Source organism: Rhamphochromis sp. 'chilingali' (genome assembly GCF_963969265.1).
Source record: "Rhamphochromis sp. 'chilingali' genome assembly, chromosome: 9".
Lineage (NCBI taxonomy): Eukaryota > Metazoa > Chordata > Actinopteri > Cichliformes > Cichlidae > Rhamphochromis > Rhamphochromis sp. 'chilingali'.
The window spans coordinates 5,671,721-5,789,350 of NC_137936.1; the positions used below are offsets into that span (position 1 = coordinate 5,671,721).

General features: G+C 40.8%; 1 protein-coding gene and 1 pseudogene across 2 annotated transcripts; both read left to right on the forward strand.

Annotated features, from left to right (window-relative positions):
• Positions 1-26,917: 26,917 nt before the first annotated feature.
• Positions 26,918-98,841, forward strand: klhdc8a (kelch domain containing 8A; the record flags this gene model as incomplete). Its single annotated transcript, XM_080890751.1, is given in 11 exon segments — positions 26,918-27,100; positions 27,103-27,205; positions 31,495-31,545; positions 75,294-75,324; positions 75,420-75,618; positions 75,904-76,114; positions 80,733-80,897; positions 80,976-81,194; positions 93,477-93,578; positions 94,188-94,336; positions 97,610-98,841. Coding segments are annotated over 11 exon segments (1,467 nt in total). The 3' UTR covers positions 97,664-98,841.
• Positions 57,699-65,273, forward strand: LOC308402129 (sterile alpha motif domain-containing protein 3-like; annotated as a pseudogene). The gene is made up of 9 exons: positions 57,699-57,854; positions 58,800-58,995; positions 59,165-59,350; positions 62,795-62,882; positions 63,078-63,233; positions 63,687-63,893; positions 64,157-64,328; positions 64,459-64,538; positions 64,643-65,273. The product of its transcript is annotated as a sterile alpha motif domain-containing protein 3-like (transcript).
• Positions 98,842-117,630: the final 18,789 nt, after the last annotated feature.

Below are 117,630 nucleotides of genomic sequence, written 5' to 3' on the forward strand. Positions count from 1 at the left end.
AAAAGTAACTGAAAGATGGGTTGTTGTCTTCTGGACTCTAGACACGTTGATGTTCAGTTTGGTGAATTAGCAAAGGGGAGGCTGTGGCTGCCGTGTTGGCACAGTTGTCATTTTACACATCCATATTCCTAACTTCTAACCTTGGATAAGTTTGGAAAGGTAGGGTAGTTAAGGTAAGTTGTGTTTCCCTTCTACAGTCTTTTGTTTGTTGTTTGGCTGTGCCCACTCTGATGTTTTCTACCTCTAAAGAGAAATAAACTATTCTGTATGGAACTGAAAACCTGAAGCTTGGAGCAGGGGAGTCACTTTTGTGTCGCGCTTTAGTTTCCCCTAGGCTGTGAAACCAGCATGCACATGAATGAGTTTTTACTTTTATTTGATGGACAGTAAAGATTTTTTAGACAGGAAAGTGATGGAAGACACACAGCAAAGGCCCATGGGTTTGAATCAAACCCAGGTTGCTATATTAAGCCTTGCAGCATATGATTGCCTCCTCAACCAGGTCAGCTAAATTTATACCTGGAAACGTTTTTTTTTTAATCCAGTGGATTATAACTGCTGTTTATTCGGGTATTTTGACATGAGCATCTGAGAGAACTGACTCACATGTACGGCCAGCCTCAAGTGGCCATTAGAGGAACTGCAGATCATTAACGTTTCTGTGTTTTCTTCATCTTGTAGCCCTGCAATGTGGTAGTCAATGAACTCCATAGATGTGTTTCAGTCACCACTAACCTTAAAGAAAATATTCAGCACCTTAGCTGCTACATCCTCCAGTACCAGCCCAGCCGGTAGCTACCTATACCCTGGTTGGCGGTCGTTGGTTGGCAAAGGGCATGATGCTTTTCTATAAAACCTGGAGCATCTTTCGAGAGAGCACTGTGCATGAACCAAGACACTGATGTAGGGCAAAGAAAGTGGAGCAGTTAGCTGTAAGATGTTTAAAGAACTGCCGTACACTCATGTAACAGTTCTATATAGCTTTTGCTATGACATGCAACATCTTTCACTTAAAGTAACCACATCTACTAACATATATCATCATTCTAGCAATAGATAAGCCAAGTAAGATGAATGCAGAAGTACAAAAACACATACAGTAGGTTGCAAAAGTGTTTGGGGCTTCTAGAGAAATGAATTAAGGACCAATCAGGAGCCTTGAAGATAGGAAAGCATGCTACTTTGTCAGAAGGGCTACATTTGATTTGGCAAGTTTTTTGCAGCAGATACCCTTCCTGACTCGACCACCAAGGGATTTACGTCTCCTCCTATGATCAAACTGGGGATCATTTGCTTTTTACACTTTTGCACCTGACTAGACACAAACAGAGAAAAGAAGAATAAATCAAAGCAAGTGCTGCTCGTTTAAATTGGACTTGCAGTCCATTCACCTGTTCCTCAGGCGTATTAGGACCGGGGAGTAGAAAACCTCAGCAGCACTGACATTCTGATGGTGTTACTGGTGGAGCAGAGACACCCAATGGCAGCTTGGAGTACTGCGACTGCCTCAGACATCAGATCGTCACTTTGACACAGATCCGCTGGGTTGAAGTTGAAGTTGTGGTGACTCAGGTAAACAAATATGAAAATAACCATGTCTCTTCTGTATTGATGTAATTAACTTGCTTTTATCCAGCCTCTGATCAACTGTACGTGTTTGTGTGTGTCTATCAAATCCCGAGGCTCTTTGACCGTTATCAGAATTTGGATTCCAGTCCCGCCGTCTCAGTTCTCCGCAGGCTTTGTCAGCCACTTGGGATTTGGAGCAGACAGTGTTGCTACGTAGATATCCAGACATCAGGACAGAGGGTGTTTCCCCTGGGAGATAAGGGAGCTTGATGGGTGACTGTATCACAGCATGGCAGGGGCCCGTTTCCAGCCGAGGATAAGACATTGGACTGCAAATCGTTCTTCATCTGTGAAGCTGAAGGTCAAAAACTAAAGTTGTCTGGAGTCATGGAGGGAGATTTAATCAAAACGTGACTGAAATGCACAAATTGAAGGCTGTTGGTGCACACTGCTCCACACCCTCTTCTTTGACAAAACAAAGACACACTGATTGTATTTGTGTTCATGTTATATCTTAACATATATAGCACATACTGTATATATTTACATAGATATTTATTAGAATACCACCTCATTGAGGCGACTGTTGTGATTTGGCGCTATATAAAGAAAATTGAACTGAATTGAATTGAATTAGCACAGCATAAAATGACTTGGTGATTGCTTTTCTCATTTGCATGATGCAAAGTTTTGAATGTGAGGAGTAATATGAGCTTCATAAAGCAGAGAATTAATTGGAAAACGTTGCACTTAATTCCATCTATTTCCAGCAGGACCAGCATTGCCAGCTGGTGACCCAGACTAAAATACTTTAGCAGCAACTGAACACGATTTAGCCGACACTCCTGGTGCTTAGACAAAGTCAGGGTGTCATCAGAGTCAGGATCTCCTGTTCTCATGTTGCTTTCAGAATACATAAAATTGGTGAACACTTTTTATCTAGCACAATTACCAAACTTGAACTTTATAAGTCTCTATAACCAAATACAGTCGACATAAATAATGATGCAGGACACTTCTTGGAAGAACTGAACATAACTTAGTAACACACAGAATAGAGCTGAACTGTTTGGTGATTAGACTCCGATGACCAATCATGGCAGAACAGAATCTCAACAGTGATGGGATTTGGGATGGAACCCCTGGGAGTCTAGAGGCTGGTGCTGGTGCTGATGAAGATGGAGGTTTGGATGGAGCTCCAAGTGACCAGGGTGTAGCAGAGATGTTGAGGAGGGAGGTTGCATGAATGCGAGTCTGAAAGGCAGAATGAGAGAAGACCAGTGAGATTTAAAGTACACAGGATTGAGGCTGATTGGCTCAAAGAAGATAAGCAAGATGATGATTGGAGCAGAGCAATGATGTCAGCACTGAGGTCGACAGCGTGGGAAAGTGGAAGTGATTGCAAGGAACAGACTAACAGCTGAACAACCAGGAAAGGGGGCTGAGGAGTTATAGATCCTCCTTATTGAACTTAGTCAGAAGCTTCATTATACTAGTTCTGTTTAACAGGGCTAAAATGGGGAAGTAGGAAACTAACCTACTAAACACTAGCATTTTAGGGCTCTATTTAAATCTGCACACAGCTTTAAGAAGCTTCTGCAATGGTGTCACATTCAGAACTGAAAATAATATCAGTTTTGCATTAAAAATGGCATTCATTGTTCCGCTTTGTTGCAAGCCCAAACTCTGATTCTTTAAAGACACATTCTTTTTTGAATACACGTACATGTGTGCAGAAATCCGATCGTGATTGCCTTTTCTAAACACCAAAACCTCCCTAAGCCCTCAGCCCGGGGACAAAGCTGATATTTGGATTTTATTGTGCTGATTCTCTCAGCTCTGTGCCTGCTAGATTTATTGGGATGTTTCACCACTCGTTACACTGTGGATTCACACTTCCAAGGACATAAAAAGACAGAGTTGGTAATGATACATCCCTTGTATTGCAGCAAGCTGACAAGAAGGAGATTTCACCCTCTTTCCAGTTCTGATGCAATGCCTTATTCATTACAAGCCTATTGCAGCTGTCAGATGGTCTCTCATTCCTTTTTATTTCTTAGTCCCCTCAGGGTAATGTACATCTGATATCAAGTTAAATTAATTTTTTTTTTCTCATAGGCCGACTGTTTGGCGTGTTGTGGCGATGCCTTTTATGCGTTAAAATGATAAAGCTCCCTCTGGAAGTAGGTGGGTGCCGATAGAAACTACTCCCCGGCGTTTCCCTCATGCCTGGTGTTGACTTTGGCTCGTTTTTCACTCTTTCATCCTCCCTCTCTGGTACATGGCGTGTCCCCCATTCTTCCACCCTCATCTCTGTTTGTTCTGATAACGAGCATCGAGGCGCACACGGCCTGCCCACAGAGAGAGCGGTGGAGAGAGTGGAGCTGAGAGAGAACGCTCTGTTTTTCATAGGAGACTCCTTGTGTTCCACTTTTGCCGTAATGGCCTATTTGTGTACGGCAATCTCACTCCAACACCTCGCCTCTGATGCCTGGTTTATTTTAAACAATGCAGCGTATGTTTCCCCAGACGTAATTATGCAGGCATGTGGGCTTGCGTATGTGCATTTGTCTTAATGCCTTCATGTGCATGTTTGTGTGTCTTTTTCCAACTATGTGGGAGGCCCACTCCCGCGCCTCTCATCTGTCAGCTCAGCAGGGTTGCTATGGGAACGACAGAGGGCCGACAAAAGTAATGCTGATGCTCCGATTTGTTGCGAGGTGACCTTGAAAAAGCAGCCTCGTATGCAGGTGAGACACACCAGAGGCTTTATTTAAAAAAGGGTGAAGTTATGGCTCTGAGCCACCCCCACCCATTTCTGCAACGCTCTGTGACAAGAATCTCTCACGGTCGTCCTTTCAGCCGTTTTACATCTCTGAACTTGTTGAATCTCTCAATGGCCCATCTAGGGTTAGGGGTATGGTTTTTAATTTAACAAACTGTAAACCAAAACCCATCCCTAACACTTGACAGGTTTCTGTTGAATGAACGGGTGAGCCATCTATCCATCAATCCACCCATCGGTTTGGATGGAGGGCAGCAGGTGGCAGCATCACTTGTACCCCAATGCTTCCTTTTGAATGAACACGTGATTCATCCATCCATCCAGCCATCCATTTGAATGGAGGGCAGCAGGTGGCAGCATCACTTTATTTTGAAAGTAATAACTTCAATATTTACTTAGCATGTGGCCAAATCCTAAACCTAGCCCATGACAGGTTGCTGATCAATGGCCAAGAACAATGAATCAGAGTTTCTTGCTCACTTGTTTTCATCCAACCATCCATCCATTTGGATGTAGGCCTGCATTACTTGTACCCCAACCATAACTGTAATGGTTGCCAGGAGTCTGGTGTTAAAAAGCTGCTGCAATGAGGCAAACCTTCTGTTTCAGATGCTTCTTCAAATATTCAGAGTTTTACACACGAGAGCTGCAGATCACCAAAGCGCTGGTGTTGACGCTCAGCTTTTAATCAGACGCTGATGGAGTGGCATGGAAGCCAGGTGGAGACTCTTTCTAGGAAATTAGTGCCATTAACTGATCAAGTAAAGTAGCCAAAATGCACTGCAGTAGCATCTGTATTCCCTAATGGAGAGAAACTGCTAATAACTGTGTGTGCGTGTAGGTGTGCTCAAGTTGGGTGTCTGGAAAACAGCAAGAGTAACAAATGCTCATCTGTGTGCAGTCAGGTCGGTGCTCATGCATGTGTGTGCCGGCTGGGGAAATGAAAAATTGAGGTCACAGGAGGTGCAGACCTACTTTGAGAGATTCCGGTTTGTTTGTTAGTGTCAAGCAACCGCCATTTAACGCTGATCCCACCTCCTCATTGTCTGGTTCACATTGACCTCTATCACCTCCTTGTGTACGTGTGTTTGTGCGTGCATGCACTCATTATGACCACACCAATCAACCAAGGACCCACTATTGATTGCGCTGCTCTCTGTTCACCTTTCCACTTGTTTACTTGTTTTAGTGATTAGCTTGACCCTCAACAAGCTAAAGCTCATCACAGCTACTTTCCAATGGAAATGGGGAGGAAGAAGCACTCTGGGTAGGAAGGTCGGGGGAGTCGTGAATAGAGAGAGGGGGTGAGTGAAGGAGAAGGTGAGGAAATGAGGAGCTGAGGGAAGGAGGCGTGAAATCCCATGATGGGCTCTGCTCAGCATCCTGAGGATTACAGCAGCATCCACCAGTGCAGGGTAAGGCAGCATTCCTGATCTACACAACGGATATTTCAAAATGAAATATCCAGCAGTGGAAAGAAAACAGAAGTTCTTTTTATAAGATGATTATGGCACGAAAGTAAACAAAGGTTATGTTGGATTTATTTCACAACAGAGATCAAATGAAAAAAGATATAAGAGTGAAAAATGGTACCAAAATGATAGAAAACAGCATAATCATTGGATATTTTATGCTGGGTTCAGACATCCCATTACTTTTGTCTGTTGTGATAGTCACTGTGTCTTGCCTTTTCATGATTTAGAGACATGACAAATACTCTGATCAGTCATATTTGCAGCTTTTTCAAGACAAGGGTGAGCGCGATTTTGACAAAAAGACATTTAACAGTCAGTGCGTATTTCATATATAATTAATATTTATTTTGCTCCCTCAGTTATATGAAGCTCACATCGGTCAACTTCACAGAAGGGTGTTAAGTAGAATTCCCTCCAAAAATCGAACATTTGAGTTTTTCTGTCGAGATATGTTGAGGCATTGGTTGGTTTTAAATTGAGAGTTGTGAACATGGATGCCCTCATTCTTATTGTAAAACCTAAAAATCTCAAAATGATTTCTTCCATCAAGAAGCCAATATTGAAGCACTTTTATATCCAACTAAAGAAATCTGCTAGTTAAAACCTCACTCTAGATGTTTAACATCTGTTTTGCGAAAAACTGCCATTTTTAATGTAATTTGGATTCTCACAGCTTGTGTAGTAAAATCCAATAAAACAGTGTCAAATTCTGTCATGAGAAACACAAACATTAACAGTGGATTAAAAAAAATCTTAGAAAGTCTGTCAAATTTGCCATGTTGCGGACATAAGAACACATTATACCAGTTTTTTTGTTTTGTTTTTTTGCTTTATTGTTGATTAACGATGCAAATGAACACTGATATAAAATTTTGCCAGCCTTTAAGTTGTAATGGTATTGGGTTGAACCTACTCATTGTTGTCTACAGAGACAACCAGAAAGGTCGATAAACCCGGGTGATGCCAATCTTTAATGCATTCTGCTCTCAACAATTTAAAGCCTCTGAGCAATAAATTAGGATACATCTTCTCTGTAGAATCCTTTTTGTTTCCACACTTCCACATCAAAGCAGTCTGAATGCTTAAGTAGAGTAGGAAAGCTACCATCCATCCATTTACAATTTTAACTCAACAGTGCATGAACACAACAGAGTTGAAAGACTGACTTCGAATTTCTTAAAGGGGACAATCTGAGACGCACTTGAAAACACAGTCAAGGTTAGCTGTTGTTAAAACTCTAACCACCTTCTATAGCTTCAGTCACTTCTGTTTTTGCATCAAGTTTGAAAGAATGAAGCCGCCATGGCAGCATGGGTGTTATACTGACAGCTTCTTCTCCTGATTTACAGGTCATGGCTAATGTCGTATTCAGACACATCCACCAGAACAAAACAAATAATTAAAACATTATGGTAGCCAATATGCACTGTGTTCCAACTACAGGGGGATCACACTCCTCAGCCTCCCTGGGAAAGTCTATGCCAGGGTGCTGGAAAGGAGAGTTCGTCCGCTAGTCGAACCTCGGATACAGGAGGAACAATGCGGTTTTCGTCCTGGTCGCGGAACACTGGACCAGCTCTTTATCCTCTCCAGGATACTTGAGGGTGCATGGGAGTTTGCCCAACCAGTCTACATGTGTTTTGTGGACTTGGAGAAGGCATTCGACCGTGTCCCTCGGGGTGTCCTGTGGGAGGTGTTGCGGGAGTATGGGGTGTCTGGCCCATTGCTACGGGCCATTCAATCCCTATACAACCGTTGCAAGAGCTTGGTTCGCATTGCCGGCAATAAGTCGGACTCGTTCCCGGTGGGTGATGGGCTCCGCCAGGGCTGCCCTTTGTCTCCGGTTCTGTTCATAATTTTTATGGACAGGATTTCTAGGCGCAGCCAAGTGGCGGAGGGCTTTCGCTTCGGTGGCCTCAGAATCTCATCTCTGATTTTTGCAGATGATGTGGTTCTGTTGGCTTCATCGGGTGAGGGCCTCCAGCTCGCACTGGAACGGTTCGCAGCCGAGTGTGAAGCAGCGGGAATGAGGATCAGCACCTCCAAATCTGAGGCCATGGTTCTCAGCCGGAAAAGGGTGGAGTGCCCACTCCGGGTCGGGGATGAGTTCCTGCCCCAAGTGGAGGAGTTCAAGTATCTCGGGGTCTTGTTCGCGAGTGATGGGAGAAGGGAGCCGGAGATCGACAGACGGATTGGGGCTGCGGCTGCAGTAATGCGGACGCTGCACCGGTCCGTCGTGGTGAAGAGGGAGCTGAGTGTAAAAGCGAAGCTCTCAATTTACTGGTCGATCTACGTCCCTACCCTCACCTATGGCCACGAGCTGTGGGTAGTGACCGAAAGAACGAGATCGCGGATACAAGCGGCGGAAATGAGCTTCCTCCGAAGGGTGGCTGGCCTCTCCCTTAGAGATAGGGTGAGAAGTTCGGCCATCCGGGAGGGGCTCAGAGTAGAGCAGCTGCTCCTCCACATCGAAAGGAGCCAGCTGAGGTGGTTCGGGCATCTGACAAGGATGCCCCCTGGGCGCCTCCTGGGTGAGGTGTTCCAGGCATGTCCCACCGGGAGGAGGCCCCGGGGCAGACCCAGGACACGCTGGAGAGATTATATCTCTCGGCTGGCCTGGGAACGCCTTGGTGTTCCCCCGGATGAGCTGGAGGAGGTGGCTGGGGAGAGGGAGGTCTGGGCCTCTTTGCTTAGGCTGCTGCCCCCGCGACCCGGCTCCGGATAAAGCGGATGAAGATGGATGGATGGATGGATGGAATATGCACTGACTCGATGCCCCTAAAGAAAACCTCTAAAAAGAAATTGTCCAGTCATAGCTTAGTGCCAAACTACCTTCATTTGGAACTTTAACCAGCATTTCTTTCAGTTACATGACAACCTTTTTCGTGGTGTTTCTATAGGTTTAGATGAATTAATCATTGTCCTGCTCAGTAATTGATACAGGAAGGTTTACACTCCATTGACATGGCTGATTCTGTTGTGGTACACTTCTGCTTTTGAACACATGCCATTGATTATGTATTGGTTTGTCAGGTATGTCACTGGGTATGGGGGGTGGCTGTGGAGGTAGAGCAGGTCATCTGCTAAACAGGAAGGTTGGTGGTTCAATCGTTGGTGTGCCAAAAATCCTTCAGCGAGATAGTAACCCCAAGCTGCTCTCCAAAGCATCTGTTCATCCCGATTATGGACGTGTGTGAATGATAGATGGCATGCCATTTCTTGTTTTTTCATTTAATGTATTTTTTTGTATCCATGACCCTATGTATCTTTGTTGATCAACAAATGTATTGGCAAGCAGTCCACCTCATTACAACTACTCTAACATTGCAAACTAACAAGAGAAAAGATAATCCTTTATTAGTTCCACAGGGGAGGAGATTTCAAAAGAAATACAAAAAAGTACCAAGCAAGGTCATCAGTTGTTTCACTCATGCCTTTATAGATACATGTAGCCTGGCTAAAGTAAGTTAAAGTAGGATTTGGGAAGTGGGGGATCTCAAGATCATATATAATGTTAAAAAAAAGGGCAAAGGACTCACTCAGAAATAAATCCAGCAGACTTTTCTAAACAAACTATAATCCTCTGGCTTATGTCAGAGCTCTGCTCTGAGATTCACTGATATTTGTGGACCGAATCAACTGAATTTAACAAGATATAAGCACATGTTACATGACTTATTCAGCTAATTTCTAATCTAACACTCAGTGAGTGAATGTAATCAGCATCCAATATCTAATTTGAAGGTAAAATAAACATTTCCAGTTCAGAAGATTTCACTTTCCACGAAGTTCTTACCTTTGAAAATAATATCTCATCTTCCTCTCCTGTAATCTCTACATCTTTCTCCATCTCCAATGGTATCACACTCTAACAGCTTTTGTGTCTCTGAGAAACACAGCAGCTGTACATTTAGCTGCTAAGACACAAACCACAGTAACTCTTTGTGTTTGGTGATATTTGATGAGCTGATTGAAAAGTTGCATTTGAACTTACGGCCCACGTCTCTGTTTTACACTGTTTATGCTTGCTCCTCTTTAGTATTGCTAGCTCAATGCTGAAGTTCAATGAATGCAACACATGAACCATGAATGAATCAAGAAATGAGAAGACAAAAATAAATGAGTTGAGCATGTGAGTGAGGTATGGGATGTAATTTTTTTTATTTCAGGTGAGGTATCTCCATGCTATTGTTAGAAGTGATGTCAGGTTGCAGCTCATGGAGGATTTACTCACGCCCTATTATGGAATAATCTGTCAGTCAGCTTTAAATACTCATTAACTGAAGGTTCCGATCACTTTAACCCATTCAGACGTCTCTTCTTCCTCATGTTAAGCAGGTTAATTGTTTTTTTTCCTAATTATAAAGATCATGGTTAAATCTGAGAGGGGCCCGCATTTGGTTAGCTTCCTCATGGCCTCAGTTGGTTTTTGCTCAATCATCTGGCTGTTTTAACAAAGGCTAGCTTGCAGTCTTTGATGTGTCTCAGGGATAAGGTGTTTCAAAAGAATGTTAGTAATCAAATGAAAGGACCAGGGCAGTTTTATGTTGACATTTATATTACAATCATGCTAGGAAAAATGTAGCTTGAAGACCATGGCACAACCAAAATCATTGGAACCTCATACAACATGCAGTCACTGTCTTAGAAACAGTTGTTTCAAAGACAGTTGGAGAAATGTGGAGATTTTTATTTTGCATACCCAAGAGGACACAGAAGAACAAAGTCAAACTCAAGGCGAGCATTTATTGCTGAGATGTCCAGGAATATTAGGGAATGCAAATATCAAGAGAAGACTAGTAATACATGTCCAGGAATCACAGGGAAAACAGAACTAGGGAACAGAAGACTGAGACAATATATCTGCATATGAGTTGATGAGAGAGAAGAAACAGCTGGGGGACTACACACAGCTAAAAACAATCTAGATAAGGAGCAGGGGGAAGTCAAGATACAGAACAAACAAACAAAATATAACAGGAAATACGAAGGAATAAACAAGATTGGCTTAACCCGGGGAGGACAGAGGTCGGCAAAGACGAGAGATAAACACAGAGACGAGACTGAAGGAATAAAATGAAAATGCAAAGGGAACTAATGAGATAAAACCTCAGAGTCATCAGAAAACTACGGACTGGATAAGAATTAATACAGAAGGAAATCTGACAAACAAAACTAGAAAATAAATCATAACAAAATAAACAAAGTTTCTGTACTTTTAAATTAAAGCAACAACTCCCACCAATAGAAAACTAAGGACTAACTCAATACAAAAGATACCTAAAAAGCAAAGCACAAGTGGCAAACTTTCAGTTCAGTTCATTTTTATTTCAAACATTTCAAACATGTGCCTTCACAATCATTACAAAATATCTTTCCATTATTTGTTTGAAAAGGAGAAGGCAGAAGTATATACTTATTTGTCCCTACCCCCTCAGTCAACTTAAATATATACAAGGGCCACTGAAGAGGTAACAAAGAATATTAGCAGGACTATATTACTAAGGAAAAACTCCATGACAGAAATGAAGGACTGCCTGGAGATCCTTTATAGTTGTGTTCAAAGCAACTTTGGTGCATCTACACAGAGGTAAAAAGGCAATAGGACAGATTCAGTCTGCTATCAGACTATGATTAATGGGGTCAGGTTGGCAATTAAATGCAATCTGCTGGTGATAATGCAACAATCAACTGTGGCAACGTAGTGAAAATTGCAAACATGTTGCCATCTGTTGTTTGTTACACAGAAATTCATATTAAGTATTTACGTTCACAATTCAACCAGAATCTCATGACTCTGAAACAGATATATGTTGTTTCATGCAGTTATGAATTCCTCCACAATAGTGATGTAGTTGCTGCATGTCAGCAATTTAATTGCAAAATGACATTGGCGCTTGGCAGCCAACTTGCAAACCTTCACCAGTCTGTCTGAGAGGGATTACAGTCAGTGCAAGTCAGACCGTAACTGTGTGGGGGACAGGTTACCTCCAAATAGCCTAGACAACTTCTGCAATCGCCTTGCACGATTGTTCCATGCTCAACTTCTGGGTAATCAGTTAGACCTTAACTATTTTTGTTCTAGTAACTGAGCCATGAAGCAAAGCTTGTTGCACTACCCTGTCAATAAACGTGGATCATAATCAGGCAAGAAATTACTTTATCCTCAGGTTCGTATTAGAGCATGTTGAAGGACTTCTACTCTGCCAACCTACCCCTAGTTTTATTAAATGCATATGCGGAAGAACGGAGAGCGTAGCAGAACAAATTCGTACTGAAACAACAGAAATACAGTCTGACAGCATAATCCTGACTCAAGTTCCACTCAATAGAGCTTGTCACAGCAGGAAAGGCTCAGGTGTAATGGATCACCTTAACAGTGACTGGCTTCCATTAAGTGTCCCATTAATCTGTGTCAGTCACCGAGCATGCACAATATACAACAGAAGACTGGAAAGGGCTCATCTAACTGGAATGCTGCCTTCAATATTGACATCAGTAATGATGGCTGTGCCTTTAATGCCACCTCATGTGAAACTATTTGATGTGAAAAAGGTCTATTATACTTCAGGCTATGGGACAACTGTGTTTATTTTTTGTTGGTATTCAATACAACGAATCATTTATTCTTATTTAATTTCACAGTTTTTCAGAAATGTTACAAAAGGTCTGATCTTGGTAGAATCGAGACAAAGCACCAAACTTTCAGCATACTTCACTTCAGAGCTCTTGCCACAAAAACATGTCAGTTAAAAAATGTTTTCAGGGTAGAAAATGTTGACAAGCTGTACACCGTGTCCAGTCTGCAGAGCACTCACTGATACTTCACTGTTCACTTTCTATTTTGCGATTTACTTGTGATTCATCGCTTCTTGTGGGCAGATAGGGGACCTAAAATTTGAATTGGGCAACCACAGTGAATTTATAGCATCTCATTCAGCTGCAGTGAGGCACTCTTCTCTGCTGGAGGACCTCTTTCAGAAGCGGGCCAATATATTTTACATAATTATCCTGTCTTTCCCAGCATTAGCAGAGAATGTGATTACACCATGCATATTAAATGAAACCATGAAATGTAGAATATTGACTACCACTGTCAATTTCTAGGAAACAGAGACCAGGACACAACAAGAGATGCTAAGCAATCATCAGCACAACACATCATCAAGCTATTTCAGTGTGGAGTGTACTTACAGATGGCTGCAGGGCTGATTAGGATGCTTGATGAAGCATCTTGGTTATTTTACGGTACCCTTGATCATTTCTGCATGCTGGGAACATATGTAAGCTTTTCAGAGATACTTCTGATTGACACTGGTATACACGCCAAGTGAGATTATTGCTGTGTATTATCTGCTGAATGGATTCAACTGTCCATTTAGGACAAGATTTCTTTTTTAAATAAGTAAAATACCTGTTTTTAGGCCACTTGGGTCACATCCAGTATCGATAAGAAGACATGTGGCCGTTCAGCTTTTAAATGCTGAACAACTATGACTATGACTCTGTTACCACCAAAGTCTAAAACCCAGAAAATATGAAAAAGCTTGGCTTTGGTCTTGAAGGTCTTGAGTAATCAGCCCCCATCTTATCTTAAAGACCTGATAGTACCATGTCACTTTAAGAGAGCACTTCACTCTCAGACTGCTGGTTTACGTCTTTACTGCTGCTGGTTCTCAGGGTATGTAAAATGAGAATGGGAGGCGGAGGCTTCAGCTTTCAGGTCCCTCTTCTATGGAACCAGCTCCCAGTTTGGATTTTGGAGACAAACTCTCGCTAAACTTAACACTTCTTTTTGATATGGTTGGCTCAGGTGACACTAAGTCCTCCCTTAGTTATCCAGAATAAACGATATAGCCATTATATAACAGATCATTCCACTGTTGCTATTTTGTTGCTGTTCTATATTTAGTGGATAAGGTGGTACACAGAAGCTTCTGGGTTTGAATCCAGCAGCTGGCCGGGCTTTTCTCTGGGGAGTTGGGGTGTTCTCCCCACACTCGCAAGTGTTTTCTCTATGGCATGCTAAATCGTTCTGGTGCACAGCCAGCAAAGTTATAGTGACTATTAGCATTTAAGCTTCTAAACAATTTCTTTTCCCATTAGATCTACATCAAGTGGCTCAAAAAATATAATGCTTACTGTGAAGAAGTGGAAGAACAAACAGTGCCTTTCATATTTTACGTTGTCTGTGTTCTGATGTACGTCCCTCTTCTGTAACATCCCTTTCTGTTGTAAGTCATCCGCTACATTCATGTGGTCACCACATGATTCACAGGATTGATATATTGTGTAACCATATGATTAAGAGCTACTACTAATAGGAAATGCAAAAGGGAGGAAGTAAGCGCTCAGCTCACTCTACATCCAAGAGAATACATGTGTGCTGCTGAGCTGGATGTGCTACGATACAACCAAGCCAGTCATAACCGAGTGAATGTTGGTCTCTGCATTTGCTCTAGCTCACTGGTTCTGACCAGTTCAGGATGAAGCCCATTTTGTTTTACTATTACCCAGTTATGATGTACTCTGAACACATGATCATGATGGTTTTTGATCAACAAAGTTAGCAGTGAACTGTTGTGCAGAGTGGAACGTTTTTCTGCTAAGGATGTGTATGCATCACTCAGGGATTTCTATAAAGATAAAAAAAAAAAAAAAAACACGACTTATCGCCTTATAAGCACAACTGACATGAATGACAGCTTGGCTCAGTGTCCACTGGATCTGTAAGTAAGTATATGTGAGCTAACAAAATTTCCACAAGTGGCCACAAAAATTGGTTGCAGCGTTTAGTATTTGAACATACACTACAAACTACGTGTTTACATGTAATTCTACAGTTGCTGTCAGGGTCTCATGCTGCTTTGTAAGGAATCTTTCCACGCAAAGTCAGGACTAAGTGTCTACAATCAGACAGCTGCTGTGTAATGGAGGACGTCAGATCCCAGGCTGCTGTCTATCAGTCCTCACAGGGAAAGGCAAAAGAGTCTCAACTGTCAAATTACTTTTTCAAGTCAGATTGGAACAAAAGCGGTTTGACTCAAACTTGAAGGTCATAACTGAGGAATTTATTCATTGTTTCATCTCTTCCTGGGCCAGAGCAATTACTCCTGTATATTCTAATCTCGCTTTGCATCCATGTACACTTCTGGCAAACTTCAAAGGGTTTCTTTGAAAAACACCCTTCCTCTTCCTCCCCAACCACCTCCATAACAAATTACCATACAAAAGTCTCCCAGCACATGATGCTACACTACACTGACTCTCTTCACAGACAGAGCTCCGCTGGATGATTGAAGTCGAGCTCCCCTGAATTTCCTCAGCTCGCTTCCGTGATCAAAGTGGATGAAGGCAGGCGGTTAGCAAGACGGCCCCAGAAGTGAAGCTCTGCCTGGGGCTCACTCTGGTCTTTGCATGGAGAAACACTCCTCTGCCTCGTACCGTCTGCTCTGCAGAATAAGCATTGTCTAGCTCATGCAGGCCTTAGGATTCTCCACTTACTTTTACTAGTTGGAGTTTTAAGCACAGCCAAACTTTTATTAGCATTTTAATCTTATGTGGTGTATGTTTCTATAAATTTAATAAATGTCAATGAATAATGCAGGAAGTAGTAGTCGTAAGAGTTCAACTGTGATCCCATCTGAAACATAAAATATAACTGTAATGTCTTTTAGCATTTTATAGCCTGATAAAGGCTTCTGCAACTTTTTACATCATTTTAGCCTTTTATTTAAAGCAGTGCAAGACCTTTACAAACTTTTCTTTCTTACACTCCTCTCCACTAGACTCCAACTAAGCGATGTAGCTGCATTACTGTAAAAGCCATGCAAAAAGCCTGTTACCTTTTGGAACCGGGCTGTCGGGAATTAAGTCATAATATTCAGTGCTGGCGTTGTACAATAAGGCCTGGCTTGCTTTTGGTGTTAGTTTCTCACACAGGGTTTGGATAGAGTTAACCCAAAGTCTCTGAGCCAACCAGTCGTCTTCTTCTACACCAATATGACCTGGTGTTGTATATGTGTGTATCATCATGTTGAATTAGAAGAGAGACTTTCCCAAAACTTCTGACACACAGTTCATCACATTTCCACAATTTGCATGCTAAAGTACTTGAATTAGGACATAAGAGACAATTAAGAGTATCATCCATAATGACTATATGTATGTATGTGGAAAAGATATATATAAATCTTATAAAGTTTGTATCTGTCTTGTGTGAAACTTGTATGAAAAGCATACAAGAGTGAAAACAGATGTAAGATCCCTTGAAAATTTATATAAATGAAACTTGTATGCTTTGGATACTTCCTAAAACAATATATGAAAGTAATGAGAAAGTGGCCACTTTCATGAGTAAATCATATAAGCCTTATATGAGTCACTATATGAAGTAGGCCACATATGCAAGTCCTTTATAAGTTTTTACTATTTCTTTTCCATATGGGTATGTTCGCTGTGGACCAGTCTTCATCTGACCAACTTTACACAAACACGGTCAAGGGCCAACATCTATATGGCATACACAAATATTTTATATAAATGCCACATCTATATATAATTGTACATTTGGCAGTTCAATTGAGCACTGAATGCAATGTCAGATTAGAATGGTGTGTAAAATACAACAAATGATAGCATAATGATGGTAGTGTCGGTTTGTATTAGGGGTGGGTTTTGATTATCGATTTATCGATCAAAATCGATTCTAGCTGGGATAACGTGATATCGATTCATTAAAATCCTGAATAGATTTTTAAATATAAATTAATTTTTGCCCAAAACGCCAGAATCTCAGGTTAAACCTCACAAAATTTCAACAACCACCAAACAGCTAAAACAGTAAATAAGAGCAGGTACACTGATCCTGCACAAAGACGTAAACACAAAGCGCGGACCCGCCGACGCATCAGAATTACTGAGATGTGGCCTTTCTCACCCGACAGCACGGAAGCCGACAGCTCGCTGATTCTGATGCGTCGGCGGGTCTGCGCTTTGTGTTTACGTCCTTTTTGCGCTGATTCTGAAGCTGCAGGTTTTATCTCTCTCCAAACAATATTGATTGAACCAGCAGCAAAAGAAGATCCAAACTACGCTTCACATAAACATCGTCATGAATTCCCTCTTACTTTCGCTGTTTTGCTTCCACCACGATAAAATCACACTTCATGCAGAGCTCGCTGTCTCTCTCTCTCTCAGTGTACTTCAAGAACAGTCTCCCATCTAAAAATCTGTTTTCTGCATTATTCCCTTACTTATTATGCACAAGTCTACCGTTGTTTACAGCGCTGTCGGCCGATGTTTTTTTCCCTTTTACTTACTTCCGAAAAGAAAGCCTCATTTCTGCCGTTCAATACGGAACAAATGAAAACTTTTTAAAATCATGCAGAATTGCAAAACACTTAGCTGTGTCTCTAATAAAACTTTGCTCTGCTTCACCTCAGCAGCATCAGGTAATGTTCATATGCTGATTAATGGTTTTCTTTCGTTTTTGATGTACTGCAGAATATTTTTATAAAATCCCAGGCCAGGAAAATCATCTTAATGTTTTTCTGTGTTTTATCCTCAGCTACTTTGACACAAAGGCATCTGCTGTGATGCTCACACCTTTGATAAAGTCTCACAAGTGTCAGCTTTCTTTTTATAGATACAAAAATATGGAAATGTACTGATGCATGATCTGAATTATAATATTTCTGACTGTCTGAGGCAAAATTTCCCCGATTAAAATTGAATCGAATGGAATCGTGGATCGAATCGATTCGGGACCTTGTGAATCGGAATCAAATTGATTCTAGAAATCAGTGACGATACCCTAACCCTAGTTTGTATGGTCCCTATCTCTCAAACAAAGCGGGGGGTGCTAGTATTGCAAAATAAACCTGTTAACTTACTCTCATAAGCATTACTTTGTACACGTCTGTACTGATAAGCCTTTGTAAGTATGAAAACAGAAAGCACTTTTGCCCTCTTCAAAATTGTGCTACAGTAATCAACAACATCTTCTACCTCATGTGTTTGATCTGGTCAGTTTTAGAAATGTGGACCTGACAGATGATAAAACTGGTGCTAAGCAGCCAGTGGTCTGCACTCTTGTTGCAGCATCAGCCTAATTATCCAGACTCCATCAGTTGGTTTTCAGGAGTGTTCACAGCAATATCATGGTACCTACATCATATTGTAAAGCTCACAGCACACATTTTCTCTCACTTCCAGGTCTCTGTTTCTTTTTCTGTTCGGTTTTCTGACAGAGTAGCCTACATTCAAAATTCCAAATAATCCATATTTTATGCCACTGGTCCTTACTGGACAGTCTGAGCCTGAGCTTTTGGCACATGAACTCTTTCTGAATTCATTACTAAGATGTTTTCATTTCGTTAAAAATTTATTTTAAAATGATTTTTAATGATTCAACAGGTGGTATAACAATGTATTACCAGCAGGGTGTGCTTAACCACTGTGAGAATTAACAAATGGGATTTCTGGTGAAACACTGTGCTGTGGATCAGTGACTTTGGTAGTGTGTGTTTATTTGACCCAGTGATGAAATCATATTCTCTTGTAGTTTGATGGTTGCATCAGTATGAAGTTCAGCATCTCCGCATCACTTGCTAGGCAAATATATAAAGCACCAAATTAAAGAAACAAAACAAAACAAAAACAATATGAATGATAAGAAACACACGTTTGGGTATAAAATAACACAGAAAAGCTTATAATCTACATCTTTAATTCATTATTTTGACATGTTAACATGCTGTGGTAGGTTCTAGACCAGGGGTGTGGAACTCCAGGCCTAAAGGGCCGGTGTCCTGCAGGTTTTAGATCTCACCCTGGGTCAACACACCTGAATCAAATGATTAGTTTGACTTCTGGCTTTTGGAGAACTTCAAGACATGTTGAGGAGGTAATTTAGCCATTTGAATCAGCTGTGCTGGATCAAGGACACATCTAAAACCTGCAGGACACCGGCCCTCGAATGTGTTCCAGACATATACACCAATAAGGTATAACATTATGACCACCTGCCCTTGTTGAGATCAAAACAGCCCTGACCCAATGAACCACTTACTTCACTCCATCCGGTGTGCTGTGGTATCTGGCACCAAGCTGTTCAGAGGAGTGTGTTGCCCAAAGTGTGTGTTGACCTTCTCTAATCAACCCCCATCTACAGCCCTGCTTGTTAGATCTTCACTGAGTTCCTTGGACTTTCCTATTATTCTGAGCATTGGTCAATCTAAGGAGTGATGCCAGATGTAGTCGGTCATGGTCACCAAGTGAAACAGGCCTTTGTGCTGTCAAGTTAAAAGAGACTATAGAACTTTGAGCAGCAATTATTTAAACAACTTAGGTGAGTGGTTTGATATATTTGAGCTTGTATGTATACTTTTTCTGTACAATCATTCCTCTCTGGATAAAGGAACAGAAATCACTTAGCCCAAAATTATTATGATATTCATTGCCATGATGAATGCATATACATTTCTGACCACAGCTGTACATGTTGTTGCACGTGCATACATAGATATACTGGTGGATCCTGTGTTAGCAAGTTATTCTAAACGTATCATTTGAATTCTTTTTCTCCTGTCCAGGTGAACCCATCAGTTTGCTCATGGGAAGAGATTTAATCCAGTAATAGGATGAAACTGGAAAATTGTGATGCAGACGGGCACTGACAGTAATGGACAGATGGATCATTTTGCTGACTGAGGCTTCATCTTCTGAGCAGTAAGTTGAGCACTACACTGCGCAGTAGAGATTCTGCTACAAAACAGAGTTTTCTTTTATAAGTACACAATTGTTTTTCACAGTCTGAAAAAAAAAAGCAATTTAGCCCCCCAATTACTGCTCCTGCTGACCTGGTATGAAACAAACCCCGCAGCAACATTATAACTCATACATGTGCCAAATACTATAAGCTGCAAGTTTTGCCAAGTAAAAACTGCTGGCTGTAGACAGTTTGACTCCCAGTTGAATTATAGATGTAGCAGCGGATTCCTTTCCCCAAGACCAGTGTTCTGCTCCAATGGAAACATCAGTGATGGGGAGTGACATGTCGACAAGCCAATTATGTGACTGGCCAGCTGTCATCAGCAACAGCATCTCCAAAGTCATCTCTGTCTCACTCACTGAGGCTTCAGAGAGCCTGAAAATGCAGCGCACTGACAGAGGACCACACAAATCCAAGGCTCTTAGATAATAATAATGCAGTTGAAAAGGCATGGTAAATGAGCTGCAAACTACACAGCCGCAACTGTGTGTGTGTGTGTGTGTGTGTATGTATGCATAGTGTGTGTGTGTGTGTGTGTGTGTGTGTGTGTGTGTGTGTGTGTGTGTGTGTGTGTGTGTGTCCAGACCTAAAAGAAAGAAAATGATGGTGCTGTATTCAGGCTAGGTCCCTGGAGGACAGGCAGCAGTGCTGACAGCGAATTGGTACCCATCTTCAATGCTGAATTTCTGGGGCATGGTCTTTCTGTCTGCCTTTTTAAAAAAAAAAAAAAAAAAAAAAAGAAAGGTGGGGGGGAGGAAAAAAAGGCGAAGGAGATAAAATAAGGGGTGCTTCATTTTCAAGAGGCACTGACAGTAACAAAAGCCGGACTGTCCATCTTTCTGTCACAGCCTGACGGACAGAATGTAGATTGTAGACTGATGAATGAAGATAATTGTGGCCTTCACTGCCCAGAGAGCAGCAACTAAAGAAATACTGTAACACAAAAAGAGTTGGAAGAGTCGTACCTTTTAAGTTAATTATCAACGCATGGGCAGTTTGTCTGAAACGATCATATCCCAGCTGATTATGCCACACATACTACAAGCATGCTGCCTGATGCCTTTTTAGAGCACTGTATTTAAAACAGTGGTCACACATGGATATAAAAAGTGCAAACACAAGTTTTAATTACATTTATCAATAACTATTAATAACAGACTAATATGCACATCAAGTTGCAACCCTGTAACGCTGCAACTACAAAACCACAAACCAAACAGTAATCACCAGTCTCACACGCTTCTGTAGTCACGTGTGGGCAGACAGACGAGGCATCATCTCATCATCATCTCATCATCATCTCATCATCATCTCGTGGGAGTTTTCATTTAGCCATCCAAGTTTTAAGTCATCATTAGTGAATCATTAGTGATACATGATTAGTGAATACCACCAACCCTAAACCTAAAATCTGTTTTGGTGCTTCCCAAAATATAAGGTGACTTTTAGTGTTACCACCTACAGTATGATGACTTAGACCAGAAGCTCTGCCTCTGGTCACATAAAAGGCTTTTATAACATCTGTCAACTGTTGGACATATTTGTAGTAACATGGTTATGGCAGGTGAGGAAACAATATGAGATAACATATAGTGTAGATATAAGTTGTAAATGCAGTAAATGCAGTTTCAATCGTCCTCTGGGATTAACATCAGCAGAAAAACTGCACACCAGGAGCTTCATGGCAGCTGTGAAGTGCTGTGTGTGCAGCCCAGTGTTTTAGTACATACAGGAAATCTGCTAAAGGCACAGAGGCTAAAGTATTACTGTTTAATTGTGTTATAGGGTTAGTGCTCACCTATTAGTGCACTTCGCTCTCGCTCTGCAGGCCTACTTGTTGTTCCTAGAGTATTTAAAAGTAGAATGGGAGGCAGAGCCTTCAGTTTTCAGGCCCCTCTTCTGTGGAACCAGCTTCCAGTTTGGATTCAGGAGACAGACACTATCTCTACTTTTAAGATTAGGCTTAAAACTTTCCTTTTTGCTAAAGCATATAGTTAGGGCTGGACCAGGTGACCCTGAATCCTCTCTTAGTTATGCTGCAATAGACGTAGGCTGCTGGGGGATTCCCATGATGCATTGAGTATTTCCTTTTCAGTCACCTTTCTCACTCAACATGTGTTAATAGACCTCTCTGCTGAATCACACTTGTTATTCCACAGCATGTCTTTATCCTGTCTTCCTTCTCTCACCCCAACCGGTTGCAGCAGATGGCCCCGCCCCTCCCTGAGCCTGGTTCTGCCGGAGGTTTCTTCCTGTTAAAAGGGAGTTTTTCCTTCCCACTGTCGCCAAAGTGCTTGCTCATAGGGGGTCATATGATTGTTGGGGTTTTTTTTCTCTATATGTATTATTGTAGGGTCTACCTTACAATATAAAGCGCCTTGAGGCGACCCTTATTGTGATTTGGCGCTGTATAAATAAAATTGAATTGAATTGAATTGAATTGAATTATAGCCTAGAAACATTCAAACACTATGTGAGAAGATTATGTATAAAAGCCAGAACCAGAGCTGCTTCTGCTCGGTGTGGTTTGTAAAGAACAAGCAGCAGTAAAATTTTTTATGTTTTTGCACTGAATAAGCCACTGCATAGAGCACATGATGTCAAACAAAGAACAACATGTTTTGAAGGACAAACGAGGTTGTTTGAAAAGGTTTCAGAATCCTTTTTAAACGCTGTGGTGGATGTGGCTCTATCTTAAAATCAGACAGAAAAGCTGTTTCGTATAAACTGTGACGTTTTTGGTCTTTGTCTTATCTTTTTCCCTCCTTCCTTCCTTGGCTCCTTTTTGTTTGTACCATCTTTGTCTGTCAGTGCTAACCTTTGCACCACTGTGGCTCACACAAGACAAAATACATTAAAAGCTATTTATTTTCATTACAGACTCATTTCTTTGAACTCGGACTACCAGAAATGTGTCCATTTATCTCCCTTTTACCACTTGGGAATGCATACACATGTTTTAGCTTTCAAAAAGGTATACTGCCATCACATAATTAGTTTGACTTCTAGCAGTGTAGACAGTAACCTTTCATTCCTCTGGCTGTTGTGAATGCATGCTGTGTACTTATCGTCTTTTAGATAAAACTGCTTGCTAACAGCACATTTCAAACTTTTTCTCCATATTCTGATCGTGCTCTTGCCGTTGTTTAGAGTTTCAGCCCATGAAAGCTATGCAGCTGCCTTTAAGAGGCCACCAGGTGGAGGAGCAGCAAGCAGTGATGGTTTTGTAATCAGTTTTAAGTCTCCTGTCTACTTGAAATGTCTTTCACAGTGTGGACCAATTTCAAATCCGCAGCTTGTACTGGACAGTGCAGCTGATGCTGTGAGGAGTCCCCCTGACAGGCCCCGTGAGGCCACTCTGTACTAAGGGCTACTGCTCATTGTCATATAAATGAAACTGCTGGCTGCTCACCTATCTTTTGATCCATTGTGGTCTTGGTTCATTTGCTCACGCAGCTGGGCATGACTCAAAGGGACTAAGCAGGTTTCTATGTCACATAGATATGAATAAAACAAACATAAATTAAAACAGGAGCATGAAAAAAGGTAAAGCAAGAAATAGAAGGAAAAGTTAGAAACAGAGCATTTTTATTAGACATTAGGCTGTACCACAGCATAAATAAACCATTAACGATAGCGCTCTTCCGTGAAAGTATTTTTAGTGAGCCCACATGTACACAGCCTCCATATTGTTTTGGTGAAGCTGCTGATCATAATGCATCAGGACAGGAGGTCTGTTCACAAAGGATAACACTGCTGCATGCTCACTGCTTTTTACAAATGTTTTCTAGTTACATGTCTGCAATTTTTAGTGATAACATAATTTTTGAAGACACTATATTAATTATAGAAAAAACAGGAAGTTCAAACATTCGTAATTCATCTCGTTAAATTTGATTTCCTGTAACATACCTTAAAAAGGTATATTGTTGAAAATCACAAAAAGTGGCTCATGTCTACAGGGAAAAGAGTTTGGTCAGGGCTACTGTACATATTTGTACAACAGATAAAAACAAACAACTTTAATATTTTATTTTCCTGGGAGCATCAGCAGGTATGTGTGCGCTGGCTCCAACTGTACAAACACACTCTCACAGAACAGACTGTATAAAAGATGCATGTAGCATCCTGGTCCAGAGAGTGAAGCCACAAAACCTTAAACTTTCATTCTGTGTGATGACCAGTGTTGGTCAAGTTACTTGAAAAAAGTAATTAGTTACTAATTACTGATTAACTCTCAAAGAAAGTAATCCCATTACTTTACTGATTTCACTGACTTCAGTCTGACTGAAGAAGTCACTTGGATGAGTGACAAACGTTTCTCCCACAAAACGCTACGTCCAGATGAACAGAATCAACTTTTGGAGAATTTGTTACTTACTTTATTACTTTTTAAAAACATGATACACAACCTGAATACATAATAAAGCAACAGACCTTTCAGCCCAATTCTATTTTTCTGCATAATCCATCATATGAAATTGTTTTTATTAGTCTGAATCTTTTAACTTTATGCATATTGCATTAAGTAAAAATTTAATTTTATGCAACATTCTCTGTTGGACATTGTTAAACTTATTTTCTGCATATTCCAGATTATAAACTAAAATTATGTTTTATGTTTACATTCACTCTTTCAAATAGATTCAAGTAAAACACAGCAGAAAATAAATAAAATCAAAGATTGAGCAGCACTAAGTCCTGTCTCTTAAATCTATTGTCACCTGTTTAGCAGGAGTGGGGCGGGTGAAGGTTTGCCCGGTGCCACAGCAGTCATGTCAGTGGGAGGATCCGGGGGTTTCTCTGTGAACATCACATTCCCATGGCAGTGTGCTCGGTGCTCGCTCAGATTTGAAGTTAAATTTTTCGCGGTAGAAAAAAGTTTTCTTCCCACGCAGAGTGAACAGCAGACGCTGATGTTTTTGTCACTTTTTACAGAGTCAAACTCAAAGTAATGTCAGTACTTCCAAGCATTAAATGCTGCACGGTCGTACTCTCTCCTGCACACCATATTACCCATTGTTGATCTGCACACGTCTGATACCACGGACGTCGCACAAACAAAATTATGGTTTAGTAACACAGTAACGCAGCACGCTTACGGGAAAGTAACAGTAATCTAATCACTTGTTTTGCAATAGTAATACCTCATAGTGGATAGTTAATCTGAAGAAACACTTTTCTTACGGATTTCAGTCAGTAGTTTTAAGTCTTATTAAGCACAATATGATGTTCTTTTATATAAGATCTTGTTTATAGTCAAGGAGAAAGCTAAATCAGGGTATGGTGACTGGAGAGTCACCGTTTTTAATTTAAAACAATTACAAACTCATTTTTGCACTCTCTCAGATTCCTCCATCATCTGATGAAAAGGTTTTGTCTGTAGCTCTAAGTGAAATCTGTGGATAGCTAACTGATGCTGACCAACCCCTGCACCACATCCTGGACATCCAGCTAAACACGTCACCTGTAATATCCATTTGACCAAGATGCAAGATGGCAACAGTGAAAACTCTCAGCTCAAGGCTTCTCAACAGGGCTTCACTAGTTCCTGTGACACTAGAGTAAAAATAGGATGGTAACCTGCTTGTGACTAGGAAAAATTGGTGGTTGCCTGGTGACTGCTTTCATTTTTTTCACTAATTACAAGCATTTACAGAGACCAGATGTTGAGCATGCAACACTGTCAACCCTCTGGTGGGAGGCAACCATAGACAGTATTAAATTCTCCGGATGTGCTGTCCCCATCTTAGTAGCAGATAACACAGACGTGACGATGAGCAGTGGGTCTAACTGTGAAACTGCATATTTATTGACTAATGACTTGTGATTGGCAAGTCATCAGCCAAAGAGCATGTGGTTTTATGCCACAGACAATTCTCAGACAATTCTTGAAACATAATATGACCAAGATTTAAGCATTTTTTTTTTTTTTTTTTATTCAACTTGACCCAAAACAAATTACGGAGCCCATAAATTCATCAGGAAAGTGTTTTTATAGAGATAGAGACAGAAACTGTTTTTTCTATTCGACTACAGGAAAAAAATAAGCTTTTGCAACCACAGTGTTTGTCACAGCATCAGGTCTTTGACTGTACTGTTTGTAAAAAGGAATTTATATTTCAGATCTCTGAGGTTCTGGCTGGACTCTGAATGTAAGCAGTTAACGTGAATGTCTGTGTAACAGATTTGTGATTTTGGTATATTTATCAGTTAATTACTGTAATATCGCAAACAGATTTAATGTAACTGCCAACTTGACCCCATTCAATCACAAACTGATCGCAGACCGAAAGGCGACTGAGTCATTCGCATTGCTGTTCTTTCGCCATCTCGATGCAGCAAGGTTACTTTGAAGTTGGCAACTGATTCAAACAGTTGCAGACCTCAACCTCCCATATGCTGTGCATGCTTTGTATTCTGGGATTCAGCAAGGTACTACATGCATGAAAAGATCTGTTGGGCTAGCAAAAAGCCATGAAATGAACTTAAACTCTCCATGTTCTCTGATAGTTCTGAACACAACACCTTTTTCCTGTTTTCACTTTTACTCCTCCTGCCCCAGACACATCTGTCCCAAAAACCAGACTGAATTTCTAATGTAGTTTTAAGTGATGCATTTTGGTTTGCTTGGATTTCTCGCTGTGAAAAGAAACCAAATCACAGTAAAAACCGAATCAGACCAGACTAAATGAACTATAGGTGTGAAAACGCCTCAAGTACTGAAACTAACTCAGTATGAGCTAAGTATAGTGTGATAAATGTCAATATATTTGGCGCAATAAGATATTGTGACCTAACCTACAATCTTGTGTTGCATTTCTTTTATTATAACATCAATAGCAGCACAAAAGTGTAGCGCGTTGCTTCTAAGCTTATCTGAGTTGAGCAGAAGCTCAGCACACCTAAACAGAATGCAGCCATCATTCATTATTTTGATTCCAGCTCTGCATTTCCTGCTTTGATGTAAAATATCATAAGAAAAAAGATCAGCTAATGTTAGTCCGTCTGTGCAGGGCTATGTCTGCTCTAGAAAATAAGATCTAAGTATGCTTTAAGGAGATCAAATAGATATCAGTGAAACTGGAAACTGCATTTCCTAATTTATAACAGCGCCACGTCCATAAAGTATTCAGACCATCTCCTCATCTCAGCTAATCTTCTGCTCCTGTCTATAAGAGACGCAATGTCTTTCTCTTCCACTTCAAACACTTCAAGTGTGTCAGTGGGCTCTCCTGTACCAAATATAGGTTAACACACATGCCCCCCCCTTTCGGATTATACCGTCACACGGAATGAATATGAACTTGTGCGATGAAAACTGGAGATGAATGCTTCATCTCTGACCCACATAATGGCGATATATCAGGCTGGGTAAACGGATCTGAGCCGTGTTACCGCCTGCTCCTCCGCTGTGAGCTCCCGGTGCGGTGGGAGCTTTTAGCGGCGCGCCTCGTCTCTCATCTTCCTCCGCCTGGACCTGACTCTCCTCTTCCATCCTCTCTTCCTCTCTCCCTCTTTCCATCTCGGTACCAGAGGGAGGAGAGGAGGGAAAAACTGAGGCGACACACGCCGGGAAAAGGGGCGACGGAAACGGGAAAAGTAAGTAGCTCCGGAGGGGGAAATGAATGGAAGCGTTATCGCTCTCCCTGATAGACGTGACTCCCGGCTCAGTTGGGAAGTAATGCTGGTACTTTAGCTAGCGCCGTTTCAGGACTCGTTCCATTATTCAGGCGACACGATGGAAACCTCGAGAAAGTTACCTGCTCTTAACTTCAGCTAGTGGCTGTGACTTGGGTATAAGTAGGCTAGCGGCTCCATAGTGTCCGGTAGGCTAACATAAAAACTATTTTAAGAGAACCTCACACATTCATTGTCCCTTGAGAGTAACTGTTGTGTTAACTGAGGTGCTTTTATGTCTTATACCAAACTTATTACTTCTTCCAAACCCTGACTTTACACATTGAAATATAGTTTTTTGTACATCCTTAAGCTAAAAAACAGCACTTGTCTAATGGTTGTCCAGAGATTTGAAGAAAGGGGAGATATTGGTGATATAGCACTAAAGAATAGCACAGAGTAACAGTGAATGAGAGTCCAATATTATTTAAAAAGTAATGTAGTGAAGCCATGGGCAGCAGAGTGGAAACCTGTGCTGTAAGGTGCACATTCATACAACAATATACCCCAAGTTGCCAATTTATTGGATAAACTTGGTTAGAACTGATGCAGGCTAAAGAAGAAGCGGTGGTTCAGAGGTGGTGGTGCCTGGTTTCTTTAGCATTTATGAACAGCCTGTTTACTTGTTGTCAAATGGGGCCAGTGTAAAAAATATGTGGTACAAGCAGTCTGTGGGCTACTGTTGCTTGTGCTGCTGTTGGGCCATCAGCCAGTCGGAGAGAAGAGCAAAGTTATAACCTACAAAGGGATGAAGAGAAACAAAGTGTTAAAAACAATGAAAAGTGTCCAGTGCAGTCACAGTGTGTTCGAACTGTATTTTTTAAATCTTTGATGTGTTGTTTTGTGTGCTTCTCCCATTCCTGGTGAACTCTGCTGTTCCCTTCCCTGTTGTGGCCCACTTGTCAACCAGTCAGCGTTCGACAGCTGCACAGCATCATCCATGTTTAGCAAAGTGCAAAAATCAGAAAGTCCTTACTGTCCCTGTATTTAGGAATACAATGAAATTTGAACTTCTGCTCCTATTTGCTGCAGTAAAATAAATAAACACATGTAAACATAACAAACAGTTTTCATATTACACATAATAATATGCATAATGCATGAAGTAGCATCAAGTGCAAGATAAACATGCTAGATAAAAAACTGGGAGTTATTTGGGGATTTTGAAGAACTGTACAGGAGCAGGTTTGCATCATTTGAAAACCCCTCTCCATAGACAAATACCTACTCAGACAGAGTTGCCATACACACACAGGCCTGCCAAGCTAAAGGTTATGAGGGTATGGACTGGGGTTTCTTATAGATGGCTATAACTAGTGGATGAAATGTTACTATACTAATAGTACACTTCTCTTGCACTTCTCTAATTAGTTTTAACCTAAAGCTGTACACTCAAACCTCCATCAAGGTATGGTTAATGTTGAGGTATTATTAGGTTCCCATAAAGTTGTAACTGACTTGGACTGTTTACCTGTTTTTTCAAAGTTCACTAGTTCTCTTTCCCCAAACTTTTTCCACAGTCTGTGAAATAATGATTGATGATGATGGATCCATTGTTACAGTCCTCATGACAGTGATGACAGTGAATATAACGACCTTCCAGGCCTTATCTCAAAAGGTCACTTACTCAATATTCACCACGCTTGTCTGTCTTCAGTCTGTCTAGGTTCAGGCTCAGCACAGATGTAAAGGAGGAAGAATGACATTTCTTTCGCTTCCCTTCTCCCCCAGGGAGATTGTCACTCTTCTATTTTACTCTTTGCTCCAAAGTTGGAAATTCTCAGCTCAGCTTACACTTACATAAATGTCGAAAAACCCCAGGAGAGACATTGGTCCCTTTGCTCAGTGTTAACTACTGTTTCAAGTCTAACAACTACCATGTCAATTGGCAGAAGACAATTTATTTAAAGAGTGATCACCCCTTGGTGGCCATTGAAGAGGCTGCAAGTTTAGACTTGGTCACGCAGGTCACATGGGCCCAGAGACTAGCTGACGAACCCTGCCAACCCAGACACTAGGGAAAAATGTGTGTTCCTCGACTGGTTGGGAAGTAGTTGCTGGAGGTTACTGGTTGCTGCCAGGTAAAATCTGTTGCAAGAAAGGTGCTGCACCAAAGACCATCTTGTAATTGCTTTGGTTGCGAGCAGATTACAGTGGTTGCCGATAGTTTGCGTAGAAGATGCCAACTTGTCTGCAAACACTCAAAAACTAACCACAGAGGTGTAGTGAATCTTGTATTGTGTATTATATTGCAAACCTGAAACAGAGACTGTTCCTCGTCAAAGTACAAATGTGCCTTACTAAAGAAATCAGCACATTTCAACTTACAACTTTTAGTTTGAAGGGAAGCATTCTCAGTTTCCGGTTTGCGCAACCACTCCAGTCAATGACCAAAGCAATTGCAAGGTGGTTTTTGTTGCAGGACCTTGTACCTTTTCATGACCAATTTCAGCTATCAACTGCCAGCAACATCCTGCAACCACTTGCCAACCAGTTGCCCTTCACTTAGCTACAGCTTGTTAAAGGTTAGGCCATTATTTTGTTACAATACCATTTCCAATCCCACAGTAAGACTTTGACCCCATCCTGTAACAAGAGAAACTATAGTAAAGAGATAATTTCTTCCAAAATTAACATAATTTTCAACTAATTCTTCCAATTATAAGTTAGATTTTAAAAAATAAGAAAGAAAATAGAACATTTCATTACACATCCTTAAGGTAAAATATATTTTAGAATCTACTAATAAACTAAGAGTATAGCAAACAACACAATACATTTAATTATTTAATTATTGTAGAAGAACCCCAAAAGGTTGATTCTGTTCATCTGGATGTAGCGTTTTCAGCGGGAGAAACGTTTCATCACTCATCCAAGTGACTTCTTCAGTCTCAGCTGACTGCTGGTTTCATCAACCTTATAAACAGTTTGGGGAAACCTGATTTCCCCATGGACATGATCAGTGATCTTTGATCAGTGTTTGTTAGTCAGTGGTCATGACAACCCATTGTTCATTCAGGGGGCTGGTTTTAGTCATTGTGCAAATGTACTGTTTATAAGGTTGGGGAAACCTGCAGTCAGCTGAGACTGAAGAAGTTACTTGGATGAGTGATGAAACGTTTCTCCCACTGAAAACGCTGCGTCCAGATGAACAGAATCAACCTTTTGGGATTAACTCACCTGGATGAGCATGTATTAAGATACTGTCGAAGAAGAACATTATGGAAAAACTTGACTAAAATTGAGTTTTAGTTACACTAAAATAAACAGGTTTACTGCATTCTAAAACTGAAAATTTAAGGTTTATCATCTTATTAACATCTGCCTGCAACCTCTTTCTTATCCACCTGTCATGCTTCTCCCTGAATCTGCAGCCCTTCAGTTCCTCAGCTCTGCTCTTCAGGCCTGAAACCCATCTGGTTTCTGCTCTGCATTTTACTCTTTATTTGCTCAGATCAATTCTCCACACTCAGCTATGTTTTCCTTGCTGCTCCACAGAGCCAGAACCACACCACACCGCAGATTAAAGACACACGTCCTTCGTGTGTCTTTAATCTGCTCTGTCATGGCTCAATGTTCCATCTGCGACCTGCAGTCCACTAGCTACTACGTTAGTGATAACTGATGACTAATTTTGCTATCGGATAATTGCTAATAGTTAAAAAACTAACTTAAATGTGTGCATCAGCCAGGTTAACATTTCTGATTACTGTTTAATACTTCAATGTTGTTGAAACCGGAGCTTTACTGACCTCTTTAAATTAATGCTACTGTGTTGTTCAGTGTTATGAATATTAACTACTCTGTGCCTGTCTGTGTGCAGCAGTGCTGTAAAGTTATGTGTCAGCTGGAGGAGGCAAAGATGGCACTGTTAGCATCAATATTGTTGCAAATGAAAATAGTAATTTGATATTAATTTTAGCATTGATTCACATTTGAGCATAGATTGTTTTTGACAACTCATCTGTAAGTGTGTATTGTAGCCAGCCAGGGACCAGTGAACTTAATCAATGGAAAGCCCATCACATGCCCAAATGGCCTGCAAATGGTCAGTCCACTTGCCTAACATGCTATTTTAATGGTCCCATGGTCCCTACTAAACAGACAAACGAGTTTGAGTTGGTGCAATCTTTGAACAGGTCATGAAATCTGAGGATTGTATAAGACAGTGAGGTGCAGAGTTTTAAAGTGCCAACTTCTTGACTTCACAGGTGAGGCTGAGAGATTACCCAGAGCTTCCTCTGTGGGATTCCAAACTGAAGGTAGTGCCATTAGTTTTCTTCTAGTTGGAAGGCCTCACCTCCAACACCTCTGCTTTTCTTTCACTACACCTTCTCTTCCTGCTCGCATCTTTTCCTGTCTACACATGCATTGATTGGTTCCTTGTGTGCGCACACCCACATGCTCAGACACACACATAAATAGCATTTCAGCCAATTGTTGTGCATAGCTCGCAGTGGTGCATTATGTTAAATCAATGCCTGCCTCGCTGTAACACCAGCACACCCATTATTCGTAAGACAAACTAAGGACAGAGCTCCTTCCTATTGATGTTAGCAAGAAATTTACAACTGATAATACTGTGTGTGCACACATGTGTGCGTCAGTGTGTGTGTCAGTCAGTGAGTGCTGTTGGGATGATGAGCCATCATCCCAACAGCCTGACAAGGCAAATGGCACTTAAAAATATCAGTCTGGCAGTAGGTCTCCAAAGTCACAGTTTTGTTTGACAGCTGGTAGCACATGCTTTGGGTGATATGGTTGTGTTACAAAACACACAGTAAACATGTATGTCTATGCAGAGTGAACTATTTTACATTGTTCACCAGCTGTATGAAGAAACTCACCAAATGAACAACAGATAATAACATTTTGCCTAAAATCAATGTAACAGTGAATAGTCACATTAGTTTAGTTTGTATGCACTTCAGCACAGAGTCAGTCTTTTTTGTCATTTTTGCTGTGAAGTAAACAAAAATTCATTTGCAGGTAACATTTCTTTAACTTGATAGTAACAGTAAGGACACTGTACACTGTAAAAAAAAATCCTACAAAAACAGTAATATTCTGGCAGCTGGGGCGCCAAAATAATACCATAAAATAACAGAAAATAACTTTCCCATGAAAATACGGTTATTTTCAGTAATGACAATACAGTTTGTTGCCCTAATTTTACATGGGATTTTGCCCTTTTCAAGTGCTTTTAAACATTAAATTAGGAACATTTTAATGTGATTAAACAATGAAATTACCTATAAACAAGGTCAATGAATGCGGCAATATGAATAATAATACTTAAATGTACAGAAATATACAGTTAACAGTTGGTTTAAATAATAATGGATTGCATTTATATAGCGCTTTTCGAGACCCTCAAAGCGCTTTACAATACCACTATTCATTCACTCTCACATTCACACACTGGTGGAGGCAGCTACAGCTGTAGCCACAGCTGCCCTGGGACAGACTGACAGAGGCGAGGCTGCCATGTCGCGCCATCGGCCCCTCTGGCCATCACCAGTAGGCGGTAGGGTAAAGTGTCTTGCCCAAGGATACATCGAGAGTGTCTGAGCCGGTGCTCGAACCGGCAACCTTCTGATTACAAGGCGAACTCCCAACTTTTGAGCCACGATCACCCTAAATAACATTATTTGATGTAAAAAAAGTTCATAAGAATCATTTTATATATTTTTCCATAGCATTACATTTGAATTTAACAGTTCAATCTTTCAAATAACGGACAAATATTTGTGAAATTATGATACATTTGTGAATGTATTTTAACAATCTAAATATGCATATGTACACACAAATATATTTAAAAAACAAGAAAATTATGTTTTATTACATTTACAGTGATTTTACGTTAATTTACATTTGAAATGTAAAATCACTGTCTATTTATGTAAATTTAATGATATTCTAGAAAAACACTACAAAACTGTAAAATGCACAATAAAATACTTTTATATTACAATTTTTTTACAGTGTAGTCCTGTAGTGCCTTGAATGCCTCACAAACTGTGTCTGGGAGAAACATTTTCATGTCGCGTTCACTCATCTTGTGAATGATTTTCTGAAATATAAAGTGAAACTGCAGGATTCTTTCACATCTCTTTAGTAAATCAGAAAATAAGCAGGGGAAAAACTGCAGGGCTGCACATGTTTTAACAAAAGGTTCTTATCTTAACTAAACAGTCGAAGCATCGGGAGCAGGATTAGCAAACACTAGGTAATGAACTGTGTGTGTGTGTGTTTGCACAAAAGTCCCCAGGTTAGATCTTTCCTGCTGATGACACAAATTGGTTGCTTTTTTGAGTTTTTGTTTTTTTCTTTTTGTAATATTGGCCTGTAGCCTCGTTCTGCTCTGTTATGTATGCAGTTTACTGAAACCAGAGTGTAGCCTGGCTTACATGACTCTGTTTTTCTGCTGCAGCCTCACATGCACCTGCGCTGCTTCTGTTTTTGGCTCATTGTTGCTGTCCTCATTATCTGTGCCCGAGTACATTTCAGGCCGAACTGTATACCCGTCAGCCAGTATACAAGTCAGTATATCTGATTACTGTACTCTCAGCACTGTCTTCATACTGAGTAGCATGGCAGCTGAGTTAGCGGTGATATGGAAACAAGTAGTGTCTCCACCTATGGTAGTTGTCTAGTTTGTTGAATACATGGCTGGCAACAGTATTGTATTCACTTAAAATAATGTCTTGGGGTCACAGTTGAGTCTATATTTCCCACAGTTAGGCTCTGTTGGTGGTTTTAGTTGTGGTGCATGTCCATGTGTGGAGTGTGGAGTGTGTGTGCCCAAAAAGAGGTCAAGGTTTTTTCTTTGTAGAGAAATAATTTTGCTTGCCAAAGGCATTTTAACCAGCACCAAAGAAAACTCACAAGCAGCAAAGTGATAATGTTTTAGAATGAAAAAAACAAACAAAAATCAAGCGGTGTGTGGATGTGTTTAATTACATCATTCAACAAGCAGCACATACTTGGTGTGTTGGTCTTCTTAGAGGCCAGCTCTTCTTTATCCCACAGCTGGTGGATCAGCAATAGGGCTGAACGATTATGGAAAATAATCTAATTGCGATTTTTTGCCCCAATATTGCGATTGCGATGCGATATGCGATTATTTTTTAAGGTCTTTGTCTTCTGTATTATTAAACAAAGACAAGCAATACATCATATAGTATGGCCAATACTATATTACATTAATTTTAAACTGTTCTTTCCTGGAAGACAGACCTCTGTTATGATGACATGAGGTGATGCATGAATTGATGACTGACATTTTTATTTAACTTCTTCAATCACAACAGTATATTTGAACATACACAATAGTTTATTTTTAGCTTACAAACATCTGAGCATAAAGTGCTGACAAGGAACCCTGGTGTAAACATTAAAATGAAAGTCAGTACAATGCGCAGATTGCAGAAATATACATAAACAAAATCAGTGGCTTTACCACACTCAGTTTTTCGACATCTGTGAACTACTAGACAGTCATTCAATTAAAAAATAATATTAAATAAATAAAACTAATAAATAAAAAATACACACATCTTACTGATCTCTGCAGTCAGTAACATTACACATAAAGTGCAAACATAATAGCAATTGTATAAACACACACACAAACACGCCTTTCAAATTTAAAGGCGTGAAATTGGACGGTCTAGTTCTGATTAGCGTCGCCGCTGTCTCGGTGGAGTTTAATAAACTCGGCCGTCTGCTTCTTGCTATCTAAAATATAACCAGACACTGGTGTAAATTCTCGACTGTCTCATACTTCTGTTTAATAAGTTTTCTGTTTGACGTTTAGTCAGCTGTGTGAAAACCAAGGAGGAACCCACCCGGGGGATTAATAAAGTTTTATTTTATCTAATCTAATAACTTTAATCTCAGCCAAACCGATTTACTCACGAACAAACAAAACACTGAAAAAAGCCCAACAATAACATTTTTAGGTTGTCTAAGTGACTTATATATTACGTTTAACCCGAGCAGCGAAACTCCGCGGTGATCTGAAAATGATGTGCCGGGAGTTGTGCCGTTCTCGGCCGCATCAGTAACCCTCGAGCTCCCGGCTAGCTGTCGAGCTGGTGGGTAGCAGACGCCTCTGAAAACGTCGAAGCACTTTTGCAAATATGGGATATCTTGATAAACCGAGCAGATATTTGATGTTTACACAACTACTTTCTCGCCTGAAAATATGTTAAAAGTTTATTTTGTGACCCAGAAAGATTAGTATGAGTAATTTTAAAACTTAGTAGCGGCCGCCATTGTTGGAAACTGGAGTTTGGCTGGGCCGCGCTATGAATTCTGGGTAGTAATTTGGACAGCCTTCGGCGCGTCGCTGTGACGTAATCGGTCTACAAATGCGGCCTCAGGAGGATGCAGCCCATGAATTTGGACATGTCCAGAGTATAATCGCAGCCTTTGCGGTTAGAAAATTGCACTTGATCATGTCGCGATATTATCGCAAATGCGATATATCGTTCAGCCCTAATCAGCAAGCACAGATGTAGTGATCTGGTTTTGACAGGGTCCCACTTTTACACTGATAGTGACCTGAGTGCTTCATTAGAAACACTAGAGCCCAGCTTCTCCCAGCAGTATATTACAAGGTGGCCAACACGCACTCATGTCAAACTCCATGTTTCAGCACCAGTGTAACATCGTAAATGTTGAACTGAAGACTAATAGTCTCTCTAGTTTCACACCGTTTTCCAGGCTTCTTTTTTTCACTGCTAAATCCTGATTTTATAACAAAAAGAGGTTCACTGACAAAATCTCCGGCCACACTTTAAAGTCTTGGTGATTCTGTGATTTCAGCAGTATTCACATGTTGAATCTTCACTCAGAGGCACAGTGTGAAGTCCTATCAGGATAAAACTTCTTGTTAGCGGCTGTACTGACGATTTGTAGTCAACAGTTCTTTAGGTTTCTACATCGGTCATGAACTGTCTGAGTAACAGTTTAAAATGGAGCGTTTCAGACAGAGGCTGAACGAAGGTCCTGCAGCAATGTACAGTATAAAGACACAAGTGTGTTCAAAACTTTCTAGTTATAAATACATTTTCACAGCTGTTTATTCAACTGACAAAGATGCTTTTTTATCGTTACCAAAGTTGTACCACAGCTTCCTGTGTTTGATGAGGTGCAGTTTGTGTATAATCTATTCAGTAATAGTCACAAATAGCAGAACGATGCAAATTTCTGTCTATTTACTCAACACAGACTCATTGCTGTTGGATTGTAATTCTGAGTGTTTCGGTGGTGACTGAGCATGGTAGTAAGCCAGAAATAACCCAGGAAGTACACAGCGTACTTTATTTAATGAATTATGAAGTAAAATAATAGATATTTAGATTACTTACAGAGCAATCAACAGTTGTGGACTGCAGCTGATGCCAGTAGTTCTGTGTAAGCTTGGTGTGCTCAGCTTGTGTTACTGCTTTCAAAAATTGATATTTATTCAACCACAGCAGTGGTAGTTACTTTACCACAGGTAACCTGTTAGAGTACTTTGTAGTGTAGTTTGTTCAGAGTCTTTTACCCTGTGGCGTGAAACCCATACTTTCGGCTTGACAGCTCATTGAGAAAGGATATAGTACTCTAAATGCAACACTTTGTACGGTGCCACACCCAACACACCTGATAAAGCGGTTACACACACACACACACACACACACACACACACACACACACACACACACACACACACACACACACACACACACACACACACACAGTCTCACGTTATTTTTGTGTTGCTCACTTCTTTTCCGAGCGTTTCAGTGGAGGGTGTTGCACTTAGTCGGTGGCTGATAAATCTTTTGCCGCTCAGCAGGTCCGTAATTACATCTGACCTGGTTCAGCCACAGCAACACGAAGTGGAAGAAATTTGAATTTCTTCAGGTCAGGTCAGAGACTTACTTTGGTGAGTAAAAATGGTCTGCTTGAACTCACAGTACACAGCTTGCTAAATTACTGTGTGCAGCACTGGAGCTAGTGATCGTCAGGGACCTGTAATGTTAGTCTAAGTCTTCTTCTGCCTAACAAGGTGAATGTTGCTGTACCACAGCAGGTGAGCAGCGTGTTACTGCGCATCGGTCTGTGGGACAGGGGGAAAAAACATGCCAGCCTGCTTGCTGGGTTAAAATTTTCAAGTACACTAACCTTACCTCCTGCTGATTTTATATCCATACGCCCAGAGGAGGGGTGTTACACAGTCCTGCACCCTTAAACGCATCTCCTACACCTAAACCGTTTCACTCTTTATAGAAGTGCAGCCTGAAAAAAAATGCCCTCAATATGCACAAATGCGCTCACTCTGAAAGTCACCCACTTAAATCTTTAAAGGCTAGAAGTGCAGCTAACACACGCGCACGGACACACACATACACACACACATATTAAACGATGCTGCAGTAAAGGAACCGTTAGGGAGTTAATTCCAATTCTGCTGACAGTAGATAGGTTTTACCATTCTCTCTCACTATCACATAGTAATTACTTATAAGGCCACAGGGATTATGATGTCCCCAACTCCCCTCTGTAATAGAGCTCTTGCTCCATATAACCCTTTAGCTTTGCTTCCCAGTGTCTATCATCCCCCTAATTAAGCTGTCCCTCCCTCTCATTATCGCTGTATGTAATATCCTCCAACCATTAACTTAGCCCACTTCACCCACTCCTCACCATTACTAACCCCTCCCCCCTCTCGCTTCTCCTTCAGTTTTCCTGTCTTGTTTTTGTGCTTCTCGCTCCTGCTCTTTTCTTCACTCAAGCCTTCACACCACTGCCACACTGCATCAGCTTGGTCTAATTCTACTCCTACACAGCAGTGAAAGGAAGCAGAACCACAATGCCCTGAATATACCCGTGTTTGAGTTCGGGGAGTGGGGGTTCGGGGTGGGGGGTGCGTCTTCACTGACACAATACAGTACAGAGATAATTCAATATGCATTGGCCTTACGTAATCAGCCACGTTTTTCGGTGCAGGCACATCATGTCCAAGCATGCATCGTGCTTCGTTTTCTCAGCTCTGATCATGTTTGCTGTTTCCTAAGTGCCTGCGTCTATTTCCGTCTTGTCTCCATGGCTCCTGTCGCAGCCACATACAAAATGCAGTTGCATCTTCAGATGAGTTGATCCACAGCTTCAGCGTACTCCAACTCTCAGCTGAAAACACATTGAGACGTTTGTGCATCTGAGCATCAAGGCACGACTGTGTGTGATGAACGTCCCCTGGGATCTGTGTCCTGTTCTTTGTTGACTCCATAGTCCGCTGTTTCCTTATTGGTGGCTTTTGAACAGTTCCTTGTTGTATTTGAGTCTTGATAGCTCAGTTAAAAACAAACATCTTTATTAGTTGACCTATGAAGATAATGAAAAGTATTCTTTTCTAAGGACTGTGTAGCTCTATCTCTGTAACTGGAAAAAAAAACACCCTAAAAATGGAAAAAGCAGGAAATGTGTACCGATTTCTAGGGTTGTGTTTGTTTTTATTTGTTGTTTTTTTTTGTTTTCATTTGTTTTATGTACATTTTAATTATCCCTTCATTCTTTTCATTTGCTCTCTACTTTGCTTTGGCTGACATTTTCCTTGTCTGAATTTCTACTTCACTGCAACTTACTGGTATTCAGGAGTCTTTCACCCTCAATCATTTCATAAGCAGTTTCATTCTTTCACAGTTTTTAGACTGCATGACTCAGGGCGTTATCATTCCCAACGCGTAATATACCGACGATTTGTCACACCCGAGGCGTCTCATAGTAACGCAAAAGGTATCCGTCCACGTCCTTATAAAGCGCCCTGGGTTCTCACTATACTCCAATATAGCAGAGGCTCAAGCTGTCCATTCCAACACAAACACATGATAAATCAACAGTAAAATAGCTTCATGTTGTGGCCGTTACAAAGTGTATTCCAAGCTGATTCAGGATCTGAAAGTGAACAGATTAAGGTAATAGTGCTTTGTTATTATTATTATTTTTATTTCTCATGTATAGATTCATTCCCACCTAGAGCAGGTCGATATGACCAAAAAAATTTTTTTTCAAATATAATTTGAAAATTTGCGATAACGATATAACTGACGATATAATTGACACTAGACAAAATACTTTACAACTCCACAACTTTATTAGTGCAAAAAAAACATCAATGTATTTTCACTTAAACAAGCAGCTGATTTTTATGTGCATTAAAGTTATATAAAAATTTAACAGTGCAAATGCAAATTCCTTGCTGACAGTTTAACCAAAAGGCATTTCCAGTGGAAATTGGCCGACATATCCTCAGCATAACCATGTATAATATCCACAAAACTTACAAAGAGGTTATACACACACAATACGGTAATATTATGTTGAAACACAGTACGTATCACTCCGCGAGGCTCCTGCCTACGATAGCCATAATGCTCCGACAATCCATCAAGCGGTGCGGGTTTGTAGCTTAGCAAAGTCGTACTAAAACATTTGACAGATTTTCGAGCGCCGTGTACATACAATTGTTTCGAGGTCAGTAAACACAACCAGAATTCATACAAAAGGCACACGGGATTATAAGCACGTGCGCATTCGCTGTCAAAATAAAAGACGTGCACCAGATAAGAAGTTGCAACGCGCGTTTGCGTACACATAAAAGGCACTGTTTTTGTCCGCTAGAGTGGGATTTTCACGGCATATTCTGCACCACATCTCTGTGCATTCATCATTTTTTTTGAAGCCAGCTCACCTCCTGCAACCACTTCTCCGAGAATACGCGCTTCTTTTGCGGTTCGGACTCCTTCTGACATTTCTTTGGAGGTGGAGGAACACCAAAGTAACTGCTTAAAGGAGCTTCTTCGACATCTTTAAGAGTTTTAAACAAATGTCTGTCCTCCTCCAGAAAATCTTATGTACACAAACGCGCGTTGCAACTTCTTATCTTGTGCACGTTTTTTATTTTGACAGTGAATGCGCACCTGCGGACCACTTATGTGCACCCCTGATTATAAGGGGCACTGCCGATTTTCAGAAAAATCAAAGGATTGATTTTAAGTGTGCCGCATTTTCCAAAAAACACGGTAATAACGACGGCCCGCTAGCATGCTCTACCAAAAATAGTGCTTTGTTGTGTATCTGACGGACGAAAGCTAAACCAGTTCCAGCAGCAGTTGCAGCATTTTTACAAACCGATTCTGGTTCATCCGTTTCATTCAACGATCTGCTTTCACCCTTCTCATTCTCTGTCGCCGCCATGCATGTATGAAAATGTGCGAAAATGTGCGTATGAAAACGAGTATGTGTAGTGCGCTCATGCACGTTTTACCCATATTCTATCGCGATATTTCATTTTCTTATCGTTGCGCAACATTATACCGATATTCGATATCCGTGAACGATATGATATGGCCCAGCCCTATTCCCGCCTACTCTCATTCCCAATGCGTAAAATAGTGACGATTTGTCACAATCGTAGCTATTTTACGCGTTGGGATGAGAACCTGTTGCATCACTAGGTGCTTAATTTTGTAGCAATGAGACTGGAAACTGGAGACTATGTTCACAGTTTTGAACCAGCCACTGTCAGTCCAACAGTCCGTTTTGTTTTAAATTGAACAAAAAGTGAGGGTAAAATATGCTAATAAGCACGGTTTCCAGTCTGTAATGTGTCAGTTTAAGTGATGGTATTGGTGTTGGTAAAGAGCTAGCAAACACAGTCAGCTAGCTAAGTTAGCTCAACCTTTTGTCCAACACAAGAATGTCCTTTTTCTGTGATACTAGATCTACATGACGCTACACTTACTAGTCATACATGATGCTCTGTGTTAGAGCAGTGTCCAGATGGTTGTGTGCAGCTCTGACTGTTGCTCAACACAGCTTAACAGAAAATCCACCACCTTTTGGTGACCAGCACCTAGCCAAATTCTTAAGGAAGCAGACCACAAAATAAGAAGAAATGACAAAACTCATGGAATCCTGTGACTATCCGGTTGTTCAGTCTGACGTCACTAGCCGGGTCTGGGCCTAAACTCCGCTGCAGGTCCATATATCAAACGATCACTATGGCATTACTGAGAGTTGAAAAACTGTCTAAAGTCTTTCATCTTTAATAAAATGATCAGCGTTCTCCTCTACCAGGTGTAACAATTGAGTTTAACATCCAGGCATCCATGAAAACGGAATTTATGACATTTAACGGAGTTAGACGTTAGCTCGCTAGCTTCTATCTAAATACAATATAGCATGTCCTGACTGCGGGGTTTTGGAAACAAATTAAAACGTACAGCTCTGTTATCACTTCCAGCATAAATGAAGACAGAAAACTAAACAGCAGTGACGTTTGTAGGGTTACTGAAGTTTGGCTAGCTGGTGTATAATGATGTGCTACGTGACCGCTAGCGACACAGCTATGTTAGCATAATATAAACAAGCTAACTTTTTTTCCACTCGATAAAAGTTAACGTGAGTGTTCTCGGTGGTCAAGAACAAATGTAATCGCATGGCAGGATGCTGTAAAAGGACCAAACTTCAGCCAGGAGAACAACTTAGATAATCCATCCACAATACGAGGTTAGTCATTCATATACTGCTGCATGGGCTGGGCTGTAGTTACTAGGGGTGCAACGATACACAAAATTCACGGTTCGGTTCGGTTCGATACTTTGGTGTCACGGTTCGATATTTTTTCGATACAAAAAAAATGTTCATGCCTTTTTAATTTGTCATTTATTAAAATTATAAATATATATTTTAACTCAAAAGTACAGTTTTTAAATTTAACCCTAACCCTTGTGCGCGTTTTTTATTTTGACAGCGAATGCGCACCTGCGGACCACTTATGTGCACCCCTGGTTATTTAGCTCGTCATATTGCAGCCACAGAAATTCTTTTGTCCATGAAACCATAAAGCTGCACTTTCTTTTTGCCTTATAGTCTGATTTGTCATAACTTTTCCGTTTTGTGGTAAGCTTTTCTTTGGCTGTCACTTCTTCACCCTGACCTGTCTTATTTGGCTCAGCAGAACTAAAATATATATACTGCTACTTTTACACACGGACTCACATAAGCTCAGCGATTCTCTGCGCGATCAGCCTCTCACATGTTTAAGCTGCGGGAGATTTCACTTGCCATGTTTGCAGTGTAAGCTAACGATTAATAAGACGATGTCAGAGGAATTGGTGCGCAAATTATCATCACTCACAGATCAGTGCTGTCATTGCAAAGTGAAAGCAAAAAAACAAGCGCAAATTCAAACGCGATTTCAATATGTCACATATTGACAGTGGCTCACCGATGCCAATGACATAATTACCCAGCTACATTTCTGAAAGAATGCAAAAGCATTGACATATATTTTTCCTACAATAGCCCGACGGGCAGGGCAGAGAGATTTTTGTAGCCCGACTGGAAAGATCGCTAGCTCCGGGGACGTCGGGCTAGCGATTTTGCAAGCCCTGTATCTGATTGAGGAATCACTCATCTTTGGAAAAGAGAGTTTATTACAGAGAAATGTCTCTTTCCAAAATAAAAGCTATACTATCCGCTTCTTCTGAGCTATATTCTCAGCAGCATAAGGAGAATCACGTGCTAACAGCTGTCTAAATGACTCGGCTAAAGTTAGTAGCATGCTTGTTGTTTTTGTCTTTGCACTAGGATGATGTCGGCGTAAATGTGCAGTCATATTCGTTGTGTTCCCACTAGTGCTTTCAGGTTAATCTCGTTGAAATGACCTTAACGCCACAACACGGCAAATCTCCGTTAACGAGCTACCGCCGATCGCCCCGTGCATGGGGCTAGACGGCCAACACGTTAACGAGCTAACTGCGCTAACACACTAGTTCACACCAATGTAATTAAGCATTGCGTGGCACATCCAACATACTGTTTTACTTTAGTCCATGACTCGCTTACCTTCAGGGTCATACGTCACATGAAAACCAAAATAATTCCAAACGCCAGATCTGAATGAGGGTGGGGGAGGTCCATGTTAAAAGGAGAGCTTAACTTCTGTCTCGCTAGCTTGCCCTGCGCTCTTCCTCCTGACTATGCTGTCTGTGTTGAGCGCTCAGTGGATCTGCGCTCGACAGTGCAGCCTAGGCGGAGTAGTCGAACGCAGATTCACTGAGCGCTCAACACAGACAGCATCGTCAGAAGGAAAGTTGATAAAATAAATTACAAATGTTGTATTGTTCGATACATATGCGTACCGAACCGAAAGCACTGTATCGAACGGTTCAATATCGATACGAATATCGTTGCACCCCTAGTAGTTACATCCTAAGGTTTTAAAAACTGAGCTTAAATAAATGATTAGCAGTAATAAAAGCCGAGGGAGGTCAACAGTGATCACTGACTGTTTTAGGAGCTTTTTGAGATCAAATAGAAGAAAATACATAACATTAAACATGTTAACAACACAAAAGCCATATTAAACACAGACTACTTTAGACCCGGAAGTAGGATTCGTCGCGTCATCACTGAACAACCGGATACTGGCTATAACCAGCTGTTATACTATACTGGAAAATGCTGTGAATGGCTGCATCCTGATATAAGAGCATCTTGTCATGTTGTCGACCACACATAAGGATTTACTTCAGCTTTGACACTAAGGATTAGTTTTGTCGTTAAACAGGTTAAATTGGCAGGCAACCTGACGTTAGGTGACTTCTCCATTCATCACAATGGAGCAGCTTTTTCCTGCTTGATAGGTGGTCAGTGTGTTTGGGTTTTAATGGACCGGTGGAGTGTTGTGAAAGCCAGAGCAGGAGAAAGAAAAAGGTGCTCTATTTTCTCCCCCTTAAAAGCGGCAGTGTTCTCACTTTTACTGCATCTGCCAGCTGAGCACACAGACACGCCCAAACACACTCGAATAAATGACACATAAAAACCATAAGGACAGCCAGAGGGAGGGAAACACAAGCGATCTGTTTGCCTTTTAAATACAGATAAGAGAGACGCCAACTGCTCCCCAACAGCCTCAGCCAACAATCAGCCACAACTGATTTAGTCTCTGCTCGCTCATTACAGGACCTGGACCCTGTGCTGGCAGATTTAGGCTGCCAGTTGACTTCATGGGTGCGAGCACAGACACAGGAACAGCTGCGCTGGAGCATTTTGTAATTTCAGTCTTGTGTAAAATATGTAAATGCTAATATAGCATAGCATGATGGCAAGCAGCAGCATAGTTTAAAGAAGCTCTGGTGACAGCAGCAAGATAATTACACCTCATTGTGATTTCCTACCACAAAGTCTCTGTCTGCTGAAAGCATTTTAATAATGATAGCTCATGGTGTGTTTGTTTGCATACAGCGGAGATAAGATTAGTGAAGAGAGCAGCCTTTGCATCTCTGGAGGCTGAGGGATGTAGTCTCTCCTCCTCCTGGCCTATTGATCTAGAGGTCAGCTCAGATTCACACAATAGAGTGCAACCCATAAGCCATCAGACATGTTCATTTTTCCCTGCTTTGTGCAGAAGCACATTTGCCTGTTATTGTCTGGAGCACTAAATCAGATGGAGCTGGGCAGCCAGGAATGCCAGAGCCCCATCTAATCTTCAGGCTGATCAGTGGCAGGGTTTCAGCTGGGAACAACAAGGTGATTCAGCCGGCTGCGAGGAGCTGAGCTGTGGATCTGTCAGCCGGAGAGGCTGAATATAGTAAGACTGGAATTTGCCACATGTTCTCTTGAGAAGAGCTATTGCACCTCAAGCTATTACAGCTAAGAGGCTATGTAAATGTCAGATAGAGTATACTGTGGCTGGCTTGAAGTAAAGCAGACAAAGGCCCTGCTGTCCGGAAACTCCTATCCAAAGGAAGTTCCTCTTTAACTTTCTTTAAGTAACTCCTTCCAAAGTGTGCACCTCTCTTCAATATGGCAGTTTTACATGGCTCTCCCCAAACATTACCTGTCAGTGTGTTTCACACTTTGTGTTAGCATTTTCTTCATGTGAAGTCTGAGCTTCTTTAGCTTTCTCTGTCAGTGTCAGTTCAGCTATGGCAGCTCTTACTGCCAGTCCTTCTAATCATCCCACAAGGAGCCACAAACATAAAACCCATTATCAGCTTCTGAAACCAGATCCTCAGAATATTACTTAAAGTGCTAAAAGAGGCTTTTAGGTAGTGTGCTGCTCAAGTTTAGCAGTTGAATATGGAACAGCACTGGTTTTATTAAAATGTCACAGTGAGAACTGTGTGTTGCTGTGCAGTGCTGTTCGATATAAGGATATATATCGGATGACAATATAAAAACATCTATCGTTTCATTTTATACTATCGTTTGTTTTGTGGTGTCGCAAAATAAACTGTTTACGTCAATATTTTTTCATCGTTTTGATGGTCACTGTAGTGGTTATATTAATTTCTTAAAGTTCTCTCTTTCTCTTATATTTAATATAACCACACTACAGACGGACAAGCGCCTGTTTTTATGGGTTGTAGTTTGCAACAATGACCGTAAAACCATCGCGTGTCCGCTTGTTTATTTTCCACATAAACCTTTCACAATAAAGCTCAAGATCCTGTTGAGACTTTTCAAAATAAACTGAATTACGTGAAAGATGCAGAGTGTTTACGGATGAGAAGTAAAAAAGAGCCGCCAGGTGCCAAAAAATAAACCTTAGACTCAAACGCTAGAACAGGCTTTTCCCCGCAGCACGCCGTGTAATAAATACAAAGAAAACGGCGGCCGTTACAACTTATGTCTAAAAATGTATAGTTTCATGCATCGGTTAAAACACTCGACTCCAGGTATACAACGCCCAGCTGGAAACACTTCACGCAAGTCGAGCTGCCCGAGATTCACAGAACTTTCAGAAAATGTAAATTTTTTGTGATTTATATCGTTATCAGGACGATAGATGTCTTATATCAGGATATGAGATTTTGGTCATATCGCACAGCCCTACTGCTGCGTTTAAATGTTCAGTTTCATCCAGTGAGCACACAGAGTGCTTTTGAGTTAGACGATAGGTGTAAGAAGACAGGAAGGATGTCACCAGCTGCATTATAAATGGATAGAAAGAGTTTGATTTGATTTGATATACCTTTATTAGTCCCACAGGGGAAATTTCAGGTTAACCCTCTCAGGCTCAAATTAAACTTTTTGTTGCTAATGCACAGTCCTGCAGTGATACTTCTGAGTAAAAAAACCTCATAAAATATGTATGTGGGGTAATCAGGTTGTTAGTTTTTAACTGTTGCAAATCTGCAACGCCTGCCTTGAGAGGGTTAAGGCTGCCGACCTATTGCACGCAATGGTGGCGCCATCTTACCCTCCGACCATACATACATTACACAAAAACATCACGTCACATGTTGTTAACCATTATCAGGTACACTTCTTGCTTTTCAAACCCAATCACAGGTTAGTTATCCATCCTGTCACAGTTTATGCTGTAAAGGCAGCAGAGACTAACTACAATTTTGGTTGAACTCTTTATCATTCAGAATTTGTATATGAGATATTTGACTTTTCCTTACTGATACAACTATTTTAGTGAAATTTTAAGGAAGGTGCTATTCATTTGTACAATGCAAGAAAAGAAGGAATCTTATGTATAAACTACAGTAGCAAATGATTTATGCACAGATTATTCTTTAGGTGTGCCGAATAGTGCTTTCAACTGATACTCAAAATTCAATTGTAAAGTTGAATATTTTAAAAACTGTTCAGCTGTAATCAGCTGGATTCCCACCAGAAAAGTTGTAGTAGCCAGCACTGCTGTGAGGCTAACGTAGCACCATCCACCTGTATCCACCTGTGCAGCTCTTACTGCATGTAGAGAGGGAGAGTGGTTAATGATTAGCCTAGCATAATCAAGGAACAGCGAATGAATATTAGCTGGATATTGAAATTAAACATTGAATGTATTTATTTATTTATAGTCTTTGTCAAGAAGTGTGTGAGAGCACAACCCTTATGTACATGAAGCCTTTTCTGATGAGTTAATGGTATCAATCGCAAGGCTTATTTAATACAGCACAATGTTTTTGATGGTCCCATTAGGGTCAAAAAGGAGGCTAAAGCAGGCTGTGCTTTGGGGTGACTCTATCTACTAGCTTGCATTTGCGTGTGCAGTGTCTGTGGGTTTGTCAGACCTTGTCTGTTGATATTAGGGCTGGGCCATATTATACCGTTCACGGTAATACCGGTATAATGTTAGGCAACGATAGGAAAATGAAATATCGCGATAGAATGGGAGTAAAACGCGCATGCGCAGTGCCTTTGTTTTCATACGCACATGGCCGATTGTTGAGTGAAACAGATGAACCAGAATTGGTTTGTAAAAATGGTGCAACTTCAGTGATGTGGAACTGGTTTGGTGTTTGTCCGTCAGATACACAACAAAGCACATTTTTTTGCAGAACATGCAAGCGGCCGTCGTTATTGTCATATTTGTCGGACTAAGATGCTCTTAAATCTGGGAGTAATCTGGGTCCTAAACTCCGTATGCTTCAGGTCAAACAACACTGCAGCATCACTTAGAGTTAAAAACTGTCTAAATTCTTTCATCTTTAATAAAACGATCAGCATTGCTGCTTTACCAGGTGTAACTATAAAGTTTAACTTCCAGGCATCCATGAAAACAAAAGTTATTACATTTAACGGAGTTAGAAGTTAGCAGGAAGCTAGCGGAAGTTAGCTCGCTAGTTACCTAAGCATGATATAGCATGTTCTGACGGAGAGATTTCTGAAAAAAATCAAACGTACAGCTCTGCTATCACTTCCAACATAAATGAAGACAGGAAACTTGTCACGGCTGGCGGAGGGAGCCGTGTGGTGTGGAGGAAAAGGAGGACCCAAGATGCAGCAAACTGATGATACGAGTGATGTTTTATTTACAAAGGTGGTGGTGACAAAAACAGGCAACGAGGTATGAGTACTTTACAAACGGAAACCTAAACTGGGAGAAACTAAATAGCAAACCTGAGACCGTACAAAGGGGGTGCGGGGCAGAGGGACGCAGAGACAGGACACCATGGAACGCAGATGAATGCAGAGATACGCAGAAATACACGGATGAGTGCAGACGAGCCGACAACGAACACAGACCGACACCCACTAAATATACACACACAAGGTAATCAGGTAATCACACACAGGAGGGAAGAACAGCTGAACCTAATACACCTGGGGACCGGAGGAGACAAGCTGAACACAATAACAACAGACACAGACCTTCAGAACAGAACAGGAAATCCAGAACACGAGCCTTCAAAATAAAACAGGAAACAGACTGATGTACAACACAACACGGGGACATGAACCGAGCACCAAGGACAGACACAGGTAGGGCTGACAATACACCAAACTTCAGGTTAACCCTAACTAATACAGATCAGAAAAAACGCAAGACGCTGGGTCAACGACCCAGGACCATGACAAAACTAAACAGCAGTGACGTTTGTAGGGTTACTGAAGTTGGGCTAGCTGGTATATAATGATGTGCTACGTGATCGCTAGCGACACAGCTATGTTAGCATAACATAAACAGTGAAGCTGGAGGACGAACACTAACACTTTTCCACTTATAAAAGTTAACGTGAAGGTTCTTCATGGTTAGAGACAAATGCAATCGCATGGCAGGATGCTGTAAACGGACCAAACTTCGGTCAGGAGAACAACTGAGATAATCCATCCACAATACGAGGTTAGTCATTAATATACTGCAACAACATGGGAATAGAGCAGCTGCCAGAGAATTCAACATTAATGAATCAATGGTACAGAAGTGGAGGAAGCAAGAAGAATGAGTTTAATAAAGTTTGATTTATCTGACTGCTTTGTTTCGCTTAATGTGCCTTATAATCCCGTGCACCTTATGGTCCGAAAAATGCGTACTGCACACTGCAGTTTAATGTTGCAAAGCACCTCTTTTTAACTTCAGTGGATATTATACATGGTTATGCTCAGGATATGTCAGCCCATTTCTACTGGAAATGCCTTTTGGTTAAACTTTCAGCAAGGAATTTGCATTTGCACTGTTACATTTTTATAAAGCTTTAATGTACATAAAAACCAGCTTCTTGTTTAAGTGAAAATAAATGGAAGGTTGTCTTTTTGCGCTAGTAATGTTGTGGAGTTGTATTTTGTCTCGCATCAATTATATCGTCGGTTATATCGTTATCGCAAATTTTCAAATATATATCGTGATAAATATTTTTGGCCATATCGCCCTGCTCTAGTTGATATCCAGTTTCAAAACACCAAGATGGATATGGCAAAATGCTCAGCTGCATTTACATCTTGGATACTGTATATATCTGCAGACTCAATCAGCACTACAGGAAATAAGCACTGCCATTCTAGCCAGTGTGTGCCATGGGCCATGACGACTGTCTCCCTTTTGTAGGCATTGGACTTAAAATTAAAGTATGGTTGAGGAAGTATTTGGATCTTAATGATTCTACTCATTAGTTTGGGACTATGTCTTTCTACATACATAGCAGAATAAATACGAAAGAACAGAAAAGTGAAGGAGTAAGATGTCCCAAAGCTCTGTGATCATTTACGAAATCATTTAATGGAGTCCGATTCACGGTGATGTTGCTCTCATAACATATTTTACCGTTTCGGTTGTCAGACGATGGACAAAAAATGGAAGTTTGATTGTTACTTATACCTGGCATGTTGATCAGCAGGCATACCAAGCTGCTGAGCTAAATGTGAAATAATAGTCATGACAACATCAGGTAAAAGAAACAGAGAGCAGCTGTGATGCTGACACTCACGGTGAGGGACGACAGTTTGAAGCTTAAAGCAATAAACTCATGGTATTTAAGTACAGTCAAAAAACATCTGTTACCAGGACATAAAGTGGAAGTTTGAAATATTGAAGAGAACAACCACTACTTTCAACATGAACCTGTCATCTATAAAGAAGAAGGTGAATTACAAGAAACAGGTTGCAGCTCCTGCATGAGCCACTCAGGTTTGTGAAGGAGCTCCGACAGGTTCCGAGTGTACTCTCGACTTAGCAATGAGCGATTCAATAAACATTCTGCTGGTGAGAGTTGGACTGGATTTGTCGGGATCGGTCAAATTTCTGAGAGGCAATTTCTCCAAAGAAACGTTCAGCAATTTGTCTGAGGTGGGTAATTTATGTAAAAATAAAATGTGAAAAGCGAACACTCCTGTTAAGTCTGTTTAGAATAAAGCAATGCATTTAGCATTAGGCGACTGAGAAGCTATTCATGAATTGAAATTGTTTACCAAGACTTTCTGGCTCTGTTTTAATAGCAGTTACACTTGTTTGTGATTTTATTTTTTTAATAGGCCTAAATAAAATAGCCCATATAAAAACGCTACTAAATGACTGTGGTTAGTAGGAGTCAGTTTCATTGATACTATTAAGGTAATAATACTGGTGACTCCAGGTATAACAAAGTAACAATTTTCTAAGCTTTTAAACTTGAACTTGAATGATGTTGTTAGTCTGGTGACTCCTTCAACATGATTGGCTCCAGTTACGGGGTGGGCATCTCCACTGTGATATACATTGTGCCAGATGTCACCAAGGCGATATAGGAAAGCCTGGCTATCATGGTCCCCGTGCCTCGCTGGCTGACTCTGTGATAGGCAACATGTTTTGTTTGTTTGCTTTGCTCTCTCTCTCTCTCTCCTCTGCCGGGGCGGTGCTCATTACGGGCTCCCGCCCCTGGCCCACGCACCTGTGCTCACCGGCACACCTGCAGCCAATCCCAGCTGATTGGAGACTTTCTGTGTGTGTGTGTGTGTGTGTGTGTGTGTGTGTGTGTGTGTGTGTGTGTGTGTGTGTGTGTGTGTGTGTATAGATCTGCCCTGGACCCGAGAGAGCGTGTGTGTTTTTGGAATCTGCCGAGGAGAGGAGTTTGTATAAGATTAATCCCTGTTTCCCCTGGACCCTGGAGCCCCGGATCCCTTTCCCTGCCACACTGTATATATATTTGCACCTGGTGTCTCACTGTAAATAAACGCACTCTCTTTTGCCAAGGATTTCTGGTCTGCGCCTGAGTCCGTTTCAAACATTGTGACACTGGTGGACGAATGTCTTCCTGTGCCAAAAGCTCCTGATTGAAAGGAGATTGCTCTGGGCTTTGAGAGAAGTGGAATCTCCCCAACTGTGATGGGGCAATAGATATGAAACATGCAGTGATCCAAGCACCACATAACCCAGGTTTCCCAGTATTTTAATTACAAGGCAATATACTCGATAGTGCTTCTGGCTGTTATGAATTCAAGCTACCTTTTCCTGGTGGTGGAATTTGGAACCACTGAATGATGCTGAATGTCTGGGGCCTTCTTGACATGTCTTTTTATTATAGCTGAAAAAAGTGTGTTCATTATAACATTGTAACATTTATATTATTTCAAATATCAACCAAAGTATTTAAGTGTCATTTGAGTTCACAAACCTAAACTACACATACTAGCCTACGATACAACAAGCTATATCTCTGTTTAAACAAAACCCGCCCAATTTACTGGAAAATGTTTCACCAGTACTGCTGTCCCTATAAGCATGTGAACTGGTGTCATTAAGTTCACAGTATGTAGGAGTGCTCCCCAAAAACGTGCTTGCACTCAACGCTGCACTAAAGAGGGCTGGGTATCGTCACTGATTTCTAGAATCGATTCTATTCCGATTCACATGGTCCTGAATCGATTCGATCCATGATTCGAATCGATTCGATTCGATTTGATTCGATTCAATTCGATTTTAATCTGGGAAATTTTGCCTCAGACAGTCAGAAATATTATAATTCAGATCAGTACATTTACATATTTTTGTATCTATAAAAAGGAAGCTGACACACGCAAGACTTTATCAAAGGTGTGAGCATCACAGCAGATGCCTTTGTGTCAAAGTAGCTGAAGATAAAACACAGAAAAACATGAAGGTGGTTTTCCTGTTCTGGGATTTTATAAAAATATTCTGCAGTAGATCAAAAACGAAAGAAAACTATTAATCAACTTATGAATATTACCTCTGAAGTTACAGCAGTTTTATTAGAGACACAGCTAAGCGTTTTGCATAATTTTAAAAAGTTTAAATTTGTTCAGAAGCCTGTTGAACGGGAGAAATTAGGTTTTCTTTTCGGAAGTAAGTAAAAGGAAAAAAAAAAAAGCGGCCGACAGCGCTGTAAGAACGGTAGACTTGTGCGTAACAAGCAAGAAAATAATGCAGAAAACTGATTTCGGGGATAGATGGGAAACTGTTCAGAGAGAGAGAGAGAGAGAGAGAGAGAGAGAGAGAGAGAGAGAGAGAGAGAGCGAGCGAGCTGTGCATGAAGTGTGATTTTATTGTGGTGGAAGCAAAACAGCAAAAGTCAGAGGGAGTCCATGACAATGTTTATGTGAAGCTTAGTTTGGATCTTCTTTTGCTGCTGGTTCAATCAATATTGTTTGGAGAGAGATCAAACTAACAGCTTTAGAATCAGTGCAAAAAGGGCGTAAACACAAAGCACGGACCCGCCGAAACATCAGAATCAGCGAGCTGTCGGCTTTCAGCCCCGACCGTGTCCGTGCTGTCAGGTGAGAAAGGCGACATCTCACTGATTTTGATCCGCAGGTCCACGCTTTGTGTTTACGTCTTTGTGCAGAAGCCGTGCTCCTGCTCTTATTTACTGTTTTAAATGTTTGGTGGTTGTCAAAAATTTGTGACGTTTCACCTGAGATTCTGGAATTCTGGGCAAAATACATTTATATAAAAAATCTATTCAGGATTTTAATGAATCGATATCACGTTATCCAAGCCAGAATCAATTTTAATCGATGAATCGATTATTAAAACCCACCCCTAGCACTAAACTGTTATTGTGTGGCCCGAGTTATATAGAAGAATGGGTTTCAGAGCATAGCCACACTATTTCCCTGTTCTCAGTCTCACTGTGAGTGCAGTCCTCGTATTCACCGGAGCTAACAAGAGAGATGAAATGAAATAATATTAATTGAGTTGACTGACAGCAAATTAAGGCACTATAAGTGTAATGAAAGTATTAGACTTAACATTAGCATGAGGGCATTCCAGAGGGCAGCGACTGAATCCACCCTTTTCAGCTGCATCATCTCACTTGAGTCCAGTTTGTGCATCCTTCAAAAAGTATTGAGAGGATAGAAGGAAAAGCTGTTTGTGCAGCGGGTGAAATACTTATAAACTACTGACTATTTGCTGTTAGTTAAGTTAGCTCTCCTGCTAATAGCTGGTACTCTCCTGAGGTGTCTTTTTTCTTTGTCTTTTCTTCTCTGAACTCAAACATGCATATCAATAGAGGATTTTACCAGATAAGGCTTGTTTGAGCCAAACCCTGATTGATTCAGACTGTGCTGGGAGAGCTGTTGGCCAATAAACAATGCCTTGCTTAAATGCCTATGTGCACCCACAGAGAGAGAGGGAGGGTACACACGGGGTCAGTTGTAGAGCAGAATAAACACACCATGTGTTTGATCTCACCTCTAAATAATGAAAAATAGGTTACTCCACTGAAAAACAACCTGGTGTAGGAGGTTACTGAAGCCTTTTCCCAGATTTTAGCCCAACCTCTAAGACAGACTTGAAAGGAGGATTAAAGCAGAAATCACATGATGTGTTTTTTCAGAACATTCAAAGATTGCTGCTGCATTTCACTTGTAATGTTGTTGGTGCAGTAGCCAAGATGACAGTCTCTTTCATTCTAAATGTACAACCCGTTTGTAATCTGCAGGACCATGATGGTGATGAATATAGATGTCTTTAGTCTATTTGCAGGATTTCTCCCAAGCAGATTATCCTGTAAAAACAAGCTGAAGCAAACATATTTATGCAGATCAGGCACAGGAGCTGCTTGATGTTGGCATTTGTTTTGGCATCCAGTTGGCTTTTTCACATACATTTTCACATACATTTAACATGGTACTCCAGTAATTCAGCATGGCATTTATGTAATGTCAGGATCCACAAGATCCCTGACTTTTAAACACCAGATTGTTGCATCCTGTATTTCCTTCAATGCATTTCTTTTATTAGACCCTTTCTCCCTGGTAAACACAAACTCCCCAACACCAGTTTCTAATCTAATTTGCATGTCACACCCACATACATTTAGCTGTGAATGTACTGTATGTGATTACGCATGCCGTGCCACATTACAGCGTGCGATCACGTCAGATTCAATTGTTCAGGCATCGTGTAACTATTTTCATTGGTTACTGTGGTAACAACCTAGATAGTATGTGTGCATGCTAACTGCTGTGATTTCCCAGCACAGCATGAAACAACATGCCGCTGTCTATAGTGATAATGTGTCCTGTCAGTCTGTCCTAGCGGCACCTTGTCACGGTGAAGGAGTGTCTCTGTGACAGACGTGTTTAGGCAGTTGTTATTCTGAGCTTATTGGATTCTGGATGCCAGCGTATCCATGGGTGTGTTTACAACCATTAGGTTCAGTTAAAATGTGTGGTTTGATTCTTGGGTGAAAGACATATGGTCGAACACAGGATTTTTTGATAACACGGATAAGGGAACTGCTTCTTTGGTACCAAGCTGATGACGAAGTTCTGAAAGTGTGGCAGCGCTTGTTTGTTTTTTAACGGTACCACAGGTGCTGGAGATACGGACAATGGCAGCAACATGTGGAGAGTCAGAGGTAAGCTAACAAAGCTTCAATTAGCGGCTAACGTTAATGTAGCTGTCCTTGACCATATGAAACAGGCTAATCACTCTTTTGATCAACTTGTCATTTGTTTTGATGTTAAATGACAGCTTACAGAAGCAACCCTCTCTCTTAGAGAATGCTTTGTTCATCAAGCGACCAAGCTGGAGTATTTAAATGATCTGATGTGGATTGTACCAGCTGGTGCCTGTGGTGGTGATTGAAAGGTTAAGCCTTTTACATGCAAATTTCAGGTTGGCAGCAAGTGTCACACCAAATCAGGTGAATGAGAAGTGAGACCGTCAAAGCTTGAAACTCATGTGGTTAGTTTAGCCTAAGAAAAAGACCAAGCACTAATATGTGTATGTGTGAAAGACTTTGTGTGTGGTCACCAGTATATGAACCTAGACAGCTAGATCAGAAATCACCAACACCGTCCACCAAGACAGTACAAATATGTGGGCTGCAAACAAGCAGAGTGCGAATAATCGACAAACACACACAGAGCTTGTTGCTTAATCTGGCAAACATCATACAGACTAAGGGTATTTTGTTGTCCCACTCAGACGAAAAGGGCAGCCAAAAAGAACTGATATGTTCTGATACACGAGCAAAAACTTCAGTCAGACACTGAGATGAAATTTTTATCCTACCTGTTTCCCGTCAGTGTGTGAGGGCAGCGTGGATGAATCCTGACAGCTGAGATGGAGCACAGGATTCATCCAAAGGAGGGCTGCTTTACTACGAGTAAGTCCACCATATAAATGTGAAGCCTGTGTCAAATGTGTAAAAGAGCTTTGAACATTATTTTCCATCCTGACAAATACAACATTTATGTAGTTACTTCTGCTGTTCCACTGCCACTTTTCCTGCTTGTTGGATGCTGCTGCAAATATGTAGTCTAAAGAAGCTGACACACTACTCACCATAAGTAATAAGAGGAAATCAGTCCGTCTAATGCAAAATCCTAAAAAAAACTTTACTGATGCCTGAAACGTGTCATTGTAAGATTTAGACCCAGATGTTTCACATCTGCCTAAGTCATACTAATAGGTGTAATTTGATAGATAAGACAGTTTTTAAAAATGTTACGTAACAAATATGTGAGAGGAATAAAAAATTGAACTGAACCTTTAACATCTGCAGCAGTCAAATGCAGTACACATATTATTGCAGTAACCCAAAAACATAAAAGTAAAATTCCCCTAGGAAACATTTGCTGCTCAGTAGGCACTTTCATCTTTGAAACTTGACTGCTTTATTGCTACTTCTACAACTGACTACCTCCTCCATCACTAAGAGTTGTGCTTGTAACATATTTAAACCTTATTTTTTGACATTCATTCATATACACTGTTCTTTCACTCCCTCTATCAGTTCTGCATGAACTACTGTCTTTACTGTGGAGATTCATGAGAAGTGAATATTAAAAGCTTTAAAGGAAAATGGTTTGTGAAGTGTAAGCTCTGAACAGTCTGCTTAAATGTTAAAATGAGAGTGTTACATAAGTAAGTAAGTAGGTACACTTCTATAAACTCCCAATGACTGTCCTGATGTATTGGCCCTAAAATAGCTGAAAACTGTGAGAGTTTAGAGAGAGAGAGCGATGGAGAGAGAGACAGGAAGGAACTGCTTGGTAGGGTCAGTGGTCAACTGTTACTATAGATACATATAGATACATACATATCTACTTGGCTAACACCCAAGGTTATTACAATTAACTGAAACCAAGCTGAAAACTAGAATTAAGAGTGATAAAACATTTTAATTAACTTCTACTAAAGTGTTTTAGGTAGAATTTAGATTTTAGTTAGTTTTTTTTTTAGTTTTGAAAATAATGAAAACAGCAAATCCTGTGTTTTCATCTCACCTTACTCCTAGAATCTTCATGGGTCGCAGCAACCCTCTACACCAGCGGTCCCCAGCCTTTTTTGCGCCACGTACCGGTTTAATGTCAGACAATATTTTCACAGACCAGCCTTTAGGGTGTTGCAGATAAATCCAACAAAATAAAATGATACGACCAAGACAAAAACTGTGCTATTTTGTAAATATAATAATAAAGGCGAATTCACTGTGTAATTCTGTAACTTTATTAGCAGTGTCCTCCGGAAATGCGCCAACAACATTGAGCATAACATCCTCCTCTCTGCCCCTTAATGCTCTCTGGTTGCTATGGTAACACGTAAATATTTATTTCAAAATAAGACACACAACTGCACAGTCAGAAATAGGGGTACGGAAGGGGTACATTACTGTGCCCCAAGGTACAAAAATGACATTAATACAGTCTAAGGACAAATATTGGACCTCGGGGGAACTATCTGTACCTTTTTTAGCATCTGAAAGGTACATACATGTTCCTTAATTGTGAAAAGTACTTATTTGTACCCATTCTTTCAAAAGATAAAGTACAGGTTGATTAAGCTCTTTTTGATTAGAGTTTTTTTTTATTCTTTTTGACAGTAATTTATTTGCAACTGTATTGATTTAAGCATATATTTTAGTGTTTTTATTTTATTTTTTATTATTTTCATTGCTGTTGTTGTTTTTGTATTCCCTGAACCCCCCTTATTTTTAAGCTGCTTTAAGAACGATGAATTTATTTGAAAGAAAAAAAAGTAAAAATGCATTTAAACATTTTTTTAAGAGAGTGGTTTTTTTTAAAAGTATAATTATTTGGATGAATTGCAAAAAAGCACCCTTATTGAACTCGAAGTGCGAGTTGAGCCCATCCTCACAACATCAAACAAAAAGTAGAAGAAGAAACTCAACGAATAGCTGGTGGATTCTAGAATTTTCTGTAAATGCAGCAGGTGCCATTTTGTTTTATCAACGGACGGAGATGGATGACGAACTTGCAAGTCCTGGTGTGCTCTGTTCACTTTCAACCGAGGAACTCTTAACAAAAATACAAGAGTGGGGCTTAGATGTCACCGAAGCTGAAGCTCAGCGTTTCAGAGGTAAGTTTTATTTAAAGAAAAATGTAGCGTAATTACTAATTATTGGTTTAGCCTAGCTTAACGTATATTAGCAATTTAGCTAGTTTCGGCACTCTCTTAGCTCAAATTATGTCTTTTTACAAACGTTTTTACAAACGTTTCATGTGTAAAGTTGAGGTCACAGTTCTGAAAAATGAAAAATGTGTACACATAGTATTTGTATAAGTTTGAACTTATATATGTGGTTCGGCCACAGTCTATGGGTTCGGTAACCCCTGCGCAGCGGAACGGCGCGAAATTTGATTCCCTGGTAGCTGAATGCAGTTTACCGTTAGTGTATTAATGGTTTAATAAAATCACGTTTTTACATCCATTCCAAGGCCATCAACACACATGGGCGGCTGAATATAACGTTTAAAGGAAATATCTTGACGCCGCACTTGTTTAAAATATAACAAGGGTGTTGCAGCTGGGGTTTGATAGTCGCGTTTTAAGCAATGTGGGAACTTTTTCAGCATGTAATCTGAGCTTGTAATACGGTCCTGCGGGTGTTATCGCTATAAGTAATCGGTCTGAAAGAACAGACGGCAAAAACTGTCGGAAATCTGGAGAAAGGAGTCACCTTAGTAGTGAATATTAACACATTACAGCATTCTAGTCTTTTTTTTTTTCTTCCAAACTTGAAAGGGCACAAAAGCATGCTCAGACTCTGCTCTCCTGTGTCCAGTAGTCCCAAACAAACATCTAAATTTAAAAATGAAAACTTTGCATATCGAGAGGATTCACTCTAAAAATTTGGTTTATTTTATTTAATTTACTGATTTTTTTAATGAATATTTCTTTGAACTGAAAGAAGTTGTACAAAAGGTTTTAATGTGTGTGATATACGGTTTTTACCCATGTAAAAATGTGGTGATAAATATCCTTACATTGAATTTAAAGTTTGTACTACCATTTATCTTGCAGACAATGAGGTTGATGGTGACACAGTTGACTGCGGTCTTACTGAGACTATGGTTGCATACCTTTTCCAAGGATCCTTCAAAAAGCAGGTTAAATTCAACCAATTTGTGTCAAGGATGAAGGAATCTTCAGTGACGCTGACTCTACAGACTGTCTCTCCAGAAGACTGGCAACCATCTACTTCGTCAACTTCAATAAGGTATTTTCTTATTTATAATGAAGTTAGTATGTCTGAAGCATACATGTTGGCCGTTATGCACTTTTAGGATTTAGTTAATATGATCATTGTTTCTACCATATGTATTGTTACTGTAGTGTTTTATACTTCAATTCATACAATAAAAACAAACACTTAACTGTTTTCACAGCAATGAAAATACTTTGAGACTGCCAGCCTCTTTTGAAATTCCAAGATTTTCCAAAAATCTGCAACTAAAACTGGACAACAAAGAACCGTGCCATAAAAATCCAAGGGACAGACACACAATAATCAGAGTTCTATATGAAGCTGTGGCACAGTATACTATGAAAGTTAATCAGGGTAATGTTAGCTTGTTGCTTTAGAAAAAGCAACAAGAAAAAGCTGAATCTGTCATATTTTGTGCGCATGCGCCAACCAGCGTGCAGCCTGTTACAGTCGCTCCTGCTTTTCTCTTAGTTTAGCTTTTTTTTTCTACGTATTCTTTTTTTTCCTGACTTGTATTTTCCTCCGTTTTCTATCTCTTACTCAATCATGTGGATTGAGAGAGTTTTTGTTCTTCTGGTGGCCGTGGAACTGTTACTTTTATCATGGAATGGGACCGCGGCACATCTCCTACACGCACGGACTGTTTACTCCAGAGATCAGCTGATCGCCCTGATGCCGGCCGGCTCGCTGGCCAGGCCCGCAGAAGTACCAGCTGAAATTTGGAGGAAAACACATCGGGGATGCAGAGGTCAAGGACAGAAGAGAAGAAAAAAGGTGACGGTGAGACAGCGGAGGCTCGAAGCGAGGAGGAGGTTTAAACCGTGTCTGCCGTCTATCGTGATGGGAAATGTGCGATCGTTGGCAATTAAAATCGACGAGCTCTCAGCACTGGTACGGAGTCAGAGGGAATACCGAGAGTGTAGCCTGATGTGTTTCACCGAATCATGGCTGCACCAGGACATTCCCGATGAGAATGCTTCCGTGGAAGGCTTCCACACTGTTCGGGCGGACAGGGACAGCATCGCTAGCGGTAAGCGTAAAGGAGGTGGGCTTGCTGTTTTAGTTAACAACCGGTGGTGTAACCCTGCCAACATAACAATCAAAGAAAGGATTTGTTGCCCGGACACTGAACTGTGTGCTGTTGGACTCAGGCCGTATTATTTACCCAGGGAATTCTCTCACGTCATCTTGGTGGCTGTTTATGTTCCCCCCTCTGCTAACCCCACAGCTGCATGTGACACTATCCACTCTGCCATAGCTCGGCTACAGACTCAGCACCCGAGTGCCTTTATTGTGATCTCGGGTGACTTCAACCATGTATCACTGGACAATACACTACCAACATTCAAACAATATGTGGACTGTCCCACCAGGGGAGAGAAAACTTTAGACTTACTGTATGCTAACGTCAAGGATGCATACAGCTCCTCCTCCCTCCCCCCACTTGGTAGGTCAGATCATAACCTGATTCACCTCACCCCCCGCTATGTGCCAATTGTGAGGAGGGAACCTGTGACCACCAGGACTGTTAGGAGGTGGTCAGAGGAGGCAATAGCGGAACTACAGGGCTGTTTCGAGGTGACCGACTGTGAAACACTCTGTGAGCCTCACGCCGAGGACATCAATGGGCTTACTGAGTGTATCACAGGCTACATAACTTTCTGCACCGACTCCATTGTTCCAGCTCAGACTGTTCATTGTTACCCAAATAACAAGCCGTGGGTGACTAAGGACATCAAAGCCCTCCTCAACAACAAGAAGAGGGCTTTCAGAGGGGGCAACAAAGAGGAGGTGAGGAAGATCCAGGTGTTACTAAAGGACAAGATCAGAGAGGCTAAGGACAATTACAGGAGGAAGCTGGAGTGGAAACTCCAGCAGAACAGCATGAGAGAGGTGTGGAGGGGCATGAAGACCATCACTGGATTCAGGCCAACCAACAGCAGGGGAGCTGAGGGAGGTGAGAATAGAGCCAACGAGTTGAACCTGTTTTTCAATAGATTCGACACCACAGTGTCTGCTCCCACCCCCACAACCTCACCTGCAGTCAGCCTGGAATCCAGAGCCACACCACTGTGCCAGCCTCTCTCTTCACATGTTGCCTCCTGTGAGATTCCTGACACCCCTCCCCCACCCATCACCTTCACTCAATACCAGGTTGAGATGCAAATGAGGAGACTTCACTCAGGCAAGTCTGCTGGACCAGACGGAGTGAGTCCCCTTGTCCTCAAGACCTGTGCCCCCCAGCTGTGTGGAGTCTTTCATAAACTGTTTATGCTGAGTCTGAGTCTGCAGAGGGTCCCGGTGATGTGGAAGACATCATGCCTCGTCCCTGTACCAAAGACGCCTCGTCCCAGTGGCCCCCAGGATTACAGGCCCGTGGCACTGACCTCCCACATCATGAAGACCCTGGAAAGGCTCATCCTGGACCAGCTGCGACCCATAGTAAGACCACATCTGGATCCCCTTCAGTTCGCTTATCAGTCTCGTCTCGGAACAGAGGACGCCATCATCTACCTGCTCAATCGTGTCTACACCCATCTGGACCAGCCGGCGAGCACTGTGAGGGTCATGTTTTTTGACTTTTCCAGTGCTTTCAACACCATCAGGCCGACCCTCCTGGGTGATAAGTTAGCAGCGATGCAGGTGGATGCTTCTCTGGTGTCCTGGATTGTTGATTACCTGACAGGAAGACCACAATATGTACGTCTCCCACAGTGTGTGTCTGACAAGGTGATTAGCAACACAGGGGCACCACAGGGGACTGTCCTCTCCCCCTTCCTCTTCACCCTCTACACCACAGACTTCAGCCACTGCACAGAGACCTGCCATCTTCAGAAGTTTTCTGATGACTCTGCGGTGGTTGGATGCATCAGCAGGGATGATGAGACAGAGTACCGGGCTGTGGTCGACTCCTTTGTCACGTGGTGTGAGCAGAATCATCTGCAGCTCAACGTGGCAAAGACCAAGGAACTGATCGTGGACTTCAGGAAGACCAGGAAACACTTGACCCCTGTTTCAATCCAGGGGGTCAGTGTTGACATTGTGGAGGACTATAAATACCTTGGAGTACACATTGACAATAAACTGGACTGGGCTAAAAACACCACAGCACTTTACAGGAAGGGCCAGAGTCGTCTCTATTTTTTGAGGCGACTGAGGTCCTTCAACATCTGCCAGAAAATGCTGAGGATTTTCTACGAGTCTGTTGTGGCCAGTGCGATCCTCTATGCTGTTGCGTGCTGGGGGAGCAGGCTGAGGGTCGCAGATGCCAACAGACTTAATAAACTGATCCGTAAGGCCAGCAATGTTGTGGGGATGGAGCTGGACTCCCTCAAGGTGGTGTCGGAGAGGCGGATGCTGTCCAAGATAAAGACAATGTTGGATAACACCTCCCACCCACTCCATGACATGTTGGTCAGCCACAGGAGCTCGTTCAGTGAGAGACTGAGATTACCGAAAAGCACCACTGAACGACACAGGAAATCATTCCTGCCTGTGGCCATCTCCCTGTACAACGCATCCACTTAACACACTGTTTGCTGCTACAGCTACACATGTTTCTTTTCCAACTATTTATTTATAAGTGACTTATGTATGTATGTATGTATATATATGTATATATTGTACTATTCTTAGTTAGCGTATTGTCTGTCTTGTCTTAATGTTGGTTTAAAATGGAGCACTGTAACAAAAAATAATTTCCCCCAGGGATCAATAAAGTATTCTGATTCTGATTGAAAATAAACTCACACTTGATAAAGTTTGTTTGTCAGCAGTTGCTCTAACACTTATGTTTCTTCTTATATTACAGGTATCCCACAAATTCTGAATATGTGCAAGCTGTGAAGACGCTGGTAATGAAGTATCCTTTCCTCAAGGATCGTGAGGGAAATGGTTATGTAAGTTAAATTTTAAATTTGCGTAAGGTTCCTTCAAGATTACAAAGTAAAAGTGAAGCTTTTTTCGATCTTGTTTTGTTAGTAAGACAATCTGTAGCCTCTCAGTAGGTTTGTATGAAGTATGTTTACTGATTCTTTGTTGGGTGTATTTTGTGTAGATTGTTTTTACAGTAACTTATGTTTCTGTTCAACAAGCACACATGGCATATGTCTTTGAGACGTAAATTCAAATCAGAGCGGGCACCACTAGTCGACAGTGAGGCAGTGAGGCGTTGTAAGGAGAAGTTTGGTTCTACGAGGAGAGGGCAGCCTAATAAATGTCAACGAACAAGTCAGAGAAATGTTTGTCAGGTTGGTGTGAGGGACATCTTGAGCTATAAAATGTTCTTGCCTCTGTTATTACATCTAAAACTAAGGATTAGGGATGCAACTGTACCCCTTTTTTCAAACCGAAACAATACCAATACTTGGATTAGAGCACTTGCTAATACAAAGTACCAGTGCTAATACTTCTACCTCACAAAAAATTATTAATTGGAAGGCGCTAAAAGAGGGTGAACTAGATTTAAAAAAACATTTTAAATATGACTCCAAAACTAAAATTTCAAGTTAACAATTAAGATTTTATGTGAAATTATTTCAGAGTTTCCATATTTTAAATATTGGTTCATGGTATCGGTTAACTTTAAACGATACGAGTTCTTTGTGATGCACAGATCGTGTCAGCTCTAATTGTATATTTAGTCTTATGTTGGGTTTCTAATCTGTTTTGACTTTCTCTTCTCACTCTTGCTTTCTTTCAAGGGACCATGCGTCCAAGGAGAGGATTTATTATCCATAGACGCCCACTTAAAGGTCTTACAGTGCCAATATCAGAAGATGCAACCAGATACCATGGTGGTTCATAACCGTATGCAGCAAACGTTTGCTTGGCGGCAAAAAGAAATTGCAGATGGTATGCCTGTGGAAGATGTGTTGAAGAAGTACCCCTTCTTAGGGATGCCTACTGGTGTAAGTCAGAAAGCTGAATTGAACTTGGAAATAGCTGTCACATTTAACATGTTTATAGTAGTAAATTTTATTTGCCCTTGACCTTGCTTTCTTCATCTGTCCCTCTTTCCTTTTTTTGTATGTTCATGTAACTTCTTACAGTATTGTTGTTAAATTCTATAAAAAAAAAATTATGCAGCACCATACATAATTAATATCAACTTTAGATTATTTCATTTTCATACACTGTTATTTTGTACTGAAAATGAATTTTTTACTTGTAGCTGTGCAACGAACTCGGGTGGATCCAACCAACAACGGGTAATGTAAGCCAGCGATTTCGTGAAGGGCTCTCATGTGTTGCAGCAAAGGTGATTGGCCTTACACGAGGGAAAACCCCACTCTACCAGCTCTACCTTGATGCAAGAAAGGAGGCTCTCACTGATGACCTACCAGGTATTTGCTTTTTTTTTTTTTTAACTTCAAGGCTTCCATTTTATATAATTTTTATAGGTAACTGGAAATGCCAGATAAAATGCATGGGTGATCTTGTGTTTTGTTTTTTTTTTGTTTGTTTTTTTGGCAGATCTTGACACAAGGGCTGCACTTTTATTCCTGCCATACGTCTTCAAGGAGAAACTGGATCTCTTTGTCATACTTGGAGAGGTGTGTGTATTAAAATATTTAGTCTATATAAAAGGAAAACAAATGTATCTTTTGTTAAGAGACTAAGATATTGCTTTCCTCTACCTTCTCTTTTGACTTCAAAGGTTCATCCTAAAAACCCCTATCCAACTGTTCAGCTACTTCATGAAGACTGGAAACCAGTGTTCTCCAGAAGCGCTCCAAACATTGTGAAGTTGGATGGCAGTGAAGTGTGCAGAAGCTCGTGTATTTTTGAAGGAATCATCTCTTCTTTCTGCTTGTATTTTGTCTTCAACCTTGCTTATCCAAAACATCTGAAGAACACCCTGATTTTTCTCCAAAAGTACATTGTGAAAATAGATGAGGGTGAGGACCGGCCTCTGCCAATCACAGTCACCAGACAAATAAATCTTCTGTATTGACCACCATGCCTCAGCCATATCAGTGCTCCAAATGTGGCAGAAGAACCTTTAGTTTGACAAAGCTTATTCAGCACATAGGACTTATTCATTCCCATGATGCCGATTTTGATATAACCTGTGGACTCAGTGACTGCTGTTCTTCCTTCAAAAAATATGAATCTTTCAGACGACATGTGTATAGGAAACACAGAGAACAGGTGTTGTGTCCCCATAAAGACTTAGATGAAAATGAGCAGGAGGTAGTCAGTCCACATCCAAATGAATTTGCAAATGACATAACTGAAAATATTGAAACCCCTCCATCCTGGGATGAATTTTTGATAAATTTCAGAGACAATCTTTTCAAGTTCATTCTTAAGTGCAGAGAGAAAAATTCTTTACCAGCCTCTGTTCAGGAAGAAATTATGGAAGATGTGAATTTTCTGATGTGTTTTTTCAAGGAGAACTACGATGCTTTTATAGCATATCATTTAGAGAAAATGGGTCTTGACGTGTCTTTGTGTCCAGAGCTTAAAAATGTCCTGCATTCAAATGAATTTTTTGAGAAGGCTTCAACAGCTATTCGATCTCCTTATTTGGTCAAAGAACATTGCAAATCAAAGCTCAACATGACAGAGCCTGTTCATTGCAAATTAAGAGACTCTGTGGGTCATACAGTTGGCTCGTATTCATATGTGCCTGTTGATAAGGTGCTAAAAAATTATCTTTCTCATGAAGACATACAAGATCACATTTTTTCAAGTGGCAATTCGGAAACTGATGAATTTCTAACAGATTACTCTGATGGAGAAATCTTCAGACATCATCAATTCTTCAAGGATAACCCAAATGCACTGCGACTCCATTTTTATGAGGATGAATTTGAAGTACTTAATCCCCTAGGATCTAAACGATCCAAACACAAACTTAGTGCATTTTATTAGGTAGGCAATTTGGACAAAAGGTACACTTCTCAGCAGAGACACATTCATCTAGCGTTATTGGTACGCTATTCTTTTGTTAAGCGGTGTGGTTGGCATGTTATCCTTAAACCTTTGCTTGATGATTTGGAAAAACTTTCCACTGATGGCTTTACTTTTACCATTGATAAAACTGAACACACTATTCATGCTGCTCTTGCAACTTTATCTTGTGATAATTTATCAGCTCACATGATTGGTGGTTTTTCTATGTCATTTAACACTGGTAGAATTTGTCGGTATTGCATGGCTTCTTATGAAGATATGAAACAATCCTTTGAGGAAGAAAGCTTTGTTTTAAGAACATCAGAGGTTCACCAGTATCATCTTGCACGAATCCAAGAATTTCCGGATGATAAAACAATATATGGTGTAAATAGTTCATGTCCTTTTGACAGACTGAGTTATTTCAGTGTTACGCAAGCTTTACCACCTGATGTGATGCATGATCTGTTGGAAGGTGTAGTTCCTCTAGTTATGAAACTAGTGATTTGTAAAGCCCACACTGAGAAGCATATTACAATTAGAGAGATCAATGAAGAATTGCAAAAAATGTCCATTGGTCAGAATGACAAAACAAACAAACCAGTACAGTTATCAGAGAGACTTCAGAGTGTTGGTATTGTTGGATCAGCATCTCAAAAGTGGTGCCTGTTCAGATTGCTGCCATTTCTGATGGCAGACCGTGTGCCACCTAATTGTAAATATTGGCATGTTTTTCTTCTATGTCGTGAAATAACAGAGATTGTAATGGCTAAAAAAGTGCGAAAAGAGAATATTTTATTGTTGAAGTTGCTTGTCCATGAGTTTCTCACAAAACTGAAAAGTGTATTTGGGGATGTAATTACACCAAAGTGTCATTATTTAATCCACTATGCAAGACTGATTGAAATGTTCGGCCCTCTACGTTTGTTATGGTGTATGAGATTTGAAAGTAAGCACCAGTATTTCAAAACGTTGTCCTGCAATTGTAGAAATTTTATGAACATTGCTACAACTTTGAGCAACAGACATCAGTTCAGACAGTGCTGGGAGTTTTCTAACAAAAGTTTACTTGGTGAATTTGAAAATGTTTTTGGAAAAAGTGTGACTACATCATTTTTGTCATTACCACTGGAACTGCAACAAGCACTGACAGTCTATTGTGGCTTTTCTGAAGTTGATAGTGCTAAGAAAGCTTTCCAGCGTGTGTCAGAAGTAATTGTGAACAGTGTCAAATACTGTGTAAGAGATGTGTTTGTCATTGATGTACTGCATTCAGAGAAGATTCCTCTGTTCTGGCAAATTAAGTACATATTTAATATTGACACAATGTGGGTCTTTTGTGGAAAAATTCTCATTCCTCTGTTATATGACAACCATTTTCATTCATACAGTGTTAGAGTTGATAGTGAATGGACGTTGCTAAAACCTGGACAGGAAATTGATGTTGCAGCTTATGACACATACTCTGTTGATAACAGTTTGTATGTAACAGTTAAGCAATGTATTTAAGAAGGTAATAAATGTGACAAGTATTTTTGACTTTGTATCTTCAATTTTTCAAATCTTGAGAAGAAAAATATAGGAAATCTGTGTGTAGATACTGAACCTTTAGAAATACATTTTTGTACTCCTTTTAAGGGTTCTTTTTTGTACTTTATACTAAGGGTACAACTTTGCCCTTTAAAGTACAGGTTTGACGTGTAAAAGGTACAAATTACAAGGGTACAAATCAGTACCCACAGTTTAGGGTACAGAACGGTACCTTAGAGGGTACCACCCCAGTGACAAGCCATTGTACCCCTATAGGTACATTTCTGTACTTTAATTTCTGAGTGTGCAAGGTAACCAATTCTGATAATTTCAGTTCCTTCTGCAGATTATTCCAGGAAGCAGGGGCAGCGTATTTAAAAGCCCTTTTCCCCAATTCTGTTCTGATTTTTGGGACAATCAATTGTATGATTTTGTTCGAACGAAGGTTGTATTGGTTGTGGTTTTTACACATATAAACACATAAATAAGATGGAACCAGCCCAAGGAGAGATTTATAGATAAAGATCAACCAATGGAAGAGTCTGTGAATATGCAAAGATGGACATTTAGCAGCAGCATACAAAGAACAATGATGTACACGATTTCCATAGCCAGTAATAATGCTCTCTCCAAGTCTACAAAACACATGTGAACATGTTTGGGCTGGGTCCCACATAGCCTTGGTTGTCCTCAAGAGAATAAAGAGCTCGCCCCAGTGTTCAATAACAGGACATAATTAAATCAATGATTTACATAATCTTTTAAAGCAAAAATGAAATAAATAAATAATGTGAAAATAAATGTGTAAGTAAAGTGAGTAGAGTCCCTGAGGAAAAGTAATGCTGGATTTCTTCCTTGCAAGTTTGATTAAGAAGGGATTAACTCGCATGGCGGCACAGTTGGATCCAGTTTAGTCATCTCAAGTATTCTAATTTGTTGTATCAAATGTTATTAGCAGTTGGATCCATGCCTTGGCTTCAGGTTAGCTTTTGCAATCTCAGTATTTGCATATTCATTTTTCTGAGGTCTATGAGCAGAACGACCAGTGGAGAGACTTCAGATGTTTCTCCTTCGTGATAACCTGTTTGCCACAAATTATGTTCATTGTCATTCAAACTTGGATGGATGGTTGATAACACAATAATGACTCGTAAGACACAATTTTTCATTAAAATGCATTTCAGTATGTTTCATTTAACGAATGAAGGTTTCACTAGTTTTACAATCAGATTAGAGTCCCTGCACAGTGACAGCAGAGGGATAGTAGGAAGGCAACCTAATTAAAAGTTTCAAGTTGGAGGCATGCTGATTGTAAATGACTTCAGATGATGCTGGTAGGCTTACTGTTGATCTCAAGCTGTTCAAGCAGTTAATTGAAAAACAAAAAAACAAAAACGATATGGCAAACCAAATTGGTTACAGATTGCAATTAATGCACTCTGTGAGCTGGGCTGGATGAAAACTACCCAGCCTTGTTAGCAAATCCCCCCCGCCCCCCGCTGGGGTCAGACTATAGGAACACAACCGCTTTTATTTGTTTTTCATCCGTTTTCATAAGCTATTATTAACAGCAAACCAAGCGATAAGCAATCACAGGCAAACGACGTTAAAAAAACAAACCCCAAAAAACAAAAGCAGCACCTCTTGAGAAAAGCCTAACTGTTGCTATGGCAACATATCCCTGCACAATAAAATGTGGGAGATTTTATTTTGAAGGATGGTCCTCTGTATTTTCACCCTTTGTCCTTTATCGTCTCTGTTTGTGAGGTGATCAAAGGTGTGACAGATAAAGCTTGCCAGTAAAATGGACAGAGAGGCGGAGAGTGTACCTTTCCAAGGTGAGGGGGCATGTTTTTAAAAGGAGATGTAAAGCTTTAAAGGATAAACTGCTTAGAGAGTGTGTTTAATCACAGCTGGATAATTTAACAGTTGCCTTTGTGTGACCTCAAAACACCTGAGTTTGGGAGCAATAACCATCTGTGGTCTGTGAGACAGAGTGCGTTTAAGGTGATGTACTCTGTGATGTAGTCAAAATTAGCCTTGCAGTGCATCGTGGGCTTATTCTGGAAAGCTTCCTCCCACGTCTGTCACAGACTTCCTCCCCCTTTCCTCGCTGGAAACTGTGTGTAGGCAGGAGAAGTGGGTTACACGCAGGAAAGAGAAAGCTCCTGAGGGATGACATAGGAAAAAACAACAGCAGGGCCTGTCTTCACAACGACAAGGAAGGAAAGTTAAACATGAGAGATGCTGACTCACTTCAGACTACAGCTGCTGCTCATCTGAGGATACCTGTAAGAGGTGGATATTTAAATTCACAGTTACACATGAGCAAAGTGATGCAGGGAAAGGTGTGTGACTTGTAGTCAGTTATCCCCGTTCTGCAAAAGTCTGTCATGGAAGCAAGGTATTTTGTGTCATTGGCTTGTACATTATATGACAAGATGACTCAAGCAAGCAATTAATATTTTTTACTATGTAAGAAGATAAGAACAGGTGGATGGTTCTTTTTAATAAATACAACTTAAGATGAAAAGGGTGGAAAAGGGTAGTGGGCACTCTGGGTTAGGAACAAGTGGAGGAGTTTAAGTATCTTGGAGTCTTGTTCACGAGTGACAGGAGGTTGGTAGACGGATTGGCGCTGTGGCTGCAGTGAAGTGGATGCTGTACCGGTCCGTTGTGGTGAAGAGACAGCTGAGTGTAAAAGCGAAGCTCTCAATTTACATCCTTACCCACACCTATAGTCACAAGCTGTGTGTAGTGACCAAAAGAACGAGATCATGGATACAAGAGGCGGAAATGGGCTTCCTCCGAAGGCTGGCTTTTCCCTTAGATAGGGTGAGGAGTTCAGCTATCCGGGAGAGGCTCAGAGTATAGCTGCTGCTCCTTCACATCAAAAGGAGCCAGTTGAGGGTTCAGGCATCTGACAAGGATTTCTCCTGGTCATAGCCAGCCCAATCCACCAAGTACTGAACCACCTGGCCCCGGCGACAAGAGTCCAGAATTCCACGGACAGTTTAACCCCAATTGATGATTCTGGATGGGTGGGGGCTGGAGACCGTAGTGCCAGCGGGGACGTAATGTGTTGTTTAAGCTGTGACAAGTGGACCTTCATAAAAAATGTAACCGATAAATGACCCGACTGACTCTGGCTGCGATCTCGTATGGGCCAATAAACATTGGATTGAGCTTCTTGGATTCGGTATGTCTATTCAGGTGTCTTGTGGAGAGCCAGACCCGGTCCTGTGGTTGAAATGAATGGTCCAGGAAATGTTGACAGCGATGTTGTTTGGTATATTGAGCACTGAAAGTATATAACATGGCCAAAGAGACAATTAGGTGGAGATGAAGCATCACAAAAGCATCCCAATTGTTGGTTGGCCCATATTGCCTATTCTGAGGGTGGTAGCCAGATGTGAGACTGGAAGAGGCCTTCCAGAACCTGGCGGTGAATTGGGACCCCATATCGGAGATGATGTCCTTGGGGAACCCATGTAGCCAGACGACATGTTCTAGAAAGAGTTTGACCGTCCATTTCGTAGAAGGGGGGGCGGATAACGCGACCAGATGTACCGCCTTGTAGAATCAATCCACAAGGGTAAGGATGGTGTTGAGATTGTTAACAGACAGATAGAAGTGACAAAATCATTAACATGGGACCACGGATGTCTGGGAACAGGGAGGCGCTGAAGGTCACCAGCAGAATGTTGGGTGGAGGATCTGACCCGGGCGCAGATGTCACAAGCAGAAACGAACTCACGGATGGCCCAACCCATAGAGATCCACCAGAAGGCATATCAAAGAAGTTGGAGGGTCGTGTTGGGTTCCAGATGGCCCAAAAGCAGGGAGGAGTGTGCTCAGACCATGCCCTCCTGACGACATTTGGAGGGAATGTAAAGCCAACCTGCAGAGGTGTGTGGAGGTGCTGGTTCGGCAGACAGGGCAGCACAAATGGATTCCACCAGGGGCCAGCGAAAGGGTGCTGAAAACCAATGGGGGCGCGTAGGAATAGTTCCTGGTCCAATGTGTGTCACGGTTTGCGGGGCAAGCCATGTTGTGTTAGTGCAGGAGGACCCAAAATGCAGGCAAAGGCTGATGGTATGAGTGGCGAGGACAGAACTAAACATAGACCTAAACTGGGAAAACTAGTAACAAACAAAACCTGAAACCAAAACTCACAGAATGACACACAGAGAAAAACAAAAGGGGGCTACACAAGGGATGATGAGTGAAGAGAATGAAGAGCAGAGAGACGTGGAGATTCACCGTTCCAGGGAGGAGCTCGATGGGCATGTTGTAGGAGCGATGTGGGGGTAGATTAGAGGATCCCTTTTTACACCCGACCTCAGAGAGATTGTGGTAGAAAAATCAATGGACTCCGGAAGTGGGAGTTCTGTGGAATCCATTTTGCTGTAGACACTGAGTACCCCAGCCCAGGATCTGGCTCCTCCTGGTGGTCCCTGATGGACTTGCGAATCGGCTGGGTCTGGAACCAGATAGGGTAGGACTGGAGAAGGTGGCCGTCTACTGAAGTGGCCAGAATGAAATGGTCAACCAGGCGTGAAGCGGCTGAGCTGTACCTCTCTGGAACTGGAAGAGTTCTAGAGAAGTACGAGGTCGTGACATAACTGGTTGGTCTATCTTCAAAGCTCATCAAGAGTCTTGGAAGCCTCATGTCCTGCCATCTTATCTCAGATGTCATCGGTCAAACTCTCCATAAATATTGAAAGGAGAGCAGCATTGCCCCAGTTTAACGTAGTGGCTACAATATGGAACTCTGAGAAAAAGTGACACATGGATTGCTTACCCTGACGTAAATGATATAGTTGCGACTCCACCTCCACTTCACTACAAGGGGGATCGAAGGTCTTCTTTAACTCCTCCGCAAACAGGGCATAATCATTGCAGGCTGGGGACTTGGCATTGTAAAGGGCCGCTGCCCATTCCTGGGCACAGGCAGACAAGAGGGAAGTTAGGCTAACTCCTGGTGCACTGATCATGGCTTTGGAAGCGGTGGAACCAGGATGGAAGAATGAACAAAGCTGGATAACACTTATGGCACCTGAGGCGCGCGCTGGCTGACAGTGGCAAGGGTTCTAGAGCTCCTGACATGAGGGAACCAATGTCTGAGCGGAGAACAGGTGGGTCAGTCTCCCTTTTAAACGCAAACCCCGTGGTGACCTGACCACTACCTGACAATCTTTCAGTTTTTGACAGTTTCTCTGAGCATTCAGTGGTCTGACCTTAGGATGAATTTGTTGGGACATCGGCTCCAGGGCAGACTGGCAACTATTTGGAATGTTGTTTTCCTCAGACAATAATCCTTTTCACTATACAATCATGGACTTCAGATAGTTTGGTAATGGCCCTGTAACCCTTCCTAGAGTAATGAGCAGCAGCAGATGCTTCTCATTGTTAGTCCACAGCATTCAGGCCTGTGTAAGCACAGTGCCAAGAAGGAAAGACATCAGCAAACTATTATAACTTGTGCTTTTATATAGGCTCTCAGAGGTCATCATTAATTAATCAAGTTAAGTTGATTATCAACACCTTGTTATAGTGCATATGGAAGGTATTTACAGCTTGTTCCACATTGTGTCATGTTAAACCTTGTTGCAAAATGGATTAAATTAATTTTTCAGCTCAAAATTCTATTCACAATAGCCTATGATGAGCATATTATCAGCAAAGTGTGCTTTTTAGGTATTTATCATAACGTGTTTGGAAGCACTTGGAAGTGTCAGTGAAAACAGCAAAACCTTAAAAAGCATTAATAGGTTAAAAAAATAAAGTTAAATGAAGGTTACAATCTTCCTATTTGAATATTGACCACAACATTAAACAGAGGGATTCCCATAATTGACAAAACTATACATTATGTATCTCCAAAAAGTTGATTCTGTTCATCTGGACGTAGCTTTTTGTGGGAGAAACGTTTCGTCACTCATCCAAGTGACTTCTTCAGTCTCAGCTGACTGCAGGTTTCCCCAATCTTATAAACAGTACATTTGCATAATGACTGAAACCAGCCATATATACATATACATTATGTAGTCCAGCTGGCAGGGCAGTGGCATACCGCCTATATCCATTAGAATCCATCTAAGGTGAACCAAACTCTTCCACCTACTGCTGGGTCCATCTCAGTGGAAAGGATAATTGAAAGGCAAAAAGTACACTGAAACAAAAACAATCGGGTGCCAAACACATTAAAGTGACTCCAGGTCACAAATTCTGCTTCCCATCAACAGACTTTGTTTAGTGCATGGGTGTCAAACTCCAGTCCTCAAGAGTCGGTGTCCTGAAACTTGTACGTGAGTCCCTGCTGCAACACAGCTGAATAAAATTATTAGGTCATTAGCAAGATTCAGCCATTTGATTCATGTTACAGCAGCTCATGAGTGAATGAACATGGTGCAATAAAAGTACATTTTTCAAACACTTACATTTATTTAAATGTACTTGAGCAGGGTTAGGGGTTGCCACCTCAGCATGCAGTCAAGTTCTGTAGAGACTTGGAATTGACCTACTTTTATTCAGGTGTCTTGCAGCAGGGACACATGGAAAAGTTTCAGGACACCGGCCCTCAAGGACTTGAGTTTGACATCCCTGCTCTAAACTATGTCAGTTATTACGGCTTCAGACCTTAATGCAGGGTTTGCTATGTGTGTGCGCTTAGTCTTACAAGAGTTTCATGTGTGATGCAGGTGATGCATGGCTATTTAAATTCTTCCTTTTAAGGCCGTGGCCCCATCTCCTCTCCTGCTGCAACTTTACTCCTCCCTGTGAAGGTGCTTGCACCGTCTCTACATGATAGCACGACTGTTTTGTTCTTCCTGATCTAATTATCTTAATTTGATTTTTGCACATATGTCACATGCAATACATTTGCCAATTTATCCATGGACTTCTTTGCACAAGTGATCCATTTTTCCTCACATCATAATTAAAGTTTAATAAATCTTTGTAAATCTTTATTCAGTTGGCAGTGTGACTTCGTTCTTTGTTGCAGCCTAAGTATAACACAGTACACACAAACCGAGGAGCAGAAGGAAGAATAAATCTATGAAAAATGTCAAAATTCTATTGCAAGAAATATCCCTGAATGAATTTAACTCATAACATTTGCTTAAATTGTGTGTCTTGACTTTAACTTCTTGTCACTAATCTAATGTAAACAACAATCTTTTTCTTTTTCCATTCACTAAACTTTGTTTTATCAAATAAAAAAACTTTATGGCGTCGTTGTGACATCATATGACATCATAGGTTGTCATTTTAAAAAAATATTAAGTGTGTTGTACATCTTTGTCAATGCCCTTTCATATGATATATTACAAGATCAGATGCTTAGCCAACAGAGGTATTCATGTCCCCCAAGGTCTAGTGTATTGCTGTGAAGTTTGATGACGGTCCATAACGAACTGTGGGTAATATAAAGTTTTACTGATTTTCACAGTTGGTGTGACCTTGAACCTGACCGGTTTTTTAGCAAAATTAAATAAACTCAAGCTGTTATTGGCATCTATTTTCTCTTGAAAACTGTGGACGACTGCACTGCTGACACTAACAGAGACAGAGAGACAAACAAACTGAATCGATTACATACTCCCCCACTGGGGTGAGAAAAATGAAAACATGATAAGTACAGTTCATCAATGACAACAGATCTGACTCTGATTGCATGAAAGCCTTAACTTATTTTAGATAGCGTCTAACATGTTAGACGCTAAAATTAACATGTTGTTGTAAACATTCATTCTGGTAACTCAACTGAAAGCTACATGTACACTACCATTAAACACTGCCACTGATTCCCATCTTTATGCTGTGCTATGTTGCATTACTAAAACCATTTTTGCCTGATGCTGTCTCCGCTCCAGGGCCCAGTGTGAGGTGGAAGACCATCCAGAGGTGAGGAAACACACCTTTCATCTTCTCAGCGTTCCCTGAATAATCCTGCCCTTAACTCTTCTCTGGATCTGGGCCTCCGCCTACCTGCTCCCCAGCTCCCCAGAGAGTCTCCGACTGGGTGCCGATGTCATGGCGGTGCCCAGTGCCCAAGAGTTTCACTGGCAGAGCCTGGCTCGACTGCCCAGCGGCCGTGTCTATCACACTCTGTCTGAAGTGGGGGGGCAGATGTACATGCTGGGGGGCTGTGACGCTGCAGGAAGGCCATGTCCATCCCTGGAGCTCTACTCCCCAGAGGTAAACAATGTGGACAGCGGAGCTGATAGTTTACTGTTTTCTGAGCAGGAATTAATAAACATAAAAACCTTTCAGTCCGTTAAAGACACAAATACACTTTTTTAAGCTAGAAATGAAACAGATATGAATTTATAAGAAACACGCAAGCATTGAATCTGTTTGATGTGTATGTACCCTGAACTAAAGGAGCCATGGACTTTATCTGAACACAGAACTCTAATTTAAAAAGTTAAATACAACCCAGTTCTTTGACAGCTGACGTGTCTTCCTCCTCGCAATTTTCAGGGGGACCGGTGGATAAGCTTGCCCCCTATGCCCACTCCTCGTGCTGGGGCAGCTGTGGCAGTTATGGGAAAGCAGATCCTGGTGGTGGGAGGAGTGGGAGAGGACCAGAGCCCTCTGAAGGTGGTGGAGATGTATAACACAGAGGAGGGGAGGTGGAGGAAGAGAAGTGCTCTACGGGAGGCACTGATGGGTGTATCCATTACAGTGAAAGGTATGGATTATACATAAACTGTATGCACCACACTGCGTCTGTTTCTGTTTCTATAGCAAGTTTCTATTATGCATTTTAAGCAAAATTACTTTGTAATGGTTACTGAAAATAATTAGAATATTCCTCCTTAATTGCCCCCTTACAAACAACTATTCATAGTTATGGTAGACTTGCAACATGCTAGCTTTTACTCCAGAGTTTGCACTTGGCCTCAGTTTCATATACTTTTAAGAGATTTTGACTTCTGTAAAGGTCTTTGGCTTTGCTTGTTTGTCATTTTGTGTTGTATTACCCAACATGTTCTTCTGTGGATTCTGTTTAATGGTGACTGGTAAACATCTCATAGCTACGTTGTGACTACATACTGGCAGTAGAGGTTGTATTATTGATCAGGACTGATTGTGAAATGAAATGAAATCAGCAGTTTTGAGGGAAAAACAACAAACAATTTTAAAAAAATCAAGATTCATACGTCGGGATTGTACTGTTATATCTCTTTGTGAGAATATGTACAGTCCATGGGAATTGTTGATATTGTAGAACTGTAATAACACAATGATGCCATTTGAATACTAAACCATCCCACTCAGAAAATCTGTAAGTGTTGTTGATTTCAGCTGCAGAGCAGACATGTGAAGAATACCACCAAACACCATCCTGGAGTTAAATGTGTTCTGAACACATTTAACACATTTAAATTTCCTCCAAGCTGCCAGGCCACACTGCGTTCTTGGAAAAATTTAGTTGTAACTTTTGCTGCACAAAGAGTCAAACCAAATACTGAAAGTAAAAACGTACATTATATTTTTGATTAGCTGCTGTTTTTCAAAGTGGCCACTGTTAGCTTTGATGACAGTTTAGCCCTAGCTGGCCTTATGTTTACCAGTTTCATCAGGTTACCACCTAATAGTTTTCAGTTAACAGGTAAGCTATCTTACGGATCTACCATTAGACAGATAAGCTAACAGTAACTCCTGGAAGTTTTGGCTTCTTAATGTTTCTGTGTTCATGTGTTGTATTCTGCTTAGGTAGTGTTATTGTACAGCAAATAGCCCTTCACTGGTGACACATCTGGTGATTTATTCAGCATTCCAGGCAGCAATGTGGTTTAACATTACAATAACCAAAACTCATCACCAAAATACTCTCAGGGCCATTTGGACAGGTAGGATAGTGATGAACAGCAGCTTTAGCTCACCTGGCTGCCACAAACAAGTGTTCGAAACCCTAACAACACATTTCAGAATGAGTTTAATGAGTCCAGAGTGAAGGAAAAGCAACCAGTAAGTGCTCAGCATATGTAGAAAACTTGGAGACTGTTGGAAAGGCTCCACATGATGACCTCATGAGACTGAAGAGTGTGCAAAGATGTTTTCAAAGCAAAAGTCGGCTGCTTTGAAGAATCTGAAATATAATATAAAAGAGCTTTTAGGTTTGTTTACTCTTCTCTCTGCTTTCACTGTTCTGTATTCTCTTTTGATCTTCTTAGTATATCCCTACACTGTAAAAGAAATAAAGAAAAAAACAAGTAGTGAGCATTCACAGTGAAGTAGGGAACATTAATAAGATCTGTTACAGACATAGACATACTCCTCATCCTTAGTTGGGGTGTATAAGTGTGTGTGTGCCAAAGAGCCATTTAAAACCTTTTCTGACAGCTTGTATATAAACATACATTAATAGGTCAAATTGCTGATGGACCTCATTGATCAGCGGGCTGCTCATTTGTCTTGCTTTCAGCTGTGTTTGTCATGATTCGTTGTGTGGCAGGCAGGAGGAGGACCCAAAATGCAAAACTCACAGACACGGGGATGAACTCAAAAAATCACAGCTTTAATGCTGGAGAGGCAGAACGTAGGAAATACAAAACTAAACTGGGAAAACTAAATACAAAGCTCGCCAAGAGACACAGGGAGGAACACACACAACATGAGGGAGAACGCGACGCCGAACAGAGGGAGACGCAGACAGAAATACACAGAGGGTTAACGAGGAAAGTGGGAACACACGGGGAACACAGCTGACACAGATAACCATAACGAGACAGGGCGGGGTGAACATAACACTGACGGGAGACGGGCAGAGTCAAACAGGAAGTACACAGAGGTTCAGACAGGAGGAGAGAGCACGGGGAGAACACAGACATAACAGGCTGGGGAAAACATGGAATGAAACACGAAAGGGGACAAGGGCTCATGAATACATAGAGGGGCACACAGGGGGTGAGAGTCACAAAGGGAAAGCACACAGGGAACAACATAACAGGGCAACTCAGGAAACAGAACCTAAACAGGGAACGAAATACAAAAATACAAGAAACTAAGAATACTGGGCCCACATGGCCCAGGACCATGACAGTGTTTGTTTAAGACATTCGTGATAGCTGGAGGGTTTCAGCCCAGCTAATCCCTGGGGACATGAGACTGTTCCTTCAGAGTGTACACAGAGGGAGACAGATAACCATTCACACTCACATTGACACCTCCAGAAACTCTGCAGACTACTCAAATCTGACTCCGGTAGCACGTGGGTACAGTTTTATTACCCACAGGCTGGACACCACAGTAATTAGAACTTTTGCTTAACAGCAAAGCCGGCTGGGGCTTCACAGTTTGCATGAGTTCTCTGCGGGTACTCTGGCTTCCTCGCACATGCATGTCCAAAGATATGCACGTTAGGTTAACTGGCAATTTTAAGTCGACTGCAGGTCTGAATGAATATCATCAGTGTTTGGATGATGGATGTCCAGAGGCTCAGCTCAGGACAAATACGCTCTCCCTGAAACATACAATGAAACACAAACCCGTGAGAAACATCACTCACGTGCGGCTGTCTGATCACAGCTGTTTCACAGAAAATATGAATGCATTAGCATGTGGGCAAAAAATTAATCATGTTAAGTGAAACAAAGAAAGATACAGTTATATTTTTGAAACAATGGCTAAAATAACCACTCAACGTTCCATTTAAGACAAATTTAACCCAATTTTAGCCTTTGTAATGTGCACTGGTCATCATCAGCCAATCAAGGAAACATATCAAAGTTGCTAAGTGCATGAATGGGAATCAGTCACAGTTTGGTGAAGTTATCTTTTGAATAGGTTTTGGCTGGAGGTGATTGTTTTATGGCTGTATTGGGTTATATATGGTCTAAACTGATGTCTAATGTAGGCCGTTATTTATAGCGTTATTCAGACTAAACAACCCAGTTTTCAATGAGTAATTTGGGGTAAATAAAGGACAGAAAAACTATTTCCATCAATGTGTGGTGCTTGCTTGGTATTATTCCTGGTGTTGAGTGAGTCACACATATGCCAGGTCCATATGTATGATTGCCACCCTGAGCTCAGTTATACAATAGCTATCTGTCACCTTGTTAATCTCCCAATTGTCACGTTATCTATTGTCATCAGTGGAGAATAACTTTAGTCAAAATTAAAACCATACATTTTCTGTGCCCATGTGTAGTTCAAACTCTGAAATTTCATAGGAAATAAAAGAGTTATGGCTAATTTTATGTGCCTAAAAATGAGAGCAATAAAAACAAACAAGATGCATCCATCAAGAATTAACTGTGCAAAGTGTGAAGAAGATAATCAGAGTAGCTGCTCTCCAGTGTGAACTTCAGAACAACACTTGGGTGCACTTTAATTTTTACCAAAAAGTCGGCTCTGTTTTGCTGTCTGAAGTCATTGGAGCGATATTTGGGGGCTCTGATTTATTCCTACATTTTGCAGCTAGTATGACCGGTCTTCTCAGGGAGCTTCTCTATGACTCCGGTGCATCTGTCAGTGTCCGAGGGAACGCAGATAGATGCTGTATACACATAGACTTATTGGCTGTGTATGGGCTCCATTGTGCTCCCTCTATCTCCCTGACCACTTTTCGATCCTCTGCCCTTTGCTCGCACTTTCATCCCCCAGCTCATCCCGAGCAGCTGAAAAAGAGACAGATCGTCTGACAAAATAATCAATAATAGCAAATTAAAACAAATCTGGTATTTCTGAATGGAGCGTCAGCCACCACATTGACTAAATGATGCCATTTTTATTGACGTTTGTGGGATCGTTATTTTCTGGATATTTAATAATGAACTTGTGGTAATGAGACATTCTTTTCCCCAAATGAATATAAAGTGTTTTTGCAAACTTTCTTCCCCTCTTGTCACTAATGCAGATGCATTGAGGTTAGAATCTGAAGTCAAGTGGCTTTGTAAAGAAACACTTGACTAAAGTAAACACACAATAAAAATGCAGATTGCTTCCCTGCAGCTCTTTTCCTCTTCATTTTGACGATTAATGCTGCTTTTCTCACGCTTCGACACTCGCCTTCGCTTTCGATTCTTATGCTTGGGGTGTCATGCCAAAGTGCCAGACGTGGACTCTTGCATTTTTATTCTACTGCTGTACTTTCTGTCCTTCGTCTGTCAGATTTTCTTGCCTTGTCACAAGCTAACTTCTCATCCGTGTCTGCCTGTGGATGAGCAGATTTTTTAGCACTTCATGAAGTGCCCACAAGTTGTTTCCATCAGCTAGGATGCGGTGGAGAAGTGTAGCTCCACTTTTGTAATCATCGTGATATAATGTCTGAAATGTCCTGTCTCTGTGCATGTGTCTAGATGGCCGTGCTCTGGCTCTTGGGGGAATGTGTGCAGACCTGCTTCCCCGTAGTATCCTGCAGCAGTATGACCTTCGAAAGGACGTGTGGGCGCTACTTCCTTCCATGCCGACCCCACGCTACGATGCTAACACACATCTGCTTGGCAATAAGCTCTATGTGGCAGGTACTAACACACGAGCACAGCTATTATGTCTGCACTTTATTTGTCACTCTAGTAGACAACTTTTTTTTTACCCTTAAGGTGGCCGTCAGTGTAAGCGACCGTTAAAGGCCTTTGAGGTGTACGACACAGAGACGCGATCTTGGACTACGCTACCCATGATGCCATGCAAACGTTCCTATGGGGGTGTGATATGGGACCCAGCTGGCAGGCTGTGCCTGTTAGGAGGACTGCGGCAGGGCGGGGGACACCAAAGCTCCAAGTTCACCAAGAACGTCAATATTTTTGACACCAACCAAGGTACAGCGCTTAATGATTTTAACCTGTATGCTAGTTTTTAATTTGTTTTTCACATGTAGTAAAAGTAGAAAGAATTCTTGCCATATGCATATCAGGATTCATTGCATATCAGGACAGATAATCGTATTAGAACTGCACATCCAGAACACACCAGCTCAAGTTTGAATCTTTCACTAAACTTAAGCGGGGCTCAACTTCAGAGCTGAACAGAGAGCAAAACATGAAACAGATCTGAGGCTTTTTACTGTCCTCCCCACATACAGCAGAGATTTTCGCTGTCAAAAACACTCAGCAGGAAAAAAGTGAAGAAGAAATAAACAAGATCATCACATAATGCTGTAATTTAAATAACCTCCTCTTTTCTATCACTTGATGATAGAAAATGTTCACATCATTCTATTATTTAATGACACACACACTCGTTTTCATGTCTTAGTGAGGACAAAGAATTGACAAAACGCTTTCCTCAGCTCTATAGCCTAACCCTAACCACCAGAAATGAATGCTTAACCCTAACCTATTTGTAACCTAACCCTAAAACCATATTTTAGGCCTCAAAAATGCCTTCAAATTCATGAGAACTGGCATTTGATCCCCACAGTGACTGTTGGGCCCCCTAAGTATAGTGCCATTCCAATTTCTGGTTCTAAAAAAGACCCAAACACACACACACGCACACACACACACACACACGCACACACAGACTTACATCAATTTCAAGTCACGTAAAAGTCCAGGCAGGAGCGTGAAATAACACATTTTTCCTTCATAAACTTTTATTGCACTCAAACTATTTGAATTTCAGCACCATGGACAGCTCTAAAACACAACTGTTTGTAATGGTGAACCTACACAAATTCGGCTGCATGCACATGCAGGATATAGATCATATGTACACACACACACACACACACACACACACACACACACACACACACACAAGACTACTCCATGTAATCTGCAAATCCATTTGGTTTTGATTAGTTTCTTTTGTTAGCTTAACAAATTGTTGTTGTTCTATTAAAACACAAAGTATAGAAATAAAGTTCTGTCAATCAGGCATTTTTGCTTTGTTTTATCCCAACGCTATAATTTATTCCGTCAGTCACTCTGACTGCCAAACTGTCACCAGACTTATATATATCGCACACAAAAGTAACATCAGTCTGTGAATGTCAGCGACCTGAGGAGAGTATCTGCTGGACTTTTGAACAGAGCCTCTTGGAAAATATGAACGTATCATAATTCATATTTTTGACCACACTCGTCTCCATTTACATGACCCTGCGTGCACTCTCATCTTCACACTGTCATTTCTTGCATTCTGTGATTATTGATGGCTTGTGTTTTTAAACATGAAGGCATAAAACAATGATTTCATTGCACTGCTAATGTACTTATATAAAATGTGAAATCGAAATTTAAACGCATGCAGTAATGCCTGCATGCTCTGGTTCAAAAATACTGCGCTGTGAAAGGGACACTTCAAATCCAACAACGAGTACATGTCCAGCTAATAGATCCAACCTGCAGTATTTATTTATTTATTTATTTAGTTATAGGTGGAAAAACTCCACAGCTGATCCTTTTATATACAGTTTCTATATAATTTCTTTGGATTTTTTCTTAACTCTCCTTTCGTGCTCTGCACATCTCTCAAAAGTTGCTGCAGTGATTTTAATGCCCAAACCAACTTTTACAGACAGGTAAGAGAGTGCAGACCGTCATTAGCGTTACAGCGGATTCCTTTGTCACGCGTTAGGTGATCGCTCAAACATCTCTCCCCACAGAAGGACAACGACCTCCAGACCAAATAACCCTCTCTGTGCCAGCCGTGATTTTAACACATGTAAGTGGTATTCCAGGAATCACTGACAGAAAGTTACATCGTTTTCAATGTATGTTCACAAACTTTTTATACAAACTTTAAATGAGGGATTGTTGCTTTTCTTATTATACTGCTTGTTGTTCAGCTGCCGCTCTTCATTGGCACTGGAATTATTGGCACCTCTTAATGCTCAAATAGCCTTCTACAGACAAGCAGCAAGACCCGTCTCTGCCTGTCTGTGAAACTTTCTTAGTGAATGCCATTGATGTGTTTTGTCCGTTAATAAAATTAATCACAAAAGATTTTCGATTTTTACATTATTGTTTTTAAAAGTATACAGTCCAGAATATGTACTAAAACTGTGGTAATACATCTGCAAACTTTGTGACATCATTTTGAATTTCTAACAGAGTGTAACTTAAAAATATATAGAAATAATTTTTACTTGGTGCAATGATCTGACAAACCAGAACATGCCTGGTTAGTTTATTTAGGTCACTCAGTCAGAGAAACCTTTTTTAGCGCACAGCTGAAAAGAATATCATTCTTTTTCTTTTATCTTGTGGTAACTGTGAGAGCATGTAATCTCCTCCTTGAAAGAAATTGACGGTTTCAGCTGAAACAACAAAAACTGAATATCAGGAAAACCATAAATTTACAGAATTCACATAGTATGGATGGCATTTTTTGGTAGTCTTCTAATGTCCCGTTTTCGCAAAGGCACCATGAGGTTGTGTCACGGCTGCCGAGGCGAGCCGTGTGGAATAAATGAGGATCCAGTCGCAGGCAGTCGTAGAGGAGTGAAGGTGATTTATTGAACACAAAAGAATGTGGACAAACAGCAAACGGGGCTCGAACTAAACTAAACTGGGAAACAACTAAACTACAGAGCACAAACCTGAATGAAAACAAGCAGAGGAGGATGACGATGAACAACAGGGAGAAGACACGGTGGATACACAGACTGACACTGAGTAATACAGACGAACCGGCAACAGGCAGGAGAACACACAGGGCTTAAATACACACACCAGTAATCAGGGGATGAGAGACAGGAGGGCAACACAGCTGGGAGGAATCTGGGCTGACGGGACAGGGGAAACGTAAACTGATCACACTCACATACGACACGGACCTTCACAATAAAACAGGAAACTCAGATACATGGAACCAGACAAGACATTGAACTAAACAGACAGATTCACAAACAGATGGGGTGACACCATAGACAGAGACACAGACTCAAAGGCAGACCAAATATAACACACAGAACTCAAACAATAATAATCATCATCATCATCATAAACTAGAAAATGATAACTAAAAGCGCTGGGTCACCGACCCAGGACCATGACAGGTTGTTTCTATTTGCTCAATCAAACTCTGCCCAAAAAGCTGTCCTACGCATATCTATCACAATAACGCTGGTTGAATACACTTTAATTTGTATGGTTGGTTAAAACAGAGCTTGAAAAAAACATTCCCCTCTAAGATACAAGAACGGGACTGAAAATCCTTTACAAAGCAGCCAGTGTCCAAAGAAACACCTTCATAAAGCCTGTCTCAGAATTAATTAACCTCTACGTCTGCACATCTGTGTATTTAATTTTCTTTTAAATTGCATCTATTTATTAGATTATATTGAAATGGATGAATGAAGAACTGTTTACTGGAAATAGTTTTGATGATCTGCAAATGATGATGCCCAAATTGACTGTGAAGTTTTATCCATTTATTTTACATTTTCAAAACTTGAATCAAAGTTTTTATATTTTAATCGGTGAAGAGGTTTACAACAAAACCTAGCAAAAGAATATGAAATTCAATTCAGTTTTATTTATATCGCTCCAAATCAAAACAGTGGCCTTAATGCGCTTTATATATATATTAGGTAAAGACTCTAGAATTATACTGAGTAAACCATCTATAGCTAACTTTTCTAGTCTGCAACTGAGTGAAACGACGTATTTAAAGTGGAAAGTAGATAAGAGGACAGACTCCCAGTGGCTGACTGCTAGCTGACAACTAACAGTCAGGCGGTATCTGTCTATTAAAGTAATTCATTACACTACTCACTTATTTCCACATTGCACTCTCATATAATGAAGAGTTAATAATATAAACCCAATGCTACAGTCCCAAACGCTAACACAAATCCCTATCCTAATGAGGACACATAGGATATTTTATAGTGTCTACAGAAAACCAGTGAAAGCCGTTGAAGGCAGAACACACAGACTTTGAAGGTTCCGGCTCCTAGGCTCAATTTAGTATTCGCTCAGCTTTAACATTCTTCTGGGATCTTTGTTAGCTTTGTGTTATCATGCTGTTTGTCCTCCCTGCACACAAACTGAAATCAGCTGATTGCAGCTAATTTCTGGAGGACCTCTGTGTCACAATTAAAATAATGGTAGCTGTAATGTAATTCAGTTACTTCGATACAGTAACTTGTTACATTGTTGCATTACTGAAAAATGTAATGCATTCAAACATTACCTTCCATCCATCCTTCTACTCTCATTTCCTGTCTTTATTTTGCTTTTCAAAAAAGAAAAGAAATGCTAATTCCTACAGAGCACAATGAAGACTGGAGGACTGAGCACCGCTTGACTTCAGCTTGATACGTGAGGGATGTTTTCATAGCACTCAGAGGTTTCATCAAGTCTTCTACCTAAAAATAAAAGTCATTATCTCGTTTTTGCAATTGCGTCCCTCTTCAATTAGACCCTGCTCTCTTACAAAGCAGTGATTAACATCAACCTCACCGTGCAGATAGCTGGTTTCTTTCCTTGCTTAATTCTGTGCACACTCCATGTCCCTAAACACAGTGACATGACTTATCCCTCTATCCAGCAAAGGCACCCCAGAGTAACAGGTGAACAAATTGAGAAGAGACCGGAAGGAGAAAAGGGAGAAGAAAAATCAATAAGTCATTTTAGACAGCTGGAAAAGTGGTCACACTTTGGGATTGGTCGAATGAAAGCCAAATAAAGCAGAACATGGGCGTGATAATGTTAATGTATGATAATGGGGAGAAAGTTTGCTTTATGTGTGACAGAAGAGGAAAGATGAAAATAAAATAACTTCCAACACACACAAACGCTTGATACTGATCCAGGCAGACGTGCATGCATGCACACACACACACACACACGCACGCACACACACACACACACACACACACACACACACACACACGAACACACACACACACACACACACACACACACACACACACACACACACACACACACACACACAGCCATACCCCGTTTCTCCAATCTAATTTTGGTGGAGATGAGATGGGAGATGAGCTGCTGAGGGAGGGTTGGGGATGAGAAGCACTTTAAATTACAAGATCCAGAAACAGATTGCTTTATCATCCATCTGCAGCAGTATCTCTCCACACATACACACACACCATGCAATCTGCTGTCACACAGTGATATTGTATTACTGTTCCATTTCATATTGCCAGTATTAAGACACACGCCTGTTAGCGAATGTTGCAATGTGGGCAAGATGCAACAAGTACAAAGGAAATGCAAAGAACGAAGCAGTGGCAAGAAAATTGCCTGAAAATGACACATTTTGGTTTTAGAAAAAATATTTAAGGTGTCAGTTCACACCTATGGGCAATTTAGAGTTTCCAATTAACCTATCCCCACTAACTGCATGTCTTTGGACTGTGGGACGAAGCCGGAGCACCTGGAGAGAATCCATGCAAATATGGGGAGAACATGCAAACTCCACACAAAAAGACCCCGTCCTGATGGTGGAGTTGAACTCAGGACCCTCTTGCTGTGAGGCAACCATGCTGCCTGAGTAATGTTGCACCCAAATTACTCAGGAAATATTTTTCCCACTTTCTTCAAGTGGTAACTCCTGATATGGACAGTTTATTTTTTCGAAGTTTAGGTTTTTTCATGTTTTTTTGTTTAGTTTCCAAAGTAGTTGATTTCAGTGTTGTGCACCACACAAAGAAAATTCCGTTCATCTCACTTTAACAGTGTTGTTAAGGGTAAAGGCCCAGGCTCATGTCTTAGAAACTGGATAAAAAGCTGTTTAAATATTTTGCAAGGGTCCTGGAGCTACTGGAGCAATTTCTCATGGAATTCAACTTGAAAAATATCCTCTAACTTAAGTTTATGTAGCATTCTTACAATCCCTGCTTGTGAGGTGATACTTGGCTGCAGAGCTGCTGGTGTTTGAACTTCAGCAGAGATGTGCTGAGGTGAGGTGCAGCTGATGATGGCGAGCTATCGGAGATCGTTTAACAGCAGCTCTGTGAAACAGAATTGTTCAAATAAATGATTTGTGCAAAGATACGCTAAACTAAAGGTGACAAACTCTGAGACTAACTCTTGAGGATGATTGGTTAAACATCCATTCCAAGATGCAATTAAAAATATCCAGATACCTTACAGAAACAAGACAATTTCCCAAAGAATTCCAGTCACCCTCCTGTCATCAGCTGCTAATACGAACCTGGACCCCATTTTGCCTTTAGGGCTCTCTTGCTGTGAGGCAACAGTCTTAACCACTGTGCAACCCAGTGAGGCTAACATGTTTTTTAAAACCTATTAATAAGCAAAACATTTTTACAGTATGTAACAGAATGATGAGCAGATGCCTCTCCAGTACGTTCTTTATACTATAGATGGACCCCAATGTTACAATCTAGAACTGCAGCAGGTTGTGGTAGTGCTTCTCCTGCTGTGCATTCCCACTGAGCTCCAGCATTGGTCCCCTATTAACAGTGGCTCTCCAAAGGAAAAGAATGACTTCAGTCCAACACAAGGAACATTAACAGTACCAACCTGAATCTCATGTCTCCCTACTTTGGACGATGTAGAACTAGCTGGTTAGCAGCGACTGAGCTTTCAAAACAGTTTGTTGCCCGGTGGTAAATCAGTAGTGTTGTTGTGCTGGATGACTCGAGTCATCTTTCTTGTTTTTTTGCTTAATATGACTTTGGTCAAATCCCGAGAGATTTAGCTTTAGAGAAAGAGAGTGAGTGAAAATAAAAGAGAGAGATGAGTGGCGGTGGTTAAGCAAGCTAGAAAGTGAACAGAGAGAGAGAGAGTGATGTTAACAAAAAAAAAGTGATGAAATTGGAGAACAGAAAAAGAGATGCAGACAGCTGAGATTTAATGTGATTGTTATGTTTTTATAATCCTGCTTGTAAACACAGTTGTCACTACGTCAGTTGACTAATTTGTCTAATCTTTACGGATCTTCACTGCAGTAGAAATGCAGACATACGAGAACCTGAAGGGAAAAAGTTACTTTGGGTGGAAAAACAACATCTGTGGGCTTCTCAGCCTGCATATGAACCATCCAATCAGCTTTTCAGCTTCAGCTTTATTTATATCACATCAGTTGACAACAACTTTGTAAGGTGCCTGTTCACTTGGCAATGGTGGGGAGGAAGAACTCTCATTTAAAAGGAACTGAACCAAGGTCAGGGAGGCTCAGCCATCTGCCATGGGTCAGTTAGAACGGTGAGGAGAGACGGTGGAAGGAGACAGAAAAGAGGGCATAAAAAAACTGAGATTAATATTTCTAGTAGTAGTAGGTGTGGCCTACACCTTTTTCTATGTTTGTTTGATTCCTACTGTCACTTATAAAATGTTATTAAATAATACAGTTTATATAACAACGCTAAAACATTCTGGATGTCTTTGAATTAAAGTAGTTTGCATACTAATTGCAATTTATATTCTGACTACACTCTAGCCTTGTGTGTATAGTATTTTGTATTGAATTTTATTTTATTTTTTGTTTAGTTTAGTTATTTATTTTCATTTATTTGTGTGTGGGGAACTCATAAAGTAAAAATGTCATTGCTAAGCACCACTGCTGTGTGGCATACATGACAATAAACCTCTTGATTCTTCCTAAATTAACCAAATAATAAGTCGAGATTTGTGCTTGAGTCTTCACCAATGGTAAAAGTTTAAATCTTCAGTAAGCACAAAAGCTGTGAGCTACAGATAAACCTCAGCTGGTGTTTCAGTGTGATTGAAAATTTCAAATTCAGTTGCTTTTCTGTTACAAACCTTCAGCTGGAATAATGAATTCTGCTGCTTTTACTGCATCTAACAAAGCAGCACTTTCCTTTGTTCTGCTAAAGCTCGTACAGCTCAGGCAACATGAACAATAACCACAAATGATGCAGTCCCCCCCGAGACCTACTTATAACAAACGAACTCCCATGTTGTGACTGTGATTTATGTCCTGCTTGAGATAATTTAAAAAAACAGAAGGGACTAAAACATAACAAAGCAGATGGAATGAAGCAGAAATGAGAATAGAGCAAAAGTGGACTGGCTTCTTAGACCAGCTTGTAATTATTAGAAATGACAGAACATCATAGTGAGATACATTCTGTCCAAAAGGATCATCTGTGCGGTCAGCAGTCTGTAAGATTTCAAACGTGACATACCCAAGCTATCAAAGAGCGAGAACCAATCACCATCCCTTTCTAGCTTTAATCATGAGGGACAATTACAGAGGAGAGCCACAGACGAAATTACCACCACACAGACTACAAAGCCCAGTCTTCAGAGAATCGCTTCATCTCCTTCATTCCATTGTCTCGCTCTCTCTCTATCTGAAATCCTCTCTCTGTGTTTTCTCTCTCGTTCTCGCCTCTTTATTCTCCTCTGCAGTCTCCCACCAGAGGAGAATAATGCATGCTGGTGTTTTCCCCGCATCCTACAAAGAAAATCTTGGCGTGAAGACTTGTGTAATCCCTCCAAAGCAAATAGGAACGAGGCCTGCAGTTGCAGCTCAGTCTCAAAGGATTGAACCACAAGTCTGTAGAAGGATGTGTTGACACAGCTGTAATTTAAAGACAAAAACCCAGCCTGCAACACTGTAAGCACTCTTTGAAAATCAGCTATTACTGTCTGAATTCTTTCTAGATTGATGCCTGTTTTTATGAATACAAATATAGAAGAAAACATCAAAGACGAGGTTATAGAACTGCCCTTTTGTAATGAAGTCTTTAACAGACGATGTAGTGCAGTGACGAGAGATATTTTTATTCAACCGCTAAAAATAAAAAGCAGACACAGGAAATGCACTGTGCTCTGAAGTGGCTCGTTTTGTAAAGACGATTTACATATCACTACATGAGATTGTTTTGCTGTCATACAGCACTTTTGTTATATAATATTTCAAAATACATCCTACAAAAATGACCCAGTATTACTGGACTAAATTACCATCAATTCCCAAAATAACTAATCTTCTTAAGGTTTAGTTTAATCAAAAGACTCTGTTGCTGCAGCTTAAATGTCGATGATTCAGAGCATACATCCAGAATCTTTCACAATGCAAAAATCAAGCAGTTTTTAGATATTGCTTTGGACAATTTCTGGTGAATCAGGTCAGGATATTTTCCACAACTGTCCTTTCTCACATGCAGCAAACAGCAGGAAATAATCTGCTTGAGATGTCTTTGCACTGGTAGGGTTGGTACAATACTAGAATATCAAACCCAGTACCAACACTTAAACTACTTGATGCCATTTTGACACCACGGGGGAAGAATGTTTTTTCTTAATACAAAGATAAAAATAGTACTAGTCTGGATGTTATATGGCATTTTTCTACTTTCGTGGAGGACTCAAAGCACTTTTTACACCATGCCTCGTTCACCCATTCATACAAGCACTTTTTTTTATGCCTAAGTGTTGTCGATCTAACGTTCACACTTCAATGATCGAAGAGCAACTTTGGGTTAGTTTCTTGGCTGAGGATTCTCTGGCATGCTGCCACAGAGCAGCCAGGAATCAAACCACCAACTTTCCAATCACTGGATGACCTGCTCGACCTCCTGAATACAGCCAAACCACCAATAACAACAATGTCAGTCACAGGACTGTACTTAAGTTGTCTGACATAGTGCCAAAAAATACAGTAACATAAGTACAGCCCAAAAGAATAAAATAAAATAACAACAAATTGAAAACAATATTGTGAGGTTGTCAGAGGTTGTCCCGCGCTCGTCATGTCTCATTGCTGATCAAATAGAGTTGGTAAGGCTGTCGTTAGTGGCTGGGAGAGTTTTTCCTGCCTCAGTCACACTGTAGACACATATAACTGTATTATCCTGTTTAATGAACACCGTCTATTAATCGTACTACTTTAATAATAATAGATTGCTATTGTGACTGTCAGTAATTGCTGGCTACTGTTTATGTGTTTGTATGTCAGCTGGAGGAGGCAGAGGCGCCACTCTTGATATCAATACTGTTGCAAATAAGTATTTAATCCAGTAGCTGTTTTTAGTCGTGATGAGTACCTGAGTATCAATGGTTTCAGCAAGAAAGCTCAGTCAGACTATTGAAATTTGCACTGACTTTGTACTGTAGAGCTGGAACACTAAAGCTCCATTAACATCTGATCCAAGTCTGTTGGACATTAGTGTTATGAAATGACTCACATACAGCCTTAAAGCTGTGATTGTGTGTGAACATTTTTTAACAAGCAATTTGATAATAAGCGACATAAAGAAGCTAAAGCTTATCTGCTTATTATGCATCACATTATTCAACATTACAACCATGTTTTGGTGGTCTAACCTGATTCCTAACTATAAATAACTTCTGGGTTTTTTTGAATTGCACAGATGATGTTCAACACCAAGACAGGATTTTTTTGCTATGGAGAAAACAGAACAGAGTGGACGGCCAGCTGTGATCTCTGCTCTGTTCCCTTTAGTTTAACTTAACCAGGCTGGAAAGAGAAGCACGGCTCTTCATTACACACTGCTGCAACACACAGCAAGACTCACCATCTGGCTTCTTATCTCGTTTTCATTCTCTACCTCTGTTTGTCGCTCTCGACCTTGTCTCTACCTCTTAAAAAGATTGAGTAGGAAGAAAGGGAGAGAGAGAGAAAGGAGAAAGAAAAATGGTAGGAACAAGGCAATGCGGAAGAGAAGGTAAAGAAGGAGAATGGGGGGAAAAACAAGTGCAAAGAAAAAGCAGAGAGAGAAGAAAGGTGAGATAGACAAAGATAAAGTGTAAGACATTCCTTTTCTCTCCTGTTCTGTCTCTATCTTTTTAATTCTCCCTCGCTTTCCTTCACTCCCTAATGAAGTTATCTGTCTTCCTCTGTCACGATTTTCTCCTGTCTGGGTTTTCTTCAGATAAACAAAGCTTGGCAGCAACAAAGCCTGAAAGTAAAATGAGAAGTTTTTGCAGAATCTGTTGGGGAAAGAGAAACATTGTTTTCAGGGCTGAATTTCCATTTCCTGTTACTATCAACTACACATTTTATCATCGTGAGTGCCGCAGATGTCACTTCCCCGTGACAACCACATCAGACAGCACTGAAGAAAACACTGTCCGTCTTAAGTTTTGGTGATTAAGGAGATTAAATTATAAAGTCTTTCCCACCTGTCTGATGATTTTAATGTTGTTACCAATATTTTAGGATTAAAGCTGCCAATAGCTGTTTGATGGTGGATAAGAATTAGCGCTCAATTAACCCTGCACCTGCGTTCAATTCCCAGCAGTGAGGCTTCAGTTTTGAATGCAGTGGTGTTATTGACACAATCAAACAAATGTGTCCAAAATGCTGACTTTAAGTCATTTGATTACATGTAATTTTGTTACACAAGTAATAGGTGTTAAATTTAAAAAGGATCTGGTTAAATGGTCTGAATGGTTAGTATACATTCAGATCATACCAACCACAATTATAAATATATGTGTAGATGGTAAATGGACTGATTCTTATATAGCGCTTTTCTACTCACTGCATGCCATATCACTGTTTTCAGTGCCTTCCGACTAACATTCATACTCCGATGGAAGCATTGGAGAGCAACTTGGGGTTAGTTTCTTGCCCAAGGATATTTGGCATACAGGCAGGGAGCTAGGGATGTACCCACCAATGTTCCAATCAGCAGATGACCTGCTCCACCAACCTCCTGAGCTACAGCCCGATAAGGCCTCCTAGATGCACTGAGGACTGAAACAGAACAAAGTCTCCCAGCAACTTGAAAGCTTGGCAACGTACCTTACCAGCTCTGCAGTGAAATATGATGATATGACGGCTATGACAATGTTTCCGGCAGCGTCAGCCCAAATGATAAATGTTTTTTCTTGTTGACTTTTTCAGTGTCCTAACACACATTCAACTAGACTCCCTCCCAACATTATTTTGACCCTCCTTTTCTCCCTTCCTGTACTTTGAATTCGTTATAACCTTTTTCTGTCCTTGTTGCCTGTGTGTGTGCGATCCTTGTCCTGGCTGCAGCTGCCTTGTGGGTGACCTGTTTGGGTAGGTCATCCTCTGAAAACTCAGCAGCATCCTATCTCGCTGAAGGTGGACTACGGTGCCACCAGACTTCACCTCATCTACTTTATGAGCTTGTGCACACACACAAACATGCTCACCCCAGCTGTCGCTTGTTATCCTTTCCCTTTTTTCAGGCACCTGGCTGAAGTCAGAGGAGACAGTGGCGATGAAAACAAAGAGAGCTGACTTTGCTGCTGCCTTCCTGCGTGGACGGATGGTGGTCGCAGGAGGACTTGGTAAGAGAGATGAACTGCAAACTAATTTCTGCTGATCAGCTTGATTGAAAAACCTACACACAAGGACTTGATGATTTGTAATCACTTTTTACTGCCTGAACACTTTGGATTGCTGGGCTTTAGATAGTCTGAATAAATTATCAGTGGCAGTTTTGTTAACTAAGCAAAATCCTGAAACTTCTCTGTAAACATGAGCTTCCCCTGAGAAATCTCCTGCACACCAGCAAGTATAACAAGGCCTCACAAGCAAGTTCAAACATTTGATACATTTTACTGTAACAATCAAGAGAAGATTATTATCTCCATTTGCAGTAAAGTATACTGTAATTTATACTGGCATAGTTCTCTCGTGGGACCTCCATGCCCTTCCACATGCATACATGAAAAGCCAAATACCAGGACAGCAGTAAGAAGATCCCAACACAGTACAGAGCAGCCATCAGTGACACAGATAAGACATTCAGTCAGAAACAGAATGAAAGGACATGTTGGGATAGACGTGGGTTGCAGACTAAATACATTTTAGTCTTAGCTTTGTAAACTGGATGTATAGAGGACTAGAATAAAGCATAGAGATTATTAGCTGAGCTGTTCTTCTCCATTCTTTAGGTCATGAGCCTTCAGCACTAGACACTGTGGAGGCCTTTCATGCTCAGAAGAAGAAGTGGGAAAGGTTGGCTCCAATGAACTTCCCCAGATGTTCCGCTTCTTCTATCGTCATCAGAGACCGCCTCCTGGTAGTGGGAGGAGTCAACCAGGTACACATGGACTTAGTATAAGTGGAAGGGTTATGTATAGTCTGTAGAGTAAACCAGAGAATAGTTGCATTACCTCACCGCTGAACAATCAGGACAGCTGTTGGTATCCATAGTGACAGATGCTGTCTCTCATAAGCAACCCACAGTTCACCTGTTTATTTGTTTCTAAACCTCAGCAAGCAGCTGTGATTTCATGCCGAGCGGCACTCTGTGGTGAAGGACTAGTGAGTAATACGTTCTGAAAAGGACCTTAACAGTCTGACTACCTGCTCACTGCACATCTGTCCCATTGAGATAGAGCCTCTGCTGATCTGAGCCTGCTTTACACAAAATAGCTGTAAGTGGGCTGAAAATAACATCCCCGCTCACACTGGTATTATTAGCAGATTCCCTATCCAGTTAAAAAGATCTTTATTTGCATTTCCATGCATTCTTCTTCTTGTCAAAACTTGGTGACTACATTACCCACAATGCAGCCATATTTTTTTTGCTTTTCCTGCTCCAGTGGCATCACCTGAGGACATTTGTCAGACTTCACGCAGCTCCCTCTGGGACCTCAAATGACTTTTTACAAAGTTTTTCCACACATGCAGTAGTACTCCTTGTTACCTGTAAACAGACTTTGATGTGTAAAAGCTCTGGAGTTTCCCTTCGAGCGCACTTTATAAAAAGCCTTTTTTGAAGTAATGTGAACAGAAAAACAAGCAGATCTCTGTTGTGTGTCAGGTTCTGAATTCAAATCCACAAACAGCAGCAAAAGCTCCCCTGGCAGGAACTCCACTGCTTAAATAGTGAAAGCAGAATTATACTATTTAATATCAGGTTCATAGTGAACGAGCTCACTGCCTTAGAGGCCTAGAGACCAGCCAAATAAAATCCCTCATCTGATTGCTTTGGTTGTTATAAGACTGCAGTGTTAACTTGTAGTTTGCATGAAAGATGCAGACCGGACTCACCTTTTACTCTTCAAGCTGTATTGGAACTTGAAGATGTTTGACACACGACGGAAACAGAGCATGTAGAACTTCAGTGTAAAAGTAACAAAGCAAAACCAACATTTTTCACTGCAGATCATTTATCTGAATTTCAGGAGCTGGGCTGCCCTCCAAACACTCTACTTCGAATGATGCATCTATTAATTAACGTCCATTTATTTTTGTTTCACTGCTCCATCCTCCCTCCCCCTCTTCTCCGATGTCACCATCTCAGAGGTATTGGAGGATTTGTCATCCACATTTGGGGTTGGGATCCTCGGTAGTGAAAAGGTTGACCCACCTCTAGGCCTGTGTGACCGGGGCCTAACTCTGTATTTAACAAGGAAAAGGTTTCGTTTTCAAACACCACAAATCTATTAACCGCAGCATGCATTTAAATGTAGTTTTAATTTAGCGGTGTTATATTACATCACGTACTCCACTAGTATTTATTTGACTTTTAATTAATCTGTCTGAGAATATATGTAGACTCCAAATCATTCAACCTCTGTTAATATGAGTAAGAAAATAGTATTAGCTGATAATAAGCAAATGTACACTGCACATTAATGGGAACCATTTGTCAGTGGAGCAGATTGTGAGATTCAGTATTCAGCATTTTTCCAATTATTTCCAATTAAACAGCAGTGCAGTGTTTTTCCTGCGTAGAGAAAGACCTAAAAGATGTTTTAGCAGAACAAAAAACACCAACAGTTTTTTTTAATAACCAGTTTTTTTAATCGTACTCTTGATGTATTCAAGTATAAAAGACAGCGAGACACATAGAACTGTTAAATAAAGTAATACACTCACTGATCGACGCAAAATGACTGACTTGCATGTGCAGTCACGCTCCCGCCAGCCCCATCGGAAGGCTGAGTCCGATCTGGAAAAAGGCCACAGTATTACTTCTATTTACCTTTAAAATAAGTCCATCTCTTGCTTTGTCTGTGGTCCTGAGCAGTAACCTGCTCTGTAAAAGCAGCTCCAATTCACGAGTGATAGCCTGTCAACACTGAAGTGGACCGCGCTACCAGCAGGCTAGGAGGAGCGGACATGTCCGCTGAAGGTAGTAAGTTTATTTCAGGTGAGGGAGGAGGAGGGTCAGGTAGCAGTCAATAACAAATTTATAGTCAACACAGTCGTATCTATTTTTATGCCCAGTTTCCAGGTTACGCTTGGAAAAGGTTAGACTCAGAATGGCATGGTAGGTACAGACATTGATCAGTTTTGACCATTTGATTAAATCCTGGATGGAGGAGATAGGATCTGGAAAGAGTACATTTAATAAACATAGCATCACTAAATGGAAAAGGGGCACATTATGTCAGTGAAGGCAGGCCGACAACAGCAGAGCCACATCATCAGCACTTTCATACCTGCAGTCCAAGCTGCACCATCTGCTGGCAAGAACGAGCGACGCTTCAGTAGCAGCACATACACAAAGTTCAAGCCAGCATCATATATGCTTTCAACTGTTTCAACAGTCCGTGTATCACCAAATCTGATGAGGAGCTTCAGTCAAAGTCAAAAAGACTTTATTTATCCCCAAGGGGCAATGTAAAGTCCTGTCCTCTTCTACGTACTGAAGGTTTAGATTTAAATGTATGCTTCCAATTCAGTTAATAGATGAAGAGATTGACAATGAAACAACACAACAGCACAAGTGCTTCATACACAGTCACAGAAATAAGCAATAAATACTCCTTAGACTGGCTGACGCAACTCACTAAAACAGCAGCACATATCTTAGCTAGTTTTTGTTTATTTTCTTCATTTTTAGTGTTTTGTTTTTAGCTACTAGCACTAAAAACTGAGGGTTTTATTGCTGTGTTGAAATTTTGGACCAGTCTAGAGATTAATTCATTCACACATTTCCAGACGCTGTCAGTCATTGATGACAGATTCGAGTGGCTTAAGAAAGTCAGCCTGTACATAGAAAAATGGAGCACTGTGTAAAACTGTTGGAGAGGTTTTGTGTATAAAATGTCTCTTTCCCAGTTTTGTAAGTGCAAGCTGAGCCTTAGCTAAACATTGTTTCTGTTTCGCTACCAATTACCTGAAAGTGCAAATGGTTCATCCACGTGACAGACAATATGGGACATTTTAGAAATTGTGACACATCCAAAAAGATCATATTACATTAAAATGCTGTACATATTTACTAAGAATGGGAAGAAAAGTAAATTATTACATTGAAGTCAGGGACCAAATGTGTATTTTAATTTATTTCATATATCTGGATTTAGTTTCTATGGAGACATCTCTTCAGCCTTTGATGGCCAGTCTTTTCTTTCAGGTTCCCAGCTCGGCACACGAGATCCTCTACATTAAAGAAGAAGAGTATCTGTAGCCTGTAGCGACTGACGCCCAGATGATCGCAGATGATCGCAGATGAGCCGTGATTCCACTTCCTCCTTCCCGAACACCCGTTGTGACTGTAGTGCAATATTTAAGAACCATCACAAACACTGAGAAATGAGTGCAAGTCTGACTGCCTGATGTAATGTATCGGATAAGACTGCCCCCTGCTGGGCGTAACTGGCACTGGGCCCCACATGTCAGCACACAGATGCACAATGGAGGAGCTGGCTCTTTCTTTTTACCGAGCTGATCCTTGATACCTTTATGTATGCAACACTTCTACATTGTACACTGTAGTGCATACTTGAGGAAGGAACTATTTTGTAGCTATCGTGTCTATTCCTGTGGACAGAAGATACGTGGAAGATGTATTTATATTGCATATATAGCGGTTTCATATCTGCATTCATTTGATTTACGTGTAGCTTGCCGACTATTGAGCAAGGGTAGATTTCAATTTAGCTAAATGACACAACTGCAATCCTTATCTCTAATTTAATATGATCTAGAAACAGTTGAGTGTTTGGTTAATAAAATATTCAGTAACAACATTTGCACTGAATCAGTCAACACTGAGTGGGAGCTTTGCCTTCAATTATTTCTAGTGTAATGTGTTGTAGTAATTACACTCAGAATGCTGTAATAAAACTCCTCCGTGCTGTAATAGTGCACATTTGTGGCCAAATGTAACACTTTGCATCCATGAAATGAGACTTGTGTTAAATAACCGTGTTTTTTGTGGTTAAACTAGTTACTGAATTGCTGTTATAAGCAAAGGAAGGAATCCTGTGGGACTTACAGGATGATTGTAGACATTTTATTCCTGCAGCAATACACTTTCTCTGCGTTTTATAATGTTGTGTAGTGCAGTAATATTGTAGTCGTCTCACTCAGGTTATGTTCTAGGTTGACTTTTGTTTGTCTGTTCTTGTAGCTAACAACAAAATCATCTCTTTGGTTTATGTTCTGTGACAGATGATTAATCTGTGGAGTTTTTATATTAATTGTGATGACAGTTCAGCCTTTGCAAAATGTTATCTCAGTCTGCACCGTGATCATGATCAGTCATCGTTCCTACACCCGATCATGCCACACTATAGTGTAAACATGTCATATTGTTATATTCAGTGAAATAAAAGTTTGTATTACACCTTTTTCCCCACAAGATGGCAGTGGTGACACATCATTCTGAGCCTACACAGCACATTACAGCTGCATCACAGGCGGTCGAGGTCCATTTGTTCATAGAGACACATTAATAGCCTCTTGACATTTAAAAAAATATTTAATTGCTGTTAAGAAATCTATTTCACTTTTGTTCAGTTAAAATGACCAGAAACACTGTTGATAACGTGGACGTGCATATGTTTGCTGCACAGCCACAGTGCAGATATCCTTAACCCCCATTGAAATGCCTTGAAATTCATTGTGTTTTGGTGGAGATGCGTTTTTTTTATTATTATTATTATTATTGTATGATGATTCCAATTACTGTTGAGCCTCTTTGAATATTTCCATGTGTTTGTGTGAAAAGTAATAAAATAGGTAATTGTGATTATGTAACTAAAATAATGAAATACAGTTATATATTATATTGTTTACTATATTTAATAAGACTCAGGTCAAGTTTTTTGCACCACTGGACTAACAATGACAGCAGCAGTCTGATACGGTGATTCATGGGGAAGAAGATCTTTAGCATATGAAGTGTAAGGTGTCGACCCTAGCTTTATCCCCGACCAATCAGAGGATGTCATTTTAGTTGATTGCCAATATTTCTCCCAAGTCTTGGCAATCAGGGAACAAAGGAAGTAATCAGTCTAATTAAAAACTCACAGACAAACAAGATTAAGTCTGGTTGAGTCTGTTTTGCCTGTCTTCAAATACAGTTAGGCTTTAGATTTAGAACTCAGGTTAAAGTAAAAGGTAAACCTTATATCTTGACTGTTTTCACAAGAAAAACAGTCAAAACAGTCAAAAACTGTGAGCTTTGCTCACTGACTGGGACAGGTGGGAGGGGACAGCAGGGAGACCAGGTGCCTGGAAACCACCTGCAGTGATCCTAATCCATCTGGTAGACAGTATGGCCAGCAGAAGGTTGTTACCAGGGACAGCGACTTCAGTCCAGTGCCCCTCAGCAGCTCAAAGGAGGGTGCTGAAGGGCGTCAAGGACCTAGCCTAGGTCCCACGGGGAAACCGAGGCCACGGCCCGCCTCTGGCTGGGACTGCAGGAACTGCAGGATGGCATCCGCTGTAGTCTCTTGGGGGTCCAATTGTGGACCGTGCACCTGAATATAACAATTCTGAGCGAGGGAGTAGGCAGCCCTGGTGGATCTGCACGGGGCTCCTGCAGCTTTAGCACATGGGCTGGCAGCCCTGGGTATGGAATTTCACCCTCTCAGGGGCTAGGCAGCTGCCAGAGCCCTGTGGGGAAGGGATAGGACAGAGATCCGCTCGCCTGGGACAAATATGTCCTTCCGAACTGGGAGCTCCCACAATGTCCCGGCCAAAAGCAACAGAACGCCGAAACAGAGAATATGTGGAGCCGGGGGGGGGCACTGGATAGATAGGGTCCTACAGCCATCCTGCTGATCCACCATTGCCTGTGAGACACCCACTTTTCCCATCTTTGCCGTAGGCATGTCAGGGAAGTGGAGACCAGAGTCAGCATCCTCCTCCTGATATCCACCCTACTGTCTCCTGCCCAAGGACAGGGGCAAGGTAGGGGCCACTGGAGAATAGGCCCGGCCTCCCAGCAGAGGGAAACTGCAGGTGGATGCCCTGGGTCATGAGCACGACGCGAGATACACCCCCAGAGCAGACCAAGCCACCCTGTGCTGCCCGGCAGAGAGGGAACGGCCAGAGGAAAGCTGAGCCTCAGCTGCACATGCCTCCCTGTTTCTGGTGCATGCAGATGCTATGTCTGTAAAAGATCTCCACCTTTGAGGTCCCCAGGGCCCTATGCTGGAACCTTAGAAGCCACCTGGTGTGTGGAAGACCTGGGCTCCCTTCTAATTGCAGAGCGCCTGAGCAGGCCACTTGTTATCTCTTGTGCAACACCGTGGCTGTCTCGAGCCTGTTGCAGGAGTTGGGCTGTCCCTGGGCCAAACATGACTGCAGAGTCGACAGACAGTCTCATCAGAAAGTCCTGGTCGTCCAGCTGGAGCTGGGACTGAGAGCCAAAGATGGCACCGCAGCACCCACAAAGAGGCCAAGGCACTACCTGTAGCGATAGCAGGCTCCTTCGTGAGGGAAGCCAGGTGAGCGGAGGCACCTGCAGATTGCCTATATCGCTGGGGTCTCCAGAACCTGCCAGGGGTAAAAGAAATCCTGCGAGACTGTTGAAACAGGCTCCCCACCACACACACTGTCACCACACACTAAACCACATACTGTACCAAACCCTGTACCGCACAAAGTACACAACCACTCACTGGAACAAGTGCAGATCAAGTGTCTTAGCCTCCTAAGACCCAAACTCTTTCATGGCATGCATTTTTAATTTCTCTTTGCTATTTCAGTTGAGTAATCATGTGGAAAACTTTTTATTTGGTGTCTGAACACAGCAGCATTTTTCCTGAGTACAAAAACAAAATGAGAAACAGCAATTGTGTCCCTTTGAGCAATATGGCTCAATTGAAAGAAATTTGAAAGTGCAAAACTGAGTATTGTTATCTTGACAACCCAAAATGTGATGTCCCCATATGTGGACGCCATGTCCTAGGAGGAGAAATATCCACGCGACATGACCTGGGGGGGGGTCATTCCCCATACATATGAAAATGTAACAGACTGCAGAGATAGTCTCAATATGATAGAGACCAGAGAGATCATCCAGCTTGTTATCAGCACTCAGTTCTAAATCTTCTATCTCTGATAGTATAAGAATCCATTAATGTCTATAGAATTGACAGGATCACTGCTGACAGGTTTTTAGAGGTGATGCTTTTTCAGGTAAGGCCTTGTATATTCCAGCAAGACAATCCTAAACTGCATACTGCATCTGTTACAACAGTATGGCTTTGTAGGTAAAAGTGTCGAGCTTCTGCCTGTAGTTCACACCTTTCACCAACTGAAAACATTTGGAGCCTCATGAAAAGAAAAATATGACAAACAAGACACAGAAGTGTTAAACTGTAGCCTGGATCAAAACATAAATGGGATAATTTCCTTCTACCAAAAGTCCAGAACTCAGATCTGATTTCATTTTTCAGATGTTAAAAAATCTGAAAAATGAAATCACAACCCTGTGTTTGTCCCTCTGTCAGCAATGACGCATACATTTCATTTCCATTTTCATGAAGCAGCTGTTGGTTTATAGCATTTATCCCATGAAGGACACATTTTTTTATTGTAGCCATTACCTTCAAATGCTCACACATCATTTGGTTGAGTTGAATTTGTGTTAAAAACAATCTGATTTCATAATAGAAGCTTGAGTGAGGGTGAGTAACTATTAAGGATGCAGACTAATAGTTCCAAAGAGTCATTGTACTGATTTACACTGTTAAACATGTTGTAGACAGCTCTTTAACAAATGATATATTGCTTATAGTTTAGCTATGCAGTATAAAGACACACTGTTTAGCCACACTATTAAAGCACACCCTTGCTTTATATACATGTCAGCAGCTCAGACCCATAGGGGCATGGAAAAAGATTTGATAGGTATCCGGTGTTTTTCGACACCATGACTTTGTGGAACCTTTTGTTTGTTTAGGTTTGGGGCCGGGCCTCTGTGAATCAAACATGTTCCTATTCATCCAGCAGATGCAAAGTCACAGCAGAATATTACAATTCTGAATGTCAGCATAGTGCCTTAGCTTCTTTGTTGTGCGTCCAAGATGTTCTTGAGCAGTTGCCTTCGTACACTGTCGAGCAGTATTGTCCTGCTTGGGGAGACCACTCCTGCTGGGGGTGTCCTTACCATGTTTTTGTTCTGTAACATATGATTTGGAGGGGCAGCACGGTGGCACGGTGGTTAGCACTGTTGCTGCACAGCAAGAAGGTCCTGAGTTCAATTCCACCATCAGGCCAGGGTCTTTCTGTGTGGAGTTTGCATGTTCTCCCCGTGTTTGCGTGGGTTCTCTCCGGGTACTCCGGCTTCCTCCCACCGTCCAAAGACATGCAGTTTGTGGGGATAGGTTAATTGGATAATCCAAATTGCCACTAGGTGTGAATGTGAGTGTGAATGGTTGTCTGTCCCTATGTGTTAGCCCTGCGACAGACTGGCGACCTGTCCAGGGTGTACCCCGCCTCTCGCCCTATGACAGCTAGGATTGGCTCCAGCACCCCCCGCGACCCTGAAAAGGATAACCGGTAGCGAATGGATGGATGGATGGAACATATGATTTGGGTATTACATGTGGTTTTCCAATAGAATATCATAAAATAACAGTAAATAGGACTTTTATATTCTATTTGAGAACTCAAAGGATATTCTTTCTATACTTTTTGTACATGAGTATTTTTTATGTAACATTCACATTGCAACAGATGCATCTGAGACCAATATGGGGTTAGTATCTTGAATGGAGATGGGAGCACCCAGGAATTGGATCACCAACCTTCCAATCAGTAGATGACTTGCTCCACCTCCTAAGCTACAGCTACTCAGCAGTTTACACCATGAAGCCTAAGCTACTTCCTACTATCGGTTCACCTGGTCTCCTTGGGATTTACTGGAACTATGTCATGAATTTAATAGTCAGACAACAACAGCGCTCTATACAATAATCTGTATCTGATTCTGGCCACTACGTTATTTATAGTGAAAACAATACAAATCACCAGATTTACCATTTCAAGACTGGACACACGCACACACACGCACACACGTTCTCTCTGTCAAGCGAAGTTTTTGCTGAGCATCTATCTATTCATTGATCAAACAGGATGTTGTGGTGGCAGGCTACCAATGAAAAGTGTTGTTTTACAAAAAAGTGATTTAAAGTTAAACTACATTTTTGTGTGAATGGGTGGATGATTGTGTATCCAATTGTTAAGTGATGACGTGACGAATCCTACTTCCGGGTCTAAAGTAGTCTGCGTTTAATATGGCTTTTGTGTTGTTAACATGTTTAATGTTTTGTATTTTCTTCTATTTAATCTCAAAAAGCTCCTAAAACAGTCAGTGATCACTGTTGACCTCCCTCAGCTTTTATTACCACTAATCATTTATTTAAGCTCAGTTTTTAAAACCTTAGGATGTAACTACAGCCCAGCCCATGCAGCAGTATATGAATGACTAACCTCGTATTGTGGATGGATTATCTCAGTTGTTCTCCTGGCTGAAGTTTGGTCCTTTTACAGCATCCTGCCATGCGATTACATTTGTTCCTGACCACCGAGAACACTCACGGTAACTTTTATCAAGTGGAAAAAAAGTTAGCTTGTTTATATTATGCTAACATAGCTGTGTCGCTAGCGGTCACGTAGCACATCATTATATACCAGCTAACCAAACTTCAGTAACCCTACAAACATCACTGCTGTTTAGTTTTCTGTCTTCATTTATGCTGGAAGTGATAACAGTACGTTTGAATTTGTTTCCAAAACCCTGCAGTCAGGACATGCTATATTGTATTTAGATAGAAGCTAGCGAGCTAACTTCCTGCTAACTTCTAACTCCGTTAAATGTCATAAATTCCGTTTTCATGGATGCCTGGATGTTAAACTCAATTGTTACACCTGGTAGAGCAGAACGCTGATCATTTTATTAAAGATGAAAGACTTTAGACAGTTTTTCAACTCTCAGTAATGCCATAGTGATCGTTTGATATATGGACCTGCAGCGGAGTTTAGGCCCAGACACGGCTAGTGACGTCAGACTGAACAACCGGATAGTGTATAGCGCTTCCGTTTTCTTTAACACACTGTTAAATTAATATAACACTAAAACAGACAGGCTGTGTCTAACTACTGTCTGACACATTTCTTGCATAATTTATTTTAAATTTAACAATAATCAGACCTCACAGAATGATCACTCAGCACTGCAGTTGCACTTAGAGGTTAATAAAGTCAGTCAGCTTTTTGCACTCACGAGTATTGCATTTTAAAAAGTGGCACATTAGAGTCATTAAAAAATGTATCAGGCCGCTGCTTAATATAAGGTTTAGTGCAGAGCATTGATAAGTACTAAAATAGTTTGCTATGTTTCTGTAATGGCTAATCCACCAATAAGCACAAGCTTCCTTACACAAGGAAACAAAATTATATTTTTAATGGTAAAATTTAATTATTGTTGTTAACCAAGAATCTTACAATTACTGTTATTTTATTTCAAATTACAGAAATTTTACCTTTAGTGGTTCAATGTCACGCTTCATTGCTGTGTTTTAAATTCTATCACTTCATCAGTCAGGGTCACAGGCTGACTGATGGAGCCCATCAGGCTGATGGAGCCCATCGGTTTTTACATTTTGAAATTCTACTGATGCAGCAAAGGAAAGTGACACTTTTTTTTATTTTAGAGAGGCGTATTAAAATATTCCAGTTCGTGATTAAAGAAAGTGATATTTTTTCTTTTCTGACACAATTAGTTGTTGAACGAATGTGTCTCATTGAAGTGACACTAGTGAAATACATGTAACCTTTGTGTTTGGTGCCCAACAAAAAGTAGAAAATCAGCTATTTTCTATTAGAATTCAGTTTTGATTCAGCATGTGAGAGTTGAAAATCAGAGCTTAGGCTTCGTTTGTTTCCTTTTACAAAATGCTCTGATGACTTATAGACATTTCTTCCTGTTTAAATCCCTTCACTTCACCAAGAGCTTGCTCACAGGGCATCATTTGAATGTTAAGGTTTTCTCTGTATTATTACCTTACAATGTAAAACAGCTTGAGGCAACTGTTCTTGTGATTTGGCACTATATAAATAAAACAGAATTGAACTATAGGAGACTTCAGAAGGCATTATCACAGGCATTTTAACACAGCAACTATCTGAAAAATAATTTCATACTAGAAACAAACCAATTCAAGTTGGATCCATACAGAAGGCAGTTATTCTTGTAGGACTGACAGTTCAGACTGTGGTACTGGGAAATGTTTCTTAATTGTAAATTTGGTTTTCTGTTAAATTGATTCCTTAATTCCTTTCCTATTAACCTCCTGAAGGTTCCTGAAATTGATACTGAACTCTTATCGCTTATAGTGGAGTTGACACTGCAATGGTCTGGTGCTGCTCAGGCAGGCAGAGAGAATGGAAACTTCTTAAGAGGATTCTGGAGCTAAGAGGATTCATTCTTAGATTTAGTTCACATGATGCAGAACATTGAGTTAATACAGTGAATCTAAAGATGTTTTCTAAAGAATGGCAGACTGTATATTTATGTGATTACAGTGAAGATGTGTAGGCCAACACATTGAGTCATGTTCGGTGACTCTGCCTTGGTATTTGAAGAGAAACTGACAAAGAATCATGTGACAACAGTTATTCAACACCTGAAATTGCTCAGACAGAGATTTGTCAGAACAAATGTCTACAAATCTGAAAAACAAAAACAAACATAAATATATCCTAATAGAACGTGCTATGCAGCCTATTATCTGTTAAACTGTAGTAACTGTGTACTTTATATTGTCAGTATTGCCATAGTGCAGTCTAAGAACAAAATGATGAAAGGCATTAAAGTTCATTTGTGTTGGTGCAGCAGCTTCAGATGCTTCTGTGAGGGAAAAGCAGATTTCAGAAACTTGTGTTGACCGTCACTGATTATCTCCACCTAAAATATGCATAGATTTACACAGAGCAACTGTCATGGTCCCTGAGTCTGGGGCCCTTGGTTTTCTGGTTTTCTCTTAGCTCATCAATTCTTTTTAGGTTTTGAGAAGTGATTAAAATTCATGTTCTGTATTATTTTATAGTTTTCTTTGGGGTGTTATTTTGTACCTTTGTGCTTGTGCGTTTTGTTATTTTCTGATGCGTGTTATTGCCTTCTTTTCATTTTTCCTGTAGTTCTTAGTTTAGCTGTAGATGACTTTATTCATCTATCTCTCAGTCAATCAAAGACACGTACTGAGATATGGTTAATGTGGTAGAATGGAGGATAAACTTTTCTTAAACCATACCCTGTAGTTTTGGTACCAAACCTTACTACACTGTGACGGGAACCTGAAGACCCAAAGGCACCTCTGCCTAAGCCCCAATACAGGAAACCACAGCACGTGTTTAGATGTGCTATATCCATGTTCACAGGAAAGCAACTGAAACTGTAAGGCAGTCCTACACATTATCTGGCAAGTGTTTAAATGCTGTGTAAGAACCGTGTAAATATATAACTTAGAGCTATACTATGAATAAGATGGTCAAAGGAGCTTGCAAAGAACTGAAGAAGCTTCTCGGATGAGAGGTGAAACGTCTTCAAGTAACTTAAAGAAGTCCAGACGCTTTGCAAGCTCCTTTGACTACGATGACCTGGATAACTGAGAACCTTCACAGACATATGAATAAGATGCCTTTGTGTAATGTGTAAGTGTAAAATGAATGGTGCATGGTTGTCAACTGTGAAAACTTTGTATAAATGAATAAGATTTAGGCTCACATTTTAAACAGCCACGCAGACACTATCTTTATAATCTCAGTATCAGACTCAATTAGCAACACATTTGAGCTAATCGTCTTTGACAAACTGATCCCAGTGGTATGTTAGACAGTTGGCTGTGATAGTGTCTGATTCTTTTCTTCCAGCTCTGTTGATCCTTCATACCCTGTACTCTAAAAAGTTTCAGATATCAGTATAATTAAATAATTCATTCTGCAAATGCCTACTCATGGTATAGACAGGCACGATAACTAAAAAAGTCAAAAAGTCTAAAAAGGTGTTAGTTTACTTGATCTTGGAAGCATGATGCAGAGATAGACCGAGGATTACGGTAAAACTTTGATTCTACGGTAATAAATGTTTTGATTTTTACACAGGTCTCCCAATAACTGTTTATAAAATCTGATGGGTGACACCTTTTGCACTTTGCACCTTTCATACATAAAAACACACCACTGATTCAGTGACTAGTTAGAATGTAACAATTTTAATCGCAAAAGTATTCTGTAAACTGTAGCGATGGAGCGCACACATGGAACAGTGGGACCCTGTTTATTAACTGACGGGTGTGTGTAACTACGTCAGCTATGAACATTCTTTGCTTCAGGTTACAACCTGAGAACAAACCTGAATAGATTTTGTCTCTAGTGAAATAAGAAAAGCCACACCGCTGTTTGCCAGTGAAGAATAAAGAGCTAACAGAATGAAGTTGTGTTGGTCTGGACATACAGTATAGTATGTGGTGCCTCTGGCGGTTAATGATCCTCCAGCCTACTTCCAAACCAGGAAGTGAGGTGAGAAGGGAAGACAAAACATCACTGGGCCCCAGCAACGTCTCGGCAAAGTGGCTGCCCTTGGCAACACCAAGGCGGTCTGTGCCAGTTTTAGCCCACTTCTGTCCCTGGGCTTCTTTGAGCCCAGAAGAATGTCAGGGGGGAGATTTGGAAAGCTTCCCTCAGTTCAGGATGAATGGCTGTCCCCCGCACTCTCTCCCATCCCCTTCAACCTTCCTCCTCTACTCTGAGGGGAGAAGCAGAAAACTGTGGCAGGCTTCAGTTGGAGTGCTGCCTTCTTCTCCTCACTACATCCAATGGTGAGGGCTCTATCACTACCATCATCCAATCATTTCATTCCATCAAAGTATTTCTCCTGAAGGACACAGTCACTACTTGTGACTCATTTTTAGGTTTTCATCATTATCCCTCTTTGTAATCGTAACACTGCACTCAGAAAGTTCATTTCTGGCATCTGGAGTAAAACTAGATGCCCTAAAAGATGACAGAACGTGTGAGAAATGCACATATTTAGGTTATCATCACACAAATCTGGATTAGTCATAAAACAGATCTCTTATATTTGTAAAATAAATATTGCCAATATATTTTGCCCAAGGAATCTTGGTACGCAGACCGGAACAACCAGGAATTTAAACACCAACCTTCCACCTAATAGATGAGCTATGCTACCTCCTGAGTTACAGCCAACCCAAGTAAGACCCATCCTTCCATTGATTTTCTTTTGCTTATCTGGGTCTAGGTCTCAGTGGCAGCAGCCTAAGAACAGACTCCCAGACGTCCTATAGTCGCTTAGTTATTCTGTCCCTTTTTGGTCACTACCCGAGTCTATGACCATAGGTGAGGGTAGGGACGTAGTTCGACCAGAAAATCGAGAGCTTCGCTTTTGTGATCAGCTCTCTTTTCACCATGGCAGACCAATATAGTCCCCGAATCACTGCAGATGCCACCCCAAACTGTCTGTCAATCTTCCCACCCTTCTCCCCTTACTCATGGACAAGAACCTGAGATGTTTAAACTCCTCCTGTAGGGGCAGCAGATTTTGAGGTGCTAATTCTCATTCCCACAGCTTCACAGTCAGCTGCAAACCTCTCCAGTGCGTGTTGGAAGCCACCACCTGATGAAACGAACAAAATCAAATCATCTGCAAAAGGAGATGTGATTCTGAAGCCATCTGTCCTTATAACATCTGGTTTTTCCCATAAAATATTCCAGTTATCTGTCAAGCCCATTATTGGACACTCGGAAAGACAGCAGTTTAAGGAGAACATGTAGCTAAGTGTGTCACTATTGGTCCAGCTGGGGAGGAGACCAGCTTTAAGTCTATAAAGTCACAACTCTTAGACACAATTCTCACTTTGGATATAAACAGAAGGATGGAGAGTGTGCTGAGCAGTAAAATAAATATATGATTTTTTTTTTTTTTTTTACTGCTCTGTGTGCTTGTGGTGATGAAGTTACCAAATTAGCGATCATTTGGAGAAATATTGACTTATATTTGCAGCAAGAGTTTTGCAATTTATGGTTATATTTTTTATATTCTTTATGGATCTCTGTCACCTGTTCTACTAATAAAGTCTCTGACAGGCAGTACTCAGTTAATCCATTTTGTGTAGAAGAAGAGTCAAAAAGCATGTCAAATAACCCCTTTCATGCATATGCACACAGAGCCTGGAGCAGAAATAATGAGTTAGGAAAGTCTATAACGACTGTTATAATAAGTAATAAATCAGTAATAAATCAGTGTCTCCAACTGGGGTTTTAGGGTTTGTCAGGGAAATTAATGCAAAGAAAGCCTGGCTATGCTGAACTGGCTTCATGGTATATCGTACCAGGTTCATCTTTGAACCTTCCTCTGGATAAGGACTGATGTTTAGCTATGTGATCCTGTTCATCACATGAGAGAAAACTTATCAACACAATGATAAAACTGAAAAAGGTATGGCCCACTGAAACATCACACACACATTTAATGGGATCAACAAAGCTGTTGTCATTCAGCTGAATGTAAAGGCTTGATTTGACTTTTCTTGGATTAATTTGGGATCAAAGTGTAAAGGGAAAGCGTGTGTCTTGATGTATGATCACCAACTCTAGTAAATGAGTTCCGAACATTCAAATGATTGATCCAGCAGAGAAGTGCAGGATGAAACCAGTGTTAAAACAAGCAGTGCAATGATTAAAAAGTTAGACAGACAAAATCTGAACAACAACAAGACTTGCTATAAGTAGAAGAACAGACAGTAACAAACAGCCATACCCATTAACTGTCTTGTCCTGTGAACATGTGTGGACTTATGGGTGTGTAAAGAGTAACCTCCTGCAGTCAGCACTTGGTTCACTCATTAAAGAAAACAGAAATCACATCATGGAGAGACAGAAAACTGGAAATCGCTGACAAAAATAGTTCATGTCAGGTCAGAAGATCTGTGGAACCTTTCTCTTCTTAAGCGACCATGCCAGTTTTTTCATCGCATTGCAGAGAGACTGATTTGTTTGGCAGTTTTTATGTTTAGCATTTATTAATTCAACAAAATGACATAACAGCAGTTGATGAAAGGCTGGAGGACAGCATTAGTCATTGTCATGTTTGTACCTGCTCCGGATGATTATTCCTGTTTTAAAATTTTGTTTTGAGGGGGATTTTTACATTCCTAATAACATTACACTGACTGACACATGCGCTTGCTAACCAAGAAGCTTGCTAACCTAGCTAACTATCACTTGCTAGCTGATAAGGTGATGTATGGTTTGCAGGACCAGAATACCAAATGGCAAACTAAGCTGCCGCTGAAGTCCCAAAAGCGACAGCACTGGAAATGACACAGTGGAAATTAATAAAGATTTCACTGCTGATAAAAGACAGGATGTAGCGTTATACCGGATGGCAAATGCATCTGTTTGGTTTTTTGTACAGTGTGTTGTAAGAGGGTTACAGCTTCCATGTTCGTTCTCTTTACACTGTTGGAAATTAAAGCTCAGTTTTCACACTTAATGTGTGTCATAGTTAAAGTGCCAAAGTACAAAACATGTGTAGCTAAGGTCTGTATTCTAATAGCAGTAGATGTATAAAGTTATGCGAGGGTAATGACAATTAACATAACCTAATTCAGCTTTGACTTCACTGCTCTCATGCCCACTACCATCTTCTGAGAAACACACACACACACACCTATACACACACACACACACACACACACATACCCACAACAGGGACTTTTCTGTACTGCGCAAATAAAGTTGTTTCCATAAATTATGCAACAGGTCTGGAAATCTTGTGCTCACATCAAATATGAGCCACAGACTAGAGGGTCACCCCACAGAGCTGCTGCAATTTATTGCTGCAGTATAGAAATGTTTACATGGTCGTGGTGACTGAAGAGGATCTGCAGAAACAGAAAATGCAAAAAATAGACACAAAGCCATCAACTGGTGGCCAGACTTGTACAAACATAACAAGCAATAACACTTACCAGCTAAAGATGGTGGTTTTTATTAAATAGCATGAAATGTTTTCATTCAGCTCAAATAACAGTGCTAATGACAGAAACTGACTGTAAGCACAGATTTATTAAAATAGTCTATGTTCACCTTTCTCTGCTGCCACTGCTTCAAATTGGAGTGATTCTTCTTTTAATCTATGTCGTGGATGTCGTGTACTGTTATTCCTCTCTGTACCTGAGGCACTATTTCAGCCTAATAACTACCAATCGATGTGTCTCTGCTGCTTTGCCAGAGCAATCACTTTGACTGAGCTAATGCTGAAAAAGCACAGAGAGGAATGACTGTTCCAAACAAGCAGCAAGTCTCATTTTAGTAAAATGTGCCAATTTTAGACTGGATCATGTCTAAATTGTGTGTATCTATGTTTGTGTTTGAGCAGAATTTGATCTTCGAAATCTAATCACGATGCGTGTGTGTGCATGTGGAGTAAGCAGTGAATAAGCATTTTCTGCAGAGCCATCCTTAGCATCTCTGTATCATTATGGGTGCAGCTGTTTCTGCTGTATCCCATTAACTGTGTATGAATCACTACTGATGGTCAAGGACTCTTTAGTACCTATTATCATTCAGCTTTTAAGCAGGGACAGATACATTTCAGTGCAACAAAGATGGTGATGATACAGCAGTATGAAGACATGGACTTATCTTAACTTCAATAATTACTTCCTCCAAACCATCAACGTGTCTTTTAGACCCCATTCCTACAAAACTGCTCAAAGAAGTCCTGCCATTAATTAATTCTTCGATCTTAAATATGATCAACCTATCTCTAATGATCGGCTATGTACCACAGGCCTTCAAGCTGGCTGTAGTTAAACCTTTACTCAAAAAGCCTCTCTAGACCCAGCAGTCTTAGCTAATTATAGGCCAATCTCCAACCTTCCTTTATATCAAACATCCTTGAAAGAGTAGTTGTCAAACAGCTAACAGATCATCTGCAGAGGAATGGTTTATTTGAAGAGTTTCAGTCAGGTTTCAGAGCTCAGCACAGCACAGAAACAGCTTTAGTGAAGGTTACAAATGATCTTCTTATGGCCTCTGACAGTGGACTCATCTCTGTGCTTGTCCTGCTAGACCTCAGTGCAGCGTTCGATATTGTCGACCATAATATTCAATTAGAGTGGTTAGAACATGCTGTAGGTATAACAGGTACTGCGCTGCTGTGGTTTGTATCATATCTATCTAATAGACTCCAATTTGTGCATGTAAATAGAGAGTCCTCTTCACACACTGAGGTTAATTATGGAGTTCCACAGGGTTCAGTGCTAGGACCAATTCTGTTTACATTATACATGCTTCCCTTAGGCAGCATCATTAGAAGACATAGCATACATTTACACTGCTATGCAGATGACACCCAGCTCTATCTGTCCATGAAGCCAGATAACACACACCAATTAGTTAAACTGCAGGAACGTCTTAAAGACATAAAGACCTGGATGGCCGCTAACTTTCTGCTTCTTAATTCAGATAAAACTGAGGTTATTGTACTCGGCCCTGGAAAGCTTAGAAATATGGTATCTAACCAGATTCTTACTCTGCATGGCATTACCTTGGCCTCCAGTAATGCTGTGAGGAACCTTGGAGTCATTTTTGACCAGGACATGTCCTTCAACGCACATATTAAACAAATATGTAAGACTGCTTTCTTCCATTTGCGCAACATCTCTAAAATGAGAAATATCCTGTCTCAGAGTGACGCTGAAAAACTAGTTCATGCATTTATTACTTCCAGGCTGGACTACTGTAATTCATTATTATCAGGATGTCCAAAAAACTCGCTGAAAAGCCTTCAGCTAATCCAAAATGCTGCAGCAAGAGTCCTGACAGGGACTAGAAAGAGAGAGCATATTTCTCCTGTTTTGGCTTCCCTTCATTGGCTTCCTGTTAAATCCAGAATTGAATTCAAAATCCTGCTCCTCACATACAAGGTCTTAAATAATCAGGCCCCATCTTGTCTTAATGACCTTGTAGTACCATATCACCCTATTAGAGCACTTCGCTCTCGCTCTGCAGGCCTACTTGTTGTTCCACGAGTATTTAAAAGTAGAATGGGAGGCAGAGCCTTCAGTTTTCAGGCCCCTCTTCTGTGGAACCAGCTTCCAGTTTGGATTCAGGAGACAGACACTATCTCTACTTTTAAGATTAGGCTTAAAACTTTCCTTTTTGGTAAAGTATATAGTTAGGGCTGGACCAGGTGACCCTGAATCCTCCCTTAGTTATGCTGCAATAGACGTAGGCTGCCGGGGGATTCCCACACAGCAAATCCAGCATGTCCAAATTAACACTGTCGGATTTGATTTCAACACTATTAAAGAGAGTGTTAATTTAACTCTTTTTGGAGAGTTGGTACGTTAACTCTGATTTAGTGTTAAACACCAAATCTGTCTGGAGTTGATAATTTAACACTTGGTGTTAAGAGTTTATATATTAACTCTCAAAGAGTATTTTAGTTTAACTACGTAAGAGTTATCTTCTAATTCATTCTAAAAAGTGGGAATTTTACTGTTCTGAACTTCTAGAAATTTCTTTTGGAAATAAACATTTGCTAAAAAGATGCAATGGTTTTTGAAAAACATTTATTCTGAACTGTGCACCACAATTTCAAAACATTTTCTGAAAGATGTAACAGTATACATGTTCTCACTTTCATTAGAATTTTGTTTATCAAAAGGTCTGACATGGTAAATGCAAATAACAGCGTTCTCATCACTTATTTCTTCAATACAATATGCATGTCCTTCATTCATCCCTTTGTGGAACTTCAACGCACTTCTGCTCTCCCCCATATTCCATCTTCACAAGCATATCCTGTGCGGAGATTGAATAAAAATTAGTTGACACTAATTAATGGCACAAATAATCCAGTAAACAATTGCAGCACAGTAAAAAAAAAAAGGAATCCTCTTTGAGCCATTACTTGTGTAAAGTATTTTCCCAAAAGACAAAGACACAGGCAACAGGTAATACTGAACTAAATGTAAAACCTCAACCTTTTTAATTTTTACCTAAACCGTGTGCACAAAACTCTGGAGGGATCTATGCTAACGTAGAATCCAGTCAGGACATCTGCTACTGCTGTTTGCTCGGTTTTTTTTACTTTTTTTATGGGCGCTCATTTTCAGGCTTCAAGTAGCACCATTATACCAACATTTCACATTCTAGACATTGTTTTAGGTGTATTTGACCAAAAATGTGACTGAAAATTCACATGCAAGCTTTTTTTCAAGGCTGTGGTATTTGCCTGCAAACAATACCTTTCAGCTAGCTAAAACAGAATATTATGCTATCACCGAGCAACATGGCTAATGCCTTTCACACAGCTTTGTCTCAACTCCAAAGAGCCACAGAAGTAAAAGCTCATAATAACAATTGAAACAATCTTTGAAAAAATGACTTACCAAGCATGGCAAACAACTCAAATATGTAGAGCAAAATGTTCTGAAACGGCTTCACTTCAGCTTCGATTGGAGCCGTGCTGGGGGCGGAGTCTGTGAATTTACTCTGTTGGTGTCATAGCCCCTCTAGGAGTTCAGAGTTAAGAGCTCAAGAGTTAATGTTTCCATTGTAACACCTCCAGATTTGACAGAGAAACACTCATTTTTAACACTCGATTTTAACTACTATCATTTTACACCTCAGAGTTACATTAAAAGAATGTGACTCTGCTTAGAGTAAAATTAACTCTACTTTTGCAAGAAGACTATTAACACCAAAACATTTAACACTTTTGAATTTGCTGTGCATGATGCATTGAGTTTTTCCTTTCCAGTCTCCTTTCTCACTCACTATGTGTTAATAGACCTCTCTGCATTGAATCATATTATTAACCTCTGTCTCTCTTCCACAGCATGTCTTTTATCCTGTCTTCCTTCTCTCACCCCAACCAATCACAGCAGATGGCCCCGCCCCTCCCTCAGCCTGGTTCTGCCTGAGGTTTCTTCCTGTTAAAAGGGAGTTTTTCCTTCCCACTGTCGCCAAAGTGCTTGCTCATAGGGGGTCATATGATTGTTGGGGTTTTCTCTGTATCTATGAAGCGCCTTGAGGCGACTTTTGTTGTGATTTGGCGCTATATAAATAAAACTGAACTGAATTGAATTATCTATCTATCTATCTATCTATCTATCTATCTATCTATCTATCTATCTATCTATCTGTGTGTGTGTGTATATATATATATATATATATATATATATATATATATATATATATATATATATATATATATATATATACACACACAGTAAAACTGCGCTAGGTTAATATAACAGAAACAAGAACTGGGACATTTGTTGTCTTATCTGTTTTCTGATGATTCTGAGGAGAAAAAAATGAGCATTTTTGTGAAACCGTGACCAGAAGCATACAAAATGTCCTGTATTTCAAAAGAGTTCTTTGACATTTTAATTTTCCTGTTTTCATCACCAGATTGTGGACAATGGCAATGGTGTATAATATTGGTAATCAAGGGAAATGATCGTGAAGGACCTTCCAGTTTTATGAAATCTACTGAGTAACTGCAATATTTTCATGGACTGGCCTTCCCTTAAAAAAAACCCAACCTCCTCAGGATGGCAGTGAACATCGCTCCGAAACCAGTCAGCATTAATGGTGCCTACACAGAAGTGCAGGTTACCCGTGGAATCTGCATTAATGTGCTTCTCTAAAATAAACTGTATTCTCCATGGAATTCATGTAAACTGAAACTAATGCCTTTAAGTTTAAGTTAATTTCAGATAAAAACATAAATGCTGGAAAAACTCAGTGACAGCAACAGAGGAGTGGGTCCACCTACAACGCAGATTGCAACACGCGCACCAGTCATAGCAGAGACATCAAAAAATGTCAGTGTGTATGTTGCATGTACACATTAAAGCACTAGCAATGAATAGATGAAAAATGCAGAAAATAGTAATGTGAATTGTGCTTAAATGCAATTTCTGCAGCTGCCTTATTTACACTGGCACAATATTGTGGTGCAAACTGTAAAAAGTGATCTGTTCCAGGAAGCCGCTCTGCCAAGTTATCTGAAAACCCCTCATATCTAGATCACAGAGCTGTTCCTAGTTGCACTGATTTGCTTCCTGGAAACCCCCACCCCGCCTTTAGACATCTTAAGATAATGCTCAGTAATTTCAGTCAGTTTTTTATCTTTCATATCCAGAACAAAAGCAAATAGTCATTCATGTAAACAAGGTTAAATTCAGCTTTGAGCCATGAAAGGTGACAACATCTGGCCTTTTACAGACAAAAGTAAAACAAAGCAACAACAAATGACTTAATAAAATCTTAATAACATCTTTAAGTTTAAGAAAGAATTCCTGCAAGAGCTGTAAGACTAATGTCGCTCATGTATTTGTGCACTAAGTCCAAAACTAATCACACATCCTGACGCTCATGGAAAACAATATGCAATCAGTATGCATGAATGAATAAAATTGTAATTGCCAAATTGCTACAGCATGAGTAATCTGACCGCAGAGTGAAAGTGCAGCTTCCTGTTCACCTGCAAACCTGCGTAAGTACACATCCACTGGATGTTTCTGCTGTGTGCAAACAGGCTCAGCTCAGAGGGGCAGGGTGTGGATGAATTGCAGCTTTTGCCTGCTGGGTGATCCTGGTGCTGCTGAGCTGAACTCCTGCTGTAAAGCAACAGGCAAACAGCACAACAAAGCTGCTGCTTCTCCGGGGACATTATTAGAGATGTTGTTCTACAGGAACATCAGGAAGAGGCAGATAACATAAACACACATCCACACATACTGTACAAGCACTTGTTTTGTTTTTTGTTTTTTTCTTAAAGTGTATTGGTATTTCTGTAGTACATAGCATTTCAAAAACTAACAAAAACTAATAACAGTAGCAAAACAGTGCAATTAATCCTTATAAGTAGAAAAAATGCCTCCAAAGTGAGTGTAGTTTAAACGGGCAAACTAGTGTAATCCTGTTAGTACAATAGCAGCTTTCAGTTTATTGTTTTGGTGTTGAGGAGCTACAGCTTTATGTTTCCTTTCTGTGTTGCAACACTTATAAACAGCAGCTGCTGCCTTCAACAACAAGCCTGCTGTACACTACCTTCTGAATGACAGGAGGAAAGCAGAACCATTAAAC